The 121,896-nt window shown below is 36.9% G+C and overlaps 6 protein-coding genes and 1 pseudogene across 17 annotated transcripts in view; 3 read left to right on the top strand and 4 right to left on the bottom strand.

Moving 5' to 3' along the window:
• Positions 1-680: 680 nt before the first annotated feature.
• On the bottom strand, positions 681-9,964 carry LOC103555519 (protein NipSnap homolog 3A). Its single transcript, XM_008527143.2, has 6 exons — positions 9,689-9,964; positions 8,488-8,698; positions 6,521-6,679; positions 4,748-4,897; positions 1,629-1,715; positions 681-1,537 (listed from the first exon to the last, which is right to left on the bottom strand). Exons 1-6 carry the CDS (start codon positions 9,746-9,748, stop codon positions 1,461-1,463), a joined length of 744 nt encoding a protein of 247 aa, XP_008525365.2. The 5' UTR covers positions 9,749-9,964; the 3' UTR covers positions 681-1,460.
• Positions 9,965-10,031: 67 nt separating this feature from the next.
• LOC103555520 (phospholipid-transporting ATPase ABCA1-like) lies at positions 10,032-84,377 on the top strand. Of its 12 annotated transcripts, XM_070595998.1 has the most exons (13): positions 10,032-10,168; positions 19,952-20,075; positions 22,036-22,098; positions 22,676-22,824; positions 24,490-24,614; positions 30,845-30,931; positions 37,380-37,495; positions 47,485-47,566; positions 47,808-47,902; positions 49,785-49,868; positions 60,148-60,302; positions 64,914-65,043; positions 65,863-67,078. In XM_070595998.1, exons 4-6 carry the CDS (start codon positions 22,705-22,707, stop codon positions 30,861-30,863), a joined length of 264 nt encoding a protein of 87 aa, XP_070452099.1. In that variant the 5' UTR covers positions 10,032-10,168; positions 19,952-20,075; positions 22,036-22,098; positions 22,676-22,704; the 3' UTR covers positions 30,864-30,931; positions 37,380-37,495; positions 47,485-47,566; positions 47,808-47,902; positions 49,785-49,868; positions 60,148-60,302; positions 64,914-65,043; positions 65,863-67,078. The 12 variants fall into 12 exon arrangements, 10 of the variants coding, with proteins under 10 accessions (XP_070452099.1, XP_070452100.1, XP_070452104.1 ...); XM_070595999.1 differs by lacking the exon at positions 60,148-60,302 and having other exon boundaries at positions 65,863-66,946; XM_070596003.1 differs by lacking the exons at positions 24,490-24,614; positions 60,148-60,302; positions 65,863-67,078 and adding an exon at positions 83,634-84,377.
• Positions 31,719-42,397, bottom strand: LOC103555524 (protein NipSnap homolog 3A). Its single transcript, XM_070595993.1, has 6 exons — positions 42,075-42,397; positions 40,329-40,539; positions 38,439-38,597; positions 36,762-36,911; positions 32,659-32,745; positions 31,719-32,567 (listed from the first exon to the last, which is right to left on the bottom strand). Exons 1-6 carry the CDS (start codon positions 42,132-42,134, stop codon positions 32,491-32,493), a joined length of 744 nt encoding a protein of 247 aa, XP_070452094.1. The 5' UTR covers positions 42,135-42,397; the 3' UTR covers positions 31,719-32,490.
• Positions 59,900-63,528, bottom strand: LOC103555521 (olfactory receptor 13D1). Its single transcript, XM_008527144.2, has 2 exons — positions 63,462-63,528; positions 59,900-60,831 (listed from the first exon to the last, which is right to left on the bottom strand). The coding sequence occupies exons 1-2, from the start codon at positions 63,526-63,528 to the stop codon at positions 59,900-59,902; spliced, it is 999 nt and encodes a 332-aa protein (XP_008525366.2).
• On the bottom strand, positions 84,130-85,090 carry LOC103555526 (olfactory receptor 13D1-like; annotated as a pseudogene).
• Positions 85,091-95,216: 10,126 nt separating this feature from the next.
• On the top strand, positions 95,217-96,811 carry LOC103555527 (olfactory receptor 13C7-like). Its single transcript, XM_008527147.2, has one exon. It carries the CDS (start codon positions 95,721-95,723, stop codon positions 96,729-96,731), a length of 1,011 nt encoding a protein of 336 aa, XP_008525369.2. The 5' UTR covers positions 95,217-95,720; the 3' UTR covers positions 96,732-96,811.
• Positions 96,812-121,499: 24,688 nt separating this feature from the next.
• LOC103555522 (olfactory receptor 13C9) overlaps positions 121,500-121,896 on the top strand; it is a 1,367-nt gene continuing 970 nt past the window's right edge. Inside the window, exon 1 of the mRNA XM_008527145.2 lies at positions 121,500-121,896. This exon is cut by the window's right edge and continues 970 nt beyond it. Within this exon, the coding sequence (XP_008525367.1) occupies positions 121,513-121,896 (384 nt within the window). The 5' untranslated portion in view covers positions 121,500-121,512.

Genomic DNA, 121,896 nt, shown 5'->3' with positions numbered 1-121,896 from the left:
AGCAGGAGCTCTGACTGCCCGTGGGTCCTGTCCCCACACACCAGCTCTGCCTGCCCATGGGTCCTGTCCCCATGCCAGCGGGGGCAGCAGCAGCGGCTCTGCCTGCCCATGGGCTCTGTCCCCATGCCAGCGGGGGCAGCAGAAGCAGCGGCAGCAGAAGCTCTGACTGCCCATGGGTCCTGTCCCCATGCTATTCTATACTATTCTCTAAATAAAAGAGCACTACTGCCAGATCTTGAGAGTCTAAGAAATCTTTCTTTCGACTCCTCGGCTCACCGATCCCGCATCAAGGAGGCTTACACACTGTACTTGGTTTTCCAAATTTCCCTTAGCTAATTCATAATTTGCTATTTTATATGTACAAAGTTTTAGAAACGTAGAATAATATAGCTGCAAATATTGACTATCAAGAGTGCTTGGAAGTACGAAACCTAGTGTTAGAAGACAGAGGTACTCAACTAAAGTAACAATTAAAAGTGTTTGAAGGAAAATCCTAGCATATTTGTGGTGGTACTAAAGAAACTGTCCTCTGGGATTACTACCATGCAGTTTTCTTGATGTAACTTAACATTTACAATAAAGTTCATAAATTATTACTGTATCACTACCCTACAGCAACATAGTAAAAGCTCCAAAGAAGAAAATATAAATATAAAACGCAAATAAAGAAAAAAACAGAATGGATATGTAGGCTTTTATTAGAGCAAACATTTCCACAAACATAAAGATTTCTCCAAAACAGATAGATGTCCCAAGTATAAGATAGTTAAATAGTGATCCAAAATGGACAAAAATTAACTATAAATAAACACATTTCAGCATATAAAACAGGTCTTCTGAGGTTTTTTTTAACACTGAGACCCAATTACATTATTTTCCACATTAGAGTTACTAATAATTAATGCAAAAATATAATCAATACAGATGACACAGGTGACACTGTATTTTCCCAAAGTAAAGAAATATATTTGATCTAATATTCTTTGAATCTCATTTGGTATCAAAAAATAAACTTTACTGGGCAAAAAATTTTTTTAAACCTCAGAAAAAATAGACATGATCATGATGAAAAGATAGATATTGAATATAAATAATTTTAAAATATTGTCAGGCACAGAAATGTAAAACCATCATTTGAATATAAGAAAGTGCTATAAAACAAAGGGTTGTCAAAATAGAGAATAACAGATATTCTGAAACAAATGAAAAGCCAAAATCATGAAGTAGTGGCATCTATTTCTAATGTATAATAGATACTAAAACACCATGGGGAAAATGAACAGAACTAGTTCCTGAGGTGGTAGTGACAAAGGACAGAGATGACTTTAAAAATGCAGAGACACAGCGATTAACTTACCACCTCCTTCAAATAAAAGTGAGAATCTCTTGGGAGAATTTAAGCACTTTCAGCAGACACATCTTACGGCAGTTAATGTAGTACTTCATATTTCAGTGGAAAACTATTTCAATGGTGAAAATGATGCAGGAATCAGAAGCATATTTTGTTGAGACACTAGGTAATTGACACTTTCCCGAACTGGAAAAAATATTTCATAAGAAGGCATATAAAGTTATTGACTGAATCAAATTTGTTCTAAGAATAATTCATGCCTAGTGAAATAGCTTACCCGCCGCCACAACTCTGGGATCCTCATGAGACTCATGTCTCCCAGCTGCACGACTATCTGCACTTTCATTCCACCAAAGAACGTGAACTGCAGAAATAAACCAGAAATAGGATCTGAGATTATGGCATTATTTCAAATAAGAGATACAGGAAAATCAGAATGTTGTCTTATTCTTTAAATAAGAATAGTGAGTATCAAAAAGGTAAAACTAAGTGTATTCGTGATAAGATTTCAGAGGGGTCAGAGATTTGGGAGAGAAATTTATAAATAATCAAACTGGTTTTATAGATGGAACAACAGAAGGCTGGAGAGGGGGAGAAAGTAACACAGATAAAGACACAATAAGACTACATGCAGTTTTCATGACTTCCTAATACATTTTATTTTATTTAAAAACAGCAAGAAATCTGGATGATACAAAGAAGAAAATTAAAAGTAACATAATCTTAAACACCCTGAGAAAAACTCTACTAATATTTACTGTATTTCCTTTGAAAAATATGTGTAAAATCAAATTAGGGCGTTACTGTATATTATGCTTAGTATTAGATTTTAAAAAATGAACAATGAATATTTTCTACAGCAGTAACACTAATTTTTAATGGCTATGTGAATTCCTCCTTATGGATATAACAACACTTTATCACAACCTCTTACTGTTGATTATTTATACTATTCCAAATATTGCAATATTCTACAAATACTGAAATAAATGTTCTTGTATTTAATTATTTAAAAATTTTTAATAATTACAATGTCATACATATTAGCTGTTAAAATTTTGGAAAATGGAGATAAATAAAAAGAGAAAGCAGGAATCATTTCTAATCCTACCACTCTCAAATAAACACTTTTCTATTTTGGTGTATCTTTTCCATATGTATGTATGTATTTTTATATGTTTACATATTTATATACACACAACATATAGTTTATACTTACATAAGATACACAATGTGTATGATGTATATGTCTATTTGTGTATTAGGAGTATATTATATACATAGTGTCACACCACATTGTATGCAATGTTTTCTCATTGTAAACGATGTTGACAGAAACTTTGTTACAGCAGCACCTACATGTATAACAATGACAATGTTGACGGCAACTACTACTGACTATTACTGACAATTCTTGGGTGCTTACTATGTGCCCAGCCTGGTTCTAAGGTAATTTGCACGTATTAACTCATTGAGTCTTCACAATAACTTTAGGTGGTAGGTTATTATCCACATTTTACGGATGAGGAATGCAAGGCCCAGTGAAGTTAAGTAACTCACTCAAAGTCACAAAGTAAGTAAGTTGAGCTGGGATTCAAACCCAGGCAGTCTGGATCTGATTATTTCCTCAATATAAACTCCTAAAATTCAAATTGAGAGCACCAAAGAATGTATCTTAAATATACTTATATATGTAGAGTGTACATATACTGTCCTCCAGAAATGATGTAGTGATGTATACTCAGAATATTACTATTCTCCTCCTATGCTGAGAATGAATTTAAGATTAATAAGTATGCACACATTTTCAGTAGTTTTTTCTTATAAAAGCTAATATATGTTCATTATAGAAAATTAAAAGAGACTTAATAAACATTAACCTCATCATTCAAATTATCACTACATATTTTATACCCTTCCTGTACAACTGAGCACACCTATACATATTTCCTAGACTACTGGCAAAAACAATTTTAAAAAATTAAGGCTTTTTATTTATATTGCCAAATGTTGGGGGGAGAAGCCAATATGAATCCTACATAGTATAAGAGTACTATTTTTTCCCAACCTATCTAATACTATACTTATGTTTTTATCAGATGATAAAATGCATCTCATTATTGTTTTAATCTGCATCTTCTTTAATATATATTTAGTAGTCACCTATATGTCTACCTTTGCATAAGTTTTTGTTTTTCCTTTTGCTTTTGAATTTCATTTATGGTGTTTTGGGGTATGCAGACAGACTGATCTTTTTTATAATAACATCATCAACTGATTTTTTTCTTCATCATTTCTTCATTTGTTTTTTGGCTTGGAAATTTAGTTCTCATCCATATTATTAAATAAATTCACCCATATTTTATTTTAGTAATCCTATGACTTTTTATCTACACTGAAATCTATAATCTATTTGATTTTTATTTAGCGTATAGTGTGAGACAGACATCTAATAATTTTCACAACTTTTCTCCTCTTCATATATTTTCCAACTTGAAATATCTTTTTCAGTACAGTCTGATTATTTTCTTAGGATATATTAATAGAAGTTAAATTTCTGGGTAAGGATCAGAAGCTCAGCTTTGAATATGTTAGGTTTGAGATGTCCATTGGACATTCAAGGAGGGAAGTTTGGGAGGCAAATGGATATAGTGCGTCTTTCAAATATTTTATTAGCTATTCTTAGTCATTTATCCTTAAAGATAAACATATACACATTTTTTAGAGTTTGCCACAAAAAAATCTGAAATTCTGACTGCAATAACTTTCAACTTGAAGAGTAGAATGTCCCAAATAAGTGTTTCTTAGATAAATTAAAGTCTGTATACTTATCTGTCTGATGTGTATGTGAATGTTAGGAAGTCATTATTAATCATGCATATGCATTATTTCTAGCATATTTGGTATATATGTGAATTACATAGTAAGACAAAGACCAAAATATTAACAGTATTATCTCTAAGTAGTGGGAAATGTTATTTTCCTCCCTTTGGGCATGTCCATCTTTTTAGTATTTGTAAAAATACATACTACTTTTTCATTCAGAGACAATCTCTCCACCCCAAGTAATATTATTTTAGAAAATCAATAAAAGCCTACTTAGAAAAAAAAAGATGAAAAAAACAGATATTTTCTTGAGGCTCCTGCAGTATTTTATCATTTTGATGTATTATGGAAAATAGTTCAGTATTCGAAAAAGACTTCATAAGGTGTGAACATTCTAAATAAATAAGATGTAAAACAGGTTTTTTCAACCCTTAAAATTAGAAAAACCCTAGAAATTTGGTACTAAAAATTAAAATATATGCCATAATGAAAAAGAGACAAACTGACCCAAGGAACTTATTAGATCATCAATATACCGAACGATTTCATAGAAGAAATGGACAGTGGTACCTCTGTTGAGTGTGCCGTATTCTGTGTGGAAAACTCCAACTAGCTTTGAGTAGCCTCGATTGACATGGGCATTAACTGCCCTTTTAAATGGCTCACCCCACAGAGCTGGCCCACCTGGTTTCATCTGAAAAGTAGCCAGTTCATAGACTCCTAGAGGAGGGAGAAAAATAATTATTTTACAAAAGATATTCAAGAAATTTCTAATCAGGTTAGTGGAAAGCTAAAGTACAGATTTGGAGGATCATATGTATATACACATTTAGGAATTCTCTGCATTATTTTTCCTTGCTTTTATATTTAGAAAGTCCTTGTACAAATTTAAGGGTCAGATGTTAAGCTTATCATACAAAACAAAGATAAAGGAATCTATATTAAGCTATCATCTGAAATAATTTTTGTCTATAAAATTTGTCAATAAAACAAATATTGAGAATTTATAATAGGATCAGGATTTTTGAGCTGCCTGAGTCTATACTTTTAGGTAACAAATGAATAAGAAAAGTATTTTCTGACCTCCTATATTTTCCTCTTTCCAGTTTTGAGAGCAAGTACTTTTTTGTTTATATAATATCCCCCATAGGACTCTGTTTCTTTTTTTTCTTTTATTGATGTCATATTGGTTTATAAGATTGTGTAATTTCAGGTAAACATTATTATGTATCAGTTTCGGTATAGACTGCATCGTGCTCACCCCCAATAGTCTAGTTTTTTGTCCCTCACCATAGGACTCCATTTCTAACAGGAACAGTAAGCAAACAATGGACCTAAAGTGATGTCTGAGTTTTTTGGGGAAAAACAAAAGAAAACAAAACAACTGAGGGAGATGTATTTATTATTTCTAAATATCCAGGTAAACACTTGAAAAGCATTTTACCTTCTGGTCACAAGTGTGGGGCAGGTAGAGGGAAAGAAATTAGGCGACAAGTAGATTTGAGAAGTAAAAGGAAAAAAGTACAAAGTTACTAAAGCATTATGAACAACACAGAGGAAGAGAAACAAGATTCGACACTGTTCTAGAAGCCACTTCGTTCATTTAGATAGTGCTGTAGCTGAGGGGAGAGCTAGACGGATGAGGATCCAAATAAGACTTTTCAAATCTCTTGTAATCTAAGACACGCTACAAAGTTGAGATTATTGATGAAATAAAATAAAATTTAAATTAGTTTGTTTTTTTAAGATCTGATCTTTGTTTAAAACTAGGTTGAGGTAGGTATTTCCCTAGGTCCGCAAGAAAGTGAAATCAGCAAGAAGACAAAACGTTAGTAATTATTCTCAAACTGAGAAATAAGAAAGAGGAAAACAAAAAAGAAACTACAGCAATACAGCTTAACAGTTTAAGTTAATTCATTCTCCCAAACAGTCAGGCTTACCAGTGAAGACAGACTTAATGTTTTAAGGTTAACTGTAATTTGTGTAAAAAAAATACTAAACTAGGACAAAATTTCATACATTATCTTTCACCTACCTATGTATGTTTTTCCTGCTCCAAATCCCCAACCTCCCAACCTTTACTCCTCATGTCAGCTTTGTATTTTCATACCTAAACTTTAAGAGTGTTTCCAAAATGAAAAAATAAATTTCATTATACAATGCTCATTGTTTTAATGATGAGCAAAGAGCTCAAATTCATTTTTATCTCTATGATCACAATATATTTCTCTCTATAAAAAAGGATTATTTTATTTGTTTCCTACAGAACTTTGGTTTGTATAGTTTAAAATTTTTAGAATTTTCTCCACCAAAATTGAAAGTCTCTAAGAGGGAAGGACTGACCTTCTTTTGGAGGTTTTTCTAATTTGCTCCATGGCACCAGGTAAGCAATCTCAAACTCTTGTTTATCAATGAGAGCCAAACTTGGAATGAGAAACTGTTCTTGCCATTCCCTATCTTTGGCCAAGGCTTTCCGAACTTCAGTGCGATGAGCAAAATTATCTACGGGAAGAGAAGGAGTAAGAGAAATACAAACTTTGACTTAAAATCACCCATACCTTTTTGGGATTTCATTCAATTCAGCAAATGTTCATTGAGACCCCATAAGGACACTGTGTTATATCAGTGACATCTATCCTCAAGTTTCTCATGGTCTAAAACGGGAGTAGAAACATAAACAACTAATGCTAATGTCAGATAGGGGACTTTATAGGCTCTACCACTTGGTAGGTAGTTGTGTGACTTAGGTAAGTTATTGAATCTGCACCTGTTTCCTACTCTGTGAAATGGGGATAATGATATAGCACCTATCTCCAGGGTTGTTGTGAGGATGAAATGAATTAGTGCATGAAAGTAGCTTAGAGCAGTGTTTGGCACCTATTTAGTACTCAATATATATTAATTATTCTTATTATTTATAAGCATTTACTTATATTTATTTATAGGGTATAAGCATTTATTAACATATGGGCCTAGTACTATATTTACTGTCAGGGCCTCATAAGAATCATGGTAAAGGGCCGGCCTGGTGGTGCAGCGATTAAGTTCGCATGTTTCACTTCTCAGTGGCCCGGGGTTCGCTGGTTGGGATCCTGGGTGCGGACATGGCACCGCTTGGCAAAAGCCATGCTGTGGTAGGCATCCCACGTATAAAATAGAGGAAGATGGGCATGGGTGTTAGCTCAGGGCCAGTCTTCCTCAGCAAAAAGAGGAAGATTGGCAGTAGTTAACTCAGGGCTAATCTTCCTCAAAAGAAAAAAAAAGTCATTGTAAAAGAGTTTTCTATGGTTTATGCTGTGGGTAAGGAATAATATCTATCCTAACGCTTAAGTAAGTCATATCAGGAGCTTACTAGTAATTTGTTTAATGGAACATGATTCAACTGGTGGCACATTACAGCATTAATTGTTTTTTAATGGGGTCTGTTCTATTACAACAGCGAAAACCCCAAAACTATGGCCATGTTAAGTACAGAATGAGCACTTTTAATATTAAAGTATTCTATGCCTATTAGCTGTGGACACTGATGACCAAACAATAAATGAAATTATTGAAAGTTCTTTGGCTATCATCAAGTCCTGACGTGGACTTCACAAAGATCAGACACTGGAGCAACAAACACTCTGGGAATTCCTGTAGCCTGCTCTTCTTTGTCTACTAAGCCAGGGGCAGGTCAGCTTCAATGTGGGGAGAACTCTGATTCCTTTGATTTCACTCTCCTAGAGCAGCATGACAATGAATTCCCTGAAACCTTGGGGTGCACAAATGACACAAAAGTAGCTCCCGAAACATAAAAAATTATTAAATCTCAGAGTGGAGTGAGGCCTAGAACTTAACTAACATCCCCATCAACCTCCACTATCCTCAGGCCCCTATATGTTTGAATTGTTTCTACTAAAATCTTGATATCCAGCTGTAACTTCAACAATTAGAAAAAATAATTCCACTTTCCTTTTATGATCTTAACCCACTTGGGTTCTTGCAATCACTGCTTTAAACTTTTCACAAATCTTTACAAAAAAACATTTTACAACTTTTCTGAGAATTAAAGTCTAGTTCACAATTGTATGATTTGAAATATGAGATGCCACATTTTCCCATTTATGATAAGAAGGATTTGAACAAGGAGTTGTTAGAGATAAACCACTGGGAAGAGTAATCATTGAATTCTTTTATTTTTCTGTTTTGCTTTTTCAAAGGTTAATTTAACCTGTGTATATTTATAGGAATACAAATCCAAGCGCTAAGTGTCATATAACATTTAACAGAATGAAAATTAGTACTGAACACTTAAACTGGAAAAATCATACCATACTTCCAAATATGAAACACTTTATTCATTCTGCCTCCAAATTCTACACTCCAGAATCCAACCAACTCCGAGTGAGCTGTCCGAAGATGAATGTTTTTCTTAATCTTTTCCATATACTCATTCATCTTTGAAGGTTTAAGGCAATAAGTACGAAATTCATAGAACGTTCCATCGTATTGTCTGGGGCCCGTAGCAAAAGATGAACACATCTGAAGAAAGATAGGGCAAATTTAAATATTTTGGGAAGGTAGAGTTTATAATATTATGTTACAATCACTTCTGAATCCGGAAACATGGGACACTCATTAGACTCATAATCCATGTTTGTACCTCTGTGGTACAAAGAGGATTGCTAATCTCGAGTGAAAGCGCCATTAACGGGTCTTCTTTAGTCTTCACCTGACAGTCTCTAAGTTAACCTCCTTCCTATCCTACCCCTTGAGAAAAGAGTACAAATCTAAACACCTAAAGGAAAAAGAATCTTTGGTTAGATTCACACAATAAGCCAGTAAGGCGGAATCACAAAAATTCCTGTACATTCCTCATCTAACGTTAAACGAGGTTGTTATCATATTTGCTGCGAGGTTCCTGTCCCGCCCGGCTTGGGCGCCGAGCGCAGGAGACACCGGGCAGCTGGGCAGCTGCTCCACCGCCCGCACCCTGGCCTCCTCTTCAAGGTTCTCTGCAAAATGCTCGGGAGCTGCCTATTTCATTGAAAGCCGGGAGGCCGGTTCTGCCGCCAGCGGCGGGTGGACGTTTTCTCCTGCTGCCTCCAGTCTGGAGGGGCCGGCTTGTCAAGCGACCAATCGATAGTTGAGCCCACACCAGGCGGCACAGGCCCCAGCGCGCCGAGCACAGGAGCGGGGCGGCAGGGACGCGGGGGCCGGCGCTGCAGGGGTGTCCTCAGGGCCGCCTGGCACCTGGGCCAGAAAGCCTCTGTCCACGGCTGTCTGCGAGCCGCCCGGGAGGCGACACTGGCAGCGGGTCTTCCCCCGTCGACTCCCTTCCAGCTCCCGCGCATCCCGGGGTCCCCGCCTCCCGGGTTCTGGGACTCGGGCTAGAACGCCGGCGGCGGCACCGCGCTCGCAGGGTTGACGCGCCAGCCGGGTGGGCGCATGCGCGGGGCCGCGCGCTCCCGCAGACGCCTCGCCCCGCCCCTGCCCCAGAGCGCGGCCTGGGCGCGTCCCCGCCGCCGGTACCTGAGGCGCGAGCGTCCGCGCGGCCAGAACCCTGGTCAGGCAGCTTCGGAGGCCGAGCATGGCGCCGCTTCGAGCGCAGACGGCAGCCAGCCGGGATTCTCTCGGAGACTCGTGGTCTTACGCCTTCCCGACTGGCGGAGAGCGGCGACCTTACCTCGGGTGACGCAGGCTCGGGGCGGGCCCGGCGGGGTCAGCTCCGCCCCAGCGCCGGGGAGGAGCGGCAAGACTGCCCAGTCCGCCAGGCGGGCCGGCGCGGCGCGGCGCGGCGCATGTGGTGGTGCGGAGCGTCGGGTGCCCTGGGTTTCCTCAGACGGTCTCACCCGGGACGCCCGAGGGGACGTTAGGATTGGCTGAAGGCTGAGGTCGCCCCGGACCTGCTTTCCGGGCCCGTCGCCTCATTTCCACGTGCAGTTGGGAACGACTCGTGAATGTGTGTGTGGACGCGGGTGTCTGTCCGTGAAGGGGAGAATGGATGCGCAGGTGTGATGCTTTGTGTTACGATGGTGGAGGGTTTTGTTGGGTATGATGCGCGTGTAGCTGCCGACCAGGGAGCCCTCACTGTTCTGCTCTAAGTGAATTCTCTCTCCCTGTCCGTGGTCTAAAGGTTAAGATGAGGGGCTCTCCCCGCCACCCCCAGGTGCGTTTCCGGTCAGGGAACCACAGCGCCCGCCTGGCTGTTGTCCGCCGGTGGCGGCTGCGTGTTGCTGCGATGCTGAGAGCTGTGGCAATGGTAGTTCAAATACCAGCAGGGTCACCCATGGCGGACAGGTCAGCGGAGCTTCCAGACTGAGGCAGACTAGGAGAAGGGCCTGGCCACCCACTTCCAAAAAATTGGGCATGAAAATGAAGCTTTGTTTGATAGAGCGCCAGAAGGTGAGAGGATGGCGCAGAAAGACCAGGCGGGGTTCCGCTGTGCTGTGCACAGGGTCGCTAGGTGCGTGAACCGATTGGAAGGCACTAACAGCATCTCTTCCTATGGCCACCCCCAGCGTGACCTTGTTAGGCGCCTAAAAATGATTTAGATTGTGTTTCTCAGGAGCTCAGAGGATTGGGGGCACTGATCTAGATATGAAAAAGTCAAATTTAAACGTACTTAATTTGAGATCAGATCGTTTTGTAAGCCTTAAAAGCAAAACAGCTGACCTCTGATCTTGTCCTCCCCATCCCTGATTATTGGTCCCTAGAATAACTACTTTTGACATTTTTCAGCTGTTTCTTCTAATGTTTGTTTCCCTTTTTCTAAATTATAGGCATTTTCTAGTGTTTCTTGATATTTCCAGTTGTAGATAGTATCTGTTGCTTGGAAAACAAGGATTTAGGTCTCGTACATACCATTACCCTCAAATACACTTCCCTTCCCTTATCTGATAATACTTACATTGATAATAGTTAATTGTTACATTATTAATTTATAGTAATGTTTACATTTTTATTACTAATTACATTATCACACACTATACACAAACAATAGTTACATTATTGCACACATTCAAGTAATATTGCTTGTTTTGTTAAGACTATGGAATTATTAGAGGGCTATCACCTGTGGTTGTATTGGTTGTGGCTTGTGCAAAGACTTTGGAATCATCTGTTCAGAGGAAGGGGGACTTTTTAAAATTAGTAATTCCACTTGTGGTGAGTCAGTTTTTTTAATCAATGGGCATCCATTTCTAACCAAGCAAGATGAAAGAAAGCATCATCTGTGCCTGTACTGGGTCTTTATGTTTAAATTTATTTTCTTAGGCGTTTCCTCCCCACCACCAGAATTAACAATTCATTCATTCAACCCAGATTTATTAAATTCCTTCTATGCTTCAGGAACTTTGTAGAAAAGCGGATACAGGAGTGAACAAAAGACAGGGATAAAAAGTCCCTGTTCTCTTGGAACTTAGTTTGAGGAAAACAGATAAACAAATGGAGAGAAAACGATATCAGCGATTAATAGATATTATGAAGAAAACATAGTACGATATGGAGTATAGAAAGTGCTGGAGGGAGGTAGCAGAGACTGCTAGCTATTTCCCAATATCCATTCTCCCCTCCTTTCTTTTTAAGTTCATAATTGTCAAATGAAATAAAGAGTCTAGGTAATGTTTAAATGAAGGAGTTTATTCAGTAATCAAAGTGAGGAACTTGAGTCCTAAGAAACAGTCCTACAGAGTATTCTGAGGAGCTGCTCCAAGGTCTACAGATCTCAGTGCCATTTATATACCCTTTAACAAACCGTGTATGTGCAGGAAAGAGCTGACACGTCTAATAGTCATAAACTTCAAAGATAACATGAATAAGAACTTTTTGGTTATATATCGAACATGGGTTGTAATGTTGGTGTTATCTATCTGGGGAGGGAGGTGAGGACCAGGTCATTATTTTATCCCTCAGCCTCTAAGAAATGCAGCTGGGAGATGTGAGAGCATGGGACCCATTCTCTCTTCCCATTGCTGATTCATCCTGCTGGACTCTTCGGTCCTGAGATGAGGGGTTGCAAGGTCATTTAGACACAGGCTCATAGGGCCTGCATGGCTGCTTCACAGCACATCATGGATTTTTATTGCACTGACTTTAAGTCTATGCAGCTCACTTGCTAGATTTGCCTGGTAGACCAGGGAGAGTGGTCTCAGAAGTTTGTTCACAATCCCCCCTTCTGGTCATCCTCAACCTATGGTTGCATTCATGACCAATGAGGATCTCCTTTGGTTTTCCTCCAACACGGTGGGGTTCCTCTCATTTCCCTACCTATCTTTCAAGTCATTCATTAAAAATGCATTCTGGATCACTTCTATCTTCCTGTCTAACATGATCTGGGCCTTGTCCTGTTGTTGCCTCCTTTGACAGCTCGCATAACATTGGAACAACAGAATAATTAATGCAATCAAGATTACAATTGTGAACACAGTTTTTATAATATCAATGTGAGTAGATGAGCGTGCAGTGCATCTTGCACTTCTTGAGAAGCCAAATCTAATGTCTCCTCAGACCATTCATTTTCCATGACCTTAACTTCAGCTGGGGGTCTTAGTTCGCGCTCCCAATAGATATAATTTTCTTCATCTGTGTTATCATGTCTTATTAACCTCAGAAGATGAATCTTTCCTATAATTTCCATGTTACAGCAAACACCTGAACTGTTAAATTCTGTTTGGTGCAATAGTGATCTGATAGTTGAACAGTATGATTTCTTATTCCCTCCCAGCAAAATCAACCCTTTACCATATACCGTATGTTGTTTGAATAGGAGTTTTTTTGTTTTTTTTTTTTAAAGATTTTATTTTTTCCTTTTTCTCCCCAAAGTCCCCCGCTACATAGTTGTATATTCTTCGTTGTGGGTCCTTCTAGTTGTGGCATGTGGGACGCTGCCTCAGCGTGGTTTGATGAGCAGTGCCATATTCGCACCCAGGATTTGAAGCAACGAAACACTGTGCCGCCTGCAGCGGAGCGCGCGAACTTAACCACTCGGCCACGGGGCCAGCCCCTGAATAGGAGTTTTTATCATAGGCCTAGTCAGAGTTATTTCTGAGTTCCATCATTCCTCTGTATTGTTTACAACCTAGAACCGAGCTAGGTTCCTATTGTAGTATAGTTTCATTTGGGGCAAGAAGGGCCCACTGGCTCCCTATAGGAAGTATCTGATAGTTGTCATGGATAGTCCCTATCCCCACAAGTTGTACCACCTTCTGTTTTTTATTAGACCATAGTCTAAGCACTAGAGCAGTCAGAACAATGGTGCAGGTTCCCTCAATTATTTCCCATAGGTTTGGCGGCCCGTAAGTTTCAAATAAGTGAGTTTCTTGGGCATCTGCAGCAAATGTGGTTCGGCATTGTTTCATAGGCCCGTGCTGGTTTAGCCACACACGCATATCAGATATGTTGATTCCATTGGGGCATTATCATCTGGCTACAATTTGGATATAGAGTACTTACCCAGAAATGTTGAGTCCCTCAAACCAAATTTAAATGGGTGATCGTAACCCCCAATAATAGGGTTGTTTGTGTTGACCAGAGGGCTTCCCTGTGAGAGTTGGCTCTCATGGATTTTGGGAGGATGACTATCTATCATAGTCCACCATTTTACCCCAACAGGACTTAACTGTCTTTTGTTGACATAGGGCCTGGTTTTGGGAGTCCACCCACAAAAACAAGGTTTAGGGGAATGGGGGCACATTGCACTATGACAGGAGACACAGGGTTTAATAAAAAACTTGTTGCAACCGGGTATCAGCTTTAAAAATTTTATCACCTACCCCTATAGCTACACAGTAATGCTGATATTGGTCTGTTCTGTTAGTTTTTAAAATTTTCTTCCAAAAATGTCCCCTGGAAGAAGTTTCCCCTGATGTGTCCTATATAATAGGTATATCCTGTGAAGTTAGAATTAAGAAGAAGATTTAGAACAGGTTTGTATAAGATAGATCTTAGACTCTGGGTTTTAGAATTATACATGAGTATTTTACCTATGGGCTCACTGTTTCTTGGACTAAAAGTGGTAGCCTTTGCCCAAGACCAATAGTATATAAGAATTGGGATGGCTTGGAAAGACAAATGCTGTGACAAGAGTGGGTGAGTACAGTATGAAACAAAAATAATGAATACTGTCCCTTAATTACTGGTGTGGTCTGGACTCTTGGGAAAGCTGTCCATGTGAGATGTCGACCTCTTCTCATCCTGGTTTGGTAGCACTTGTCTTAGTCAGTTGAAGCCAGATATCAGTAACAGACGTTGAAGTCCACTCAGGAGGAGAGGCCTTTTTTAAGTGAGAAATATGAATCCATGAGTTTATGCCTTTTAATTTTTCAGCACATGGATTGGTTAAGAATACCTCTTATGGTCCTTTCCAGTGGGGCTGCAGAGTCTTTAATTTGGTGTCTCTTCCAGTAACAAAATATTAGAGGGTGTAGTCCACGATCCTTAAATTCTTCATCTCCCAGGAGCTCACTGGGAAAAGAATCTGCTACCAATTTTTAAGTTTCTTTTTACTGTCTTAATAGGACCTTGACAATAATGTAATATATCTCCCTTGAGCAAAGATGGTTTATACATTCCTTCATCTAATTGCATAGGCCATCCTGTTGTTATGTAAAAGGGAGACAGTAGATGTTTACCAAAAGTTGTAATCTAAGATTGAGGAGCACCAGTGGAAGAGCTTTTGGCCATGAGAGATTAAGTGCTTCTGAAATTTTTACCAATTGTTTTGATAGTGCCATTAGTTCTTTCCATTAACCCTGAGGACTGGGAATGATAAGCACTGAAGTCTGCAGGTCTGAGGCAGTTTAACAAAGCAGTGGACATGCAGGAAAGATATTACATGTCTAATATTCATATACTTCACCGATAACATGAACAAGAACTTTTTGGTTATACATCAAACAAGTGTTGTAATGTTGATGTTATCTATGTGGGGAGGGAGGCAAGGACCAGGGCTGTTACTTTTTCTCTGAATCTCTAAGAAAAGTAGCTGGGAAATGTGAGAGTGAAGTACCCATTATCTCTTCCTGTTCCTGATTCATCCTGCTGGTGTCTTCAGTCCTGGGGTGAGGGTTGAAGGTCATTTAGATACAAGCTTATGAGGCCTGAATGGCTGCTTCACAGTACAGCATGGATTCTTATCATACTGACTTTAAGCCTATGCTGCTCGCTTGCTAGATTTGCCTATTAGGCCAGGGAGAGCGGTCTCAAAAGTTTGTTCACATAATAGAACCCACGCAGCTTGGTGCAGCCATGTGACTAAGTCCTAGCCAGTGAGATGTGCTGGTGCATTTATGACCCACTGTGAGTGATCTTAAAGCTGTGTAGGAGGGGTTATTCCCCTCTTTGTCCCTTTATTATTTCTGCTTCCTGGAGTGTGGATCTCATGGCTTGGAGTATGAGGTAGAAGTCACATGCTGAAGATGGTGGAACATGAGAGAAGAAGCCTGGGTTCTGATGCCGTGGAACACCATGCTAGGAGCCCTGGACTGCCCATGTCTGGACTTCTTTTACATGAGAAATCATCTTCTAGTTTAAGCCCCTGTCTTATGGCTTAAACCTATGACTATTTCTTTTTTCTCTGTCTTTGCTTTGTTTCTATTGTTTTCCTTACTGTCACTTACTATTCACCAGATTCTTTGACAAAAGAATAAATTCCTTTCTATGTTCATTTCTATATGATTAAACCCATTAATCAGCTTATCAGTTTCGTCTTCTAGAGTTGTTTTTTGTGAATCCTTTGTTTTCTTGCTCCAGTGTGGACTAGTTGTTCTCTAAGATGGCATGGTAGTAATTCTGGGATCTCTTTTCACTGATATCCTGGGGAATCTCATTTGCCTTGTGTTGGACCTCCTGTTTCTAGGATCATCTATCTTTTTTTTTTACTCTTAATTTTAGGAGAGGGTACATGGGACTTAAACTTTTGAGACTTGCATCTCTAAAAATGTTTTATTCTGCCAAGCTTCTTGATTTATATTTTGAGTGGGTATAACAATCTACATTGGAAATAATTTATCCTCATATTTTTAAAGGTAATTCTCCATTGTATTATAGCTTTTAGTGAGAAACTCATGCCATTCTGAATCATGATTCTTTGATGTGACCTGTTGCTCTCTCCCTCTTTGGAACCTTCTATGTTTTTCTCTTTGTCCCTGGCACTCTGAAATTTTACAATAATGTGCCTTGGCATAGGTATTTTTCTTCATCCATCAGTGTACCCTCTTAATCTGGACACTCTTCAATCCTGAAAAGTTTCTGTGTTTCTTGGATGTTTTTCTTCTCTTATCAATCCCTGAAACTTTGTTGTTCAAACGTTATGCCTCCACTTGATCTTCTAACTTTCCTTTTTCTGCTATTTTACATCTCTACTTTTTTAGCCTAGGTTTTTTGGGGTAAGGTACAACAAAATTTCATCTTCTAACTCATCTGTTGAATTTTAAACTTCTACTTTCACAGTATTTCTTTCCAAGAGCTCCTTTTTTATCCCTTTCCCAGAATATTTCTTTATTTCTCTCTCTCTCCTTACAGAAATAATATCCTCTTTTTGTTTCATGAGTTTAATATTTCTCTCTCTGTGGACATTAATTACATGTGTTTATTTTTTAGTTATTGTTGTATGTCTTCTTCCTGCATTAGTTCTATTTCTTTTAAGTTTTATTCTGTTTTTCTGTTATTTGATTTCTGCTTTGGTACTAGTGTTTTTCCTAAAATATTTTTGTATTTGTGATCTTGGTTATCAGCTCATATTTTGGAATGAGACAAATTTGAAAGCTCTTTGAGCATGGGTGGGACGTGTTCACAGTGGGCGTCACTGTAGGGGATTTTCTGACAGCATTATTTCCTTGCAGGGAAATAGCCCCATCTGTTATCATCTGTAAGTCATCTCTGTTAGTCTATTCAGTTACCCTTTGAGGAAACTTCCAGAGTCCCATCTGTGAGTTATAAGCCTTATTACCAGTTTCCTGTGACTGAGGAGGTAAAGGAGGTTGGAAATCTCAGTATTTGGCAGGTAGCCATTCACTTATTTGTTTCTGACTGGTTCTGACCCCTACAGCTGTCTCTGGCATTCCTGAATGTTCAACCTTTCTAGACTACTGCATATATGTTCAACCCTTCAGGAATACTGTATATTAAGTAGAATAGGCTAAACTGCTGTAAAAAATAGACACTAAAATAAATAACATCTCAAATACAATAGGATTTTATTTCTTCTTCTTTAAGAACTAAAGTGAGTTTTCCTAACTGGCAAGCAGCTCTTCTATACATGGTGAATTAAGGACCCAGGCTGCTTCTTCTCTTCTACCCTCTACAGATAGGCTTTACCGTCTGGAGAGTCCCACTGTCAACTGCATCTAGCCAGCAGAAAGGTAGAGGGAATTTTCAAGATGAAAATAGTTAACAGATAGTGAAATAAATTCATGGCTGCAATGTAGTGAAAGAGAACATCAGTAAGTGCTGCTAGGTGCCTAGACAATCTCCTAGTCACTTTCTCACAGGTTTTAATTTTCCTCAAATCTTTGTGAGTTAAATTTTATCTCTCAGTGAGAAAGGTGAGGTTCTGAGAGAGAAATAATTTTCTCAGGTTCACTTCTCATAAGTGGCACGTCCAGGGATTGAAGCCAGAGTGTAAAACTAGTTCCATTTACCATTTCTTTTTAAAAGATGTGTGATCTTTAAGGTAGTTGTAGATTTGTGGTGGAAAATAGCTTGTAAACAGTATTTAAAAAGAAATGTTTTTCAGGGCCGGCCCTGTGGCCGAGTGGTTAAGTTCGAGCGCTCCGCCACGGTGGCTCAGGGTTTCGCTGGTTTAGATCCTGGGCTTGGACATGGCACCACTCATCAGGCCACGTTGAGGCAGCATCCCACGTGCCACAACTAGAAGGACCCACAACTAAAATATATACAACTATGTACTGGGGGGATTTGGAGAGAAACAAAAAAGATTGGCAACAGTTGTTAGCTCAGGTGCCAATTTTAAAAAAAAAAAAGATGCCTAAAAAAAAATGTTTTTCTGTGACTTAAAAAAAATCCCTAAACTGACTAAAAAACACATAAAGTAAGGACGTTGAAAATTTTTGTTGTTTATCCTAAATTTCTGACAAGTTGTCCAAAGGACAGATAGTCCAAAGCTAGAGAAATCTGGATTATTAAAATAGGCTAATGTGATATAGAGCAACTGGTAGTTATTTGAGATTGGGTGGACTGAGGTTGTCTATCTGAGGAGGTAACAGGAAACATGTATCATACATACAAAAGTGTATATAATGTATCTGTACACTTTAAAGAATAATAATAAAGTGAATGCCTGTTACCCTGACACCAAGCTTAAGAAATAGAATGTTGCCAGTAACTTATATGTCCAATACATGTTCCTTTCTGGTCACATTTTCCTCCTTACAACACCCTCCCGACCTCCCTCAAGTAACCATGATCCAGAATTTTGTGTTAAAAATTGCATTCATTTTCTTTAAAATTCAACTACATTTGGGGCTGGCCCCGTGGCCGAGTGGTTAAGTTCGCGCACTCCGCAGCAGGCGGCCCAGTGTTTCGTTGGTTCGAATCCTGGGTGCGGACATGGCACTGCTCATCAGACCACGCTGAGGCAGCGTCCCACATGCCACAACTAGAAGAACCTACAACGAAGAATACACAACTATGTAGCGGGGGGCTTTGGGGAGAAAAAGGAAAAAATAAATAAAAATCATTAAAAAAAAATTCAACTACATTTGTATATAACTTTAAACAATATATTCTTTTGGTTAGCCTATATTTTAGAACTTTCTGTAAATGGAATCAGACCATTATTATCCTGTTACTTGATTTTTAGCTTTGACATAAGGTTTTTGAAAAATCACGTATGTTGATGCAGTCACAGTAATTAATACATTTCTCTGCTGTATGCTATTCCATTGTATGGATATGTCTTTATTTGTCCATTTGACTATGATGGACAAAGGTGTTTTGAATTTTTAAATAAGTATTTCCTGTTTCCATGTGAAGAATGTCTCTAGGGCAGGGATCCCTAACTTTTTTGTGCCATAAAACCCCTTGGAAATCTTGTGAATTTATGGAACCCTAATGTTTTTATATGTCTAGAAAATACATAGGGTTACATAGAAAACAGATTATATATGGCTAGAATCATCAAAGTATAGAAGTAAATTCTTGATAAAGAAATAGACCTGCTTCTTTATTAAGGTGCTAAATAACAAGATCTATCGTTGGATTTATCAGCTATCATAATTTTGAAGTAGTGATGAACATAAAAGAAGTTTTGACAGATGTGCCACAAGTGTAACTAGAATTTGATAATCTATGATATTTATTGGTCACAAAGTCTCAGGTCCTGTTAATAATATTGTGGTTTGTTGCCTATATTCATATTCAAATGAAATGCTTATTTTCAGTTAGAAGTTGGTGACAGTAAAGATTTTTCCCATCCAAGTTACTGGACCCCTTGAATTCTATCCATAGACCCCTTGGGGATCTGTGTACTGGGGGTTATGAACCACTGCTCTAGATTATTTACCTTGGAGAGGAATTGCTGGGTCATAAGGTATGTACATATTCATCTTTACTGAATAGTGCCAAACTGTCTTATAAATTCATACCCTTAATAACGGCATATGAGGTTTTTCTGACCAATTTTTCTATTACTGTTCATTTAGTCTGATAAGTGTGAAGATGCATTTTTACACCTCCCATAACAGACGGGTATCAGTTCAAGGGTGGTGGAAATTATATGAAGGGGGCAAAGGCGGCAATCCACTTGATGATGTTCCTGCTTGGTTTTGTCCAAAGGTCAGACTCCTGCAAATCTGCACAAGGAAGAGGAAACATGGATCCAATGCTGGCCCAACTGAATAGGAAGGCAGTAGCTGTACACGTGAACTCCGCATTCTCGTATTTGGTGATACATGCCTGGGTAAGTGCTCTCTTGGTGCTGTATTCTGAGGCCACTAGGTGGTGGTATAGTCTAGCTTTGCCTTTATTAGGTCTCAGTGTGTGCATATGTTTATTTTTGTTGTTATTTTTGAGTTCCTGTAATTTAAGCTATAGGTATTTATTGTGGCGTTAGCTCACAGTTCCTTTTTTGGTGTGTGTTATGCGAGATTATGTTTTGGGGAAAAAACTTCAGTAAAGGTGAATTACCATCACGTTTATGGGTTTATTTTTATTATTATTAATAAAAGCAGTTGGTAATAAAAAGTAATTCAATTTTCATTCAGTGCTTCCTTAACAGTTTCCTATTCATATCGGTGAATATTTCTTAAGCACCTGCTGTGTTTTGATCAGTGAATTAAATACTGTGAGAAGGAAAAAGGACTAGATGGTTCTTCTTGAGCTTGTCCACATGTCCTGATATTTCTCTATCAGCCTCTTTGCTTCTGGTCCTCTTAACATAAGTAGCAGGAAATATTTGTGAGCAGCTCAATATTAAATATAGTGTGAATTTATTTAATGTTTCTATTAATAAAACAAATTGTTTTTATTACTAAAACATGAACATATGTGTTTAATATATATCCATTATATCCCTTTTTAGATATCCCATATTAATTAGCTTTCTTTATGTTTTCCATTGGAAAGTGAATTCTAGTTCTGATGACATTTTAAAACTTCTCATCAATAAATGTAATTATGTCCTAAAATAGGCCTTGCATATCTATTGCTTTGAATAATCCTCGTGCTTCCCACTGGAGTTGGGAAGAAATGTTATGGGGGAAGTATTTCTGACCCTGTGCTATTTGTTTTGGAATTTTTTCCAAAAATGGCCAGTTTCTTTACTAGGTATAAGTTGAGACACCGTCTAGCTTTAAATGGACTTAGTTTGTGACATATTTTTTTCCTGAAGTTTCTCTTTCAAATGAACACCCATTATCCAGTGTTCTCCAGTGTATTTTTCTTTAGCTCCACAAATTGTCCCAGGTACCTTCTAGCTGAATAATCACTTCACTTTTTAATCTGTTTTAGGTTTCATTGACCATCACTGATTACTTTTGTAGCGTCCTTATAATTTGTTTTGTTTTATTTATTCTGAATATTGTATTGAGGACCAGAGCATTAATGCAAGGGGCTTGTTGACTGTGTCCAAACACAGAGGGCCTGTTGTCTCTTTTGCCCCTTGTTAGGTCCTTCAGGATACAGCCTAGGATTTTCCCAAACACATTCTATCATCTAAGTTCAAGTGTCCCTCTGTCTCTTATGAAAATTGACAGACACATAGTTTATGGGAAATCAGCACTACTCAGATTAAAATTCCCTCTGAAAAACACTCTAAGTTGACTTTTCAAGGTAACTTAATAGTACGTATTCCTAGAAGTAGGCTTCATATTCAAGATGATTTTCTTCTCAAATAAAGGCATTAAGTATTAAAAACTATAGTTCATAGTTTTCACACCCTGTGAAATCATATGAAGTTCTCACTCAGTATATGGAGGCAGTATAATTCCTATTTCATAGTTTTTTCACTGACTATCAGATGGTCCCGAGCCTGTGTGTTTCTTGGAAAGAGGCGTGTTGGTTGATGCATGTTACCAGAGTCTCGTTTATGATTATCTCATTAATGAGAGCTGGTCTTTCACTTGCTTGGTTAATCCTTTCCTCATTCCTGTTTAGCCGCCCTTCTCATTTTTAAAGAGGTTTTAGTGAATATTTACTTAAAATTTTCAAATCACATATCCCATTCCTATTGCTCTTTCTCAGAGAAACCTATTAGGTAGAAACCTAATAGGTTGTCACCGATAACCTATTTCACAGACAAGAGAACATCGGATTCCAATGTGCCTGATATCAGGCAGGAGCTTCAAGTGTATTGTCTTTTACTTAATCCCTTCTTATTCTCTTTCATTTCAGTTTGTGAAGTTTATATTTCCATTTTACAGATTAAAAGAAAAACATTGAACAAGAAGCTCAAAGAGGCTAGGAGACTTGCCAAAAGTAACAAAGTAAGTAGTTTAGAGCTGGTTCATTCATTTTAATTACTCTCCAATAATCCAGTGTTTGAGTATACCATAACTTCATTATTCTTTCCCTGTTGATATTTAAATGTTTCCTTATGTTTATTTTATACATAATGCTTCAGTGAGTAACTTTATGCATATCTCCTTGGGCACAACCTATAAGTAGAATTACTGAGTCAGCTTCACTGGTTCTTGCTTATTTGATCTTTAAAGTATCAGTTCATACTCCCACTGGCCGTGAATGGGATTTCCTTTTTCTCTACATTCTTTCTAGTTCTTCCACTGTAAGACTTTAATATTTGCCTATTTATGTGTGAGTAATAGCTCAATTTGATATACATTTCTCTGATTTCTTATGAATTGAGCATATTTTCATAATTTTATAGGCCATATTATTTTCATTTTTTGAGATCTCACTTTATTAGCATTACCCAATTTTCTGTTCTATTGTTCATATTTATCTCATTGATTTGAAGCCTTGCTGAAAATGCCAGAAAGAGGAGCATGGTGATGTCAAAAGTGCCTAAGGTAATAGGTGACCTTGAGTGTTGGCTTCTTGCAGAATCCAGAGAGACAGACCTGCTCAGCGGGATGGACGGCAAAGGCTCCTACCAGGTGAAGGGCTGGAAGCTCACACAGCAACAGTTTGTGGCCCTTTTGTGGAAGAGGCTGCTGATTGCCAGACGGAGTCGCAAGGGATTCTTTGCTCAGGTGAGAAGTGCTGTTCCAGGCAAGGACTCGGCCTCATGGGTGGTCCCCCTGACCAGTGGAGGCAGGATGGCATCGTGGGTATGAGATGGATGCTGGAGCCAGATTATCTCTCTTTCCATCTCAGTTCTGCTTCTTGCCACTGGTGTATCTGCGGGCAAGTTACTCCTCTGTGCCTCAGTCTCCTCAGCTGTAAAATGGGGACAATAATAGGACCTGTGACATGGGGTTGTTATGAGGGTTAAAATGAGTGAGTGCTTAGACTAGGCCTCACATTAGTCATTATTATTATTATTATTTTAATATTAGTTTTATTGTAGAGGAGAGCATAACAAGGACAAATTTAGAAAACCTGGCTGGGCAAATTCAGTTTCCATAACCTGACAACTGATATGCCCAGATGCACTTGACATATGAACTTATTGGAAATATGATTTTTCTCTAAATTGATGATTAACTGCAAACTGATAGGAAAGATAATCAGAGAGGTCAGAAAAAAATTGTTGAACAGAGACAATTCGGTACTCTTATTGCCTGTGTGTCAGTGTCTGCATGCTAACTGGCTTGGTTAGGAGGGAGAAAATTATTCCAGTCTATGAAGTCAAGTAGCACAGAGGAAGAGTCTGCAGAGATTCTTGCCTACACACTGCGGGTGATGCAGAGAGTGTGAGTTTGGAGCATCCAGACCTCGATTTGAATTCTGGTTCTGCTACTTATTGGCTGTGTGACTTTGCGCAAGTTACTTAGTCTCTGTTAACTTGTTTGTTGATTGATGAGAATGATACTACTGCTTAGAGTTGTAAAGGTATTTGAATGAGGTAATTCTTATTTCAGTACTTTCCCATGTAATTATTCACTCAGTGATAATTTTCTGCATTGAACTTTAGAACCAAGGGCATTATTTGATTCTTTAAGTTTTTTTAAGGATAAATAAATGGAAAGAGCTTAGAGTTTACTTATAGAGTGTGTACAAGTCATTATTCTCAGAGAAGGTACACATATGAAGTTTGAGGAGGTACAAGAGGATTTAGATAATTATCCATTTTGAGGCCATCAAGGGAGACAATGGCTGCTTTCCCTTTCTTGGAGACATTGCTGTAGAGTGGGTTTATCAGAGTGTGGGATCTGAATGGGTCATCTAGTCTCGGTCTCAGATTACAAATGAGAAACTGAGGCCAGAGGAGGAAATGACTTCACATGGATCCGCTTGTAGTAGAGACAGAACCAGACTTCAGGTCTTCTGGCTTCTGGTCCAGGGCTTCTCATCTCAGCCTTCCTCTGAGCTGAGCTGGGCTCATGGCCCAGTGTGTCTTTCTCAGGTTTTCAAAGGGAAGACGGCAGGACTCAATGTTCTAAGTCACCCTGACATGTGACCACTGTTTACTCTCTGAAGTTTTCAGCTTAGTGCCTCTCCTAGGTAGCTAAGGCTGGTAGCTCCGGCTGCTAGCTTCCAGATATCCCTTAAAGGGAAGAGATTTAGTTTTTAGACTCCACAGCTTCCAAGCCATCAAGAATGCCTTGGTGGAGCTGGAGTATGGGCCCTGTGTTCCTCATTTGCATGCTGGCTGGTCTGGGTGCTGGCTGGATGTGTAGGAGCTTGTCGTTTGGTTTTTCTAAAACTTGCTGTTTTTCTGGCATTCCTTTTCCCCCTTCGCCCCTTGGTTATAGATTGTCCTACCAGCTCTGTTTGTCTGCATTGCCCTGGTGTTCAGTCTGATTGTGCCACCCTTTGGCAAGTACCCCAGCCTGGAACTTCAGCCCTGGATGTACAATGAACAGTATACATTTGTCAGGTATGTGTTGGCCTTCCGTACCCAAGGAGAGAGGTGAGCTCAGGCAGACCAAAGGTGTTTACTATGCTGAGGGCCAAGGGGAAGTGATCTCAAGATTTCCACAGTGGAATGGATTTTATCTGCTGTGGTTAAAGCCCCTACACAAACGAATATTGGACGCAAAGAACAGCAGTGAACAAAACCTGAAATAATAGTTCTCTGTGGCCGCATTTGAGCTCCTTTCCTCCTTATACTGCTGTTGTCAGGAACCATCATATGTGTTTATGTAAATAATCTGCCCTTGCAGAAGAAATTTTTGAGCTATAGATAATAGATAATATCAGAGCAATATAGGCCAACAATATCAAGCATTTATTATCTAAAATTGCAAAAGAAATCTTTGAGCTATAATATCTTTCGATATTTATTTTGTTTTTAGTGCTGAATGGATTCCGACCCCTAGCGAACCTGTGGACAGCAGAGCAGAACCCTGCGTAGTCTTTTTGCGCCATCCTCTCCCCTTCCAGCACTGTATCAGACAATGCTCTGCTGCTATTCAAAAGGTTTTCATGGCCAATTTTTTCAGAAGTGGGTGGCCAGGTCCTTCTTCCTAGTCTGTCTCAGTGTGGAAGCGCCACTCAAACCTGTCCACCGTGGGTGACCCTGCTGGTATTTGAAATACTAGTGGCATAACTGTCAGCATCACAACAACACACAGCCACCACAATATGACAACCGACAGATGGGTGGTGTGGTTCCCTGACAGGGAAATAAACTCGAGCTGTGGTTGTGAGAGTGCTAAATCTTAACCACTAGACCAGCCGGGCTATGTTTAATTTTTGTAGTTTAATCACAGGGCTTCCATATACTGTCAAAGCATTGCATCTCCAAGTTCTTGTTTTCTGCACAGTACAATTCAAGCATTTATTATCTATACTCGTAGGTTGTAGATACTGGCTAGTGTTTGCTCTTTAGACAAAAATAACCCCTACTCTATAACAATCCAGTGCTTCAAACAAAAGGATAAAGGAATTTCTCACTCTTGTTCAGCAGAAATTTTCTTCATTCCTGTAGTATTGATAGACCTTCAGATGGAGGGGATCATGTCAGTGATATAAAGACAAAGGATACTTAAAAAAAAAACAAAATCAATCAATCTATGTATCTATCTATCTATCTGTCTGTCTGTCTATCTATCTATCTATCTCAGGTTTACTTTATTCTTCTATGCTTTCTATTCCAGGCTCACCCTGTGTTGCCCAGGGCTGTGGAACATGGGCGGGTTATGTGTTTGTAATCTGTGCCCAGTAGTCTGCTTTCTAATTGTCCATGCAAATATTCAGTCAATAAAATCTGCCTCCCCTTTCCTAGAAAACCCTGGTTTTCTGTGCCTAATGGATAATTGTGAAAGTACTCTTGAAATACTGATCCTTAATGAATTTTACTTCATATTAAAATACATAACATAAATGTGTATATGCATGTGTGTGTTTATACATATATATGTGCACACACACATGCAACTTTATACATATTTATACAATCTCCACTTTAGAGTCCTGTCATCCTGATACCTAATGTGTGGCCAGGGTCTGAGCTCCTTGTGGGTGAATCTGTGTTTTATTCATTTCTGTTTTAAGAACCTCGCACACAGGAAGTGCTTAATAAAGTGTTTAACTTAAAAACTTCTTTACATCCCAATTCCTAGTTTTAAGGAACTACTGAGCTGGCTGCTTCTCACGTACCCACATTAATGACATTCCTGAGGACGTGGAAACCCAGGAATTCTTGAATGCCCTCACTAAAGATCCTGGCTTCTGGATCCCATGTATGGAAGGAAACCCAATACCATGAGTGCCACTTTAGACCCTCCATGGCTGGCTTCTTGTGCTTTTCACCTGTTTTGATTTCTGAAACACCGACTGCATTTATCAGCTGCATGCCACACTGTGGCCACCATCATTGGTCCTTTGAATCATTTTTTATCTTAAAAAAGCTAATATAGTAACCTAATCAGAACATCTAGGAACAAACATCTGGGGAGTCTAACATCTTGCAAAGCAAATCATTATGGACATTTTTTACTGCTATAGAATATTAACATTGAATTTAATAGCTCTTTATACTTACTGGTCAAATGCTTTCTCCTTTTCCCCCTTCCACCAACTCCTGTGCTTAAGCGCAGCAGTGGGCTGCCATTATATATAATTTGCAGTGTGGCTTATCAGCTTCTCCACTTTAATAAGCTTAAAAGATGACATACTTTTTGTAATAACGCATATTTTCTTCTTTTAAAGTCATATATTTTTATTACATTTTTCTTCAAAATCCCTTTTTAAGGCACTATTTAAATAAATTCAGTGAATACCCATAAGCCTCTAAGTGTCTGGGTGGGAGAAGGCGAAGGTTGGTCAGGAGATAACTGAGTAAGACAGTGAAGAGAGGTGAGGAGCTTATAAGAGAGCCCAGTGCTGGTAGAGGTGGCTTCAGTTTTCCAGGCTGGAAAGACAAGAGGCACAGCCCTGACTCAGAGGCTACAGTTTGGATGAAGAGCACGAGAGATGTGCATTGGAGGCAGTCTTAAGGCAGGATCTCTATACTGACAACTCAAATTTTAAAATTTTAAGTTTTGTAAAAAGTGGTGGAACTGAGGGGAATTTGACTGGGACACTTTCCAGTGGCATTTAACTTTATCTCAGCCAATCATTTCTTGAATATTTTAGAGTGTGAGCTTCAGCAGGGCACCCTGTCTTCACTTAGACTTTTCCATTTAGTTGGTTGCTTTAGAGAGAAAACTAGAGAGCAACCCACAAAACTGTTTATTCAATTTTTCAGTACATACAAGTTAACAGAAGAAGTGTGGCTCTGCTTTAAGTTGGAGAATTATGAACCTGGAAGGACACTAGAAATAACTTGTTGAAACAAATCATTTCATTTTATTTTTTTTCATTTTATACACTTTATTTTTTGTTGGATAAATTTGACATGCAACATTGTTTAATTAAGGTGTATGTCAGAAACAAGTCATTTTATATTTTTATTTTACCCATGGAGAAAATAAGCCCCAAGAGGGTGAGTGACTAGTTGGTGGTCTCACAGTAATCCAAGGGGGCTGCCTACTTCACAAGTGAGTCTCTTGCCTGTGTGACTGAGCAGGTGGGGGTGCAGGGTGGGCTGGGAGCTTCTGCTTGGCAAGAAGGAGTGGATGACGTATCATTCAGGAGGGTTTCTTTCAGTCCTGATCTTAATTCTTGCCAGAGGGAAAAGTGTGTGAGTTTGAGGGCAGGGGGCTTGGACCACATTCTTCCCATATCTGAGGGTGCTTAGCCTGTTTCTCTATTTTGAAAAGTCAGCCTAGGTTACTGATTTGTTTGTGTTTAAGGCAGAACACAACACTCTGGATCAATGGGCTGTGGAAGAGACACTGTGGCCTCTCCCACAGTGGTGGTGACACAGGACAGGCTGTGACAGGTCCAGCTTCATCCCTGGTTCTGCCACAGATGAGCTGGTGACCTTGTATTGGCCACTCTGAGTCCCTGGGCCTATTTCCTCATCTTTGAATTAGGGAGGCTGGCTCATAAAACTTCTGCGGGTCTCCTCAACTCTGACATCCTCTGAGACTCTGAGTGTGGGAAGCAGTGCTGAGCCATTTTTTCTGAGATGGATTTCAGGAAGAGGCCTGCTTGTGATCTCTCTCTGCTGCTTTATCAGGATTCAGGTTGCAGGGTGAGGACAAGCAATTTTAAATGGGTGTAACAGCTAATCTATTCATCAGTATGATTCGGATGAACAGTATGAATCGAAGAAGTCATCAGGCATAGCCAATGATGCTACTCCCTAAATAAAAACGTTTTGTGACTATAAAGCATCATATTTTACTGTCTATTGTTTAGTAGTTTAGAAAAGTTTCCTGGAGGAGACTTTGGCTTGGCATAAGTGAATGGCCAGTGCCAAGAGCAGAATGGACCAGGTCTTGGTGGTTGGCTGATGGCGGTGCCTGGGCCCTGTGGGCAGGTTTGGTCACACTGTGGTCCACGTTTGAGGGACATGTGTCACTGTTGTCCTTGTTTTGTTTTCTGCCCCAATTCTGGTCCATAAAACACATGTGCTTGGTTTACTTTGAATTTAAAAAGCTGCTAGGGGCCTGGCCTGGTGGCGCAGTGTTTAAGTTCGCACGTTCCGCTTCTTGGCGGCCCGGGGTTCACAAGTTCGGATCCCGGGTGCAGACTTGGCACCGCTGGGCAAAAGCCATGCTGTGGTAGGCATCCCATGTATAAAGTAGAGGAACAGGAGCACAGACGTTAGCTCAGGGCCAGTCTTCCTCAGCAAAAAGAGGAGGATTGGCAGCAGTTAGCTCAGGGCTAATCTTCCTCAAAAAAAAAAAAAAAGCTTCTAGTTCAGTCATATCTTATTTGATAAGGAGGTTTTTGAATTGGTTTAATCCAAAGTATGTCTTATATCCTAGTAATGCTTTTTTGCCAAATCAGATTCTCAGAGGGTCCTGTGTACTCAAGGACAGTTTTTCAGGCTTTTTACGTGGATTCAAGAAGGATTTGGATGGAAGAGGTGTTATCAAAACCACCTATTTTCCCTGCTTTTCAACCCATTTGTCCCTCTTTTAGTTTTGAAGGGAGAGGTGGAACTGGGAAAGAAAGAAGGAAGAATACTTGAAGTCCGTTCATACCTCTTGGAAAATGAGATACCTTACATGGATGCCTCAAAACTTACCTCCATCACTGCTTCCCACTTTTCCTCTTGGCCTTTTCTTCAAGGGCCAGGACCCACAGAACTCTGAGCAGAGCAAACTAGACCCCCCTATGGTGGCCCTCATGCTAGGAAAGAGCCACAGCCTGTCTATAAGCCCTCCTTAGCTTGTCTGGTCAGTGTCCCTCACTGCTCAGCCTGACTCCACATCTGCTTGCCTTGAGACCCAAGTTCAGGCCTGAGCCCACAAGGTTGGAGGAGCAGCTGTGAGATGAATGATCATTCTTTACTCAATGTCTCAGATGTCTCAGTCTGTCTGTAATCAGGCCCAGGCTCCTCCCCTTTCCTATTTAGTTTCTATTAGCCCCTAGGCAGCAATCATAGAGTTAAGAGATTGCCAGAATCCATTAGAGGAGGCCGAGGTCTAACTTTGTCTAACTTTGGACTTTCTTTGAAGAGGAAATTCATCTGAATGAAGCTTGTATATACTCATGTGATGTTTTCTGCTAAGGGATATCATGTTCCACACCATCTGTGTTTTAATTTACGCTGTTCTTATAGATATAGTGGGTTTCCCCTGGGTGCCATTACTTCTCAATCACTTTCTCCAAGTCAAAATTAAGGATGCCATCAAACTAGTGAAGAAACACTTGAAGCTGGCCAAGGTACTTTATGCATCCCAAGACATGTCAGAAAAATGGGCCCAGAGTCCTGGTACATGGGAGTAGTTGGCATGTAAATCAGATGACCTAGCAGCTTATTGTTTAAGACTACTGAATAAAAGCCATCACTGGCATTTACCGATCTTGTGTCAGCCAAGGCTGAGCTACTCTGTATATTTAATAATTGAAAGTATAGATTCTGGGTATGGAGCATGGCAATTATTGTTTCTACTTATCTCCCACAGAATATCAATATAGGTCACTATGAATTTTATACCATACCTTGTGTAATGGGCTTATAAGACCATTCTTATAACAATGTATTAGAATTTTTGTACCAGATTGATATGCTATACACTGTTGTTTTCAAATTTATTTACAGCTGTAAGAATCTCACTTATTTGCATAGTATCCCACTAATATTTCTGTGTTTATTGTTTTTAAGTGACACCAGTCCTTTGTCTGTGAGAACTTACAACCTGCTGCTCTTATAAGGTCAAGAATAGTGGACCAAAGTGAACGCCATTAGGCCACTCTCAGACCTCTTTCAATGTTTTCATTTTGGTACTGGACTCTTTTTTTAGACTCAGTGAAATCAGTTTTGCATTTGAATTTTCAGTCTTTTTGACTTGGAAATAATCATGTTTTAACTCTGAATAAAATAAACTGATTTTATTTATTGGACAGATGTTTTCCCCTGGGCATCAGATATTCATGTGTGTTTGTGTCCTCCTTGATTGAGTTCTCAACTGCATCAGTGACCCCTCAGATTCTCAATGACTTTCTCTTTTCCGGAAGAGCATGTCATTGGACATCCTTGTGTCCATCTGTGTCATCTCTGTGACGTCCTTCATCCCAGCCAGTTCTGTTGTCTTCCTGATCCAGGAGCAGATCAGTAAAATGAAGCACCTACAGATCATCAGCAGAATGAAGCCTGTCATCTGCTGGCTCTCCAGTTTTGTCTGGGACATGGTAAGAACACTGGCCCGCTGCTACTTTATAAATCTCCATCAGGGCTGTGGACTGGATGAAAGAGCCCCTGGCTATCACCAGGAAATGTTTTAGCTAGTCTAAAGACGAACAAAAAAGGAAAAAGGCAGAGGCAGTTATACACTTTCATGACACCAAACATGGTGTAAAGCATAGAGCCAATCTCACACCAGAGAGACCCTCTGTCCACAATGACTGCAATTGATACCACCATCACATAATTTCCTAAAAGTGACAACTTTTCAAAGGAACACTGAAGTGGAAGACAGTCAGTCAAAACTCCAGTGCCTCTAACCTGTCTGATAGGTTTTAACCTCGAGATTCAGGCTATTCTCTGCCTTAGGAGGAAATTCGTCTGTCCTTTGAATCCCTGAGGACCAGCAAAATGAGAGTTGACTGTGCTTCCTGTTTTTCAATTTTCCTTCAGACAGCTAATACATAATTTACTATGTTGTATTTGTAATATATGTTAGAAACACAAAATAATATAGCTGTAAATATAGGAGAGCTCGGAAGTACCAAGTCTAGTTTAAGAAGGCTGAGGCACTCAACTAAAATAAAAATTAAAGTTATTTGTGGGAAAATCCCAGCACATCTGTGACAGTACTGAAGAAATTCTCCTTGTAGGGTTACTATCATGCTATTTACTTGAGGTAACAAAATTTACAATAAAGACAGTACACTATTACTGTCTCATTACCTTATAGCAACACAACGATAGCTCCAGAGAAGAGGATAAAAATATAAAACACAATAAAAAGAATCAGAATGGTTATATAGGCTTTTATTAGGGCAAACATTTCCATAACCATAAATCTCTCATTAAAACAAACAGATGTCCCAAGTATCTCTCTTAAACAGTGATCCAAATTGAAGTAAGAATTAGTAAAATTAACTGTAAATGAAGACATTTCAGCATATAAACCAATGAATCTTCAACTGAGATTTTTAATACCAGGACCTAATAGTATTTTTCAAGTAAGTGATGAATTATTAATGTGAAAACCATAATTAATACAGGTGACACAGATGATATACTTTTCCATAGTAAAGAAATATGTTTAATGTTTTTATGAATCCTCTTTAGTATTACAAAATAAACTTTATTGGAAAAAACTTTGAAAATCTCAGAAAAACAGAAACAATGAAAAGGTTGACAATGTATATAAATAATTAAAAATATTATCACAGGCATGGAAATGTAATCATTTGAATATAATAAAATGCTATAAAAGCAGAAGCTTGTCAAAATAGAGAATAAGAGATATTCTGAAACAAGTGAAAAATCAAGATCTTGTAGTAATTAAAAGTATTTTTATAACGTATGACAGTTACTGAAATGCCAAGGGGAAAATGAACAGAACTAGTTCCTGAAGTTGTCGTGACAATGTAAAAAGGTAGCTTTTAAAAATGCAAGGGACATAGTGAATTAACTCACCACCTCCTTCAAATAAAAATGAGAATCTCTTGGGAGAATTTAAGCACCTTTAGCAGACACATCTTATGGCAGTTAATGAAATGCTTCGTATTTCAGTGGAAAACTATTTCAACGGTGAAAATGAGGTAGGAATCAGAAGCATATTCTGCTGAGACTCAAGGAAGTTAACACTTTCTCGAACTGGAAAAAACATTTCATAAGAAGGCATATAAAGTTATTGACTGAATCAAATTTGTTCTAAAAATCATTCATGCCTAGTGAAACAGCTTACCCGCTGCCACAACTCTGGGATCCTCATGAGACTCATGTCTCCCAGCTGCTCGACTATCTGCACTCTCATTCCACCAAAGAACGTGAACTGCAGAAATAAACCAGAAATAGGATCTGAGATTATGGCATTATTACAAATAAGAAATACAGGAAAATCAGAGTGTTGTCTTGTTCTTTAAATCAGAATAGTGAGTATCAAAAAGGTAAAAGTATGTTGATAAGATTTCAGAGGGGTTAGAGATTTGGGGGAGAAATTTATAAATAATCAAACTGCTTTTATAGATGAAGAAAAAGAAAGCTGGAGAGGGGAAGTAAAGTAACAGATAAAAACACAATCAAGACTAAATGGAAGTTTCATGACTTCCTAATACATTTTATTTTATTTAAAAAAAGCAAGAGTATAAAAATATTGTGTTTACTACTGATAATTTGGATGATACAAAGAAGAAAATAAAAAGTAACAATCCTAACTGCCAAGAGAAAACCTCTATTAATATTTAGTGTATTTCCTTTAAAAAATATGAGTAAAATCAAATTAGGGTCTTACTGTATATTATGCTTAGTAATAGAGTTTTAAAAATCAACAATGAGTATTTTCTATGGCAATAACATTAATTTTTAATGGTTATCTGAATTCCTCCTTATAGATATAACAACATTTTACCCCAACTAACTCCTTATTGTTGAACAATTAGATTATTTCCAATATTTCAATATTCTATGACATACTGAAACAAATATTCTCGTGCATAATTTTTAATAAAATTTTTATAATTAAAATGTAACGCATTTTAGCTTTATATGAAAATGCAGATAAAAAGTGAAAATAGGAATCATTTCTATACCACCCAGAAATAACCACTTTTATATTTGGTGTATCTCCTTCCATATTTATGTATATCTGTATGTATTTTTATATATATTTATAAATACATAAACACATATAAGAATATATGTTTATGGTTATATAAATACAAGAGATATACGAGGCATATATGTATATTTCTGTATTACATGTCTATTACATAAAGGGTAATACCCGGGGCCGGGCCGGTGGCACAGTGTTTAAGTGCACACATTCCACTTCGGCAGCCCAGTGTTCACCGGTTCGGATCCCAGATGCAGACATGGCACTGCTTGGCAAGCCACGCTGTGGTAGGCATCCCACATATAAAGTAGAGGAACATGGGCACGGATGTTAGCTCAGGGCTAGTCTTCCTCAGCAAAAAAAAGAGGAGGATTGATTGGCAGCAGATGTTAGCTCAGGGCTAATCTTACTCAAAAAAAAAAAAAAAAAGAGGGTAATACCACTTTGTTTCCAATGTTTCCCTATTGTAAACAATGCTAACATAAACTTCCTTAGAGCAGCACCTACATGTGTATCTATAATAACAATGTCGTTGACAACTACTACTAATGTTTAGTAGGTGCTTACTATGTGCCAGGCCTCGTTTTACAGTTTTCATGTATTAACTCATTTAGTCTTCATAATAATCTTTGGTGGTAGGTTATGATTATCATCATTTTATGGATGAGAAAACTAAGGCACAGTGAGGTTAGGTAACTTACCCAAGGACACAAAGTTATAAGTGATGGAGCTGGGATTCAAACCCAGGCAGTCTGGATCTGATTATTTTCTTAATATACCTCCTAAAATTTAAATTAAGAGAACCAAAGAATATTTCTTATATAGATACAGTTATGGATATACAGTGTATATATTATACACTGTGCTCCAGAAGTGAAGTAATGATTTATACTTAGCATATTACCATTCTCCTAGAACACTGAGAACGAATTTAAGATGAAAAAGTGTGTGCACAGGGGCTGGCCCCGTGGCCGAGTGGTTAAAAGTTCATGTGCTCTGCTGCAGGCGGCCCAGTGTTTCATCGGTTCGAATCCTGGGCGCAGACATGGCACTGCTCATCGAACCAGGCTGAGGCAGCATCCCACATGCCACAACTAGAAGGACCCACAACTAAGAATATACAACTATGTACCGGGGGGCTTTGGGGAGAGAAAGGACAACAATAAAATCTTAAAAAAAAAAAAAAAAGTATGTGCACAGTTTCAGTAGTTTTCTCTTATTAAAAGTTATACATGTCCATTGTAGTAAATTAGAGACTTAAAAAACTTAATTTCATCATTCAAATATGACTATATATTTTATATCCTTTCAACTTTACTTCTTGTATTACTAAACACACCTACACATCCCATGCATATTTCCTAGACTATTGGCAAAAACAATTAAAAAATTAAGGCTTTTTATATATATTGTCAAAAATTTAGGGGGAAAAAATTAAGCCAATCTGAACCGTACACAATATAATAGTACTTATTTTTCCCTGACCTATCTAATACCAAATCTAATATGTCTTTATTAGGTGAAAAATGGCGTCTCATTATAGTTTTAATCTGCATCATCTTTAATGCATATTTAGTAGTCATCTGTGTATCTACCTTTGCATAAGTTCTTATTTTTCTTTTGGATTTCATTTATGGTATTCTGAGAATGCACAAAGTTTGAGGCTTTGTATAATAAAATCATCAGTTGATTCTTTTTTCCTTTATAGTTTCCTCATTTGCTTTTTGGCTTAAAAATATCATTCCCATCCATATTATTAAATACATGCAGCTGTATTTTGTTTTAGAAATTCTATGAATTCAATTTTTTATTGAAATCTATAATCTACATTTTATTTTAGTGTATAGTGTGAGATAAGCATCTAATAATTTTCATAGTAATTTTTCTCCATGCATTTTCCAACTTGAACATACATCTATTTTTGTATAGTCTGACTCTTTTCTTATACTATATTACTAGAAATTGAATTTCTGGGCAACGATCAGCTCAGCTTTGGATACATTAGAGGTTTGAGATATCCATTGGGCATGAAGTGGAGAAGACAAGGAGGCAATTGGATATTATGAGTCTTTCAAATATTTATTAGCTATTCTAAGTCATTTATCCTTTCACATAAACTTTACAAACATTTTTCAGTTTGCCACAAAAAAATCCCTGAAATTCTAATTGGAGTATCTTTCAACTCTATAAGTTAAATATCCCCAAAGCATGTTTTATTAAATACATTAATATACTATATATATAGTATATATACTATATATACCTAAGTAGTGGGAAATGGGTAGTTTTTTCTTTGGGCTTGACAGTGTTTTTAATATTTATAATAAGTATGTATTACTTTTTCACCCAAAAACAATCTCCTATCCCATGTAATGTTACTAAAAAAAAGTCACAAAAGGTCCAAACTTCTAGTTCTGGGGATGTAATACACAACATGATAACTATAGTTAACAATATCATATTATATATTTGAAACATGCTAATAGAGTACATCTTAAAAGTTCTCATCAGAGGGGCTGGCCTAGTGGCATAGTGGTTAAGTTTGCATGTTCTGCTTTGGTGGCTGAGGCTTCATGGGTTCAGATCCTGGGTGCAGACCTATACACTGCTTATTAAGCCATCTTGTGGTGGCGTCCCACATATAAAGTAGAGGAAGACTGGCACAGATGTTAGCTCAGGGACAATCTTCCTCACCAAAAAAAAAAAGAAAAAGTTCTCATCTCAAGAAAAAAACGTTCTTATCATGAGAAAAAATATTTGTAACTATGTGAGGTGATGATATTAACTAAACTTATCGTGGTAATCATTTCACAATATATACATATATCAAATCATTATGTTGTACACCTTAAACTTATACGATGTTATACGTAAGTTATATCTCAATAAAACTAGAAAATAGAAAAAATCAATAAAAGTACATTTTGAGGAAAAAAACGATGATTAAAGGAACAGACGATTTCTTGAGGTTCCTTGCAGTTTTTAAAATTTTATCATTTTGATGTATCAGGGAAAAGAAGTTCAGTATTTGAAAAAGGCTTCATAAGGTATTAATATTCTAAATAAATAAGATGTATAACAGGTTTGTTCAATCCTTAAAATTATAAGAAACTAAAAATTTGGCAATAAAAAATAAAATATATTCCATACTGAGAACAGAGACAAACCGACCCAAGGAACTTAAGTAGATCACCAATATACTTTGCAGTTTCATAGAAGAAATGGACTTACTATACCTCGGTTGAGTGCTCCATATTCTGTGTGGAAAACTCCAACTAGTTTTGAGTAGCCTCGATTGACATGAGTATGAACTGCCCTTTTAAATGGATCACCCCACAGAGCTGGCCCACCAGGTTTCATCTGAAAAGTAGCCAGTTCATAGACTCCTAGAGGAAGGAGAATTATTATTTTACAGGACACATCCAAACAATTTCTAATCACGTTTAGTTTGGTTCCAGTGGAAGGTTAATCTACATATACAGATTTGGAGGATCATACATGTATACATGTTTATGTAGATATATTAATAATTTTCATTGTTTTTTTTGCTTTTATGTTTACAAAGTCCTTGTCCTAGTTTAAGGGTCAGTTGTTAAGCTTATCATACAGAACAAAGGAAAAGGACTGAAAGCTATAAGTAAGCTATTGTCTAAAATATATTTAATTGGTAAAATTTGTCAGTAAAACAGTGACACTTATAATGAGAATGTGAGAGTTTTATAATGGCATAGGATTTTTTAGCTGCCTGAGTCTATACTTTTAAAAAAGAACTGAATAAGGAAGTATTTTCATTCTCTTACAGTTCCATTCTTCTAATTTCTACTACTTTTTTCTTTATATAATTTCTCCCACAGGGTTCCATTTTTAACAGGAGCAGCAAGTAAATAATGGACCTGAAGTGACTGCCTCAGCGTTTTTAAAGAAAAGAAAAACCCTAAAGGAGATGGTTTTATTATTCCTAAATAACCAGGTAAATACTTGAAAAGCATTTTACCTTCTGGATGGAATATAAGGTGGGTGGAGAGAAAGAAACTAGGGGACAAGTAGATTTGAGAAGTAAAAAAGGAAAATATGCAAAAGTTACTGAAAAATCATGAACAACCCAGAGGAAGAGAACCAAGATTTGAGACTGAGAAGCCAGCTAGTTCATTTAGACGGTGCTGAAAGGCAAGGGGCATCTACATGGGTAAGGATCAAATAAGGCTTTTCAGATCTCTTATTACATAAAATGCACTACAAAGTTGGGAATAATAAGGGAAATAAAATAAATTTAAATTAGCTTATGCTTTTTCTAATCTGACCTTTGTTTAAAACTGGATTGAGGTAATTATTTCTTTAAGTCAGCAAGAAGTGAAATCAGCAAGAAGACAAATCTTTAGGAATTATTTTCAAACTGAGAAATAAGAAAGAGGAAGAAATAAAAGTTAGACTACAGTAATACAACTTGGCAATTTCAGTTCATTTATTACCCCAATTTTATAAGCAAACGTACAAAATTATTTAAGATTAGTTATAATTTATGGAAAAGTACTTTTATATTTAAAAGTTTATATTATTTAAAAATTATGACAAAATATCGCACACTATCCATCACCTACCCACACATGTTCCCTGCTTTCAAGGCCCAGCTACTCAACCTTTACTCACCATGTCAACTTTTCTATAATACAGCTAAACTTTAAGTATCAGTAAGATACCAACTTGGAAAAATACTTCATCATTTAATGCTCATTTTTTAAAGGATAAGCTAAGAGCTCCAATTTATTTTTATCTCAATGATCAACATATGTGCCTATATTAGACAAAGGACTAAATTCATTAATCCTTTTCCGGTAGAACTTTAGTTTTTATAGTTTAAAGTCTTTTGTATTTTCTCCATCAAAATTCAAAGTGACTAAGAGGGAAGGACTTACCTTCTTTTGGAGGTTTTTCTAATTTGCTCCATGGCACCAGGTAAGCAATCTCACTCTCTTGTTTATCAATAAGAGCCAAGTTGGGAATGAGAAATTTTTCTTGCCATTCCTTGTCTTTGGCCAAGGCTTTCCGAACTTCAGTTCGATGAGCAAAATTATCTATGGGAAGAAAAGGAATAAGAAAACACTGTACTTTTTCTGAATTTCACTCAACTCAGCAAATTTTCATTGAGGCTGCATAAGGACATTGTGTTATATCAGTGGATACACCAACATATATAGACGTGACATCTGTCCCCAAGTTTCTCATGGTCTAAGAGGGGAGCAGAAATGTAAACAACTAATGCTAATGTGAGACAGGCGGCTTTATAGGCTCTACCACTTGGTAGGTAGTTGTGTGACTTAGGTAAGTTATTGAATCTTTCTGTGCCTGGTTCTTACTCTGTGAAATGGGATAATGATAATAGCGTCTACCTCCAGGGTTGTTGTGAGAATTAGCTACCTGGTTAGTACTCAATATATATTCACTATTTGTATTAATTTAATTTGAGGCAATTAAGTTATAGTGCCAGTTTAGAAAAAGGCAATTTTTCTTTGGTGGTGAGGGGTGGTTAGGTCAGGGTACACCCTGAATTAAATTTAACATAAATGAAATTAAGATGCACTTTTATAGCCTCTTGTTCTTTGAACAAACAGCTTATAAAGAAATAGTGCTGATTCTTTTACTTATTTTCACCCATTCTTTTTACCCAGTACTATTTCTTTTCTGTTTGATACGAAACAAGTATAAACATGTACTAACATATGGGCATAGTACTATATTTACTGTTAGGACCTCATAAGACTCATGGTAAAAGAGTTTTCTATGGTTCATGCTGCAGGTAAGGAATAACATTTATCTTAGCCTAAGTAAGTTATATCAGGACCTTACTAGTAATTTTTTTAATGGGATACAATTCAGCTGGTGGCACACTAAATTGTGCATAAATTGTTTTTTAATGGGGTTTGTTATGTTACAACATGGAAAACCCCGAAACTATAGCCATGTTAAGTATAGAATGAGCACTTTTCATATTAAAGTATTTTATGCCTGTTAACTGTGGATACTGATGACCAAACAATAAATGAAATTATTGAAAGTTCTTTGGCTATCATCATGTCCTGAATGTGGACTTCACTGAAGATCAGACACTGAAGCAAGAAACACTCTGGGAATTCCTGTAGCCTGTTCTTCTTCCTCTACTAAACCAGCGGCAGGTTAGCTTCAATGTGGGGAGAACTCTGATTCCTTTTCCTTTACCTCCCTAGACTGTATAGTGACAGTGAATTCCTTGAAACTCTGGGGTGCAGAAATAAAACAGAAGTGGTCCTGAGACATAACAGAATGATTAAATCTTACAGATGGGTGAGGGCTTCAAAGTTAACTATCATCCTCTATCAACCTCCATTTCCCTAAAGCCCCTAGATGTTTGAATGATACCTGCTAAAACTGATATCCAGTCCTGGCTTCAATAATAAGAAAAAATAATTCTACTTTTCTTTTATGATCTTAACCCATGTGGGTTCTTGCAATCACTACTTTAAATTTTTCATAAAGCATCTTTATAATAAATCATTCTAAAATTTTCCTGAGAGTTAAAGTCTAGTTCACAATTTTATGACTTGAAATTTGAGGTGCCACATTTTCCTATCACATTCCCATATGATAATATTTGTTCCAGCAATGGGCTGTTAGAGGTGTAATCACTGAGTTTATTTGTTTTGGTACTGCTTTTTAAAAGTTTTATTAAGCTGTGTATATCTATAGTAATATAGATCCAAGAACTAAGTCTCATGTAACATCCAAGAGAATGAAAATCTGTACTGAATACTTAAGCAGTTGACTCATACCATACTTCCAAATATGAAACACTTTATTCATTCTGCCTCCAAATTCTACACTCCAAAATCCAACCAATTCAGAATGAGCTGTCCGAAGATGAACGTTTTTCTTAAAATTTTCCAGGAACTCATTCATCTTTGAGGGCTTAAGATAATAGGTACGGAATTCATAGAACGTTCCTTCATATTGTCTGGGGCCTGTAGCAAAAGATGAGCACACCTGAAGAAAGATAAGGCAAATTTAAGTATTTTGGGAAGGCACGGTTTCTAATATTATGTTACAACTAATCTGAGTCTGGAAACAAGGGACACTCAGTAGAATCATAATCTGTGTTTGTACTTCTGTTGTCGTCTCTCCATAGACACTTGTTTAGAGAGATGTCAATAAAGGTAGCTAAGTATTTTAAATATATAGCTACTGTTTCCTAGAAAGGGGTCCAATTTTAGTCACTTTTTCATGAGAAATTGCTCATAAGAAGGCACTGGGGCACCTTCTTTACCTAAGAACTATAATTTGGATCCTGATAAATTTTACAAATAGTGTTTCCTTATTTAGCCCATATTCCATCTTTAATCAATAATATATGTGTTAGAGTTAAGCATTTTAAAAAGTTTTATAAAATATACAGGTATTTTGGCTGGCATAACAGAAATGTGTTCACTAGCAAAAAATTGATTCTTTTTTAAAAAGGTTCTTAAACAATGGAACTACGCTGGGGAGGAACCATGAGTGCTTCAGGATCCTGTATCTCCACATTAGGGCTCATCTCCACAACAATGACTTTCAATTCACTTAGAACAACTGGTCCACGTTTAATTAACTCAAATTTCAGAATAAAGTTGTAAGGAATAATTCTTCGCCCTCCCCCAGTAAAGAGAGAATCAGAAGGATATAGACTGTACTGCTAATCTCCGGTGAAAGGGCCATTAATGCCTCTTCCTTAGTTTTCACCAGAAAGTCAGTTTCTAGGTTAACCCCCTTCTTGTCCTGCCCGTTGAGAAAGGAGTACTAGTCTAAACATCTAAAAGAAAAAGATCTCTGGTTAGATTCCGATAAGCCAATTCCCTACAGATAAGGCTGACACAAAAATCTACCCAGCATACTTCTCGTCTAAGGTTGAGTTTATCATATTTGCCGCGAGGTTCCTGACCCGCCCGGCTTGGGCGCCGAGCGCAGGAGACACCGGGCAGCTGGGCAGCTGCTCCACCGCCCGCACCCTGGCCTCCTCTTCAAGGTTCTCTGCAAAATGCTCGGGAGCTGCCTATTTCATTGAAAGCCGGGAGGCCGGTTCTGCCGCCAGCGGCGGGTGGACGTTTTCTCCTGCTGCCTCCAGTCTGGAGGGGCCGGCTTGTCAAGCGACCAATCGATAGTTGAGCCCACACCAGGCGGCACAGGCCCCAGCGCGCCGAGCACAGGAGCGGGGCTGCAGGGACGCGGGGGCCGGCGCTGCAGGGGTGTCCTCAGGGCCGCCTGGCACCTGGGCCAGAAACCCTCTGTCCACGGCTGTCTGCGAGCCGCCCGGGAGGCGACACTGGCAGCGGGTCTTCCCCCGTCGACTCCCTTCCAGCTCCCGCGCATCCCGGGGTCCGCGCCTCCGGGTTCTGGGACTCGCGCTAGAACGTCGGCGGCGGCACCGCGCTCGCAGGTTTGACGCGCCAGCCGGGTGGGCGCATGCGCGGGGCCGCGCGCTCCCGCAGACGCCCGCTCCGCCCCTCCCCCAGAGCGCGGCCTGGGCGCGTCCCCGCCGCCGGTACCTGAGGCGCGAACGTCCGCGCGGCCAGAACCCTGGTCAGGCAGCTTCGGAGGCCGAGCATGGCGCCGCTTCGAGCGCAGACGGCAGCCAGCCGGGATTCTCTCGGAGTCTCGTCGTCCTACGCCTTCCCGACTGGCGGAGAGCGGCGACCGCAGCCAGGGCGGCGCAGGCTCGGGGCGGGCCCGGCGGGGTCAGCTCCGCCCCGACGCTGGGGAGGCGCGGCCCGATCGCCCAGTCCGCCAGGCGGGCCGGCGTGGCGCGTGTGTGTCCGCACGGAGCCTCGGGTCCCGTGGGTTTCCTCAGACCGTCTCACCCGGGACGTCCGAGGGGACGTTAGGATTGGCTGAAGGCTGAGGTCGCTCCCGGACCTGCTTTCCGGGCCCGTTGCCTCATTTCCACGCTCAGTTGGGAACGACTCGTGAATGTGTGTGTGGACGCGGGTGTCTGTCCGTGAGGGGGAGGATGGATGCGCAGGTGTGATGCTTTGTGTTACGATGGTGGAGGGTTTTGTTGGGTATGATGCCGACTAGGGAGCCTTCGCTGTTTTGCACTAAGTGAATTCTCCTCCCTCGTCGCCGCCTCCAGCGTGACGTTGTAAGGCTCCTAACAATTTACATTGTGTTTCTCAGGAGCTCAGAGGAGTGGGGGCACCGAGCTAGATATGAAAAAGTCATAGTTAAACATACGTGGTTAAAACTAGATAATTCTGTAAGCCTTATACGCGAAACAGTTGACCTCTGATCTGGTCTTGCCTATCCCTGATTATTGGTCATCAGAATAAACACCTTCAACATTTCAAGCTCTTTTTTCCTCTAATGCCTGCCTTGGTATTTAAATAATAAGCATTGTTTGCCATTTCTTGATTTTTTTCGGTTATAGATAGTGTCTAGTGACTTCCTTCTGTGGAAGAAGAGGATTTGTCTCTTTTATACTGCTCCCTCCAAATAACTTATTTTCCTGTATTTAATAATGCTTACATTAAAATAATTATTTGAATACGTTATTTTACTTTATACATGATATTGTTACATTATTCTTGCTAATTACATTATTGAGAACACTAGTGTAATATTGCTTAATTATTAAGACTAGGGAATTATTACAGGGTTATCACCTGTGGTTGTATGGATTGTGCTTTGTGCAATGACTTTTCAATCATCTATTTAGAAAACGGAGGCTTTTTAAAATTAGTAATTCCAGAGGGGGGTCGGTTTTTCCAGATGATAGGCATTCACTTCTAACTAATCTAGACGAAACAAAGCTTCATCTCTGCCCTGACTGGATCTTTATATTTAAACTTATTTTCTTAGACTTCTCCCCCCTGGAATTAATTCATTCACTCATTCAGCCAATGTTTATTAAATTCCTTCTATGCTTCTGGCACTTTTCCAGAAACTGGGTAGAAAGGCGAACAAAAGACAAAGTCCCTGACCTCTTGGAACTTACAGGTTGGGGAGAACAAACAAATGGAGAGAAAATATATCAGGGGTTAGTAAATGCTATGATAAAAAACACAGTAGGATATGGAGAATAGAAGTGCTGGAGGCAGGTGGCAGAGAGTGCCAGCTGTTTCCCAACAGGCATTCTTCATCCCTCCCACCTTTTGTGAATTAGTAATAGAACCCATGCAGCTTGGTGCAGCCATGTGAGTAAGTCCTGGCCAGTGGGATGTTGGTGAATTTACGACCCACTGTGAGTGATCCTAAAGCCGTGTAGGAGGGGTTATTCCCCTCTTTGTCCCTTTCTTATTTCTGCTTCCTTTAATGTGGATGTCCGTGGCTTGGAGTATGAGCTAGAAGTCACATGCTGAAGATGGTGGAACATGAGAGAAGAAGCCTGGGTTCTGATGCCATGGAACACCACGCCAGGAGCCCTGGACTGCCCGTGTCTGGACTTCTTTTACATGAGAAATCATCTTCTAGTTTAAGCTACTGCCTTATGGCTCAAACCTATGCTCTTAATCATAGGAGGGTGACTATCTCTTTTTTCTCTATCTTTGCTTTGTTTGTTTCTATTGTTTTCCTTACTGTCACTTATTTATCATCAAATTCTTTGCCAAAAGAATAAATTTCCTTTCAATGTGATTAAACCCATTAATCAACTTATCAATTTCATCTTCTAGAGTTATTTTTTGGGAATCCTTTGTTTTCTTGCTCCAGTGTGGACTAGTTGTTCTAGATGGCATGGTAGTAATTCTGGGATCTTTCATGATATCCTGGGGAATCTCATTTGTCTTGTATTGGAGCTTCTGTTTCCAGGATGTTGTATCTTTTTTTTTTTTCATTTACTCCTAATTAGGAGAGGGTACATGGGAATTAAACTTTTGAGACTTGCACCTTTAGATATGCCTTTACTTTATCAACCCCTTTAATTTATAGTTTGGGTGGGTATAAAATTCTACATTGGAAATAATTTTTGCTCATATTTTTGAAGGCAATGCACCATTGCCTTATAGCTTCTAGTGAGAAATCCATGCCTTTCTGAACCCTGATTCCTTGTATGTGCTTGTTTCTCTCCCTGGCAGCTTTTATGTTTTTCTCATTGTCTGACTGTCTGAAATTTCACAATGATAATCCTTGGAGTAGGTCTTTTTTCATCCCTTGTGTCTCCCTGAGTAGACCTTCTCAATCTGGAAACTCTTTACTTATGAAAAATTTATTGTGTTTCTTGGATTTTTTCTTCCCTTCTTTATCTCTGAAACTTCTAGTATTCAAACATTGTGCCTCCACTTGATCCTCTGATTTTCTTTTTCCTCCTGTTTTTTATCTCTTTCTTTTTTGGGGGGGGGGGGGCGGGAGGGAAAGGTCCCAATTTTATCTTCCAACTCGTCTGTTAAATTTTTAAACTTCTAATCTCACAGTATTATTTCCAAGAGCTCCTTTTTACCCCTTTTCCCAGAATGGTTTTCCCCCCCCACTCTTCTGAAATAGTTTCACTTTTTGTTCAATATCTCTGTCTCTCTGGGGACATTAATTATAGGTGTTTTCTTTTTTAAAATTGTTTTAGATATTCACCCAAATTTTATTTTGTTTTCTATCAATTTGATTATTTTCTATGTTGGTATTAGAGTTTTTCCCAAAATGTTTTTGTATTTGTGACCCTTGATTATCGGTTCATATTTTGGAGTAAGACAATAAAAAAACTTGAAAGCTCTATGACTATGGATGGGTCTTGTCAAGAATGGGCTTCACTGTAGGGTGACCTGACTGGGCTGTTTCCCTGAGTGGATCTCCCCCACCCTGATTGTTATCTGTAAGTTATATCTCTTGTCTACTCAGTTTCCCCTGTGAGGAAAGTTCTGGTGTCCTATCTGTGACATATAATCCCTGTTGCCATTATTTTGAGGTTGAGGAGACAAGGAGGCCAGAGATCTCAATATTTTGTAGTATCTTTCAAGACTGTTAATTAGCATAGGCTAAGTTGCTTTTACACATTGACACTGAAAGTGTATTGTGACTCAAACGATATAGATTTTATTTTTTATAAGAATTCAAAGTGGATGTTCCTAGTTGGGAGGCAGCTCTTGTATACACGCTGGATTAAGGACCCAGACTTCTTCCACTCTGTGGCTTTGCCATCCCCTAAAGCCTCATTAACTGCATCCACCTAGCAGAAAGATCAAGGGAACTTCCAAAAGGAATTTCCAGAAGGAAAATGCTTACAAGATAGTAAAGAGTAAAATTCATGCATTGTTAAGTGCTATTAGGTGCCCAAGGCTGTCTCCTGTCAGTTTCTCACAGGTTTTAATTGTCCTCAAAGTTAAGCCTTATCCCCAATTTGTAAGTGAGAAAGATGAGATTCTGAGAGATTAAATGATTTCCTCAGGTTCATTGCAGCTAAGTGACCCAGCCAAGGTGTTTAATGGCAAATTGTAAAACAAGTTCAGTTTACCATTTATTTTTAAAAGATATCTGACCTCTAAGTAGTTTTAGAAAGTAGTATTTTAAAAAGTAGTATTTTTCTGTGACTATTTTTTTTTTTTTACATATCACTAAAATGCCTGGAAAATACATAGGGTAAGCATTTTTAAAATTACTGTTGTATATCCTAAAGTTCTAAAAGGTAGTTCAAAGAAAAGGTAGCCCAACGCTAAAGAAATCATAACAAAAAACTGGATTATTAAAATAGGCTAATGTGATATAGAGTAGCTGGTTAGTTATTTTAGATTGGGTGGGCAGAGATGGCCTACAAGGAGGTAACATGAAGCAGTTATTATGGGTACGAAAGTGTATTTAATGTATCTGTACACTTTAAAGAAAATAAAATGAATACCTTTGCCCGTCCCACCAAGCTTAAGAAATAGAATATTGCAAGAAACTTGGAAGCCCAATACATATTCCTTTCTGGGTACATTCTACTCCCTACAACACCCTTCCCAACCTCCCTCAAGTAACCATGATGCCAGATTTTGTGTTAATATTACGTTGATTTTCTTTAAAATTTGTATTTGTATATAATGCTAAACAATATCCTGTTTTGATTTGTCTATTTTAGAACTTTCTTTAAATGGAATCAGACTGTTTTTATTATTTTGTTACATGGTTCTTAGCTTTAATTTTAGGCTTTTGAAAATCACCCATGTTAATGCAGTCATAGTAATTAATTTCTCTGCTGTATATTATTCCATTGTATGAATACAGTTTACTTTCTTTGTCCATTCAAATGTTATGGACAAAGCCATTTCAATTTCTTTGTTGATGTCTCCTTGTTCCAGTGGAAGAATTTCTCTAAGGCAGGCATTCCAAACCTTTTTTGTGTCATAAAACCTTTTGGAAATCTTATGAGTCTGTAGACGCCTAATGTTTTAAAATCTGTAACAAGTGACTAGGGTTACAAAGAAAACAGATTGAACTAGAATAATCAAGATATAACTGTATTTTATACTTGAAAGTTGCTAAGAAAGTAGATCTCAGCAGTTCTCACCATATACACGCACAAAAGTAACAATGTGAGGTGGTGAATGTATTAACTGACCTTATCATGGTAATCGCTTTGCAGTATATACGTAAATCAAATCATCAGGTTGTACACCTTAAACTTACAAAATGTTATGTGTCAATTATATCTCAAAAAAGCTTGAAAAAATATAAGGGAAAATTCTTTAAAAAGAAACAGACATGCTTCTTTATTAGGTCACTAAATAACAAGATATAGGTGGATGGATATGAGATATCATAATTGTGAATAGATGATAAGCATAAAAGAAATATTTATTTGCAACAAGTATAAATGGAATTTGATAATATCTGATTTTTGTTGGTCATAAAGTCTCTGGTCTTGCTAACAATATTATGACTTATTGTCTACCTTCAGAATCAAAGGAAATGCTTATTTTCAGTTAGAAGCTGGTGACAATAAGGATGTACCTTTTTTCCATCCAAGTTACCAGAGCCCCTGAATTCTATCCATAGATGCCTTGGGGATGTGTCTACTGGCTGTTACAAACCGCTGCTCTCAAGTATTTACCGAGGAGTGGAATTGCTAGGCCACAAGGTATGTACATATTTATCTTTACTAAATAGTGCCAAACTCTTTTGTAAATTTATACTTAATGATGATGTATGAGACTTTTCTGACCAATTTTTAATTATTGCCCTTCTGATCTGATGAGTGTGAAGATGCATTTTTATGCTTCACATAACAGATAGGTATTGGTTAAAGGGTGGACGAAATTATATGAGATGAGCCAAGGCAACAATCCATTTGATGATGTTCCTGCTTGTTTTGTCCAAAGGTCAGACTCCTGCAAATCTGCACAAGGAAGAGGTGAAGTGGATCCAAGCGGTACTTGTGAACTCCGGATACTGAGCTTTGGTGATGCATCCCTGGGTAAGTGCTTTCTTGGTGATACATTCTGAGGCCACTAGATGGTGGTATAGATTAGCTTTTCCTTCATTAGGTCTCAAACTGTGTGCCTGTGTCTATTTCTGTTGTTTTTGAGTTCCAGTAACTTGAGCTATAGGTATTTAGAGTGGAGTTAGGTTACAGTTTTTCTTTTGTAATATGAGATTATATATTGAAGAGAAAAACTTCAGTAAAGATGAATTACTGTCATAAGTTTTATGAGTTGCTTCATTATTAATATAAATGGTAATAAAATAATTAAAATTTCATTCAATCTTCCCTAAAAAGTTTCCTGCTCATATCAGTGAATATTTGTTAAGCATGTGTTGTGTGTCGAGCAGTGCATTAAGTACTGTGGGAAGGAAAAAGACTGGATGGCTCATTTTGAGCTTGTCCACGTCTTGGTATTTCAGTATCAGCCTCTTTGCTTCTAGTCTTCTTGAAATAAGTAGCACGGAAGAATTGTGAGCAGCTCAATATTAAATATAGTATAAATTTATTTGGCATTTCTAGTAATAAAACAAATTGTTTTTATTACTAAAACATATAAACATGTGTTTAAGATATATGTTATATCCCTTTTTAGATATCCTATATTAATTGGATTTCTTTGTTTTGCATTGGAAAGTGAATTCGAGTGCCAATGACATTCTAAAACTTTTCATTAATAAATGCAATTATTTCCTAAAATAGACTTTCCAAGTCTATTGCTTTGAATAATGCTTGTGCCTCCCAACAGGAGTTGGGGAGAAATGTTATGGGGGAAGTATTTCTGGACCTGTGCTATTTGTTTGATTTTTTTCCCTACATATGGCCAATTTCTTTACTAGGTATAAGTTGAGAAACCTTCTAGCTTTAAATGCTCTTAGTTTGTGACATATTTTTTTCCTGAAGTTCCTCTTTCAAATGAACACCCGTTATCCAGTGTTCTCCAGCATATTTCTCTTCACCTGCACAAGTTATCCCAGATATTTATTAGCTGAGTAATCAATTCACTTTTTAATCTGTTTTAGGTTTCATTGACCATCACTGATTACTTTTGTAGCATCTGTATAATTTGTTATGTTTTATTTATTCTGAATATTGTACTGAGGCCAGAGCATTAACGCAAGGGGAGTGTTGACTGTGTCCAAACACAGAGGGCCTATTGTCTCTTTTGCCCCTTGTTAGGTCCTTCAGGATACAGCCTAGGATTTTCCCAAACACATTCTATCATCTAAGTTCAAGTGTCCCTCTGTCTCTTATGAAGATTGACAGACACATAGTTTATGGGAAATCAGCACTACTCAGATTAAAATTCCCTCTGAAAAACACTCTAAGTTGACTTTTCAAGATAACTTAATAGTACATATTCCTAGAAGTAGGCTTCATGTTCAAGATGATTTTCTTCTCAAATAAAGGCATTAAGTATTAAAAACTATAGTTCCAAGTTTTCACACCCTGTGAAATCATATGAAGTTCTCACTCAGTATATGGAGGCAGTATAATTCCTACTTCATAGTATTTTTCACTGACTATCAGATGGTCCCGAGCCTGTGTGTTTCTTGGAAAGAGGCGTGTTGTTTGATGCATGTTACCAGAGTCTCGTTTATGATTATCTCATTAATGAGAGCTGGTCTTTCACTTGCTTGGTTATTCCTTTCCTCATTCCTGTTTAGCTGCCCTTCTCATTTTTTGAGGTTTTAGTGAATATTTACTTAAAATTTTCAAATCACATATCCCATTCCTATTGCTCTTTCTCAGAGAATGTCTGCGATAACATATTTCACAGACAAGAGACGATCAGATTCTAATGTGCATGATAGCATGCAGGAGCTTCATGTATATTGTCTTTTATTTAATCCCTTCTTATTCTCTTTCATTTCAGTTTGTGAAGCTGATATTTCCATTTTAGAGATTAAAACAAAAACATTGAACAAGAAGCTCAAAGAAGCTGAGTGACTGCCAAAGGGTAACAAAATGCATAGTTTAGAGCTGGTTTATTCATTTTAATTTCTCTCCTATAATTTAGTATTGGAGTGTACCATAACTTAGTTATCCTTCCCATGTTGATATTTAAGTGTTCCCATATGATTATTTTATAAATATGCGTCAATGAATAACTTTGTACATATCTCCTTGGGCATATACCTGTAACTGGAACTAATGAATCAATTTAACACTGTATAGTGTTGACTTATACTCCACTGGCAGTAAACGGGATTTCTTCTTTCTCCATATTCTTGACAATTTTTGTAAGTTTAATATTTATATATCTTTTGGCTGAGAAACCTCTCATTGTTTGAATTTACATTTTTCTGATTTCATGTGAATTGAGCATATTTTCATAATTTTATAGGCCATGTTGTTTTTCTTTTCTTTGAGTTCCCTCTTTCTATCCTTAGCCCAATTTTTTGTTATGTTGTTCATCTTTTTCTTATTAATTTGATAACTTTAAAAAAATATTCTAGATACTAGTCCTTTTTTGGCTATATTTGTTATTGCTACAGTTTTCCATTTTTGCCTTTATTTAAACCTTCTTAATGATGCATTTTTGCCATAAAGCAGTTTCTGAATTTGAATTGTTAGTCCTTTATGTTTTGTGCTTTCTTTTAGTCTCATTTAAGATATACTCGTCCTATCCCTGTGTGTGAAGACATTCTCCTATATTTTCTTCTAGCTCTTTTACAATTTTGCTTTGGCATTTGGGTATGTAACCTGTCTCAAATTTATTTAGGTCACAGTGTGAGGTGGAGGTTTAATTTGATCCTTTTTTTTTTTTAAGTATAAAGTAGTCCATTACCAAAGCACAATTTATTAAATACTTCATCCATTCCCTACTGATTTGCAATATCATCTTATATCAAATACCATTTATTTAAGATATAAACTTCCACACATGCACACGTTATTTCTGATTTCTCTCCTCCATTTCATTGATGTATTTATCTTTACCAGTACTAATACTATGCTGTCTAAATTACTGTAACTTTATCATCCATCTTGACATTTGGTACAATAAATATGCAATTCCTATTCTATCATTGTCTTGACTATTCTTGGTATTTACTATACAATTTGAATTTTGGAGTAGACTTCAAAAATTAAAAGAAAAATCCCAATTTCATTTTGGTTGGAATTATACTGAATTTTTATTTATAAATATTCACATATTTATTCTTAAATTTCCTAACATGAACAAAATATAGCTCCCCAATTTGTAGGAGATTTTTTTCTGTGTGTTTTAATGAAGATTTATACTTTTCTTCAAAAATTCCTTATGCAGCTTTTTATCGATTTATTCATGGGCACTTTATACTTTTGTGGTGTTGTGAGATTCAGTTTTAAAGTACATTTTCTAACAAACTGTAACTGCTGCAAAAAATACTATTGAATTTTGTGTATTGATCTTGTATTGATCTTGCTAGAGCCTCTTATTAATTTAAATTTTAAGATTTTCTCTTTATAGATTTTTTCTCTCTTCCTATGTAGACAACCTTATTTTCAGGCAATAATGACAATTTTGTTTCTCCCTTTTCAATCTTTACATCTTCTGTCTTTCCCCTTCCTCCCTGTCTCCTTCCCCCCGCCCTTTTTTCCTACCTTCCTGTTTTTCTCTTTCCTTTTCTTTTTCCCTCTCTCCCTTCCTCTCCTTCCTTCTCACTCTCTTCTCCCTCTCCCCCCATCTCTTCCCTTCGTCTTTCTCCTCCACCTTCACCTCCTCCTCCTTCTTCTTCTCTCTCTCTCTCTCTCTCATGCTGAGTTGGATTTCTGTGCAATGTTAAGTTTGTTTGGAACTTTAAGGAGAACTTTTTAGTTACAAATTTTTGATAAATACCCTTTATCAGGTTGAAGAAGTTTTCTTCTGTTTCTAGTTTGCTAAGTTTTTTTTATTTTTTAAATTATGCCTGTTGAATTTTATCAAAAGCTTTTTCTGCATTTACTGAAATGATCATTTTTTATTCTTTATTTAATATTGTGATGAATTACATTAAAATATTTTCTAATGTTAAGACTTCCTTGCATCCCTGGGATAAACCCTACTGGGTGTTAAGTATTATTATTTCATACATTGTTGGATTCTGTTTGCTAGTATTTTATTTCAAATTTTTCTGTCTATGTTTATAAGTGAGATTGGCTCATGATTTTTCCTTTCTCATATTGTCCTTGTTCAGTTTTTGTTTCAGTGTTATATCAGGCTTATAAGAAGAGTTGGGGGAGATTCCCACCCCCTTTTTATATTTTATGGAACAATTTGTACATGATAGGGGTTATTTGTTCTTAGAAAATATATTAGAACTATCTAGGGAAATTGTTTGGGCCCAGTAAAATTTTAAATTACTGATTAAATCTTTACCTGTCTTTGGATTTTTTCATTTTCTCTTTTTATAACTCATTGAATTAGAGTCTTAGTGTATTAATTTTCAGTATTATTTTCCAATATATATATTTAAGACTGTAAAATTCCTCTATTCCACCAATTTTGATAGTGATTTTACTATCATAAGTTTACAAATATTTTGAAATTTCCACCATAATTTTTTTCTTTGGTGAGGAAGATTGACTCTGAGCTAACATCTGTTGCCAATCTTCCTCTTTCTGCTTGAGGAAGAGTGGCCCTAGCTAACATCTGTGCCAGTCTTCCTCTATTTTGTATGTGGAATGCCGCCACAGCATGGCTTAATGAGCGATGTGTTGATCTGAATCCGTGAACCCCAGGCTGCTGAAGCAGAACTTGCCAACTTAACCACTGAGCTGCTGGGCCAGCTCCTCCATCATGATTTTTTTAACCTATGAATTATTTAAAAGTATATTATAAAATTTCCACATTTAGAAGATATTTTTGGGGTTTCTCTTTTCAATATTGATTTCTAATGTTACATTATGGCCATAGATTGTGGTTTGAATGATATAAATTTTTTGATGTTCATTGAGACTTACTTCCTTTCCTAATGTATCATTAGCTTTATAAACATTTTATTGTATTTAAAAACATGCTCTACTCTTTGAACACAAAGTTACACATACACACACATACATGTGTGTGCATGATTACCATGATTTTTAAAGATGCTTGTTTTAAAGATGCTTGTTTTAAAGATGCTTGTTTAACTTAACACATGATTCAGAAATCACCTGAATCTCTGCTTAATATCTCTGCTTTCCTCCTGAATAGTACCAAAGACCTTAAAATGCTTATCTCTTATTTCTAACCTCTCCCATCATTTTCCATATTATTTGTGCCTAAAACTTCATTTTTACCTTATTTTTAAGTTTCCCAATTATGAGCCCATGCTCTCTCTCTTTTTTTTTACGCTCACAGTTTGGATTTGCCAATTTCTTTCTTTATTTTTGTTTTTTCATTCCATTTCTTTCATGTAGGGACAATTTTTCTTTCTTAGGTTGTCTGTGTGGAAAAATCTCTGCATGTTTTTTCTAAAAATGTCTTTATTTTCCCTTCTCTCTTGAAAGATAGTTTCATTTAGTACAAAGTTTCAGGTTTTCAGTATTTTGCTTGAAAAATTTGAAGATATTCTATTGACTTTAGGTCTCTGTTCTCACTGATGTCATTTTTACTCTATTCTTAATTTTGAAGCATTTGAGAAAAGTAAGTACTATATGATATTAAATATAATAAGATATTTCATTATTAAGAACACTCTATACTTCATTTTTAAAAAATTCCTATAAATATTGTGTGTACAAAAAGCATCATGACATTCTTAGACCAACTTCCATGGTTCCTTTTAGGCACTCTTTTTTTTTTTTTTTTTTTTTGTGAGGAAGATTGGCCATGAGCTAATATCTGTTGCCAACCTTCCTCTTTTTGCTTGAGGAAGATTGTCCTTGAGCTAACATCTGTGCCACTCGTTCTCCATTTTGTATGTGGAACACCACCCCAGCATGGCTTGATGAGTGATGTGTAGGTCCGTGCCTGCGATCCAAACCTGAAAACCCTGGGCTGCTGAAGTGGAGCTTGTGAACTTAAACCCTACACCATTGGGCCAGTCCCCTAAGCACTCATTTTAACATTATTTTATACTTAACTATAGCATGTTTATACACTTATTATATATGCATTTAAAAAAGCGATTTTCTTTATTGTAAACATTATTACATATTTTAAAGATGTTGATTCAAAACCATTTTTTATAAGTTTTAGACTTTGAAATTTAAGTGTGCCTGCCAAATTGTACTATAAAAATCTAAACTGCATTATATGCACACAAAAAACACAGAGGAAGATATCTTCTGCAACATCTATACAGAGAACCTTTTTTCTAGGGATTATCATTTTCCTCTTTATACTATAAAAAGAAAAAAGTACGTTCTCTATTTCATAATTTGATAGAGAAGAGATTTAAGGCAAATATTAATGTCATGCATACATATTGAAACAATGCAGTTTTGCACACACTATATACTTCTGCACAATCATTCTTAGAACTTCTAGTCATCTAACCATTATAGTAAGATAACTAGTTTTAAAATGTGGTAAAATTTCCTAGCCTAGCCCAAAGCTAAGAAATATAAAGCATAAGGACTCCCTTAAAATCTTTTCCTTGTGCCTTTAATAATTATTTGGGTATTGTCTCTTTTTCACTGTGAGGAAATTTTTTTTGGCTTATGTTCCTGAATTTTAATATATTATGTAAAAAAATTATAGATGTGAAATATAGAGATATCTAAATCTGTGTTTCTCATGAAGTCATCATTTCCTTCTGAACCAAGATCAGTATGATACATAGTCTGCTGTGTAATTGTCTTAATTGATCTACTTCAATATTTTCTTTCATTTGTTACTCAGTCACTGAGTTGTGCACTTATGCCGTCTTTGAAAATGCTTTGAAATTTAAACCTTTTGATGAGAGCAATAGTCCTTTTATCACTAATAGCAGTAGTGTTCATTTATTGAGTAGTGTCATTCTCCATTTTTAAATAATCTTACCCATTACAGCATGCATATTAACACATATTCTGAAATCACCTGAATCATTATTGTAATACAACCACTATTAATGTATGCTGTTTTTAACCTGTAGCATCTCACATTTATAATAATTGTTTGTCCCACATCTGGTGTGAAAATATAAATAGTATAGAAAAGAAATACAGATTAATTGTTTGAATGAACTTCAACTTCTTAATTTTTATCAAAGTGTCATATCGAAAAAGGTCCTAGGAAATGTGAGTGATTATGTAACTTGATTATTTTAAGAATAGCAATGTTACAAGATATATAGGTGATTGTTATTTGACTATATAGAAATGGCATCAAAAACTTTGTTGCCATAATTGTATTGAAAAGTGGAATTGTAGAATAAGTCTGTAGAAAGAGCCAAATTGCTTTTGCAAAGGTCTATACAATCTGACATTGCTGGGGAATCAGAGTCCCTTCATAAAAAGCCAAAAACACATGAAGGAATATGACACACAACACATCATGCCCCAAAAGTTTGTGTTTTCTTTTTCCTCATTACCTTAGAACCTAATTCTGGTAAATCTTCTCATAAGTTTCTTTTCTTTCTTTTCTTTCTCCTTCTCTTGTACCCATCCCCCAGGAATAGCAACTGAAACCCTGACTCGAGTTCAGTATAGGAAATTAAGTTTCACAGGGACCATTAAAATTTATTTTTAATTTCACTCTTATAAGAGTTGTAAATAACCTATTAAAAAGTTTTGCCTTTTTAAAATAGTGGAACTTTTTCCTGAATGAATTTTAAGAGAGTTTGTAATAGTACTATTTTGCTTCAATTTCTACCCTTGCCTCATTCATTGATACAACATTTATTCAAGAGCTGTATTCCTGACAGACTTTGTATAATTTTTTTCAATGCTGTATTATGAAAAATTTCAAACATAAAGCAAAACTGAAAGAATTTTACATTGAACATCGGACACTCACTAACTAGGTTCCACCACTAACAGTTTACTAGATTTGCTTATCTCATATCTTTGTGTCTATTCATCTCTCTATTCCTCCACTAAATCCATGTCATTTTTTGATGCATTTCAAAGTAAATTGTAGACATCATTACTCTTTTCCCTAAATATTTCAGCATGTGTATCATTAAGTAGAGTTTAAAACTATATTTGTTTATAGTTTTTTCTTTTAATGTAAAATTTACATACATTAAATTCACAAATCTTAATGTAATATTCATAGTTTTGGCAAATGCATGCCTCTGCCTCTCAAATTCCTATCATGATGTAGAACATAAACATAAGCTCAGAAAAGTTCTTTTATGCCCTGACCCAGTGGATACTTGCTCTAACCCCCCTACCCCCACAACATAGGCGGCCACTGTTCTGGTTTTTAAAATACCAATGATTAATTTCACCTGTTCTAGAACTTCAAGATGTACTCTTCTAAAAGCAACACTCTGGCTGCTGTGCAGAGAATAGACTGTAGGAGAGCAAAAGTGGAAACAGGGATGTGATTTGAGAAGCCATTGCAGTAGCCTAGGTGAGATGACGGTGAAGTAGACTTAGGCAGTAGCCATGGAAGTGGTCAGATTCAGAGCAAATTTTCAAGATAGAGTTGATGGAATTTGCTGGTTGATTGGATGTGGATGTATGGCACTCCATTTCCTGAAATGGGGAAGACTTGTAGGAGAAGTAGTTTGGTGAGGGGAAAAATCAAGGTTTTGGTTTTGGACATGTTATACTTAAAATGCCTGTTAGAGTAGGTCTCAGGGCTGGAGATACATAGATAGGAGTCATTATTCTATAAATTAACATCTTTTTATTTTGGTCATTGTCAAGTTATAAGCTCAGCAAACTAATTAAGGGATTATATGTATGTATATCTGGGTTAGGTGGACTCTGCCTGATCTATTACAATCAAATTTCTGATGCCCAGAATGAACAAAACTGTATGTATGGCAGAGGGAATATTATTATTTTAACCAGGATTATTGCTAGTTGTATGTGTCAGATATAATAGTTGTACTGCTCATATTCTATGAAAAGAAAATCTATTTAAAAAACTAATAGACTTTATACAAAAAAGCAAAATGCAATGATCCAAAGTATCAATCTGTTGATTAAAGCCCACTCTGTTATTTGTGGGATTACAAAGACAAATAACTGACAACAGGTTCTGACCCTAGTGACTCTTCAATGAAATAACAAATATATTGTGTGCATAATCAAAGAGAATATGTCTTCACATAATAAATACCACAAAGCTTAGATAGATTGCTGTCGGAATTTAATTTGGTGGGAGAATAGGTGGAAGAAGGGGTGGAGTCATTATAATAAAAGGCTTTAAGCAGAGACTTTTTTGAGGGGTACTTTGAATTTTTATAGATGGATTATAGGGAGGGCAATTTTAGTTGGAGAGAGGGACATGAGCAAGGATGCAGATGGAACAGTCACAAGGAATATTTAGGCAATGGGACATAAGCTTTTTTACCTTCAGCGTAAGAAAGACAATCACACATTCATACGTTCGTTCCTTCAACACATTTATAATGCCTCTTCTCGTTTAGGTACCAAGGATCCTAAAATAAATATTACTCATTTCTTACCCTCAGGGAACCCACAGTTTATTAGAAGAGACAGGCAAGTATGGGGAAAGGAAAGGGGACAGTATATTATTCATTGTGTGATATTAGCCAAGCACTGAATAAGGAATGTTGAATTTTTTTTTCTTATTGAATACGCATAAAACCCCCTGAGCTAAGGACTAAAGTCCACATTTTATGTCAGGATAAATGGAAACCCTGATAGATAAAAGCTTATAATCCAAGTAAATTGGAGAATTAGAATTTGCAGAAGTTCTTTTTGTTTACTTTTGAATTATGCCACATTGAATAAGTAAAATAGAATATAACAAAAAGTTTAATAGAGGCACATTTAAAAAATCAATGGAAGAATGGAAGATGAGGAAATAATTTCTTCCTAGAGGAGCTAATAAGGTGGTGAAAAGGTGACATTTGTGAAATGTGAAGAAAAGAAGAGGTGACATTTGCATTGACAAATAATGTAGTAGGACAAAAATTCTTAACTTGGGAATTTTAACAGCTCTTTTCCCATAATTTAGACCCCAATTTCTCACTTCTTTCAAAACCCGTCTTTCTCCACTCCCCTTGCCCTAGGAGGACAGACTCTATTTTATTTGAAGGAGGCTGTTGTGAGCAAGGAAGGATGAGATGGGGAAAGAGGGTGAAAACTGTAGGAAGACTGAGTACTGGGAAATGGTGGAAAGAAGTGCTCCAGAGCAGTGTGGCCTGTAATGCAAATGGAAGTTTTACAAGTATTGCTATGGTATTGCAGTTTTTAAGAAATTCAAATAGAGGACATTAAAAACAATTTTGATTGCTGGACTCTCTTTCCTTGTTAAGAATGAACCTTATGGACCCCAGTTTTATAAGGGTTGTAATAATACTTCAGTACTCATAATGGAAAGCAGATAATGGGTTGGGTTCTTTCTTTCTTCTTTGGCTTTTTATTGAAAGTGCACAGATCCTAAGTGTACAGCTTGATATATTTTCACAAACAGAACGCATTTCTCAAGGTGCTTGTAGATTGGACTTCAGTATTTCTAAATCATTCCTGGTGAGGAAGCACGGTTCTTTTAAAACATCCTGAATTTCTTTCCTGTAGCCCTAAGAGTAGAAGCTGTGATCTGTTTTGGGGGTAAACTTGCTCTCCATTTTGAGAAGGACCATGTTGAGGGGTGCTTTGAGTTGGGTATCCACTCCTTTTTATTGGGAGAAATGCTGATTCTCATGGAAGAAAGAAATGAATAGACACTATCAATCTGATAGCAGGACAGGAGCTAAAGAGGAAAATGGACTAAAGAGGGCCCATGTGAAGGGGGATGACTAATAGATAGCAAAAGCAGTGATATTTTATAATGATTTCTTTTTCTTACTGATCACAGTCCCTTTATTTTTCTTTCAAGCCTAAGTAAAGATGTTAAGCATAGTGGCCTTTTGATATGGATATTTAAGAGACTTATGTCTATTCTTTGTGGGCAAAATGTCCTGTTGAGAGCTTGAACAACATGGAAGCATACAAGATTACCAGAGAGGAATGATGGAAAACTGTAGAACAATAGTGTGGAGAAAAAGTGAAAACCAGAAACTAGGAAAATGTAAATGCTCCTTGGAAATTATTGGGGAGGTAACTGGAGTGCCTGCAGGTAGGCAGAATAGAAATTAGATTATTAGTTACTAAAGGAAAGGAGAGCCCCTGAAGGCTGGAGAACTTGGGGTCACTTAGGTAATATATCCTCTTCTTTTCTTTTTTTTGCCTTAAAAATATGAGTGGAGAGAGGGGGAACAAAGGAATACTTTAGTTAGGACTATATGATTATGTGATAAAAATCTAACTCAAAATTAGTTTTTTATACAAAGGTAATTTATTGACTCATAAAACTAGAAAGAAGAATTGTGAATCTAACTTTAGACACAGCTGGATAAAGGGGTTAAAATAACAGGATCAGATACACTCTCCCTCCTTCTCTCGACACCCCTTTGCCTCTCAGTTAGGCTCTCTCCAACGTGTTGGCAAAGATTAGCTCCAGGCTCACCTTTTACCAGTTTAGCAACCCTATATCAGAAAGAATGCCTCTTTTCTCATACTGAGACAACATTCTTGGATTGAGTTTGGTTAGCCTGGCAGGACTCACTTGCTATGCTGAATGAATCACTGTGACTAGAGGGATTTGCTTCTTTTATTGCCTAAGCATTTGTTCTGTGCATGCCACTATTTCTAGAGGGTAGGATCAACCCCGTACAGCACCACATGGACTCAGAGGGAGGGACTGTTTATTGTCAAAAGAAAAAATGCTTTCTTTTATCAGAGGCAGGGATGCTGGACGACAAAACAGTAGATGTCCAATTCAAAGTGACTAAGAAAGGAGACCAGGAAGAGAAAAGGAAGGGAGAAACTCCCCTTGACTCTTGGCTTCCATGACTTCATCTGTGAATACAAAAGATCTGATCTGGTCTCACATTGAGGATATCACACACCTCAAGTCCTTTCATATTTTCATAGATGCAAGTGTCTACTCATGACTTTCTTCACAGCTTCTTTCACCTCTTTATTCCTCAGGCTATAGATGATGGGGTTCAACATCGGGGTTACCACTCCATAAGACAGCCCAATGATTTCATCAGATGCTTTTGTGTCCTTTGATTTGGGCTTCATGTACATAAAAAGGGCTGAACCATAGAATAAGATGACCACAGTCAGGTGGGCTGAACAGGTAGAAAAGACTTTTTTTCTCCCTTCAACAGAATTAATTCTCATGATGGGAGAGAGAATGAAAACATATGAGGTGAAAATTAACAACAGAGGAATCACCAATAAAACAATACTTGCCACTGTCATGATAAGCACATTCATGGAGATATCTGAACATATGAGTTTAAGAAGAGCCAAGATCTCACAGGTAAGATGGTCTATGACATTATTCCCACAGAAAGGCAACACCATTGTCAGAACTGTTTGCACTAAGGAGTTCAGACAGCCTATGATCCAAGACCATGTAGCCATGTGCACATATAGCACCCTGTTCATGATGATGGGGTACCTCAGTGGGTTGCAGATGGCCACGTACCGATCATAGGCCATCACAGCCAGGAGGACACACTCAGTGGAGCCCAACCCAAGGGAGACAACCATCTGCAGGGCACAGCCCATGAAGGAGATGGATTTTCTCCCAGATTTAAATATGATGAGCATTGGAAGAATGGACGATGATGTATAACAGATGTCCAAGAGTGAGAGATTCCCAAGAAAGAAGTACATAGGGGTGTGGAGGCGAGAATCTAGGATGCTGATGAGGAGGAGGAGGCTATTTCCCAGGAGGATTATCACGTACATAATGAGGCAGAGCGCAAACAGAAAAAACTGGACCTCTGGGTACTGGGAAAGTCCCACCAGAAAGAATTCGGTCACAGCTGAATAATTCCCCATCCCTATGTATCCGTGTCACCTGCAGGTTTTAGAAAAGGACATGACTCAGGGAGATTTGAATTTTGGTATATATTTATCAAATCATTTTCACTTCCCCTATTTTGTTTTATTCTTAGAACAGCCCCTAGAATCAGCAAGCACAGGGATATTCTATTTTATTAATGATGAAACAGCACTGAGAGGTCAATACTGCTGAGGCTCACACAGCAACAGAGGCTAGGAATTGTGCTGGAGAATTCCAAGCTTCTAATTAAATAAAATCTAGGGACAAACTATATTCAAATATGCATACATAAGAATCACTTTATTGATGAATATTTTGAAATAAAACTGCATTCTAATAAAGCTAGATCTAAATTAAAATATATAGATTCTGCACTATGCTGCTTATCCTCAGTAAGACTATTTTAAGTTACTTAAGTTTTTTGAGTCTCAACTACCTCAGCTACTAGTCTCAGCTAGTAAAATGGGGGGAAAACTATAATTCTTTATCAGTTTGTTGTGAGAATTAAATTAGATAACATCTATATAGTGACAGGCATAGTAGGTGGTTCCAACATATCATCTAACATACATAATATAGTGCAATACAATAAAATAAAATATATAATTCAACATGACAATACTAAGTATGTATTCATAAATATTATAAATTATAACTTTTAAGTCTGCTTGACTGACTTATAGGGAAAAAATTGCTTTGTTTTTTTTAATTTTAGGGCAAGAGGATTGAAGTTTGGGACTGTAACTGATAGAAAATGAACATTTTCTGATCCAGGAAATAATCTGATCGCTACTTTTAAGTGGATAGATGAGGGACGTCTGTCCAGTTAAGAGTCTGGGAGTCAGGATCTGGAATCTGCCCTCCTTTGATATGTCATTTAGTACCACCTTTCTTCCTAACTTTTGTAATTTTCCAATGCTTTATTTTCTCTGTTATTCTGAAGCCACTACTGATAAGCTCACTGCTCTGAAATGGCCATGCTGAATTTCTCTTAGTATCCTCCAAATAATACACTCTTTAATCTTTATGCCTTTGTACCTGTTGTTTTCTTAAGCTGGAAGGACTTCTTCTAACTTAGATATTATCTTTTCTAGGAAAGCTTTCTTACCTCTTGGTCCAAGTAGGATGCCCCTGCTATGTGCTGTCACAGAACCCTATGCTTTCTGCTCTCCTAGCATCCTTCATTTACTCATTTATTCAACACATACTATGCCTTATGTACTGCGATATGTATGTGAATACTAGACTTTCAAAATAGGCACTGGATGCAGAATGCTTATGATAGTTATTTTATACTAATAAGAAACAGTTTATGTACTATACAACATGTTCCAATGTGAAAAAGTTATGGAACACTGCAAATTATTTTATCAAACTAAAATTGGCTTTTTACCCAAAACTGCTAAAGAGAGAATAAAACTATGATCAATCCCATTTATGAACACATATGTAAAGAACAGAAAGTCCATCCAAACTGCATACTAAAATTATGTTATTTCTATTAATCATGGAATTCCAAATTAATGCTTCAAAATCTATAAATATAATATATGAAACAAACAGGTAACAAAAATAAAATAAATATCATCTACCTAGATGCCCAAAAGCAATGATAGAACACAACATTCATCCTTGATAAAACCTCTTAGTGATCTAGACCTATGAGGATAAATCATTAAGATGATAAAGATTCTCTCTCTCTAGCTATTGGTCTACATAGTTCCAAATGGTGAGACGCTGTAGATATTTTCTTAAAAGTCATTCAAATGTGCATTCTTATTTAGTGTTTTTTCCTTGAAAGCTGCAGTAATGGGATACAAAAGCAAAAATAAATGACTTTACATGTAATATCACATTTCAAGTTCAATCATGTTTTAACATGCTTAAGTTTTTCCTCTAGGATGCTGACATTCTGGCATCTAATGGTTATGGTATACACATGTGAGGGCATAATGTCACATGTAATATCACCAATGCAAATTGTAGTCTTGGAGAAGAGTTAATGACAAGAGACAATACTCATGATACAATATTACATGAAAAAAGGAAGTTTCCTAATAATATAAATGATTGCAGTTTTGTATATGTATCCATACCTGAAGAAACTACTCCAAAATGTTAACTATGTCTTTCTTTGGAATATGGGATTTGGGGCATTAATAATTTTCTTTATAATCTTGGTATTTTTCCAAGTAATTCTTAATTTATATTTTATGATTATAAATATCAGAAATAATATTTTCAAACTTTCCTTGGAAGGGAATGGTGGGAAGGACGTCCAGAACTTTGGCTTCAATTTTCTCTAAAACTCAAGTAGGAAGAAAAACAGTGAATGGACAGTAAATTGGAGAGGGGCTGTGCATTGCTTTATATTACATAGACTGATTTAATGCCATTTAGTGTTCTGAGTTCAGACAATCAATTTCACATATATATCCACCATCAGCAGACATACTGACACAGCATCAGTTATTGCAAAAGGATTCTAGAACCGACCGTTTTTAATATGATCAAGCTTAGTGTAGATAGGATGCACTATAAAGTATCCAACGGTATTACACAAGAAAAAGAGAAGAGATACTTGGTGGGCAGGAGGGAGCATGGGCAAACATCAGGAGCTTCTGTTACCTATGCTTTGTGCTTTCTGCCATGAAGAGTCAAATTTCAGTTTCCTGGTTCTCCAGGTTTTGTTCATGTCTCTCCAAAGGACATGACATTTTCCTCACCTGTGGGAGGAAAGCAAACTCTGCTTGAAAACTATGGATCGTGAAGCCTTCACCCTTCTCCTCATGTTTACCAACAGGAGTGAGTAGTAGTTTATAAAGCGTATGTACTCACCCAGACTCCCCGATTTTAACCCAACGAACTTTTTGAAGCAGGGAATGGCACACTCACCATGGAAGATTTCCTCAAGAGGAAACTTTCAGCACTAAGTACTGCATCCTATATCCTGTTTCATTCAGTTTTTCCTACTGTTTATAAAGCACCTTTGTTCTTCACAATATGACAGATCTCTGGCAGGAGCTCCTGAATGCTTGTCCAAGTAAGTGACCCTCTAGAAGCCCTAAAAGGAATTGATAATAAGCAATGCTGAGTGAGTTAGAATTATATCCTCTTCTCCTTTTTCTACATGGTCTTGAGAATTATTCTGAGTTTTTTCACTAACATTGCTGTGTAGGTACCACGTGCAGTTCTTTGTTGCTGGGAACACAGCCGAGCTTTAAGCTCTTATCTTGTAGGAGCCTCTATCTGAGCAATAGGCTCACTTCTGGGATTGATGAGAACATGCTATCTTGCATATTCTAATTTCTAGGGCTGTGCCATGGAAGCCTACCATGCTCCAGTCCTCTTACTCTTTTGTTCTTTTTGCTATTAAGGTACTTTTATGGACAAGTACTGTTTTTTAATTGAAAGAACAGTTGTCTTTGAGTCAGAGGACCTAGAGTTCAGCCTTGCCTCTGTGGCTTTTAGCTGTACAAACCTTGGGCAAGACACTTAACATGAGCATGATGTAAAATGAAGTAACAGTACTTACTTTGTAGGATTGTTGTGAGGATTGACATAACAATACCTGAAAGATCTTGGTATAGAGGGAGAGCACAATAGATGTTAGCTTAGTCTGAACTCCTGGGCTGCTATTTCTCCATTTTCCATGGTAAAGAGAAACAACTAATGTAAAGTGATGTTCATCAATGTTCAAGGTATTTACTCCACCCAACAATTCCTTATTTCTCATGATTTTTTCAGTTTTATTCAAATTTTTTCAAATATAATAAATTATTCAGAACTCCTAGTTCCCGTTATCTTCTCTCCTTTCTGAAAATAACTCTTCCCAACTCTGTTCTTGTCTACCTGATTTAAGCATCAGTGTAGGATCCTCAAATTCTCCACTTACAATAGATCATGGTTTATTGGGACTGCAGTCTTCAAAACAAGAAGCCATTTTACACAGAAGCATGGATGTCTCTATTCAGCATTCCTTTTCTCCCATGTTTCACTAACTTGTTCTGTCTACATATGTAAGTTGCTGCAGCTCTTCCTCCTTTGATTAGTTTGAATCTTAGCTGTCTTCTCTTTCAGTTATAGTCATGCTGTTAGAACCTGCAGGCAAGTATCCCCCAGTTCCAGAGGACTGCTGGTATTGGTGATGGGAGCAGACAAAAATGAAGCTTTCATCCCCGATGGAAATTCATGCTTGAATCTGTCAATAGTAAGTCAATCTGCCACGTAAGTACTCTGTAACCTCTGAGCCCTGAACGTTTCCAGAGGGGATGCCAGTGGCTCTGGTAGCCAATTTAAATATTCCCTTATTTTCCTCTAAGAGACTCTGTAATCCCATAAGTGATTTAAAGTTGAATCTTTAAATCTTGCTGAAGATGGCGACTAAGATGCATTAGAGGTAACGTCTCAAACACCTAAACTGTACCTTACTTATTAAACAGCAATTTTTCTCTCTTCTTTGAATTAATTTTTACCCTGACTATAGAAATAATATGTATTCATTGTAGAAAATTTGGGAAATTCAGAAAAGCCCAATGGAGAAAATGAAAGTCACCCACCATTTCAGATATAGATATGAGTGGAGTCATGCAGAGATTGTTCTTCTCTATCTGGCTTATTTCACTTAACATAATTCCCTCAAGGTTCATCCATGTCGTTGTGAATGGGATGATTTTATTCTTTTTTATGGCTGAGTAGTATTCCATTGTGTATATACCATGGTATGGCTTTTTTTTTTACCCCATTGCTTTCGACCTCCTTTTGTCAAGTTTTAGATTTTTTTAAATAAATAAAATACACCTGAATTAAAGAGAATCCAATCTGAGAATTTTTGTCTTCTAACTGGTATGTTTGATATAATTACATCTATTATGATGGATATTAATGTATTTGAATATATTTCTTTAATGTTATTTTTCTTAGTCTTTTCTATCTACTGTGCTCTTTTTTTTTTTTTTAAGATTTTATTTTTTTCTCCCCAACGCCCCCTGGTACATAGTTATATATTCTTTGTTGTGGGTCCTTCTAGTTGTGGCATGTGGGACGCCGCCTCAGTGTGGCCTGACGAGCAGTGCCATGTCCGTGCCCAGCATCCGAACCAACGAAACACTGAGCCGCCTGCAGTGGAGTGTGCGAACTTAACCACTTGACCAGGGGGTCAGCCCCTCTACTGTGCTCTTTTATTTGCTGCCTTTTTTCTACCTTTCCTGACTTACATTGATGAAGTTTTCTTTATTTCCTTGAATGTTTTGAAAATTTTATATCTATTTCTGTTGTTTCTGTATTAACCCTTATTTTTAAAAGATGCTTTCTTAACGTAGCAAAATCTGAACCTAGCCAAGATATTGTAGTTTTCCTGAACAATGCAAGGATCTTAGAACAGTTACCTGTGATTGCCACCCTCTCTTATCGTCTTCTAGATTTTTGGTTCTAGAATTTTATTTCCACCACCATGTTTTTGAATTACCAAATTTATTGCCTTATTTTTTAAATAAAGGCAATAGTTTTATAAATTTATTCATATGTTTATTCTTTGTTAACTATTACTTTTCTTTTTCATTACACTCTTTCCATTTATGTTGACTTTTCTTCTTCCTTATGTACATTCTTTAATAGTTCATTGAATAGGTTCTGTGAATGATAAAAAATCTTTTAGTCTCTGTCTGAAAAGTTATTTATCTTCAGTCTTGAAAGATAATTTAGCTGGTTTACAGTTTATAGTTATTTTGCTTCAGTAATTTGAAGATATGATTCCATTATTATCTGAATTTCTATTTTCTTGATGCCATTTCTATTTTATTCTTTGATGCATGTAACAAAACTAAATACTCTTAAAATATAATAAGATTGTTTATTATTAAAAGCAGACTATGCATCCTTTTTTAAAAACTATATTAAATGCTCTTTGTCTAAAATGTATGACTTCTTTTTAGACCAACTTCCATGTTTCGTTATTGGCACTAGGTTTGCTAACATATTTTGCATTATTATAAATATTACCGCTCATTTATTTAATATTGATTAAAAATTCTTTATGTTTTAAAGTGTGAAATGTAAGTGTTACTGCCAAATCGTAAAATAAAGTGTAGACTGTATGACACACAAAAGAAAAAGCAAGAAGAGGTCTTCTGTATCAGCTATACATAGAACCATAGTCTAGGGTTTGTCATTATGCTCTTTATCTTATAAAAGGAAAATCAAAGAAAACTCTATTTTTTTTTTAAATAAAGATTGGCACCTGAGCTAACATCTATTGCCAATCTTCTTCTTTTTTCTTCTTCTTCTTCTCCCTAAAGCCCCCCAGTACATAGTTGTATATTCTAGTTGTAGGTCTTTCTGGCTCTGCTATCTGGGATGCCACTTCAGCATGGCTTGATGAGTGGTGCTAGGTCTGCACCCAGGATGCGAACCAGTGAAACCCTGCACTGCCAAAGCGGAACACGTGGACTTAAACACTTGGTCACAGGGCTGGCCCCCAAAATTCTGTATTTTATATTTTGAGAGCAGAGAGTGGATATTAATGAAAAATACTAGCAATTTACAATATATTTATTGAAAGGTAATGTAATTCTGCACACAGTATCCCCTTGCATCATTATACTTAGAATTTATTATGATTTTATCATCATGCTTAATATAGCTGGTTAGACAAACCAATCAAATTCCCTCCTTAAGCTGACCCTGGAAAACACATAGAATAAGAACTTTCTTAAAATTTTGTGTACTGTCTTTAGATGATTATTTTGTTGTTTGTCTCCATTCTTTTCTACAATTTGCTTTTGCCTTATGTTGCTGAGTTTTAATCTCATCTAATGCAGTGGACTTTGTTTTGATTGATGACTATTTGCCATGAAGACAGAATTTCATTTTTAACAATTATTAATATGATGAATGTTTATCATTTAAATATAGTCTTGATAGTTTACTTCAATAATTTTTTGTCATCCCCCCTCCCTAACACTGAACCATCAATTTATTGTATCATTCAAAATCCTTTGAATATTAAACCTTTTAGACTTGATGCATGAAATTTATATTCAATAGCCCTAATCATCCAAAGTCTTAATTTCTTCTTTAAAAACCAATAATATACATTGCACATACATATTAATGCATATCCTATTATCAACTCAATCATTATTACAATGTAACTGCTATTAATTTAGATAGTCTGTAATCAATAATGTCTCATAATTTAGTCATTTTTTTTTATTCCACATCTGTGTAAGAATATGAGTAAAATAGAAGAAAGAGTTCCTTCTTTTGTCTAGGTTATAGTTTAATTTCTTTGGGTTGAACTTCAATCTCTTGGTTCTCATTAAAGTTCCATATCAGAATAGGTCCTGAGAAATGTTAATAATTAAGTAACTTAGTTGTTATGGACAGCAATGTTACTAGATATATAGGTGATTATCATGTGAATCAAAAGTTTCTTATCAAAAGTTTCTTCATGGCCTCATGGATATTGAATGTGAAATTGCAGAAAAGTGCTGTAGGAATAACTATGGTCCTTTTGCTAAGGTATATACAATGTGACATGCTGTAGAGAGAGTAGTTTCTGCAGAAATAGCTAAAAACAAGTGGAAGACTTTAGCAGAAAACATGTCATGTGAAAGAAGTTCATTGATGACTTTCTCCTCATTACTTTGAGTTTAAATGTGGTAAATCTTCTGATACTTTTCCTTTCTTCTCTCCCCCTTTCTTCCCATCCCTCAGGAATAATAATGAAATACTGATAACTATTCAGTATAGGCAATTAAGTTTCAAAGGGACCATTAAAATTTATTTTTCATTACTGCCTTGTTGAAGTTGTAAACTATCTATTAAAAAGTTTTTCTTTTTAAATAGGATAACGTTTTTTTCTAAAAGAAGTTTAAGGAAATTTATAATGACACTTTAAAAAATTCATTTGCTACTTCTTCCCTCAATTAGAGTCCATCTTTCATTGCACATTTAACTTTATGAATTTTTTTAATATTTGAAAAAAGTCTTATCTTTCAGGGAATCTTGTGAAGACTGCTTTAATAAAGAATAATCTCTTGGTAACATGAAAAAAACTCCTCCTCTCTTTGTCATTTTGTTTATTTTATAAATTTAGATATTTGAATCTTCTAATTAGTAAGTCATACAAACTGCGGTCTTGTTTCCTCAAAAGAAGGAAACAAACTAGCTGTTTCTTCAATGACACACTTATCTATGTTCATTTAAATGTCTTGAAGAGTTACCCAGTTATCTAACCATCCTGGTATTCCAACTATCTAATCATACTGGTATTTCAAAGCCTGAGTATTTATCACCACTTACTTATTTTTATATTCATAAGACATTTAGATTGTTTCCTATGTAGAGTATAACCTTTATAACATTTTTGTCAGAAATATTTGTAATCAGAAGTCAAGAATTCTTACTAGTATATTACAATTTAAGTTTCTTGAATCCTCTGGGATTATCTTGCCACTGAACAGTGTGGTAAAATCATTTTAGCTTCTAGTTTTGCAAGCGTAGTGTATCCTATATTTCCTCATTTATACATTAGTAAATATTTATGATCTGAATTTTTTCTATCAATGAGAGTGTCAAATGGTGTAACACAGAATTGGTATGTCAGTGTGAAATTGGAAACAGATTTTCAGCTTTGACTCCAATCAAGATATGACTCTTTTCAGCAATAGAATTATAATAATTATTACTTGGTCTATCACCAAAAGCAAAAAAAAAAAAGAATCCCCCAAAACCCCCAACAAACATGAATTATGATAGAGTACACCGACAGGAGTCCAAGCACTTCGATTTGAGGATGAAAAGAGCTTCATCACAAGAGAGAGATAGACAGAGAAATGAGAATGTTCTAAGAATTAAAGGAAGTTCAGTTTTGCTGGAACACAGGATGCAGAGCAGTGGGGAGGGGTAAAAGTTAGTGAAAGATGAGTCTGAAGAGTTATATAGGATCTAGATCTTGGGCAACTTTGCAGATCATTTTAAGAATTTTTTTACTGCTTTATTGAAGTATGATTGACATACAAAACGCTGTAGATATTTAATTTTTACAACTTGATGTGTTTTAGGATAAGTATATACCCATAAAACAGTCATCATCAATACCATAAATTTATCTGTAACCTCCAAAAGTTCCTCCTGTCCCCTTTGGTTTTTCTTTTTTATCCTTTTGTGGTAAAAAGCACTTAACATAAGATCTAATCCACTCAGCAAAACTTTAAGTATACAGTATTGGTAATCATAGGCCCTATGTCGTACAGTAGATATCCATAACTTGCTAATTTTGTATAACTGAAACTTTGTACTCTTTGACTGACACTTCCCTATTTCCTTCTCCCCCGAGTCCCTGGAAACCACCATTTTAGTCTCTAGTTCTAGGTGTTTGACTACTTTAGAGTCCACATATAAGGGAGCTCATACAGTATTTGTCTTTCTGTGTCCCGCTTATTTCACTTAGCATAATGCCCTCCAAGTCCCATCCATGTTTTCACAAATGGCAGGATTTTCTTCTTTTTAAAAGCTGAATAATACTCCATTGTATGTATATATCAGATTCTGTTTATTCCTTCATCTGTTGATAGATATTTAGGTTCTTTCCATTTGTTGGCTGTTGTAAATAATGCTGTAATGAACATGGGAATGCAGAAATCTCTTCAAGATCCAGGTTTCAATTCCTTTGGGTATATACTCAGAAGTAGGATTGCTGGATGAAATGGTAATTCCATTTTTTATTCTTTGAGGAACCTCTATATTGTTTTCCATAGTGGCTACACCAATTTACATTCCCACCCATAGTGTATAAGGGTTCCCTTTTCTCCACAACCTTGCCAAAACTTATCCTTTATTTATTTGATGATAGCTATCCTAATAAGTGTGTGGTGATATCTCATTGTTGCTTTGATTTGCAATTCCCTAATGGTTAAGGATGTTGAGCACTTTTTCATATACCTGTTGGCCATTTGTATGTCTTCTCTGGAGAAATGTTTCTTTGGTTTCTTTGCTCATTTTTAAATTGGATTATTTGTTTTTTTGCTATTGAGTTGTAGGAGTTCCTTATATATTTTGGATATTAACCCATTATTATATATATATAGTCTGCATGTATTTTCTCCCATTCTTTAGGTTGCCATTTCACTTTGTTGTTTCCTTTGCTGCACAGAAGCTTTTTAGTTTAATGCAATCGCATATGTCTATTTTTGCTTTTGTTTCCTGTGCTTTTGGTGTTATATCCAAAAATTCATTGCCCAGCAGAATGCTAGAAGCTTTTTCCCTGTTTTCACCTGAGAGTTTTATTGTCTCAGGTTTTATATTTAAGTCTTTTAATCCATTTTGAATTGATGTTTGTGTGTAGTGTAAGATAAGCGTCCAATTTAATTCTTTTGCATGTAGATATCCAATTTCACCAACACCATTTACTTAAGAGACTATTTTTTCCCCACTGTGTATTCTTGGAATCCTCATTGAAGATTATTTGAAATTTATATATGTGGCTTTATGTCTGGTTCTCTATTTTGTTTCATTGATCTATGTCTGTTTTTATGCCAACACTATACTGTTTTGATTCCTGTAGATTTGTAATGTAATTTGAAATCAGGAAATGTGATGTCTCCAGCTTTGTTCTTTTTGCTCAAAATTACTTTGACTATTCAGGTTGTCTTTGGTTCCAAATGAATTTTAGGATCGTTTTTTCTATTTTTATAAAAAATACCGTTGGGATTTTGGTAGAGTTGTATTGAATCTGTAGATCACTTTGGAAAGTATGGACATTTTAACAATATTAATTCTTCTAACTGTGAACACAGGATCGACTTCTATTTATTTGTGCCTTTAAGAATTTTGTTCATCAATGTTTTACAGTTTTCAGTTTACAAGTCTTTCACCTCCTTGGTTAAGTTTATTCCTAAGTACTTTATTCTTTTTGATGCTATTGTAAATGGAATTGTTTTTTTAATTTCTTTTTTGGATAGGTTGTTTTTAATGTGTAGAAATACAACTGATTTTTGTATGTTGATTTTGTATCCTGAGACTTTGCTGAATTTGCTTATTAGTTCTAACAGTTTTTTTGGTGGAGTCTTTAGGGTTTTCTACATAGGAGATCATGTCATCTGCAAACAGTGATAGTTTTACTTCTTCCCTTCTGATTTGGATACATTCTTTTCTTTATCTTGCTTAATTGCTCTAGCTAAGGCTTCTAGTACTATGTTGAATAGGAGAGGCAAGAATGGGCATCTTTGCCTTGTTTAGGATCTTAGAGGGAAATCTTTCAGCTTTTCACCATTGAATATAATGTTAGCTGTGGGCTTTTCAGTAATGGTCTTTATTGTATCGAGGAGAGTTTTTATTGTGAAACAATGTTGAATTCTATTAAATGCTTTTTCTGCATTTATTGAGATAATCATGTGATTTTTATACTTAATTCTGTTAAAGTGATGTATTACATTGGTTGATTTGTGTATGTTGAACCACCCTTGCCTCCCAGGGCTAAATCCCACTTGGTCATGGGGAATTTATCCTTTTAATGTGCTGTTGTATTCAGTTTGACCATATTTTGTTGAGTATTTTTGCATGCATGTTTATTAAGGATATTGGCCTGTAGTCTTGTTTTCTTGTGCTGTTTTTTTCTAGCTTTGGTATCAGAGCAATGCTGACATCATAGAATGAGTTGGGAAGTGTTCTGCATCTATTGTTTGGAAGAGTTTAAGACAAATTTGATATTAATTCTTCTTCAGATATTTGGTGGAATTTGCCCATGAGGTCATCCGGCTTTTGTTGGTTTTTTTTTTTTTTTTTATTCCTTCAGCCTCCTTATTTGTTATTGGTCTGTTCAGGCTTTCTATTTCTTATCGATTCAGTCTTGATAGGATGTATCTTTCTAGGAATTTCTCCATTTCTTGAAGGTCGTCCAATTTGTTGGTGTATAATCCTTCATAATAGTCCTTTATGATCTTTTTTATTTCTGTGGCATCAGTTGCATTGTCTCCTCTTTCAGTTTTTATTTTATTTATTTGAATCTTCTCTCTTTTTTCTTAGTTTAGCTAAGTTTTTTTAAATTTTATTTACCTTTTCAAAAAACCAATTCTTAGTTTCATCAATTTTTAAAATTGTTTTTCTACTCTCTGTTTGATGTATTTCTGCTCTATCTTTATTTTTTCCTTCCTTCTGCTAAGTTTGTGTCTAGTTTGTTCTTTTTCTAGTTATTTGTGGTGTAAATTTAGGTTATTTGAGAACTTTTTCTTTTTCAGGGCTGGTGTTGATCACTATAAACATCCCTTGTAGCAGTGCTTTTGTTGCACCCCATAAGTTTTGATATGCTGTGTTTTTGTTTGTCTTAGATATTTTCTAATTTTCTTTTTGATTTCTTCTTTGATTCAATAGTTGTTTAAGAAGGTGTTGTTTCCCTATATTTTTGAGTTTTCCCATTTTCTTTCTTTATTTCTAGTTTCATTCCATTATGATCAGAAAAGATACTTAGAATGATTTCAGTCTTCTTAAGTTTTTTAAGACTTGTTTCGTGACCTAGTATGTGATCTATCCTGGAGAATGTTTCATGTGCACATGAGAAGAATGAATATTCTGCTGCTGTTGAATGGAATGTTCTGCATGTTTGTTGGGTTCATTTGGTGTGTAGATTTTTCAAGTCTGTTTCCTTTTTGATTTTGAGTCTGGATTATCTATCCATTATAGAGAGTGGGGTATGGAGGTCTCCTACTATTATTGTATTGCTGTTTATTTCTCCCTTTAGATTTGTCAATGTTTGCTTTATATGTTTAGATGTTTTGATGTAGGGTGCATATATATTTATAATTGTTATATCTTCCTGATGAATTGATGCTTTTATCATTATATAATGATTTTCTTTGTCTTGTGATAGTTTTTGACTTAAAGTCTATTTTGTCTGATATAAATATAGCTACAGTGATGCATTGCTTAATGACAGGGATAAGTTCTGAGAAATTCATTGTTAGGTAGTTTTGTTGCTGTGCAAACATCATGGAGTATACTTACACAAACCTAGATGACACAGGCTACTACACACCTAGGCTATCTTATATAGATAGCCTATTGCTCCTAGGCTACAAACCTGTACAGCATGTTACTATATCAAATACTGTAGGCATTGTAACACAATGGTAAATATTTGTGTATCTAAACATAGAAAAGGTACAGTAAAAATATGGAATAAAAGATAAAAAATGATACACCTATATAGGGCACTTACTATGAATTGAGCTTGTAGGACTGGGGGTTGCTCTGGGTAAGTCAGTGAGTGAGTGGTGAATGAATATGAAGGCCGAGGACATCACTGTACACTACTGTAGACTTTATAAACACTATAATTAGGCTACACTAAATTTATGAAAAATATGTTTATTTCTTCAATTAACCTTAGCTTGCTGTAACTTTTTTACTTTATAAAATTTTAATTTTTTTCTTTTTGACTCTTTAGTAATAACATTTAGCTTGACACACACATACGTTGCACAGCTGTATAAAAATATTTTTTCTTTATATCCTTATTCTGTAAGTCTTTTAGTATTTTAAAACTTTAAAATTTTTATTTTACTTTTTAAACGTTTTTGTTAAAAGCTAAGACAGAAGCATACACATTAGCTTAGGCCAACACAGGATCAGGATCATTAATATCACTGTCTTCCACCTCAACATGTCCCACCTAAGATTTTCAGGAGCAAAAACATGCATGGAGCTGTCATCTCCTATGATAACAATGCCTTCTTTGGGAATACCTCTTATAGGACTTGCCTGAGGTTCTTCTGGAGGAGGTGTCACTCTTCAGAAATATATCTATGATGGTTTGCTTACTTTGTTTTACATCACAGATTTGTAAACAGATAATGCATCATGACAATTCTTCCCTGTTATTAATGAAAACCTTTCAGTCTTGGGATCCATGTTTTCAACTCTTTAAGGGGCTTTTTGAGGTCTGAAAAAGCTTCAGTTAAACCCTTCACTGTGAATTTTCTTGGGAGGGTCTTCTTCGTTTTCTTCTCCTGCAATTTCCTTTTCTCTTGCCTCTTCTTCCACTATGTGATGTTACAATGGCTACAACATCAGTAGATGATAGGAATTTTTCAGCTCTATTATAATCTTATGGAACCATCATCACATATGCAACCCATCACTGACTGAAATGTCATTATGTGGCTCTCTCTGTTGGTTACCATTTGCATGGAATGTCTTTCTTCACACCTTCATTTTCAGCCTATGTGTGTCCTTAAATCTAAAATGAATCTCTTGGTTGTGTGGGAAGATGGCAGTGTAGGAGGACTCTGAACTCACCTCCTCCCATGGACACAACAAATTTACAACTACCCTTGGAACAATTATCCTGCCCAGAGAGAGAACTGAAAACTGGATAAAAAGGACCCTCACAGCAAGGGACAGTTCTGACTGAGGTTGAAGAGGCATAAATTCCTTTCTGGAGGGGAAAAAGCCACATTCTAGCTGTGGTGCTTCATGGCTGGGAGTAGTATTAAGGTAAGAAGCTTTCCCAGGAGGAGTAGGAGTTCTGAGTGGGAGAGCTTTGCCATAATTAGCAGCTTGTGAACTCAATGCAACCGAGATGAGTGTCATAATATCTGGCTTTTCTGGCTGTTAACAATGGGAGATACTCACAGAAAAGCTATTGAACATAAGGGAAAGAAAAGCCTGCTCTTAAAGGGCTCATGCACAAATTCACCTGTTTTGGAAAGCAACTGAGAATCACCAGAAAGAAAGGTGCACAGTCCTTTGGTGAAAAGATACTCACTTGATAGCTCTGGGCACATCTCAGCAAGAGGTGAGACCTCCCCAGGCTGGGACCACCTCCCTAGGCACTGAGACATTGGTGGCAGCAAATATTGTGACCTAGTACAGGCGGGCTGACACAGACGCTGGCAGATGCCATTGGAGTACTTCCCCTGGCCTGTTAGTGCAGGGGTCTGCTGCACCCACTAGAGCACCAATTTAACCCAGCTCTGCCAGGCCAGTCAGCCCACCCAGGGACTGGTCCCCTCCCGACAGCAACCCAAGGGTTACCTCTGGGCCTGCATAGGTGGGGTGGGTGGGACCTCTGCAGAATGACACATCCTAACTCATTTTATGAGGCCAACATTACTCTGATACCAAAACCCGACAAGGACAACACAAAAAAGGAAAATTACAGACCAATATCACTGATGAATATCAGTGCAAACATCTCCGACAAAATACTAGCAAATCAAATACAACAATATATTAAGAAATCATACACCATGGTTAGAGGGATTTATTCCAGGGATGCAGGGATGGTTCAACGTCTGCAAATCAATCAATGTGATACACCAAATTATTAAAACGAAGAATAAAAATTACATGATCCTCTCAATAGATGCAGAGAAAGCATTTGGCAAGATACACCATCCATTTATGATAAAGATTCTGAATAAAATGAGTATAGAAGGAAAGTACTTCAACATAATAAAGACCATATATAAAATACCTGTAGCTAATATCAATCTCAGTGGAGAAAAACTGAAAGCTATCCCTCTAAGAACAGGAACCAGACAAAGATGCCCACCTTTACTACTCTTATTTAACATAGTATTGGAAGTCCTAGCCAGACCAATCAGGCAAGAAAAAGAAAAGAAAGGGATCCAAATTGGGAAAGAAGATGTGAAACTGTCACTATTTGCAGATGATGTGATTTGATATATAGAAGACCCTAAAGAATTCATGAGAGAACTTTTAGAAATAATAAATATGGTAAAGTTGTAGGATACAAAATCAACATACAACAATCAGTTGCATTTCTATACACTAACAATGAAGCAGCAGAAAGATAAATTAAGAATATAATCCCATTTACAAGTGCAACAAAAAGAATAAAATACCTAGGAATAAATTTAACAAAAGAGATGAAAGACCTGCACACTGAAAACTATAAAACGTTGTTGAAAGAAATTGAAGAAGACACAAAGAAATGGAAAGATATTCCTTGCTCTTGGATCAGAAGAATTAACAGGTAAAATGTCCATACTTCCTAAAGCAATCTACAGGTTCACTGTAATGCCTATCAAAGTTTCAACAACATTTTTCACAGAAAGAGGACAAAGAATCCTAAAGTCTATATGGAACAACAAAAGACCCCAAATAGCTAAAGCAGTTCTGAGAAAAAAGAACAAAGCTAGAGGTATCACATTCTCTGATTTCAAAATACACTACAAAGCTATAGTAATCAAAACAGCATAATACTGACACAAAAACAGACACACGGATCAATGGAGCCCAGAAAAAAACCCACACATCTATGGACTGCTAATTTTCAACAAGTGAGCCAAGAACGTACAATGGATAAATGAAGGTCTTTTCAATAAATGGTGTTGGGAAAAATGGACAGCTATAAGCAAGGGAATTAAAGTAGACCATTATATTACACCATACACAAAAATTAACTAAAAGTGGATTAAAGACTTGAATATAAGACCTAAAACCATAAAACTTCTAGAAGAAAACATAGGCAGTATACTCTTCAACATCTATCTTAGCAGCATACTTTCAAGTACCACGTCTGACCAGGCAAGGGAAAGAATTAAAAAATAAACAAATGAGGCTACATCAAACTAAAAATCTTCTGCACAGCAAAGGAAACCATCAACAAAATGAAAAGACAACCTAACAATTGGGAGAAGATATTTGCAAACCATGTATCTGATAAGGGGTTAATATCCAAAATATATAAAGAACTCATACATCTCAACAACAAAGAAACTAACAACCCAATTAGAAAATAGGGAAAAAATCTGAACAGACATTTCTCCAAAGAAGTTATACAGCTGGCCAACAGGCACATGAAAAGATGTTCAACATCACTAATTATCAGGGAAATGCAAATCAAAACAACAAGATATATCACCGCATGCCTGTCAGAATGGCAGTAATTAACAAGACAAGAAATTACAGGTGTTGGAGAGGATGTGGAGAAAAGGCAACTCTCATATAGTTCTGGTGAGAATGCAAACTGGTGGAGCCATTATGGAAAACAGTATGGAGATTCCTCAAAAAATTAAGAATAAAACTACCATATAATCCAGCTATTCCACTGCTGGGTATTTGTCCAAAGCACATGAAAACACGAATGGATAAAGATACATACACCCCTATCTTCACTGACGTGTTATTCACAATAGCCAAGACTGGTAAACAACAGAAGTGTCCATCAAGGGATGAATGGATAAAGAAGATGTGGTATATATACACAATGGAATACTGCCAAGCCATAAAAATGATGAAATCTTGCCATTTGTGACAACATGGATGGACTTTGAGGGTATTATGCTAAGTAACATTTCAGAAGGAGAAAATCAGATACCATATGATCTCACTCATAAATGGAAGATGAAAACAACAACAAACAAACACATAGATACAGAGATTAGATTGGTGGTTACCAGAGGGGAAGGAGGGAGAGAGGTGGGCAAAAGAGGTGACTAGGAACATGTGTATGGTGATGGATGGTAGTCTTTGGGTGGTGAACATGATGTAATCTACACAGAAACCAAAATATAATGATGTACACCTGAAATTTATGTAATATTAGAAACCAATGTTACCTCAATAAAAAAAATTAAGGACAAAAGAAAAATGTATCTCTTGTAGATGGCCTATAGTTGGATCTTGTCTTTTACTCCATTTAGCCACTATATGTCTTATGATTGGAGAGTTTAGTCCACTTACATTTAAGTAATTATTGATAGATAAGCAGTTACTATTGTCAATTTGTTCAGTGTTTCTGTCTGTTTGTATCTCTCCTGTTTCTCTCTTCTCTTTTCTTTGTGGTTTCATGATTTTTTTGCAGTGGTATTCTTTGATTCTTTTCTCTTTATCTTTTCTGTATCTATTGTACTTTTTTTGTGGTTATAGGATTTGTTTCAACTTTTTTTAGTTATAGTGGTGCATTGTAATCTGATAAAAACAACACAATTTCACATGCAAAAATTTTACACTTTACCCCTCCTCCCTTTATGTAATTATTGTTATATTTTACTTCTTTTTATATAGGCATACCTCAGAGATATTGCTGGTTTGGTTTCAGACCACTGAAATAAAGCAAATATTGCAATAAAGCAAGTCACATGATTTCTTTTGTTTCCCAGTGCATATAAAAGTTATATTTACACTATACTATAGTCTATTAAGTTTGCCATAGCATTATGTCTAAAAAATGTAAATACCTTCATTAAGTTATTGCTAAAAAATGCTAGCCATCATCTGAGCCATTAGCAAGTCATAATCTTTTTACTGGTATAAGGTCTTGTAAAAAATGCAATATCCATGAAGCACAATAAAGTGAAGTGCAATGAAATGAGGTATGCCTGTATTGTATTTCTATTAACAAATTTCTGTGGTTATAGTTATTCTTAGTACTTTGTCTTTTAATTTATATGCTAGTATTAAGAGTGATGTACATGCCATCGTTACAGTATACAGTATTCTGTGTTTGTATTTATATTTATCTTTAGCAGTGAGAGTTATATTTCATATTCTTTCATGTCGTTGTTTAGCATCTTGTAGTTTCAACTTGAAAAACTCCTTTAATACTTCTTGCAAAGCAGGTCAAGTGGTGATGAACTCAAGTTTTTATTTGTCTGGGAAAGTCTTTATCTTTTCTTTATTCTTAAAGGATATTGGCTGGGGAAGGCACATTTGGTTGGCAGTTTTCTTCTTTTAGTAGTTTTAATATATCATCCTACTCTCCTGGCCTGCAAGACTTCTGCTGAAAAATCTGATGCTGTTCTTATGGGGAATCACTTGTATGTGACAAGTTGCTTTTCTCTTGCTGCTTTCAGAGTACGCCCTTTGTCTTAGACTTTTGACATTTAACAATAATATGTCTTGGTTTAGACCTCTTTGGGAACAAACTATTTGGAGATTTTTGAGTTTCATAAATGTGGATGTTCATTTTCCTTCCTGATTTGGGATGTTTTCAGCCATTATTTCTATGAAAAGCTTTCTGTTCCTTTCTCTTTCTCTTCTCTTTTTGGGACTCCAATACTGCATATATGCATTCTTTGGATGATATCCCATAAGTTACATAGGATTTCTTTACCCTTTTTCCATTATTTTTTACTTTTTGTTTCTTTAACTGGATAATTTCACATGACTTTTCTTTGAGTTTGCTGATGTTTTTCTTCTACTTGATTGAATCTGCCATAGAAGTTCTCTATTGAATTCTTCATTTCAGTCATTGTATTCTTCAGCTCTGGGATTTTTGTTTGGTTCTTTTTTTGTGGTTTCTATTTCTTTATTGAATTTCTCATTTTGTTCCTGTATTTTTTTCCCTGATTTCACTTTGTTGTGTATCTGTGTTCTCTTGTAGCTCATTGAGCTTCTTTAAAATTCTTTGTCAAAGAATTCATGGATCTCCATTTGTTTAGGGTTGGTTACTGAAGCTTGATTACTTTCTTTGGATGTGTTATTTTTGCCTGATTCTTCATTATCCTTGTGGCCTTGTGTTGGTGTCTGAGCATTTGAAGGAGCAGTCACCTCTTCCAGGCTTTACAGACTGGTTTTAGTAGGTATTGACCTTCCACTGCTGGATCCCCAGACAGACAGGACTGCCTACATGATTGTGGTGAAGAAGGGTTGGAGTTGGGTCACAGGGCTGCTTCTGTGTCTGCAGATGGGTCCGTGGTTGACGGGCCTGTTACCGGGGGTATGGGGGGGGGGTGACTCATGGTGGGTCTCTGGTCAGATGAGACTGCTTCTGGGACCATGGTCAAGTGGGGCTGGCGCTTAATCATGGGGCTGCTTCCAGCTCTGCAGTCAGAACCGTGGTTTGTGCAGCCTATTACTGGGGGTGATTCAGGTGTGGTTCCTGCCAGGTTGGCAAAAGGGCAGGACTAATGGCAGGACCAAGTACAGTCAGGGCTGGAGCCAAGTCCACAGTGGGACAGGGCTGCTCCGGTGCCTGCAGCCAGGTACACAGTCAGTGGGCCTTCTACTGGAGTGTTAACCTGCTTTCTCAAACAACTTTCCTCAGTCTTAGGCTCCACTGGTGTGTCTCAGCCTCCTAACTGGATCCTGAAGCTCCCACAAAGACACTTTTGTCTGTGGTTGATTGCCAAATCCATGTTTCTGTGGGATAACTAGGGATGGAGACCTCCTATTCTGCCACCTTGCTGATGTCACTTTTTCATTTTAAGAATTTTGAAAATCATCACAAGAGCAGGGAGAACTCTTGAAGAAGAAACATTTTATAATGGGAAAATAGCAGGAAGACAATATGATATAAGTTAGCATGATGAGTGAAAGAAATGTGTTTTACTTGTTACATTTAGATGAGATAACACTGTAAAACACCCAGTAGAGAAAACTTGGATGTGGCTATAGATTTGGATTTATCAGTGTATTGGTGATTCATTGAAACAATGAGAATGGATGAGTTTGCCGTAGGAGATAATACCAGAATTTTAGGTAGCAACCATTTTGTTGAGGAACATTAATATCAGGTCAATGTGTTTGAATTTTAGTTGGAAAAGCAAAGTAAGGTTTTGAATAGTCAGTGATGAGGAAGACCATGAATTAGGAAAATTAATCTGGAAGGTAGACAGACTGTAAAGAATTAGGAAAAATTCAGAAACTGTGAAAATTCTTCAAGCATTATTATAATAGCCAACTGAAAGATTGTCACATCTAGAATCAGGATAGTAGCAGAGAACAAAAGGAACGAGATGGCCTTTAGAATAAAACAGATCTGTATTCAAATCCCATCTCAGACACTAATGTTCAATTATTTACCATTACCTAGAAAAGTGTAGGCGTTCGTATATTTGTTGAGTGAATAAATAAATTGAACTATCTCTGTTAATTCTAAGAACTAATAGCCTATTCTAAAGTGTAAACTCTAATTCTAATTCTAGTTCTAAAAATAAACTCAAGTGATGTTGTCCCAAAGAATACAACTAAGAATAAAAAGTAGAAAATATAGAAGAAAGAACAGATATTAGCTTCATATAAGAAGATGTTTCTAACAGTTACATCAGGATTCCCTTAGGAGATGGTGAGCTCCCTATTACTAGAGATGTGCAAGAAAGGATGGATAACAGCCCATCATTGATGTTTTAGAGGATATTCAAGCATCAAGTGTTGAATTAGATGCTTTTCATTCTGTGAGATTTGATTGCTGTAGTAACTGATCTTGAACATTACTTAGTGGGTTAGAAACTTCTTTCCCTTGGAGGAGGATAGGATACATGATATCTGATGTTGGTATCCAGTAACTAGTGATACCCTATGAATAATTGGAGTCAAGGTAATTTTTGATGACAATGAGGAGACAGCAAGCTTTGGTTGATAATATGTCTTGGATGTTTGCCTGAAGAGATTTTCTTTCACCATGAAATCCTTCATTTCATGCAAGTATCTTTTTATTACTACGTGATTGTTATTGTTCAAGTGAATCACATATATGTGTGACAAGGTGCTGGACTCCAATACTTCTAGTCACTGGTTTGATAATGAGGGCACCTAGTTTTTAGAAACTGCCTGAACTTCTTTTCTGTAGTTATAAAAGTAGAAACTGCCGTCTGTTTTTGGCATAGACTCACTCTTTCTTTTCAGAAGGACCACAATGAGAAGTGCTTTTAGTTATGTATCCACATGTTTTTATTGGGTTAAGCCTAATGCTTGTAGAAGAAGGAAATGAATAGGCCTCAGTACAAGGTGGCTGGCCTAAGAGCTAAAGAGGGAAATGGCTTTAAGAGGCTCCTGTGAGGAAGCATGGCTAGTGGATTCTAGGAACAGTGATATTCAGTATTAAAGTCTTCTTTTAACTGCATCACTTAATTTTATTCTCAAGCTAAGTAGTCTGTTCAACATGACAGCCTCTTGAATGTGTATGTGTTCATAAGGGTACTTGCATATACTCTTTGGGGGGCAAAATGGACTGTAGAGAGCTTAAATACAGTGGAGAATAGATGTAAGATTATCAGAGAAAAATGATGGAGGAGCACAATAGAGCACTCTGGAGAAAAAATGACCAAGAACTAGGAAAATATACTCAGCAACATTTGCAAGGGGTATAAACTGTGCATTCATGCAAGATAAAGATTATATTATTGTACTTTGGCTACTAAAAGAAGAGGTGATTCCTGAATGCTGGAGAATTTGGAGCTACTGGTTATTCTTAAAAATGACAAGTTTCTGAGACAGAGAGAGAGAACGAGAGAGCAAGAGTGAGAAAGAGACAGAAACAGAGAATTACAAAGTGACAGAGGGAGGGGAAGACACATCCAGATAGCATTAGGAGGAATTAGGAAAAAGGAATATACAGAGGAAAACTTAGAGCTGGGAGCTAGTGAAGAAGAGGTACAGGGTGAGATAAAGTAAAAGAATGCATTAATTGGGATTTATATGGTTGTAAGCAATGGAAATCAACTCAGATTATTTTTTAAAGGAGCTTTATTGGCTCAAATAATTTAAAAGTCCAAGCATGAATATTTTTAGACCCAGCTTTGTCTAGGAGTTGACATCAAGCACATTCTAATTCCTTCCCTCAACTCTACTTTCCTCTTTGGTGATTTTTTGTTCAGTCTGTCTCTACCCACTTATTGATGAAGGTAGACAGGAGAATATCCAAGAATATGTTCCACCAGTCTAGAAACTTGAAAAAAGAGTGACTCTTTTGATATTAGAACAACATTTTGACAATTAAGTCTGACTAACATGGCTTAGGGCACATGTTACCCTGAATGAATCACTCTGGCCTAGTGGGATGTTCATTTTTCATTGACCTAATCTGTGTTTCATGCTTATCATTCCATCCAGAGAGTGTGGTCAGTCCTATCGAGGAAAATATCGACTGAGACCAGGAGACAATTGGTGCCTTAAAATGAAAAGATTTATTCTTTTACCAGATGAGGGGATGCTGGACAGCCAAAATCAATATATATATAACATACACCTCAAGGAGGCTGAGAAAGAAGATAAGAAAGAGAAGAAAGAGAAAGGTAGAAGAAGAGAAGAGCGAAGAAGAGAGAGAGAGAGATACAGAGAGACAGAGATGAAGAGAGAGAGATAATCATCATGAGCAGCATGCATCATGCTATGGGACCAAGAGGCATAACTGCATATAATTAGAGAGACTGCTGGAAAGATATTATGTGAAAAGGTTTACACATACATTCTCGGTTGTAAAAATGAGAATTCTGCATTTGGCTTTACCAACACAATGCTCTCACTGTACTGAGTTCTGCAACTTCATCTGTGAATACCAAAAATATATCTTTCCCCAATTTTAGGTTATCACATGTCTTAAGCACTTTTATATTTTCCATGAGTGTAAGTGTCTACTCAAGTTCTTCTTCACAGCCTCTTTCACTTCCTTATTCCTCAGGCTATAGATGATAGTGTTCAACATCTGGGTTATCACTCCATAAAACAGCCCAATGATCTCATCAGATGTCTTTGTGTCCTTTGACTTGGACTCCTTTGACTTGGACTTCATGTACCTAAAAAAAGCTGAACTATAGAATAAAATTACTACAGCATGGTAGGCTGAACAAGTTTAAATGGCTTTCTTTCTCCCTTCAGTGGAGTTATGTCTCAAGATGGTAGAGAGAATGAAAATATAGGAAATAAAAATTAACAGTAGGGGAATCACTAAGAAAACAATACTTGCCACTGTTATGATAAGCACAATGATGGTGATATCTGAACAGATGAGTTTCATAAGAGCCAGTAACTCACAGGTAAGATGGTCTATGGCATTATTCCCACAGAAAGGCAACACTATTGTCAGGATTGTTTACACTAAGGAGTTCAGACAGCTTATGATCCAGGACTATGTAGCCATGTGCACATATAGCACCCTGATCATGATGATGGGGTACCTCACTGGGTTGCAGATGGCCACGTGCTGATCATAGGCCATCACAGCCAGGAGGACACACTCATTGGGAGCCCAACCCAAGGGAGATAACTATCTGCAGAGCACAGCCAATGAAGGAGATGGATTCTCTTCCTGACCTAAATATGATGAGCACTGGGGGAATGAACAATGGAGTGTAACAGATGTCCAAGAATGAGAGATTCCCAAGAAAGAAGTACATGGGTGTGTGGAGGCAAGAATTGAGGATGCTGATAATAATGAGGAGACTGTTTCCCAGGAGGATTATCAGGTACATGATGAGGCAGAGCATGAACAGAGGACGCTGGAGCTCTGGGTATTGGGAAAGGCCCACCAAAAGGAATTCGGTCACAGCAGAGTAATTCTGCATCTCCATGTGTCCCAGTCACCTGCAGAGTTCAGATAATGATGTGCATCAGGGAAATTTAAATTTATAATTTAGTTAAAAAAATAACTGTAACTTGCACTATTTTGTTTGATATTTAGAACATCTCTGGGAATCAGGAAAGGCATAGATATAATTTTAATTTTATTGATGATGAAACTGAAGCACTGAGAGATTTAGTGCTTTATGGGGTCATGCAGCAGCAGAGGTAAAGCTACCAATAACCCCAAGAATTGTGCTGTGAGGTGTCAGGCCTCTGGTAAAATAATAGGGACAACATAATTCTAAATGGAGATATAGAGCAATCTAATTATTAGTGGATATTCTGAAGTAAAAGTTTTTTTAAATGAAGTGGATTCTATTTGAAAATAATACAATATGCAATCAGTACCATACCATTTAGCTTGTGTGTAACTTTGGATAAGATACTTCACTTTCTGAGCCTCAGTTGGTTCACGGTAAAATGTGGGAAAGAAAGAACTCTGGCAATTTGTTTTATTAAGTTACATAAAATATGTGAAGTGCCTGTTATAACACGATTAACATTGTATCTATAATTCTAATGTTTTTATAATTATACTTTTGATTTTAATTATTAGGTTTCATGACTGGCTCGGAAAGAAAAATTTATGTAGGGTGTTTACGGTGATGGTATTAACTTTTGAGGTCATAGTGGACCGACTTTGAATATTTTTTCTTCTCAGATGGGCATTTATCTGTTCTTTCAAGGACCAGTTGGGAGTTAATCTGAAAATATTTGAGATTGGTCCCAAGGACCTTCCAGGGGCTAAGCAGCCTGGATCTAGGTTAAGTACAATATTTTTTAGAACCTGGAATTTCCCCTTTCTTAGTATAGGTCACCTTTGTAACACTAAATTCTGTAATTCTTCTTTTTCTGTCACCAAAATCCTAGATGCATATTTTATATTTTTTCAGGCAAGTTAATGTCGTTTTACTCAATACTTAATTATTTTTTCTCAATATTTATATATAATACCTTGGAATGTATTTCTGGGTCTTCTAAATTTTTTGGCAAGGAAGCTTCTGATAACTAATATATAAAATGTGCTTATAGTAGTGGCTGGCAGAAGGATTTTATGAATGTTGGTAAGTATTAGTATGGCTGCAGCAGTGATAGCTAATATTTATTGAGAACTAACTCTGCGCTAGGCACTCTTATAAACACTTTACTGTATTAACTCATTTAATATTCACTGCAATCCTATGAGATAAGTATTATGTATAATAATAGTATCAGATACTATTATTATCCCCACTTTACAGTGGAGCAAAAGGAAAAAGAGAAGTTAAAGTAGCTTGCCCAAGGTGATACAGCTAGAACTAGGATTTACTAACTGGCAGTCTAGATCCAGAGTCAGATGTCATAACAACACCATGGTACCTAACACAGATCCTCCTCTTTACGTCTGAAAATACTACATGGCTTTTAGCTGTGTTGGAATTAACATCCCTGCCTTACTTGCTTTTTCCAGCCTACGCTGATCTTTCCATAGGTTCTTATGAAACTTATGCAGTGTTAGTACCATATGAAAACTCAGCTTGTGCCCCAATTGTTTAATATTTCTCTGATATAATGTCCAGGTAAGATTAGATTTTTGATGCAGGCACTGTGTGTGCCTTATGCTTTGTTGCATTCCTGTGATAGATGTGTCCATTGGACTAGGGCTGAAGGGTAGAAAATTTCTCCCTTTTCCTGTCCTCAGCCCTAACCAACCATTTGCCCTGCCTTCCTGTTTCTGGAGATCAGAGGGCATGATTCCTTGGCTGGTCACATAGGGCAGCCCTCCTGGCTTCTCCATTACCTTTATATATTTTTTCTGTTCTTCTTAGTGAGTTATCACCTAGACAATTGTTTGGGAGAGATTAACAAGGATGATGGTGCAGTATCTTAGTAATTTAGAAAAAATTTCATTCTCCCTACACTTCCCTGCCTGTGTCTATTCACATAGGCACATGGCCTTATTTCCTCAAGCGTGCTTTGAGGCAGTTCTGATTTATTTGAGCACAGCTGTTCTAAGTAGAAGGAGCAGGAGGAGGAGAAGAAGAGGTCACAGAAGGACAAAAGGAGCCTATTTTTACAGTTACTAATGAGCACTAAACTTAGCACTTATATCTGGGAGTGGGTGTTGAGAAGAAACAGAGAGTAGCTCTCGTTTTTTTTTTTTCCTAAGGATTGGCACTTGGGCTAACAACTGTGGCCAATCTTTTTTTTTTTCTGCTTTATCTCCCCAACCCCCGCCTGTACACAGTTGTATATCTTAGTTGCATGTCCTTCTAGTTGTGGGATGTGGGACGCCGCCTCAACGTGGCCTGACGAGCAGTGCCATGTCCGCGCCCAGGATCCAAACCCTGGGCCGCCGCAGTGAAGCGCGCGAACTTAACCACTCGGCCACGGAGCTGGCCCCTCTCTTTTTCTCTGCTCAAAAAATGCCCCAGATGATAGAGGCCATTTTTTCCAATATTTGGAACAAATAAGAGAAAGTGGAGACACCCTATTAACATTGAATTAACACATCATAAAAGGCCCCAGTTTAACTTTCCCATCTTCTTTCCTGTCTTTTCCATATTTCCCCACCCCACCCCACGACCATGTCAAGGGAGAAGTTATTGGGAAAGGTTTTGCTTCCCCATAATCTTCATTAGTCTTTCCTCAAAAGCCAGTCTAAAATAACAATACAATCTGTGATAAAACAGAGTAGTTGCTATGTAATATGCCTTCAAGAAAAATCCCCTGCAACCAGATTGTCTCCCCTAAATGCTGCTAATATAGAAGTTCTGCAGCCACCCCTTACTCTGCTTCATGCTCTGTAATAGCCAGGCTGAACTCCTCACAGTGTACCCCAAACACTGTACTATTTCTTCTTTCTGTTTTTGTACAAGCTCTTATCTTAAACTGGAAAGGCCCCTCCCAGTTAGTTATTACCTTTTTCTAGGAAACCTTCCTGAACTTTCTGTTTGAGGCCAATGCCTATTTTAAGTGCTTCCACAGAACTGTGCTTCTCTCTTTTATGGCATCTTTCATTTATTCATTTATTCAACACTTAGCACAGTAGATACTGTAGTATTATCAGAGATCTAATTCGGAGAAAGATAGAGACTGATCCTCTAAATGGACACTGGACATAGATTACTTAGGAAAGAGTTAGTTTATACTTTTAAGAGACAAATAATTCTTGTGCTACATAGAGAGTTTAATGTCCAAAAAATTATGGAACACTTTGCAAATTGTTTTATCAAAATAAAATAACTTTCATACTCTAAATCGTCAAAGATAGAATAAAACTATGGTTCAATCTCACTTGAATATATATGTAAAAATCATAAATATATTTAAACTAAATCCAACTCTATATTAATTTCATGAATGCAAGGCATTCCAAATTAATACTTAGAAATCCATCAATATAATGTACAAACAGATAGGTAAATAGAAAAAAACCTTGTATGATCATGCAGATAGATATTAAAATTTCAACATTCTTGATAAGAACTCTTAGTAATTTAGACATGGGCCAACTTGATTTTAAATGATGAAACTCTGGAGGTATTTCCCTAAAAGTCAAAGATTACTGTTGTTATCATCGTCATCATTATCATATAATATTATTTTCTGAAATTTCCAACCAATAGACAATTGTAATTTTTTTTCTTTAGGATGTTGAAAATCTGGTTTGTGGTTGTGAAACATGTTATAATATTGTGAGAAAACATACCTTTATTTGTTATACCACTGAAAATTGTAATCTTGGAGAAGAGTTAAGGACAAGGAAAAATGCTCATGATATAATATTATGTGATAAAAGCAAATTTCATGGAAATATAAATCATCACAATTTTGTATATATGTATCTGGAAGAAACCACACCAAAGTATTTTGTGGTTTTCTTAGATTGGGTCTTCAGGCATTTAAAATTTTCTTAATCTTTTTTATATTTTCCAAATTTTCTTTAATAAACATGTTTTTATTGTAAAAATAAGAAATAAATTTAAATTTTCTTTAATAGGGTACTGCCCTGGGGCAAATGTTGACATCTTCATATTCTTTCTAATGGTTAGAAGATCACCAAAGAGGCCCAAAGGTCCAGGTGTTTCTTGGTCCCAGCTGTCTCTAAAATCCAAGAAGGAAAAAGAACAGCCAATGGATTGGAAATTGACTTGAGATTTTCTGTTGCTTTATTACATAGACTAATTTATGCCATTTAATGTTCTGATTTCAACCAATCAATCTCACAGATATATCCACTCTGAGAAGACGTGCTGACACAGCCCAATTCTTGCAAAAGGATTCTAGAACCCACCGTTTAGAATGTGAACAAGGTTAGCAGTGCAGATAGGATGCACTGAAAAAGCAGCAACAGTATCACATAGTAAAAAGAAAAACAGAGGGGATACCTGGTAGAAAGACAAGACCATGGGGAAACAGCAGGGGCTTCCGTTACCTTTGCTTCTTTCTCTTTGTCTAAAAGTAAAGTTTCAACTTCTTGTCTCCCTGAGATTTGTCCATCTCCCCACAGGCCCTGTCCTTAGATTATTTTTCACCATTGGGCAGCACCGATGCAAGGAAAGGAAACTCTGAGACTCATGGATCATGTGCATCTCAGGAGAAAATTCCCAGTGCTAAGTATGGAATTCTAATTCCAGTCACCTAGTTTCCCCTATTGTTTATAAAGCAACTTTGTTCTTCACAATATGAAACATCCCTCAAGAGAGATCCCCAGTGCTTGTCTGAATAAATAAGCCCCTACAAGCCCTAAAAGGAAATGATAATGGATAAAATGGAATGAGCAAAGCCTCAGGCAAAAACCAAAGACCTTTTCTCCTTTTTCTACATGGTATTGAGAATTATCCTGTTTTTTTTTTTTTTTTTAGCAACATTTCTGTGTGGAAACCAAGTGTAATTTTTTTGTTGCTGGAAACACAGCAAGAGTGTTTAGCTCTTATCTAGTGGGAACTTCTACCTGAGCAAAAGGTTCACTCCTTGGATTGATTCAGCTCATCCTGCATGCTCTGACCATCTATAAGACTGTACCATGGAAGCCCACTGTGCCCTAATCCTTTTGTCCCTTTGTCTGGATTGCCGATAAGATTTATTTGTGAAAAGTACCATGTCTTAATGGAAAGAGCAATTGGCTTGAAGTCAGAGGACTTAGAGTTCAGTCTCAGCTCTGTGGCTTATTAATTGTACAAACCTTGGGCAAGAAACTTAGTCTGTCAAAGCATGATGTGTCATCCATAATATTAGCATAGTAGCACCCATTTTATAGAATTGTTGTAAAGATGGTATGTGATATGTGATAGTCTTTGGCACAGAATGAATGCATAACAGGTTAATTTAATCTGGACTCTCAGGCTGACATTTTCTTCTCTTTTTCATTGTAAATGAATAATTTAAAATGATGTTCATAGATACTCAACATTTTTCCTTGATGTAATATTTCTTTTTTCATTGTTTTATTTAGAACTTTTCAAATTAATAAAGGAAAAAAGACTGAGGAACTGTTACAAACTGGAAGAGATAAAGGAGAAATAACAATTATATACAGTGTGGGATCCTAAAGAGTCTCCTAGAATAGAAAAAGACATTAGTGTAAAATTGGTGAGGTTTGAATAAAATCTGCAGTTGATATAATGTACTAATGTTAACTTCTTATTCTTGATAATTGTACTATGGTTGTGTAAGATGTTAACGTTAGAAGTTAGATGAGAGATGTAAGGGAACTCTTCGAACTAATTTTGTAACTTTTCTGAAAGTTTAAAATAGTTCAAAGTAAAAAGTTTAAAAAAATAAAAAAAATTATTTAGAATTTATCATTCCCATTTCTCCTTACCTTTTTGAATCAAATCTTTACAACTCTTCCCCAATGCTTCCCATTCAATTTTTGGTGTAGGATTCTTACCTTCTCCACACACAATAGTTAGCATGTCCTGTTGGGACTTCAGTTTCTAACATACATATTCATTACTATATATCATTCCTTTTTCCAGTATTTTGCCAACGTCTTTGTTTCTAGGTAAATTTATTGTGGTTGCACTTACTCAAGCTAGTTGACATCTTAGCTCTCTTCTTTTTGAGTTGTTGCTAAGCTGTGGGGCCCACCGTTAAGAAACCCACCATTCCAGATTACTGTGGGTAGTGTCAAGGGGAACAGACCAAAGGCAAGGCTATCATGCCTGCCCAATTGTTCTGTCTTGAATTTGTATCAATAGTAAAGAATATAAATGTTCTTCAATCTCTGGGCCCTAAAGATTTCTAGAGGATCCGTCAGTGGCTCTGGTAGCCAATTTAAATCATTCTTTGTCTTCTTCTAAGGAACTCTGTAATCCCAGAGTGATTTAAACAATATCTTTAAACTGTATGGAAGGTAGTAGTAGCTCTTAAAACTTCAGGGATATTGTCTAACCCACCCTTGAGTTCCTTGGGGTAACTAGTGGTGACGGGTAGAAGTCTAGCTTCTCCATCTGATAGTTGCTGAAGGGTTGGGGGGGTTGCAGTATTTTTCTCTGGTGTTTTGCTGTAATAGGGCAATTATTGCCAAAATGTTTTCTGTCTTGCTAAGCAACTTCTTTCCTGATTCTGTGGCTAGAATGTGGTGTGTTTTCACCACCGCCTAGTGGTAATGAATCCTTCCATCTGCGCTGTGTAACAAATGCCATTTGAGGAGCCTAGACTTCCACCCCATCTGGCATGAATGAGGCAGTGACTCTCTTCCCTAAAAGACGTGGTTTTAGAGGAGGGCTGCTAAAACAGAAGATTTGAATAAGATCCAGATGCTCATAGTACCCATGAGTATATATGTCTGGTACTTAATTATATTGTTCTTTTGTCTTTAGACAGACTGAAATGGACAGGTATACCAGCTTCCAAGTAAAGGGACAAGAAGATGGCATTTAAATGCCATGTAACTATGACATACAGAGGGACCTGGGAGTTAGGAGACTTGAGTAGTATGTGCCAGCCCCTCAAGGGAAAAGCATGGATTGATGTGTGGCCCAGCATGAAGGAGAGCAACATGAATGGAGAATTCAGTGCAAGCTCTGTTTGGAGTATAGACAGGCAGTTGGCATTAAGGAGGTTGACCCAAGATATTAAGAGCCTAGGCATTGGCTTGCAATTCTTTTTATTTTTTATTTTTTATTTTCTTACTGAGAAAGATTCACCCTGAGCTAACATCTGTTGCCAATATTCCTTTTTTTGCCTGAAGAATATTCATCCTGAGCTAACATCTGTGACAATCTTCCTTTTTCCCCTGAGGAATATTCACCCTGAGCTAACATCTGTGACAACCTTCCTCTATTTTTGTTGTGGGTTGCTGCCACAGAATGGCTGCCAATGAGTGGTGTAGGTCCACGCTTGGGAATGAAACCCAGGCCACTGAAGCAAGATGTGCCAACCTTAACCACTAGGCCACAGGGCCGACCCTCTGGCTTGCCATTCTTGTAATGGGCTGTAGTACCTGCCAGGGGGACTAAAGTAATTTATGGGATCTAGGGAAGAAGCAGATATAATTCCTGGAAAAAGGAGCCCTCAGTTAGTAACACTGAATTGAATGAAATCAGATTGGAAGAAGATGAGATGGTAGACTAGGGCTTGGAAATGTTGAAGAGCAGTACTTGATCACGAACCCCTATAAGTTCATCTTAATTGTTTCTTATTACCACATTTGGCCTGGAAAGGGATGGAGTTTTGTAGCTGTAAGTGATATTTATGTGGTGGCTGAGTACATTTGAGACAGCAGATATATAATCCTGTATCCACTGGAGTAGTTTAGGGAATTACACTAAATATTCTCTTTCTGTTCCTCATTGAAAGTTCTGAAAATAGTACTGTCTCACAGAATTATTCTGAGTAGTATTGCTCAGACACCTGAGTCCTGTACTCCCTCCAATGCCTGGGAATGGCCAGACCAGCAGGGATGCTGAGTGGGACAGTGCAGACTTGGACTGGATTCCATGTGAGTTCTGGTCACAGGAAGTTAGGGTTGCCAGGTTAGCAAAGAAAAATAGATGCCCAGTTAAATTTGAATTATTTCTAATTGCTTTTGCATCTGTATACTAGGATAAAAGAAAAATATTGCATAGGAAATACTTACACAAATATTTGTAAAAATTACTTGTTTATCTGAAATAAATTGTAGGTATCTATATGACATACTTCTTTAATTATATTTCTATAATTATTTGGCTCTATTTAACATTCCTTTGTTTCGCATAATTCGCTTACAAAACTCCTTGCAGTTACAGTCTGTCTTCCATTTGCATTGTAATATAGCTTTTACCCTGATCACATCAAAACTACTTAATTCCTTTTTCCACTGAACGTTCGCTAGTGAGAAAAAATGCTCAAAATTTGCATTATGAGCCAGTATACTGAAAAAGTACTTGCATAAAGTTAACAACTCTGAGAACTGCTCTTCAAATTTGATTTGTCAAAGCAGGAAATACCACCTTTCGTGGCGTAAGTTGCTTTCCCATTGTTCAAGATTATGTTGCATCTTTTGCTCAATGACTTTTAAAAAATGTTGTCCACTGACAATAAAGAGTACTGTTAAGTTTTATCCCCTTATTTTTAACACTACGCATGATGATTTCACTTGTTTCCATGCTGGAAGAGTATTTCATAACATTCATGTAAAATGACTGAATTCTTCAAGGGTTGATATTGATTTCAAAAGATAGTCATGGCAAATGTCATAATAATTATCCACTTCAAGTTGGAACTTTTTTCCTCTTCATAAGTAAAGAGTGGTTTCCTGACATCATGGAAATTGTTGATGTGGTCTGCTCCGTGTTATGTCATGCCAATGTGGGCATGACTGAAGGACAGGTTGGATAAGTTTGTGATATTATGCATGTGTTTGAACAGAGGGCATGAGTGAAAAAAATTAAAATGACTGTGCATATGATTCTGGCTGTTTAGAGAGGGCAGTGAAACCAGAACGAAGCTTATGGGCTCAGAGACTCTAGGCTTTAGAGGTCAAAATAAAGATGATTAGCAGATAATTTATTAAGAACGAAGTATCCTTTTTACCTCTGTCACAGATTACTGCTACATCTTTCCACCAGATATAGTCAATCCTAATTTTTATGTCTTGACCATTTTACCTGAGTAGCAGTTCTAAATTTGCTCTTCCCAGAGGGTGTAAAGTCAAAAGAATTATTTCTGTTTGGGGTAACACTTTAATTAAATTGTATTAGCAACTTTGTTTTAATTGCTTCTAAGGGACTTCATCCCAAAAGTACTGGAAAGTTTCTAAATTCTATCCAATCCACATGGTGAATTTTAAATTGCTTTTGGGATTAGACATGTCCTCAAAGCAGCAAAGACTAAGTTGCTTTGGTGCTCCACTGGCTGGTCCTTTAAAGGATCCTGTGTTAGTGAAATGACTATAAAGAGCCCCAACTTTCTTCTTTACTGGAAGTCAGTTCTATTTTGCCACTAGTTAATTAATTCATTTTTTTCCAATAGCAATGGCAGCCACTTAGCTACTTGATATTAATGAAAACTGAGAAGCAGATAGTTCTTTTAGTTATCTTACTGAACTTATTGAGATGGAATTTATGAGACTAGAAATCTCATTTAAAAAGTAGGACTTCTGTTTCTGGCATTTTAATATAGAAATACTCTATATTCTAGTGAAGTGGGGATACAAATAATTATAACATATTGCTACTGCTTGAGAACATTTTGAATGGTCTGTTCCTCTTTATTATGGCTATTCTGAATATGCAGTGAGAGGAAAACCCGCAGAGCTGCTGTTAGAGCAGAAGAAGCTGATTTCTGTGCAGGGAGAAGATAATATGTATTTTCTCATACCTGGAAGTAAAAGAGAAAATCCCCTGTCACTAAAATTTCTTAGTTTGTAAATTTATTTATGGTTTGACTGTAGATTGAGACATGTACACCAGAGTTTTTCTGAGGTCAACTTGTCGTTCATTATGTGTATCAGGCAGGACAACAGAGTTACCTAGATATCTCAATTTGTACTGAAAAAGATAAAGAAGAAAACTTTTCTCTAAAAATGCTTTCTTTTTTCTTTTGCAAACATTATTAACGTGTGTAATTGATATTCTTAGGATATTGTAGGTATATATTTCCTCCCAAATTAGAAATAACCAAAAGTCCTTTTTCTAAAGGTGTATCTTTTCAGTCTAGCCACAAAACTCTATTGAAACTGAGGTTAAATAGAAATTCTATTGAAACTGAGGTTATCATAGAAGCAGGACTTACATGTAGCATTTTGTTTTAGTAACTGAAGAATAGTGATTTTTGTTAAGGTTAACATTTTAGTCATGTTCTTGATTGTTTGGCCAAAAGGTTATGATGACATTTCATTCAAAATAATTTCAAATTCATAATGTAAGTGAGATACGTAATTCTAAACCAGTTGTATGTGTTCTGGATCCCTTTTCTAACAAGGCCATATTTTTTCTGGAGCTAAAGCCTCCTTCATGAAATCTAAAAGTCTAACTGGCCTTAGCTTACAGGATTGTAACATATTCTTATGCTGTCTGTGTATCCAACTATAGGTCCATATTACCCATAAGGGAAGCCACTTAAGGATGCAAACAACTCTTACAAACACTGCTGTAACAGATTCACATGCATTTCGGCGGCTGCAGAATTCTTTTGGTGAAAGAAAATATTAACATGGGAAAGTCCAATCAGTCTTCTGTGACAGAATTTGTCCTACTGGGGCTTTCAGGCTACCCAGAGCTTGAGGCCATTTACTTTGTACTGGTCCTATATATGTACCTGGTGATCCTACTGGGAAATGGAGTCATCATCATTGTAAGTATCTATGACTCCCACCTGCATACCCCCATGTACTTTTTCCTCAGTAACTTATCATTCTTGGACATTTGCTACACCAGTTCTTCTATCCCCTTATTTCTCAGCAGCTTCTTAACTTCAAAGAAAACTATTTCCTTCTCTGGGTGTGGAGTACAAATGTTTTTCTCCTTTGCTATGGGAGCCACAGAGTGTGTCCTTCTAAGCATGATGGCGTTTGACCGCTATGTGGCCATCTGTAACCCTCTGAGATACCCCATCATTATGAGCAAGGCTTCATATGTGCCCATGGTCTCTGGGTCCTGGATTGCAGGGGGTGTCAATTCTGTGTTGCAAACCTCTCTTGCAATGCGACTTCCTTTCTGTGGAGATAATGTCATTAATCATTTTACTTGTGAAATCTTGGCTGTCTTGAAATTGGCCTGTGCTGATGTCTCCATAAATGTTCTTAGCATGGTTGTTGCTAATATGATTTTTCTTGTGGTCCCAGTACTTTTCATTGTTGTTTCCTATGTTTTCATTCTCTTCACCATCCTGAGGATTCCTTCTGCAGAGGGAAGGCGCAAAGCCTTCTCCACCTGCTCCGCCCACCTAACAGTGGTGGTTATATTCTATGGAACCATCCTCTTCATGTATGCAAAACCCAAGGCTAAAGACTCTTCTGGTGCGGACAAAGTACAAGTCACAGACAAAATCATCTCTCTCTTCTACGGAGTTGTGACACCTATGCTCAATCCCCTCATCTATAGTTTGAGGAACAAAGACGTGAAGGCAGCTGTGAAGAATATACTGTGTCAGAAATGCTCCTCAGAGGGAAGGTGAATGCTACTTTTTAAAAAAAATTCCTTTACTCTGATGGCAGGACTAGTTCTCACCTGGAAATTCCAAAATAAATATAAGAGTTGGTGGTACCATTAATTCCTGAAATCTTCATTTTTCCGTTCTTGGTATTTAAATGTGAGAGAAATCTAAGGTGCACATTTTCCTTTCATGACTGGATTAAGGAGAAAAGGGATGGAAATTTAGGGGTAAAATGTTTCTCTTGCAAACCACCAAGTTCTCACGGATAACAGAATTTAGTTTAACTCTGGAATGATGAGTTCTGTAATGTCTGTAACTGGCTTAACCTCTTATTCTCTATGTGATCAGTTTTCTAGTCTCATATCCTTCTCAGGAAGATAAAGTAGAAAGTGCCTTGTTAGGGGCAGAGTGCTATACAAACTCAACGTTAAATAATTCATAATGGGGTAGTCTTTGCTTATATAGAGGGCAAGGGTGAGCACTTTAGGGCGTTAGGTCCCTGGCCTGTGTCTGTGTCATAGACAGACAAGAGCAGAAAAAGGAAACTATTTTTCCTGAGGCTGATTTTCTTTTGGCTGCAGACTGGCAAGCACACTTCTCTGCAGAGGTGTCTGAAGCAATGTGAGGCTTTGTGCAGATACCCCACTGATGGGGGAATTTGGTCTCTCTTGGGCTTCAATAGATGAGCAGTGGCATCTTTTAGTGAAAACCATTGTTACTGTTAAATGAGAAAAAAATTGCTTAAGTTTCTAAAGAAGTTGATTGCACAGTTCTCTGAGAACATGGTGATAATGGGTTTAGATCGTCACAAATTAGGTATTTTTGCAGTTACATAAATTTCCTGTAGCATATGAGTTTTCCATTCATTCATTTGGTCATTTATGCCTTCACTCAATTATTCAATCAACTGGTATTTACTGAACACCTATTTTGTCTCAGGCATTATGCTGACTATTGGCGATATCAAAAAACTAAGCAACATGGAAATGAAAACCAAAACATGATCTAGGAACATACAGTCTTATGGAATTCAGACTGACACATAACTTGGGGGTCAAAATATTAAAGAATATTCACAGATTTTCCGTCTCCCCTTCATTCTAACCTGAACCCTTTGTTTACATTGATAATATGTTGGGTCTTTTTTTTTTTTTTTTTTGAGGAAGATTAGCCCTGAGCTAACTGCTGCCAATCCTCCACTTTTTGCTGAGGAAGACTGGCCCTGAGCTAACATCCATGCCCATCTTCCTCTACTTTAGACATCTACCATAGCATGACGTGCCAAGCAGTGCCATGTCCTCACACGGGATCCAAACCGGTGAACCCTGGGCCGCCAAAGCAGAACGTGCGCACTTAACTGCTGCACCATCGGCCGGCCCTGTATGTTGGGTCTTTATTGGACTGTACAGAGTAATGAGTGGATACGAATTAATTTAAATGGAATAAACTGATCAAAAAAGGGCTTGGATTGTCTCTAAGAAAGAAATAAAAAAGGACAGTTTTAGAGAGAGGAGATAAGGCAATGAAAAAGAAGGCAGTGCGTACTAGAGATTTTGGAGATAGATATGGGAGATATTTAAATAGATAACACAAAAGTAGATCAGAGAAAAGGGAACAAATAAGTAAATGGCCAGCTTTGATGCTGGTGTTCTGTGACTTTTCCTTGGTCACTCTTGAAAATCTCCATAAAGATATGTAGTATACTTTAAGACATTTGGTGATGGATTCCATTTCTTTTACAGTCTCACCATGCTGAGATTGGCCATAAGATTGGTTAACTTAAGTGGGTCACAGACTTAAGTGGATCACAATTACAATGCAGTGCGTTAAGTGCTGTTATGGAGGAATATGTGAAATTTCCCAGGAAAGGAAAGGGCTATTTCTACTTGGCTGAGCTGGGAAAAACAGTTCTCCTAGTGGTCTCGTGTGGAAGAATTTTTCAGACAGAGAATGCGGCATGTGGCAAGATATGAACAACCACTAAGAGTTAAGATTTGTTGGAACTTGGATGTGTTGTTGGGGGTAATGGCAGGGGAGAAGATTGGAAAGGCAGCTTGAAGCCAAATTGTGAGGGCTTCAGATGCTAAGATAAGAAGTCAGTATGTCTATAGGTTTGAGATGATCAGCTTCTGTTCTCTGGAGCCCAGGAGGGTGCAAAAGGGCTACCACACAGAGAAACACATTCCAAGAAGTCAGATCTCTGAGACCAGGGTTCCATATAATACTTTATTTGGAAAAAAGCTTCCTGTTAGGAAAAGTTTTAAAACCGCTGAGGTGGGCAATAGAATCCAGTAAGAGTTATAAGAAAGAGATCGATGCTTCTGGGTTGGTGTTTTATTTATTTTTTAAAGATTGGCACCTGAGCTAACAACTGTTGCCAGTCTTATTAGTTTTTTTAATTCTTCTCCCCAAAGTCCCCCAATACATAGTTGTATATTCCAGTTGTGATGTGCCTCTGGTTGTGCTATGGGGGACGCTGTCTCAGCATGGCCTGATGAGCGGTGCTATGTCCGCGCCCAGGATTCGAACCGGCGAAACCCAGGGCCACCGAAGCGGAGCATGCAGACTTAACCACTCAGTCACAGGGCCAGCCCCATGGGTTGGTGTTTTAGAAAGATCACTTTGGCAGTGGGGAAGATAAAGTGGTATATCTCTTGCTGATACACTCCCAGGACTGTGTCACGTTCCTTGGGCCGCCACTAGCCCCTACCTCGTCCTTTTTCCTGTAGGCTTCAGAGTATCGGGAGCTACCCAGTTCCTTGGAATTTCTATTCCCTTCCTGACTGGTTGTAGAATAAAATTTCTCAAATAAATTTCATGATCCTTTGGGTTAAAGTTTTATTTTAATTAATAAAGGCAACAGAGAAGAAAAAGAAAGTAACATGAATGGGAACATTTCACAGGTTTAGGAAATCTTTCAGGCTTTACCAGAATTGGCTCTGATATACAATACTGACTATATTCAATTCTGCATCTTTCCTAGGGCTTGCAGTCCTTTTTCATTAGTGGAAGATCTTCTAAGCTCCTAAGTCTGAGGGAAAAATGCCTCTAATCATGCACTGATGTCTGTTTTGCTCCATGTTGTTTGAGGATAGTATTCTTTAAATTCTTCAGTGGTGTAGAGAGCCATTGTGACTCCTGAATACAAACTTCCTCCTTCATTCTTTCCTTATGTTTCTGTTCCTTCCTTTTAAACTTGGGGTTAAGCTTTACCAGGTGCTTAAAGTATGTTTTTTAAAAAATTATTTTTTATTTTATTATTTTTTTGGGGGGGAAGATTAGCCCTGAGCTAACATCTGCTGCCAATCCTCTTCTTCTTCTTTTTTTTCTTTTTGCTGAGTAAGACTGGCCCAGAGCTAACAGCTAACATTCATGCCCCGCTTCCTCTACTTTATGTGTGAGATGCCTGCCACAGCATGGCTTGACAAGTGGTGCTTAGGTCCGCACCTGGGATCTGAACCAGCCAACCCTGGGCTGCCGAAGCGGAATATGCAAACCGAACTGCTGCGCCACCAGGCTGGCCCCCATAAAGTATGTTTTTATGTCACTGACTAATCCCTACACTCTATAGTATTTGCCCCTCAACTGTTCAGTATTCACATTGCTCTGCATATATTAATTTATGCTTACAAATATATTCACATATGACAATGTAAAGAACATTGCAAAGAGACCTGGAATCAAATCGTATGGACTTGGACAATCTCTGAATTCACTCATTTTCTGAATCTCAGTTTCATAATTGTTGAAATCCAACTTGGGTGGATCACTTGGTCAATGTGAGGTGACTATCCAATGAAGTTCTTTATGTGAAAATGTTTGAAAGCTTAAAAGTACTAGAAAAATGGGAAATATCATTAAATTATGATTTTATTTATTAGTTTCTCAAAAGCAGGGATGAGATCCTTTATTTCTTCTGTGTCCCACTATACTCTGATAATGCACCATATTTTCTATAAGTGCATTTAAGTTTATTATAAGAGCTCAATAAATATAATCCTTATTGCTTAGTTGATTGATTTATTGAAAATTGGCTGATTAAACTGAATATGGAATATAACAGTGAAGAGATGCATTTATCATGCTAGGGCGAATGAAAAGATAACACAATTGAAAATAAAGTTACAGACAAAAATGCTTCTGTTGAGAAAGTGAAAGCTTTGCTCCTACTAAATAGAAGAAGTGAATTTGTGCATGTACCAGACATAATTTGATTTTATGTGCTACTTGGAAGAGTTTATGATACTTTTTAGAGGAAGAAAAACATTCAGAAGTGGTGCTTAAGACATAGTTTTTCACTCAAAGACCCAAAGCCCGGGGTGTGGAAAATCAATGCGTTTTACTAAGGAATGGAAAAGTAAAGACAAATAGGCTTTGCATCTTGCTCTTGAGTACTGTTCCATCCAATGGCAGAAATGGGGTAAACTGAAATAAAACAATTATACGTTGTGATAAAACCTATTATAAAAGTAAAAGCAGTCCTGGTCTGGATGATGAGTATTATTGTGGCCTTTGTCACAGCATAGAGTTGCTTAGTAATAGTGTTGCTCAATTTCTACCAGGCTGGAAAATTGGTGGAGTCTAAGGGTTTCTTTCCTGGTGAGGCGCTAATGAAATGTTTATACATTCTTAGAGATGCATTGCTGTGTCTAGACTTTTTCCTTCCATGCTCCATCCTCCAAAAGCTTCTTTTGGTCAAAACAAATAGAACAGAACATAAATATAATCTCATGAAGATGCTTCTTGGGGGCTGGCCCACTGGCATAGTGGTTAAGTTTGTGCACTCTGCTTCAGTGGCTTGGCGTTCACTGGTTCACATCCTGGGCGCACACCTAACACCTCTCATCAAGCCATGCTGAGGTGGCATCCCACAGAGAAGAACTAGAAGGACTTAAAATTATGACATACAACTACGTACTGGGGCTTTGGGGAGAAAAGAAAATAGGAAGATTGGCAACAGATGTTAGCTCAGGGCCAATCTTCCTCAAAAAAAAAAGGCGGGGGGGAAGCTATTAAAAAAAAAAGAGGGGCTGGCCTGGTGATGCAGTGGTTAAGTTTGGATGGTCAGCTTTGGTGGCCTGGGGTTCACCAGTTCAGATCCTGGTTGCGGACATATGCACCACTTGTCAAGCCATGCTGTGGCAGGCATCCCATGTATAAAGTAGAGGAAGATGGACACAGATGTTAGCTCAGGGCCAATCTCCCTCAGAAAAAAGAGGAGGATTGGTGGCAGATATTTGCTCAGGGCTAATCTTCCTCAAAAAAAAGTAAATAAATAAAAGATGTTTGTGGGAAAGTCAAGTTCTTTCAGTAAAAAATTTAGGATCAGCTTATCAATTTCTACAGAAAAAGGTGCTGGGGATTATGTTGATTCTGAAGTTAAATTTGGGGAGCATTAATTTAACAATGCTAAGTAAGTTCATCAATATAGTATAGCTATCCATTTATTTTGGTCTTTAATTTCTCCCAGAAAGTTTTGTAGTTTTTGTGTAGAGGTCTTATTCCCAAGTAAATTATTTATTCTTTAATATTTTTGATGCTATTTTAAATGGACTTAAAAAAAACCTTCTTTCTCAGGATTGCTCTAACTATTTGGGTTCTTTTGTGGTTTCATACAAATTTTAGGATTTTTTTCTATTTCAGTGAAAACTACCATTGAAATTTTGATAAGGATTGCATTGAATCTGTAGATTGCTTGGGGTAGTATGGACATTTCAACAATATTAATTCTTTCAATCCATGAACACAGAATATCTTTACATTTATTTGTGTCTTCAATTTCTTCTTTTTCTTTTCTTTTTTTTTTGAGGAAGATTAACCCTGAGCTAACATCCATGCCTATCTTCCTCTACTTTATATGTGGGACAGCTGCCACAGCATGGCTTCACAAGCGGTACCTAGGTCCACACTCAGGATCTGAACTGGTGAACCCTGGTCCGCCAAAGCAGAACATGTGAACTTAACCGCTGTGCCACGGGGCCAGGCCCTGTGTCTTCAATTTCCTTCATCAGTGTCTTATAGTTTTTAGTGTACCAGTCTTTCACCATCTTGGTTAAATTTATTCCTGGGTATTTTATTCTTTTTGATGCAATTGTAAATGGGATTGTTTACTTAATTTCTCTTTGTAGTCATAATTCATTGTTAGTGTATAGAAATGTGACTGATTTTGTAGCTTACAACTTTAGTAAATTCATTTATTAGTTCTAACAGGTTTTTTTTGTAGAGTCTTTAGGGTTTTCTATATGTACTATCATGTTATCTGCAAATAGAGACAGTAGTACTCCTCCTTTCTAATTTGAATGATTTTTATTTATTTATTTGTATTTTTGTGAGAAAGATAGGCCCTGAGCTAACATCCATTGCCAATCTTCTTGTTTTATGCTTGAGGAAGATTAGCCTTGAGCTAACGTCTGTGCCAATCTTCCTCTATTTTGTATGTGGGATGCTGCCACAGCATGGCTTGATGAGCGACATATAGGTCCGCATCCAGGATCTGAAACTGTGAACCCCAAGCTGCGAAATGGAGCATGAGAACTTAACCACTATGCCACTGGACTGGCTCACCTTTTGTTTCTTTTTCTTGCCTAATTGCTCTAAGACTTTCAGTACTATGTTGAATAAAAGTGGTGAGAATGAAAATCCTTGTCTTCTTCCTGATCTTGGAGGAAAAGCTCAATTTTTCACCATTGATTATGATGTTAGCTGCGGGCTTGTCATATATGGCCTTTCTTATGTTGAAGTCAGTTCTCTCTATACTCAGTTTGTTGAAAGTTTTTATCAGGAATGCATGTTGAATTTTGTCAAATGCTTTTTCTGTATCTATTGCGATGATCATATGAGTTTGTCCTTCATTTTGTTAATTTGGTATATCATGTTGATTGATTTGCACATATTGAACCATCCTTGCAACCCTGGAATAAATCCCACTTGATCATCATGTATCATTTTTTTAATGTATTGTTAAATTTGCTTTGCTAATATTTTGTTGAGGATTTTGCCTGTTTTATATTTCATTGATTTCTGCTGTTATCTTTATTATTTCCTTCCTTTCTTTCTGGTACACCAATGAAATGTGTTTTAGATGTTCTGATTTTGTCTCGAGGTGCTTGATTCTTTATCATCTTCCTTCTGTTGCTGAACTCATTCAGTGAATTTTTAAATTTCTGATATTTTACTTTTCAGTTTTAGAATTTCCATTTTTTTGTAGTTTTTATTTCTTCATTGAGATTTGGTATCTTTTCTTTCCTTGTGAGCATATTCTCTTTCACTTAATTTAAGTAGTTATAATAGTTGCTTTATCATATCTTCTGCTGATTCTAACATTTGGGCTATCTCAGGGTTGTTTTCCATTGATTGCCTTTTTATCTTGAAAGTGGGTCACATATTCATGATTCCTTATATTTTAGTAATTTTGATTGTATCCTAGACATTGTGAATGTGATATTGTGGAGACTCTGAATTCCATTAAATTCCTCTGAATAGTTTTGATCTTTTGGTTTTAAGATGGACTTGATTTGACTCAAACTGCAAACTTGATCTTTTTGTTAATAGTTCATTTCCTACTTCAAGATTTTTTTTTATCTTTAGCTGGGCTGTGTATACATGGCACAGGGATCAATCAAGAATTGGGCCAAGATTTTTACATAGAATTTGATGTTCCTCTTCTGTATCTCCCCTTTCTGGAGTTCCCTCCTTACTTTACAGTGGCTATTTTTTCCCAAAACTCTGCTGGTTTGTCCAGAAAGACTGCCAGTTTGCTATCCACTTTTTGCTACTCCATGCAGTGCCTAGTTCAGCCTATAGCTATAAAAATGTGAAACTCACATCAAAATATCACTCCTTCCAAGTGTGTTTTTTTTTTTTTATATGTTGTACAATGTTTGTAGTATCTCTGTAGGCATCTCTGAGATGCCTGAGTCTGGTAGGGAGCGTATTCAGCAGCAGAAATTAGAAGTCTCCCCTTCATATTTTATGATTAGAATGTTTGTACCTCTTCCTTTCTTTGTCATAGCCTCCTTCCTGATTCATTAACTGATCATATGTATGTTGTTTCCTAATATACCTCAAAAACAAAGTAAAGGTGATATTTGGGATGGAAAATATGCCACAAAGAATTTGAAATCTTCCTGAGGCCAGATTTCAGCATAACAAAAGAGTTAAATAATATGGAATAACTCAATAGTCAGACTTTAATATATTATTATCCTATTAAGGGTTAAATGTGGCATTATGTGAAAGCAGCTGGCTCATAGGAGGGGCTCATTACATTTTATTATCTTCCTTTTTTCCATCTGGCTTTTTAGTCTCTTTTCACCCCTAGTCTACTTCTCGTCTGTTCCTTCCTTCACCAGTTAAAATGAAGGCTGACCTCCAGAGTTCACATCCTTTAGCCACATCATCCTCTTTGATCACTTCCTTCTAACTCTCCCTCCTTGTTGTGCCTTATTCAAATATAACCATTTAGGAATCCATGATTAACTACCTTATTTTATAGAACTCAGCAAACAAATGAGGAAGATAAGTGATGGGATGAGAAATAATATTTAAGTCATGCATAATATCTACATAAAATGTGCTAGGTAACTTTGTCACGTGTATATGCTACTTTTAAGTTCCTTTTCATTAATTAATGCTGTTGGAAAGTACAACATATGATTGTCCCTCATAGTCTCATTCAGATGTAGACACTCAGGAATTCTTTTTTTTTTTTTTGCTGAGGAAGATTAGCCCTGAGCTAACATCTGTGCCAGTCTTCCTCCACTTTTTATATGTAGGTTTCCACCACAGTGTGGCTGATGAGTGGTGTAGGTCCACACCTGGGATCCAAACCTGTGAACCTAGGCCACTGAAGCAGAGTGCACTGAACTCAACGACTATGCCACAGGTCTGGCCCCCAGGAATTCTTGCTTAATGTCCTTGTTTTCAAGAACCAGAGAGCAAATGAGGAAGGCAGTGGGTGGATAAGGCAGTGTTATTTAATTAATGCATAATATACACTATGTATTGTGCTAGGTGTCATATATACATTATCTTTTAAAATTATTTTCATTAATTAATGATGATCGATAGTGTTAGTGTAAGTGTTGCCTTCATTTTTGTGTTAATTACTTCTCTCATTTATTTAAGACTATTAGAGTCTGTGCCTGTTACGGGCTGGGGATTCAATGCTGGAAATAGCATTTTCCCTGTTCTCAAGGGTTAGTTCTAGATGGCTTTGTAAGGTCAGTGAGAACATTTAGGCTCGTATAAAGGTTACACAGGTCATAAATGGCAGCCAAGACTTAAATCCATTGTCTGTCTATATTTCCTATACATATTAATTTTAGACTATGTTTGAGGAATAAGTTCAATATCAAGAGATATTTCAGGAGGACAAGAAGAACTGTGAGAAATTCTTAAAAAGTGAAAGAAAGGTTATCTATTAATGATGTTGCCATTTATCTGAAGGAGAAGTAAAATTTTGATTCTGAATTTTGATTTTGAATCAGGGTCTTTTCATTTTTGCTGCAAACTGAATTTCCTTTGTGGCAAAAACAAAACAAAACAACAACAAAAATATTTCTCTTCCAAGGTATTTTGACAACATTCTCCAGAAATCACCACCATATATGTGGAGTTAATTTAAAAAACATTCTTAAAAATAAAATATGAGTTTATTGTGCAGAATTGGGGCAGAAATATAAAATCAGAGGGGCGATGATATCTTCAGAAGCACCACTATGTATTACAACTCAATAGATACTCAAAGGGGAAATTTTTCTGACCTCTTCAGTATATTTTATTCAGTCATTTATCCTCCCCTATTTTCCCCTACGTTTAAAGATTAGTTGCTGTTTTACAGAAGTATTTGGAATTGTAGTTTGGGGGATAAAATAATATATAAAGTCCATTTTTCTTATTTCCCTGTGTGGTGTTTCAGATACTCGGACTTGTGTTTTTACTATTGTTATTCCATTTCAATTAATTAATTCAACAGTTAATGATTGCCACTATTTTTAGTTAACTTGGTATTGGACTTCATACAGAGAACAGTGAGCCGTAGTTCTGCCATTGGGGAGATTTTGCAAGCCTACAAATGGTTATAGCATAAAAGAAAAATTGCTGTGGTAGGTAAGGGTCAGGGAAGCATAGAGGAGAGGGTAACTAACTCAAAGGGGCATTGGAAGGCTTTACAGAGGATGTAACACTTGACCTATTTCTTCTGTTATTGCTAAGATCTCACTAGAGTGGAAGGAGAAATGTGACAATGCAGAGGAAATAGCATGTGCTGTTGTCCTTAGGTGAGAAAGAACATGAAATAATTGGGTAACTAAGTAAGGAGTGGAGCACGATATGTGCAAAGAAAATGGGGGCAACATGGGCAGGAATCAAAAAGGTATACAATGTAGCTGGAAATGTAGGTTGAGGCCAGATAAAGTCTCTGGGTAAAATTTAAAAAAACGAAGCATAAGTAAACAAATATTTCAAAAGCATTTCGAATAAAGGGTACTGAAAAATATATGTTTTATTTGTTAAGTACCTGTATGTGTTGGCTTTCCTTGGAAAGGCTTAATTTCAAATATTTTTTGTCTTGCTCCTATAAGTTTACTTGCATTTCTTAGACTACTTAGTCCTAATTTTTGTGAAATCACAGTCATTTTCAGAAAGTGATACTATTAGACAATTGATCTTGAAATCTCTTTCTAACTCTGAAATTCGGTGGTTCTGCATGTGACTTTCTTTTGTACTGTCTATATTTAAAACTCTTATCTCAAAATATGTGAGCTTCTTTTGTAAATTCAAAGGATGAACTCAAAGATGTCAGTTTCTTATCATTTCCTGCAGAACCAATCTACTTGTTAATTTTCTCCTAGCCTCAAACACCTCCTTGTTCCTCAGCCTATAGATGATAGGATTGAGCATGGGGGCGATGATTCCAAAGAACAGGATAATCAGTTTCTCTGAAGTCCTGTCTTTGGACTTTAGCTTCATGTATGTAAAGAGGATTGTCACATAAGACACAATCACCACTGTTCTGTGGGCCAAGCAGATGCAAAAGGCCTTTTTTCTTCCTTCCACTGAATTGATTCTCAGTACAGAATAGATGAGGAAAATATAGGAAACAGGAATTAGCATAATGGAGCAAATGAAAATATTAGATTACCCAACATTATTATACTCTTGTTCAAGAAAATATCTGTGCAGGCCAGCTTCATTAAAGTCAACATTTCATAAAATATGATTAATAATATTTCTCCCATAAAAGAACACTCATAATGTGAGTAAATTTTGTGCCAGCCCATTGAGAAAGCCTAATCCCCGTGAGATAGTTACCATATACACACAAACATACACACAAAGTACTTTGTTTATAATGATGGGCTATCTCAGAGATTTGCTGATGGCCATGTAGAAGCTATATGCCATCACTCTCAGGAACACACACTCTATGGACCCCATTACATAAAGAGATAGACATTTATATAATGCAACCTGTGAATGAGCTAGTTTTTTTTTTATTTCTTTTTCTTTTTTTTTTTTTTAGGAAGATTAGCCCAGAGCTAACATTCACTTCCATCTTCCTCTCCTTTATATGTGGGATGCCTGCCACAGCATGGCTTAATAAGCAGTGCATAGGTCCACATCCAGGATCCGAGCTGATGAATCCCAGGCCTCAGAAGCAGAGCATGCAAACTTAACTGCTGCACCACCAGACTGGCACTGATCTAGTTTTTTTATGACAGGAAGTTTGTCAGCATAGAGGGAACAAAAGAGGATGTGTACCAGGTGTCCAGGAAGGAGAGGCTATCAAAAAAGAAGTACACAGGCATGTGGAGCGGGATTCCAGAAGGGTTAAGATGACCAAGGTGCTGACCCCCAGGAGGATGACCATCACTAAGCACATGACAAAAAGGACTTTTGTCAGTTCCTTGGTACTCAGAAAGATCTCTCAGAACGAACTCAATTTTGGTTGTCCAATTGGTCCTTTCCGTTTTCCTTTTTCATACTTGGAATAAGCCTCAAAAAAGAAACAGCATATGAGTTAAATGAGGGGTCTCAAATTATATAAAATAAGCGGTAGCTGGGGTAGGATGTCCAACAACTCTGCGAGCACTAGCTGGAGAAGTGGGAACGGCAGCGAGATTAGCTCACGGGATTCCCCTCCTAGCCCATAAAGCAGCTGAGCCGCACTGGTAACTTAAAAATGCAGGCTTCTGCATTCCACTTTCTGAGGCTGTAATGTGAAAGATCTGGGGCAGGAAAGGATGATTTGCATTTTTAACAAACGTCTGTTATTTCTGATGCAGTTGCTACCCAAACTCTACTTTAAAAATCAATATTTTGGAGAGAACATGCTTTATTGTTTTCAGCAAAGATTTATTTGATGTTACACTATGATATTCACTAACAATATCATTTGCAGGATTTTACAGTTTAAAAATGTGTTCATGAAAATTACTTATTTTACTATCATTATAATTCTGTGAAGAAAATGAAATCTAGAGAGAATAAGTTTATATAAAATCATAGCAAGTGAACAAGCTTCCATTCTAATCTGATTCTTATGACTTTAAATCCCATGTATTTTCTACTACACTTTATTATTACCCAAAACCTGTATAAGTCGGCAAAAGGGTGGGAATCAGGCAACCTTTTTTTTTTTTTCATAATGCTCTCCAGATGATTTTAATGTGCAACCAAGGATGAAAGCCACTGATCTAGTGGAGTGTCTCTCAAACTTTAGTATGTATATGAACCCTGGGGGAATCTTGAAAAATACAGATTCTGATTGAGTGCAGCTGAAGTGGGTCCTGAGATCTGCATTTATTAACATGTTACTGGGTGATGCTGGTTTTCTACAGAACACACATGAGTAGCAAGGCCTCTCAGATCATCTCTCTCCAATATCTTGGAGAGCATCATTGGTACTTCAATTGTGTGTAGAATAGTAAGTGGATAGTAGACAATGTGAAACAATATTCTGGTGAAACCTGGAAGTGAGACTTCTGTGTAGTTTATTGCAAACAGTTTCATGTTCTTTAGATTTTAGATATACAAGCAACCAAATTGCACATAGGCTGTCCATATGAAAGTCCTTCCTCCTCCACTTGTTGAATTTGCAGTTAGGGCCAATGTTTTTTTAAAGAAGGAATTTGGGGTCAGTTAAAGTACCTGGTTTGTGCACCAAAGAGCATGGAGTAAATGTCTTCAATTTTAAAGAGTAAATTAAGTATTAAATATTAAAATTAAAGAGTAAATATTAGCAAATAACCTTCCTGTTTAAGCAAATAAATCACAGAATGTCCTTTTAAAAACAGCTCTGCATTCTCATGATATTCTACCCCAGCTGCAAAATATATCCTTAGTGTTTTCAAAGAATGGCTGTGGAGATGGTATAGGATTTGCTTGTGATAGTCATTTGCCCACATGTTATGCTGCCCCCTTGAGGAAACAATGGTCAGGCCGTTTAGTCAGCATAGAAGGAAGTTTAGAATCCTGCTGGCTCTGGAAAGGAGGACTCTTATCCAATCCAAGCTGTGCCAAACTGTACAGGCTTACAAAGAAAGCAGGAAGAGATGGATAGGCCAAGATCCACTCCTATTCAGCACTGCTCAAGGCTGGAATTGGATTTACTACAGAACCATAATCAACCTGTTCTTAGTCTGCCAGTCAAACTCTGATAGAGGCTTTGAGCAAGCATCAATAATCTGGAGTCTATACTGAAGATTTTTTAGGGAAGGTATGAATCAGGTAAAATGCCATTTATCACAGTAGAAAAAGTATGTAAAATCTCAATTTAAATAGTTTAGCAATTTTTTCAGTCTAGAGATTACATTGAGGCTGAGTTGCACCACATACCAATTTGGATGTTTTCCATATCCTAGGTGATGACAGAAGAGATAACTATAGTTTTTAAAGAATTTTTTCATTTGGGGCACTTTAATGAGCCTTTGGTTTTATAAGATTATGACCCATGTCCCAGCTTTAGTGCGATAGGTTAAAAAAATAGTAACAAACTTCTCTGCCAAAAAAATTGTAAAAGAATAATTTCGTTTGGTTGAAACATTGTTCTCATGTAACTTATTTGGGTGCTTCACGTAGGTAATGTTGGATATAGGACTTTTGAGGACCCCTAGTGACTTGGGGAGAAGAAAGTCAGAAATGGGTTAAAGAGCTCTGTTCTTGAGAAGGAAGCTTAGCCACATGGTGGCAGAGCAGGACCTAAGAAGATGTTCAGGAAGCAATTCTTTGTGATCAGGTCAATGAACTTCAGAAACAATGATGTTGGACACCCGGTTTTAACTTGCTTCTTCTTCTGTGCTGTGATTTTTCCCCATTATCTTCAGACCTTTAATCAAAGTTTGTTTTACCTAGGTCAGAGGTTTTGTGGTGAACAAATTGTGTTCACTACGTGGGTGTAGCACATCAAGGAAAGGAGAGCTTTGCCTGCAGAAGAAGGTGCCTCAGAGTACCTGAAGTATATATATTCACTATTACCTCCCAATTGCTTAAATTAGATGGTTGGTGATTTTTATGCCAATTAATCTGAGAAATGGGAATATCTATTTAGGTGAATTCTTTTGAGATGCCTACAGTATAGAGTGAGACTGGATTACAAATTAGGTTTTAGAGTTACAATAAGAAAACTGAATAGCTTGATGTCTTCTTGGTTTTCATTGTACAGTTTCAAAATTTCTGAATTTGTTGTGAATTTCAAAATGCCACTCCTATTCACATAAGCTCATGTAAATTCTGAGTTTAGAACCAAATGTGATAATTTTTAGGTTAAATAAAATTCTTTTTTCTTCACTCACTAATTTAAGAAAAATGAATTAAATAACTGATATATATATATACAGTTCTTATAACAATGCTTAAAACTTTATAAGTTTTTATTCTTATTTTTATTATTAATAACCAAGAGTTAATGTGGCTAAATGAGGTCTTTCTACTGCATTATCAATAAGACATGGTAGGATTAACAAAGGTCTGGACAAAGCCATTAGAATATGTTTGGATTAAGGATTCTAGCAGTGTGTGATAATAGATTGAGAATGGGATGAGACACATCCTCCAGACTTTTGATTGGTTATTTGAAATACAGTAATAGATCTAATATAATTAAGTCTTTAGGGTATTTTTCTTGAAGTTTTCAAAAGTTCTGAAATTCTGAAAGCAATTTAAAGTTATGGCTTAGAAAACTGCATAAGTCCCTGAGAGCAAGAAATATTTAAATTGCCTTCTTTAGCCTGGAGAAGATTCTTTAGAGAATTTCCTGAGTCTTCACATGGGGCAAACTTTCCACGTGGGTTTGAAGGGCAAATGAAACCTTCCATATTCTCAAATATTCATTTTCCTCTTACTTTTGAACTAGCAGAACCAAAATACACTCTCTTTGTAATCAATCATATTTGGCTGTAATGCATAGAAGGTTTCAAGGCAATTTTGAAATAGTACTTTTGTCATCAATGTTTTTCAGACAATAAGTCCTGTGACATTATGGCTCTTCAGTGGTAATGCCTTCAGAGATTCATCATCCTCATGGAAAATTTTGTACAATAGTCTACAAATAGAAGATCAAGGCAAAACAGTCTGCTGTGTGTTGCACCCTAGGAGGTGAGTCCACCTTCCATTTACAGGTAATTGTTGAAAACATACTAGTGACGCAAATCCAACGAGATGTCAGTCCATGAACTGAGTTGAAATAAGCCATGTGTTTTGAGGATAGAATATTTCTTACTGTAGGCAGTCTATAGAGAATGGGAATTAAAAAATTCTAAGGGAATTTTCTTGAATATAGTAAGAAAATGGAGAAAAATGAAAAAATATGACAAAAAGAGTAATTTGAATATTCCAAAAAGATGGATATTTAGGTCTAGAATTTATCTTACTGGGAATAAAGATTCATTTAGTCAGAATATAGTTTCCTGGTCCTTGGTTCAGCATAAGTGCTTGCATGGTGTCGTTTCTCACTGGTCAACTGAGGTTGCTGTATAATAGGCAGCAGGTTTGCACTCTTGATCCAGAATGTAAAGTAGGTTGGTGTCACCAAAGTTCTGATTCTGTGGCAGTTTACCTCATGCACAAATTCAATTTTCTTTGGTTCAGTTTAGCAAATGCTTGTCTAGTGCTATTTATGAGCAGAAAGACAGTCCCTGTCCTGGAGCCTCTCACTGGGGTGCTATTTGGAAAACTTTATTGCTTGTTCTTGAATTATGTCAAAAGGAAAAGAAGAGCAGTGAGTCCTTAGCTAATGGGAAATAATTTTGACTTTCACAGTTATGTTTGCATGCATATTTTGGAAATTGTTTTAAGCACTTAATTTTTGTTGTTGGTAATGCAGTTTTATGGTAATTTTAGACATAATATTTGTGAGACACATATACACACACACTCATTTAACTTTTAGAGTATGAATTTAAATAGTCTTTCTTTAAAAATGTCAACCTGTTAAAAAAAAAAAAAGAAAAAGAAAGAAAGAAGAGGGGGCCTCCCCATGGCTGAATGGTTAAGTTCATGCTCTCTGCTTTGGCGGCCTTGGGTTTTGTCAGTTCGGATCCTGGGCGCAGACCTGGCACTGCTCATCAGGCCAAGCTGAGGTGGCATCCCACATGCCACAACTATTAGGACCTGCAACCAGAATATACAACTATGTACTGGGGAGCTTTGGGGAGAAAAAAAGAAAGAAAGAAAGAAGATTGGCAACAGGTGCCAATCTAAATAAAATAAAATAAAAATGTCATTCTGTGAGTTCCTTGTTTTCAATGGCATTGGCCTTTGCTATAGTGGTATAACACTTCATTACAAAGTGAGTAGAGTTTGGTAAAACATGCATACATGTCATATCATGGATATGATGGAAATTAGTACGTTAGTTGGGTTTGAAGAGACCAGATACCTAAACAGGTCTGATGGATATAAATTTAAAGGTACTCTTGTAGGAGTGTGAAACTGGGGATAGAAACATAAATGAACTTGAAAACACACATGCCAGTGGAAAATGAAGGAAGCCAAAATAGTGCTTATCATATGCTAAGTGCTTTACTTGCATTTACATGCATTATTCTCCCAATAGCACTGCAATCATGCTGTTAAAATCCCCATGTTATAGGTGAGGATAATGAAACACAAAAGTTAAGTAAATTTCCCAAGGTCACATAGCTAGTAACTGGTCTTGTTAACAGAGGGGACATGGATGCGGGACCCTAGCCCTCTTCCTGGGTGGTGTTTTGAGTTTCCCTGTTGATTATGAAGGCCATCTCAAAGCGTGTTGCCCTCCAAACTTGATAGATGCCTGCTCCTCTCTGTGGTTAGGTCTTTGGAGGTTGTAGTTGTATTTATTGTGTTGTAATATTTTTAAGATCCTGTGACTTCATGCTAGAAGTTTTCTTTTGTTTATAGAAACTTTTTATAGAAACATTAAAGCACATCTACCTGTCAGTAAAAATCTCGATTTCATACAAAAAATTGCATGTTCTTTCCAAAAGACAAAGTGAGCTTGCAGAGTGAAATTTGTTCTCAGTCATCATTTACCAGGCAATTGGAATTTGGGTGCCTTTATTTATCACCTAGCATTATGAAGGTGCATCTAGGACTCACAGTAAAAGAAGCCTGCATCTTTAGTGTATAAAACAATCCCAAAGTATAAAAGGTGGAATTGATTGAAATAAGGGCAAAATAGGATGAAAGATGAAGTACCCTGATAGTGGCCAAAAGCAGATATAATTAGAAACTGGTTGAAACAGGTCCAATTCAGACCTGAAATTTGCACCAAGTTTCCTCAATAAGGAGAACTGGTCTACATGTTAAGTGCCTGTTTGTTTTGTGAATGAATTAGAGCACTTTCAATGGATTCTGTGTCTAGGAACAAGGGTATTACTAGAAATTTGTGTGTGTGTTCTTGTATGTGTGTGTTGGAGGAAGTGCTATTTCTGAGGAAAAATGAAAAGGAATGGTCTGAGACTTTATGAGGCAAGGTCTTTGGATGCAAAACCTACTGTTTCTGCTCCCTGTGTGATGGCAGTGGCTATTTCCCTGAGGAATAGAGTGAAGTGAGGAAAATGATACTCCAAGTTAATGGCAAACCAAAGAAAGCAAGTGTTGCAATACTTATGTCAGACAAAGTAGACTTCAAGATAAGAAAGGCAAAGAGAGACAAAGAGGGGCAGTATATAATGATTAAAGGGACACTCCATCAAGAAGATATAACACTTATAAATATATCTATGCACCCAACACAGGAGCACCAAAGTACATGAAGCAACTATTAACAAACCTAAAAGAAGATATTAACGATAACACAATAATATAGGAGATGTCAACACTCCACTCAAATCAATGTATAGATCATCCAGACAGAAAATCAACAAGGAAACAGTGGAATTAAATGAAAATCTAGACCAATTGGACTTAATAGACGTATATAGAACACTCCATCCCAAAACAGCAGAATGCACATTCTTCTCAAGTGTGCATGGAACATTCTCAAGGATAGATCATATGGTGGGAAACAAGACAAGCCTCAATAAATTTAAGAAGATTGAAATAATAACAAGGATCTTTTCCAATTACAATACCATGAAGCTAGAAATTAATTACAAGAAAAAAACTGAGAAAGGGACAAAGATGTGGAGACTAAACAACATGCTATTGAACAACCAATGGAGCATTGAAGAAATTAAAGGAGAATCAAAAAATATCTGGAGACAAATGAAAATGAAAACACACCATACTAACTCATATGGGATGCAGCAAAAGTGGTACTGAGAGGGAAATTCATCAAAATACAGGCTCACCTTAACAAACAAGAAAAATACCAAATAAGCAATCTCAAACTACACGTAACTGAATTAGAAAAAGAAGAACAAACAGAGCCCAAAGTCAGCAGAAGGAGAAAAATACTAAAACTCAGAGCATAAATAAGTGCAATTGAAACAAAAAAAGGCAGTAGAAATGATCAGTGAAACAAACAGCTGGTTCTTTGAGACGATAAACAAAACTGAGAAACCCCTAGCCAGACTAACAAAGGAAAAAAGAGAGAAAGCTCAGATGAATAAAATTAGAAATGAAAGAGGAGAAATAACAACGATACCACAGAAATACAAAGGATTATAAGAGAATTCTACAAAAAGCTGTATGCCAACAAAATGGAACTGCCCTATTGGAAGATGTCTTTTTGGTTATCGTCTTTCTGTGTGTGCCCTTCAATTGGACTTAAGCAACAACCAATTAAAATGGCAATTAAATGTGTTTGAATTAGAAGAATGAGAAGACAAGTCATAGATTTGTAGACAATATGTACAAACCATATATTTAATAAATGATTCATAGCCAGAATAAAGAACTCTCAAAACTCAACAAGATAGAAAACAACAAAATTAAAAATGAACGAAAGACATGAATGACACTTTACAAAAGAGAATGGAAGGATGGCAAAAAAACAAAAACCAAAACACGCCCAACATTAGTCATTAGAGAAATGCAAATTAAAATCATAATGAAATATCACTACATACCTATTAGAATGGGTAAAATATATATATACTGACAATAACAAGTGTTGATCAAAATGAGAAGCAACTAGAACTCTCATATAATTCTGGTTAGAATGCAAAAATGATACAGCCACTCTGGATAACTGGCAGTTTCTTTTTTTTATTTTTTTTATTGAGTTCATAATAGTTTACATCATTGTGAAATTTCAGATGTACATTATTTCTTGTCCAGCACCACACAAGTGCTCCCCTTCAACCCCTTGTGTCCATCCCCCCAGCCCCCTTCCCCTGGTAACCACTGAACTGTTTTCTTAGTCCGTGTGTTTGTTCATATTCCACATATGAGTGAAATCATATGGTGTTTGTCTTTCTCAGCCTGGCTTATTTCGCTTAGCATAATTCCCTCCAGGTCCATCCATGTTCTTGCAAATGGGATGATTTTGTCATTTTTATGGCTGGGTAGTATTCCATTGTATGTATATACCACATCTTCTTTATCCAATCATCAGTCGATGGGCACTTGAATTATTTCCATGTCTTGGCTATTGTGAATAGTGCTACAATGAACATAAGGGGACATATGTTACTTTGGATAGTTGATTTCAAGTTGTTTGGGTAGATACCTGGTAGTGGGATAGCTGGGTCGTATGGTAGTTCTATTTTTAGTTTTTTGAGGACTCTCCATACTGTTTTCCATAGTGGCTGCACCAGTTGGCATTCCCACCAGCAGTGTGAGGGTTCCCTTTTCTCCACACCCTCTCCAACATTTTTCATTTTTAGTCTTAGTCATTATAGCCATTTTAAAAGGTGTAAGGTAGTATCTTAGTGTAGTTTTGATTTGCGTTTGCCTGATGATTAGGGATGTTGAACATCTTTTCATGTGTTTATTAGCCATCTGTATATCTTATTTGGAAAAACATCTGTTTATATCCTCTGCCCATTTTTTGATCAGGCTGTTTTTTTTTTGTTGTGTTCACTTGTGTGAGTTCCTTGTATATTCTGGAGATTAACCCCTTGTCAGATATATGATTTACAAATATTTTCTCCCAGTTGATGGGTTGTCTGTTTGGTTTGATCCTAGTTTCTTTTGCCTTGCAGAAGCTCTTTAGTCTGATGAAGTCCCACTTGTTTATTTTTTTATTTCCCTTGTCTGAGAAGACGCAGTATTCGAAAAGGTCTTTTTAAGTTCAACGTCAAAGAGTGTACCACCTCTATTATCATCCAGGACTTTTACGGTTTCAGGACTTATCTTCAAGTCTAATGTATTTTGAGTTTATTTTTGTGTATGGCATGAGATAATGATCTACTTTAATTCTTTTGCAAGTGGTTGTCCACATTTCCCAACACCATTTATTGAAGAGACTATCTTTTCTCCATTGTACGTTCTTGGCACCTTTGTCAAAGATTAGCTGTCCATAGATGTAGGGTTTTATTTCTGGGCTTTCAATTCTGTTCCATTGATCTATGTGCCTGTTTTTGTACCAATACCATGCTGTTTTGATTACTATGGCTTTGTAGTACATTTTGAAGTCAGGGATTGTGATGCCTCCAGCTTTGTTCTTTTTTCTTTTAGCAATTCGGGGTCTTTGTTGCCCTATATGAATTTTAGGATTCTTTGTTCTATTTCTGTGAAGAATGTCATTGGGATTCTGATTGGGATTGCATTGAATCTATAGATTGCTTTGGGTAGTATGGACATTTTAACTATGTTTATTCTTCCAATCCATGTGCATGGAATCTATTTTCATATCTTTATGTCATCATCTATCTCTTTCAATAATGTCTTTTAGTTTTCATTGTATAAGTCCTTCACCTCCTTGGTCAAATTTATTCTTAGATATTTTATTCTTTTTGTTGCGACTGTAAATGGAATTGTATTCTTGAGTTCTCTTTGTCATTGGAGTTGAGATGTGTTTTCTGGAGGCAGCATATTGTTGGGTCTTGTTCTTTAATTCATCTCGCTACTCTGTGTCTTTTTATTGGAGAATTCAATCCATTTATGTTTAGGGTGATTATTGATATATGAGGCCTTAATGCTGCCATTTTATCACTCATTTTCAGGTTCTCCTGCATTTCCTTTTTTCTTGTCCTATGTATTTTGGCCTACCAATTGAGTTATTTAGTTTTTTATGTTGTGTTTCTTTGTTTTCTCCTTATTTATTATTTGTGTCTCTGTTCTGCTTTTTTGTTTAGTGGTTACCATGAGATTTGTATTCAAAATCTCATAGATAGTCCATTTTCTGATGGCCTCTTATTTCCTTAGACTAAACCGATTCAGTCCCTTTCCTTTTTCCCTTCTAAGTTGTTTTTCTCACATCTTATTCCATCTTGTGTTGTGAGTTTGTGGTTAAAATGACAAGATTATCTTTGTTTTTGGTGTTTTCCTTCCCTTTATCCTTAATGCTATACTTGAGTATTTGCTAACCTGTTCTGAAGTGTAGCTACAATTTTCTGTTTTTTTTCTACCTATTTATCTCCTTACTCTATGCTTTGTAACCCCTTTCTCCCTTTTTTGTTCAGGTATTAGGGCCTTCTTGAGGATTTCTTGTAGGGCTGTCTCATGGCTACGAACTCCCTTAGCTTTTATTTATCTGGGAAAGTTTTTATTTCTTCATCATATCTGAAGGATATTTTCACTGGATAGGGTATTCTTGGCTGAAAGCTTTTATCCTTCAAAGCTTTGAATATGTCATTCCAGTATTTCCTAGCCTCTAAGATTTCTGCAGAGAAATTCACTGAAATCCTGATAGAGATTCCTTTGTGAGTTATTTTCTTCTGGCTTGCTGCCCTTAGTGTTTTTTTTTTTCGTCATTCACTTTTGCCAGTTTCACTACTATATGCCTTGCAGTCGGTCTTTCTACATTGACATGTGTAGGAGATCTGATAGCCTCTTCCACATGGATTTGCATCTTCTTCACCAGGTTTGGGAAGTTCTCTGCCGTTATTTCTTTGAACAAGTTTTCTGTTTCATTCTCCTTCTCTTCTCCCTCTTGACTACCCATAATTCTAATGTTGCATTTCCTAATTGAGTTGGATATTTCTCAGAGACTTTTGTTATTTCTTTTTCATCTTAGTTCTCTCTCCTCCTCTACCTGGAGCATTTCAACATGTCTATCCTCAATTATGCTGATTCACTCCCCTGTGATGTCTGCTCAAGCATTCAGGGAATCCATATTTTGTTTTATCTCATCCATTGTGTCTTTCATCTGCAATTTTTCTGATTGATTCTTCTTTATAGTTTCAATCTCTTTTGTGAAGTATCTCCTCAACTCATTGAATTGTTTCTCTACATTCTCTTTTAACTTGTTGAGTTTTTTGATGATAGCTATTCTGAATTCTCTGTCATTTAGATTACATATTCCTGTTTCCTCAGGACTGATTTCTGGGTACTTTTCATTTTTTCTCTGGTCTGGAGATTGAATATAATTTTTGATACTGCTATAGGGCATGGCTCTGTTTTTGTGTATTGTGATATTATTTGGTCACAGTTACCGCTGATCACCACTGGCTGGGGATCAAGAGCTGCATATTCTGAGCCCTCTTTGTTCTGCCAAGATCCCAGGCACTGGAGCTGGCACTGGGCCAGAGGGGGTAGGGGTACTTTCTCCTGCGTGGTCTCAGAGTTTTCTCACCCTGCTGTTAATATCTGCTCTCTTGGGGTGTTGACTTGATGAGGTCACCTCCTGTGATAGCTTTCACTCCAGTAGAGAGCTTCCCTCTAGTTTGCAAGGCTCTTGGGGATATTTGATGTTCCTGCCATTGAACATCCCTCCTTCTTCCTTCCCTCTTGGAGGCCGTGTGCAGACCTGAAGCGCAGTCTTTTGGGGAGGGAGCAAAGTTTTATTTTACCCCATTCCACCTCCTCTGAGGGGTGCTCCAGCCTCTCCACCCTCTGTCGTATGGCTGCATGGGTCTCTCAGATGTCTTTTGTGTTGTGCTAGGATGTCCTCTGTTGGAGTATGAATATCTTTTTTGTTGTATGGTGGAGAGGAAAGATTACCAGGAGAATTCACTCTCCCATGATGCTGACATCACTCCTGGCAGTTTCTTATAAACTTAAATATTCATGTTTGATATCATCCAGTATGGCACGCCTGAATATTTACCCTAGAAAAATGAAACCTTATGTTCACACAAAAATTTGGGCGTATTTATAACAGCTCTATTCATAATTGCCAAAAACTTCAAAGAACCCAAATGTCTCTCAACAGGTGATTAGATAAGCAAACTATAGTACATTCATACAATGGAATAGTACTCAGCAGTAACAACTTAGATGAATCTCAGAGACTTTATGCTAAACCAAAGAAGCCAGACACCAATGGTTCATGTGATTCCGTTTATATAACATTCTGGAAAAGGTAAAACTATAGGGATAAAAATCATGTTATTCTTTGCCAGGATTTATGAGTGGGTGAAAGGGGTGGCTATAAAGGGATAGCATAAGGGAGATTTTAGAGTGATAGAAGAGTTCTGTGTCCTGATTATGGTGATAGTTGCATGAATCTATACATGTTTTAAAATTCATAGAACTATGCACTAAAAGAGACAAAATCAATTTTACTGTATGTTTTACTGTATGATAACTTTTAAAATAACATTAAAATATTACTCTTATCTCCAACCAAAAAAAAATTTGCATTGTAACAAGAAGAGTTCAGATTATTGGGCTTTACATGAATTGCACCCAGTTTTGGGGCAATCAGGCATTCAATAAACACTTGTTGGGTTTATTGCTGACCATTTTCCCATCAGAGTGACACACTTCTTTAAGATGTTTTGATATGCAATGGGTTACTGCTGAGTCTTCCTGACCTGGGAGCTAGGCTGTCTTTATAATTTAACCAAATCTCTGATATAATGCATTCACTGTTGCTTTTATAGTTCATAAAAACATCTCAGATCATTATGGACCACAAGCAGGCTTGAGTTGGAACGTAGGCTTTGCTACATATTAATTGTATGACTTTAGGCTTGAACCCTCTTAGTTTAACTTAGATAAGTTTGCTATCTTTAAAATGATAATAATTGTGGGATTTAATTGAAGTAATATATGAAAAAACCTCACAAAGTTGCTGGCCCAAAAAGAGTGATCAATGCAAATCTTCTCCCTCATTCTTCTCTTCCTGTATTGTTTCCTTCTTCACTCCTTTACCTTTTCTTTTCTTCCCCTCCCCTATTTTCTTTTTCATTCTTCTTACTGGGTTCATGGCAAATTTTTATATGTGTGCATTCGTGAACTCAGACTTACCATGGTAAAGAAATTATTATTATTATTATTATTATTTAATTCTTTGAATTCTTACAGGTAGAAGACAGCAAGTAAAATGGAATGGGAAAACCAAACGATTCTGGTAGAATTCTTTTTAAAGGGGCTTGCTGATTACCCAAGGCTTGAGCTACTCTTTTTTGTGCTCGTCTTAATAATGTATGTGGTCATCCTTCTGGGCAATGGCACCCTTATTTTAATCAGCATCCTGGACCCCCACCTTCACACCCCTATGTACTTCTTCCTGGGGAACCTCTCGTTCTTGGACATCTGCTACACCACCACCTCCATTCCCTCCACACTGATGAGGTTCCTCTCCGAAAGAAAGACCATCTCCTTTACTGGCTGTGCAGTGCAGATGTTCTTCGGCTTGGCCATGGGGACAACAGAGTGTGTGCTCCTGAGCATGATGGCCTTTGACCGGTATGTGGCTATCTGCAAA

This window comes from Equus przewalskii, chromosome 26 (assembly GCF_037783145.1).
Source record: "Equus przewalskii isolate Varuska chromosome 26, EquPr2, whole genome shotgun sequence".
In the NCBI taxonomy this organism is placed as follows: domain Eukaryota; kingdom Metazoa; phylum Chordata; class Mammalia; order Perissodactyla; family Equidae; genus Equus; species Equus przewalskii.
The sequence above is the reverse complement of the archived record's forward strand: the minus strand, read 5'-3'. Positions and strand labels throughout refer to the sequence as shown.

What these genes read in the sequence shown, in the direction of transcription:
- LOC103555519 (XM_008527143.2), bottom strand. Translation starts at nt 9,748, where the DNA reads ATGCTCGGCCTCCGAAGCTGCCTGACCAGGGTTCTGGCCGCGCGGACG. An exon ending in CGCGGACGCTCGCGCCTCAG is followed by an intron (nt 8,699 to 9,688) that starts GTACCGGCGGCG and finishes ATCTTTCTTCAG; the next exon opens with ATGTGTTCATCTTTTGCTAC. An exon ending in ATACGGCACACTCAACAGAG is followed by an intron (nt 1,716 to 4,747) that starts GTACCACTGTCC and finishes TTATTTCTGCAG; the next exon opens with TTCACGTTCTTTGGTGGAAT.
- LOC103555520 (XM_070595995.1), top strand. Translation starts at nt 22,705, where the DNA reads ATGGACGGCAAAGGCTCCTACCAGGTGAAGGGCTGGAAGCTCACACAG. An exon ending in GCAAGGGATTCTTTGCTCAG is followed by an intron (nt 22,825 to 24,489) that starts GTGAGAAGTGCT and finishes CCTTGGTTATAG; the next exon opens with ATTGTCCTACCAGCTCTGTT. An exon ending in GAACAGTATACATTTGTCAG is followed by an intron (nt 24,615 to 25,032) that starts GTATGTGTTGGC and finishes TTTTGTTTTTAG; the next exon opens with TGCTGAATGGATTCCGACCC.
- LOC103555524 (XM_070595993.1), bottom strand. Translation starts at nt 42,134, where the DNA reads ATGCTCGGCCTCCGAAGCTGCCTGACCAGGGTTCTGGCCGCGCGGACG. An exon ending in CGCGGACGTTCGCGCCTCAG is followed by an intron (nt 40,540 to 42,074) that starts GTACCGGCGGCG and finishes ATCTTTCTTCAG; the next exon opens with GTGTGCTCATCTTTTGCTAC. An exon ending in GTTTCATATTTGGAAGTATG is followed by an intron (nt 38,598 to 40,328) that starts GTATGAGTCAAC and finishes TTCTTCCCATAG; the next exon opens with ATAATTTTGCTCATCGAACT.
- LOC103555521 (XM_008527144.2), bottom strand. Translation starts at nt 63,528, where the DNA reads ATGAACAAAACCTGGAGAACCAGGAAACTGAAATTTGACTCTTCATGG. An exon ending in GCAGAAAGCACAAAGCATAG is followed by an intron (nt 60,832 to 63,461) that starts GTAACAGAAGCT and finishes ACGGATACATAG; the next exon opens with GGATGGGGAATTATTCAGCT.
- LOC103555527 (XM_008527147.2), top strand. Translation starts at nt 95,721, where the DNA reads ATGCATTTCGGCGGCTGCAGAATTCTTTTGGTGAAAGAAAATATTAAC.